This window comes from Pinus tabuliformis, chromosome 5_2 (genome assembly GCF_031772625.1).
Source record: "Pinus tabuliformis cultivar Carrire ecotype Pingquan chromosome 5_2, CPIR1, whole genome shotgun sequence".
Classification (NCBI taxonomy): domain Eukaryota; kingdom Viridiplantae; phylum Streptophyta; class Pinopsida; order Pinales; family Pinaceae; genus Pinus; species Pinus tabuliformis.
In genome coordinates this window covers 116,064,791-116,208,969 of record NC_142306.1, presented here as the reverse complement: position 1 = coordinate 116,208,969, position 144,179 = coordinate 116,064,791, and the positions used below count along the sequence as shown (strand labels likewise).

At 37.9% G+C, this 144,179-nt stretch overlaps 1 protein-coding gene and 1 pseudogene across 1 annotated transcript; one reads left to right on the top strand and one right to left on the bottom strand.

The window, feature by feature from the left end:
• Positions 1 to 60,689: 60,689 nt before the first annotated feature.
• Positions 60,690 to 77,234, bottom strand: LOC149157769 (replication protein A 70 kDa DNA-binding subunit E-like). The gene is made up of 2 exons (XM_089433782.1): positions 76,919 to 77,234; positions 60,690 to 61,582 (listed from the first exon to the last, which is right to left on the bottom strand). The coding sequence occupies exons 1-2, from the start codon at positions 77,232 to 77,234 to the stop codon at positions 60,690 to 60,692; spliced, it is 1,209 nt and encodes a 402-aa protein (XP_089289908.1).
• Positions 77,235 to 79,928: 2,694 nt separating this feature from the next.
• LOC149157768 (uncharacterized) lies at positions 79,929 to 143,542 on the top strand (annotated as a pseudogene).
• The last annotated feature ends 637 nt before the right edge of the window (positions 143,543 to 144,179 follow it).

Here is a 144,179-nt window from a genome sequence, read left to right as displayed (position 1 = left end):
AACAAGACGGTGGATTCGATTAAATCCAAGTAATACAATATATATATTAAGTAAAAGACTCATCTAAGCCACTGCATGCTGGAAACAATTCTAAAGTTTTAAGAGGTCTGGCACTCCTACGTATTGCATGTATTTTATCAATTTCATAGTCATGTTCTTCTACGCTCCCACAATTGAAATAGTTGCAGCATCCATCTCTTGATTCGAGTGTGTTAGGCCTCCAACCATTGTTGATGTTCAGATCATATTCGTCTTCAAATGTACTTCTCTTTGGTTCTTGTTTGCTCTCCGTCTTACAACTCAATTGTTGCCTCTCCTCTCTTGAGCTTTGTGATTCTAGAACCAGTAGAAAACCAAGTTGTTTTTAGTGCGACTTTTTGGAAGTTTTTCTAGTGAGTTTTTCTGGTCTAATTTCTCTAAAATCCGGAAGGAATTTATTGAAATCACAAGTTTGATGGGTAAATCCTGCACAATCCAAGTGTCCTAGGGGTTTTTCAGGGTGTTGAATCCATATATATAGTCAAAAAACCAATTCAAATAACACAAATAAAGATTTCACCTCAATTTTTTCCAGGAAAGTCCAAAAATTCGCACTAAATAAAACTCTGTAGAAAACAATATTTCCTTCTATCTTACCATACAAATGTAACAACTGGCAAGAAATCATCCTACTTGAGTATGGTTTAAACTTTTTTAGCTTGCTTGTTCCTAGTTTGGACTTTAAATAGTTAATGATCAAATTGTACAAAAATCATTCAATACTTCAATTTATATGGTTTAAAGTTGGACCAATTCTAAGTAAGTAGTACGAACTGTAAATGAATAGGTGAAGGACAGTAGGGACAAACAGATTCCAACTTATGCTTCAATTTTTCAATTCTCCTATCCAAATATATCTTTATTTTCTAGGGAGTGCACAAGTAATTCTAATTATACAGAGTGGGTTAAGAAATGTCAACAAGCCTTGATTTTTATAAAGGCTCATCAGTATTATGTTTGAAAGGTGTACAACCTCTTTGCATGTAAGAAAATATTTATTTAGCATGCCCTTCATGTAATCTGTCATATGATGTTGCAAGGATGTTGCAGTTATTCAAGCCAAATTCTAAGTTGATTTCCTTCTTATAGCTAGTCAACACTGCCTAGCAAATAGTTTCTTTGAACAAACAAATTCCACTTTCTCATGGGGCTCTGAAGAGCTAATTATCTCGCTTGATTTGTTAAATCAAGAGAAAGGCCCCATTGTGTACAAGCCCAAATAAACTCCACAATGAAAGAACACAATGAAAGAGCACAATGAAAGAGCGTCATATTAATGATAAATTACTTATTTATACATGTGCAATCTAGGTACGAGACCGTTGTGTCTTGATAACTTATTAACAGTAAAAAATGAATGTAAAACGAATTATATATTATACAATATACAATAACAATCCCAAAGGATTAGTTAACATTCTCCCCTTAATCCGAAGGGACATCTAACATGCCGAGTAAAATTCTAAACTTTTCAAACTTTTCACGTCCCAGTGGCTTTGTAAATATGTCTATGATTTGCTCTGAAGTAGGACAATGTCTCAAATGAATAACTTTGGCCTGTACATAATGTCAAATCAAGTGATATTTGGTGTTAATATGCTTGCTTCGATCATGAAACTTGGGATTCTTGGCCAACTGAATTGCAGAAAAGTTGTTGATGAGTAGTGGAGTTGAAGCCTTTTGTTTCTCCTACAAGTCTTCAAGTATTTTGCGAAGCCAAATGATTTCTTTTGTAGCTTGAGCTGCTGCAACATATTCGACTTCGGTGGTAGAATCAACAGGAACATATTTCTTGCATGATCTCCAACTGATGGTTGCTGATCCAAGACTCATCAAATAACTAGAAGTAGAGACTCCATTCTCCTTATCTCCATCAAAATCAGAATCTGAATAGCCGATGAGATGGAAATCTACAACTTTGGAATATTTGATTCCATATGTTCGAGTGCCTTTCAAATACTTGAGCACTCACTTTGCTGCATTCCAATGACCTTCACATGGCTTATGCATGAACCTGGAAAGTATCTATTGGGCCTCAGTTTTGATCTTATTTTGCTTTGAGAAACTTACCTAACCATCCATTTATCCTTCATTTTCACTTCATCCATTCCATTTTAATGAATATTTGATGTCTAATCAGGTATTTAGCTTTAATTTGTCAATTTCTAAAGTTTTTATAAAAGTTTGATTTTAAGTGCAATTTTGGCAATTTCAGAAATTCCCGTAATCACTTCATGGTTGATATGGATGCAGGCCACTTCAGCACGAATGAGATGCATGAATGGAAAGCTTGGTAACTAGGACCAAGCCACCTATGCTTGGTTCCAACAGAAAGAGCTTTATTATGCCTATTTGGAGCTAGTCAATCATGACTAGTCATCCAGAAATCCCATCTAAGTAGGGCAGTTTTGAGATCCCATGATATTAGTCATATTTCTTGGGATGAGAGGAGTGGATTCGACTTGGATAGGTGGCTTAGAGTAGATAAGATTGTTAGAGTAAATATAGATCAGTTGGTTTCATGAACTCCTTATTTAAGAGCCACACTTTGATGGCTCAACACATTGACTTATGATACTCTTATGCTGTAATATTTTTGGTTTGAAGACTTAATTTGAAGACTTGTGTTACTCTCATTTTTGCTGCTCAATACATGGATGTGTGACTGATATAAAGCTTCTGATATCATCTTCAAAAGTGTGCAAGGCAAGGGTGGAGGGCCCCCACTCCAAGCTAAGTACACTTCCAAGTTAAACTAGTTTTATTTCATTGCAAATCTGGTTGATGGTAGCTTTAGTTTTTCAAAGTCTTATTTCAGATTTCCTTATGGTTATTCATAGTGATTGATTTCATTTTTTAATGGTTTATTCATCATCTAATTGAGTTGGAAAACAAGTGTTCAAGTTGGGCATTCCCTCTATGAAATGGTGAATCAGAACTAGTCTCTTTTGTTTACATGCAAATAGTTTGTTTCCATTTAGATTTATATCTTAAGATGAATAAGTTATGATGGAAAACTTTAAGTGTCTCTTAAGTTAAGAGCCTCTTTCATGTATGATTTATGCATCTTGAGTTTTTGGTTATAATCTCTAATTCATTAAGTAATAACTGAGGTGAAAGTGGACTTCTTGAGTTCAAGAACCCTTTCAATGTTTTCTCTTTTGAGCTGATTTAGTTAGAGTTATTAGATATATTTTCTTTAGCTTTCAAATCATTTATCTTTCAAGATTGGTTATATTATATCTTCACAAATAGTGAATTTGCCTCAAAGAATAAACAACCCGGATTGATAGTAAATAATTGTGTTAGTTTAGGAACATAAATTAGCTCAACAGTATTCCTACAACAAAAGCTATGTCAGTTCGAGTAGTGGTTAGAAGATTCAAACTTCCAACAAGTTGCCTGTACTTTGTTGGATCTTCAAACATACTTCCTTCAGTGGAAGTAAGCTTCAAATTCTACTCCATAGGAGTAGCGACAAGATTACAATCCTGCATCCCAAATCTGTCCAATAGCTGTCCAATATACTTTTTTCTGAGAAATGAAAATATATTTGGGTTTCTGATCAACTTCAATCCCTAAATAATAATGTAATAAACCCAAATTTGTCATGTCAAAAAATTTCAATAATTATCTTTTAACGGACATTATATAGTCATCATTGTTTCCTGTGATCATCAAATCATCTACATACACAACCAAATATACAACTGACTTTCCAATTTTCTTAACAAAAAGAGTTGCATCATCCAGATCAAATAACTTATAATTCAACTTGAGAAGGTGTTCAGTTAACTTTTCATACCATGCATGAGATGCTTGTTTCAGTCCATACAAAGCCTTAACCAATTTGCATACCTTTTTCTCTTTGCCTTTAACAGAAAAACCTTTAGGCTGAAACATATAAACATCCTCCTTCAAATCGCCATTCAAAAAAGTTATTTTAACATCCATATGGTGTATCTTCCATCTATTCTAAGCTGCAAGAGAAAACAGAGTTCTAATTGTGCCCCATTTTGCTGTAGGAGAAAATGTCTCTATGTAGTCACACCTTCCTTCTGAGCGTAGCCTTTTGCTACAAGTCTTGCCTTGTATTTATCAAGTGAACCATCTACTTTGTATTTGATCTTATACATGCATTTGCAACGAATGGGTTTGACACCAGTAGGAGGATCCACTAATCTCCAAGTTCCATTCTTACTAAGTGCATCATATTCCTTTTGCATTGCATCCTTCCATTCATCACAAATAGCAGCTTCTTCAAAACAATTAGGTTTGCTAATTGTACAATGATTGAATTGACAGTCATGAGAAACATTACCTAAATCACCTTAAGAAGACATTCCTATTTCAAAATCATCATACTTGCTTGGAACTTTTTGAGCACGTGTACATCTTTGTAAAGGTTGCTGAAGTGGTTGTGATGTTTGTTCATCTTGAAAAACAGGCTCAAGAACAGGTTCTTCAAGAGTAATTTCTGGTCCTGCAGAAACATTACTATCATATAAATTTTCTTCAGCAATAACATTCTCATGAGTTAAAGATGGAAGAACCACAGACTGAAGAACAAGCTCTTCAAGAGCAATTTTTGGTCTTGCATAAACATTACTATCATCCAAATTTTCTTTAGCAATAATCTCATGAGTCAATGATGGAAGAACCACAAACTGATCCAGAATGGGAACCCCCCCCTTTAGTGTGTGGAACAACATTATTAGATTCAAAATAGAACTTCTTAGATGCAAGTTTCTCCAAATGAGCCAGTTGCTTATCAACAATGGAATTACTTTTACCTGATTCAAGGAAAATAACATCTCTGGAAATAATGAACTTCTTGTTCACCTCATCATACAATCTATAAGCTTTAGAAGTAGCAAAATATCCCAAGAAAATACATTTACGACTCCTAGTACCCAACTTGTTGTACTGATGTTTATGAATTAATGCATAGCATAGAGAACCAAAGACTCTAAAATGTTGAACATCAGGAAGACGATTATACCACATTTCATAAGGAGATTTATTATTGATGACAGAAGAAGGACAATGATTGCAAATATAAGCTACATAAAACATCAGCTTAACATTCTTAAAGAACATCATAGATCTAACCATATTAAGCAATGTTCTATTCATACGTTCTGCGATGCCATTCTGTTGTGGATTATAAGGTATGGTAGTTTGATGTTTGATTCCATCATCCTTCAAATATTGTTCAAAAGCATGAGAAGTGTACTCGCCACCATTATCATTTCTAAAAATGCCTATAGTCTATTAAGTTTCATTTTTAATCATCAAATGAAATTTTTTAAAAACATCAAACACTTGTGACTTATTCTTCAACAAATACACCCAACACATTATCGACTAATCATAAATAAATGTCAACACATATTTATTTCCATTTGTAGTTGCAACAAGCATAGGTCCACATAAATCTGAATGTATGAGACCTAATTTTTGTGAAGATCTGAAAGAAGAACTATGAAAAGGTTGTTTACAATGCTTTCATATAATACAAGCATCACAAGGTATAATGTTTCTTGGCACTATCGGAAGACCTTTAATACCTTGCTTTTTCATAATTTTGATCTGCCATAATTGATGTGACTAAATCGAGCATGCCACAACAAGCTGGGAGACAAGATATCACATTGCTGTGCCAAAATAACAAAATTTTCATGAGAATTAGTAAATGAAATACCATTTAATTTTAAAAGTGTACCTTCATCCACACCGATCATAACAATTGCATGATCAAATGCTCTTCTTATCTCGACGATGCCATCAAATATATGAATAGAATGCCCCTGTTGGCGAATATGGATAAGAGACATCAAATTTCGTTGAAACTATGGAATATAAAGTACATCATGTAGAACATAATCTACAAATTCGGTATCTTCAATCGAATAGACCCAATTCCAGATGGTTTAATTTAAGACTTATCAGCAAATTAAATAACACCATCAATATCATCACTGAATGTTTCAAAAAAATCTCACCTAAATGTCATATGACAAGTGGCTCCTGAATCCAAAATCCAACTATCTCACCATGAAGAAAATGTAGCGTTGAAAAAATCATTCATATTAAAATTATAATGAGCAACAATGTAATGTGCAGACTCTGATGATTTTCCCTTATATGGTGGTGGTTGATCTATCTTTTCATTTAATTGTATCTTTCTTTTCATTTAATTGTTATCTCTTTTCACCAACTTTCTCCCAAGGGATTTTACAGTTAGTAGAAGTATGACCAATTTTACCACATCTAAAACATTTGATAGCTGGTCTATCATTAAAATTCCTTTGTTGTCTATCATTTTGTTGTCTGTCTCCCTGATTATTTTTTCCCCCCTACCTCTATAATTTCTCCTACCACGACCTCTACTACTTTTATCACCTCTAGAAGTTTCAGCATGAGACTTCTGATCCTTTTTTGCAAGGCACAAAGTTTCTACATTAGAGTTAGGTGGAGCCTCTTTCTTCCCAAAGGCTTTTTCTCTCTCAACTATTTTGCTTACTAGTTTATCAAATGTAATGTCTTTTAGTTTCCCACTAGCTTAGAGAGATTCCAAATAGTTTGAATAGACATAGTGAAGGACTTTTATACAAGTTATAAGTTGTAAATCGACTTTAATTCCAATGGCTTCTATATCATGAAAAATGGCTTTTATTTCAGAGGCACTCTTCAAAGGATCATTATCCTTCATCTCCAAATTAAACAACTTTAACAATAAGTGAATAATTTTGAGTTCTGAGTGTGAATCATACAATTCCTTCATCTCCAAATTAAACAACTTTAACAATAACTGAATAATTTTGAGTTCTGAGTGTGAAAACGATATATCTGCTTACCTCTTCTGTCACCAATGCATTTTTTAATGCATATGCCTTGTTGTCTTTTGTCTCCCAAATTGCATGCTTCTTCTCATTATCAGACGGCTCTGGTGAAATTTATTTTCCATCACCATCCTTCTTGCCTTGATAAACTTCCCACAAATCGTTAAAAACAAGGGCACTTTTAAGATTTCTAAACCACTCTTAATAATTTTCCTTTCCATTAAGAACAACTCCAACTATGGAAACTATTGAAGTCATAATTTTTATGTAGCCAAATATTCTTCAAATCCTTTCAAATTCAAAATATATGCAATACTTCTGAAAATATATAAATTTGTTTCTCCTCTTGTTTTAACAAAGTTGGCTTTGTGGTTTAGTGGTAAGTTTCAAAAATAGCCTAGCAAAGAGCTAGGTTCAAATCTTATTAGCCTCCAAAAATAAATTTTATTTTACCAATGGCCTCTTAAAAAAATATGTATTTCAAATCACTAGAAAATTGACCACTCTTCAATTAAAAATTTAATTCAAACCACCAAAAATATACATCCTCGCCAAAAAATTGACCACTATTCAATTAAAAGTTTTATTCAAGCCACCAAAATATATATACTTCATTTTAAGTATCCTTCAAAAATTTATTTGCTGCAGTAAATATAAATACTATCCTTTAGAAATTTTACTGTCATTAAACTCCTGTTTACTGTGGTAAATGCAAATACTATCCTTCAGAAATTTTATTGTGATTAAACTCTTGTTTACTGCCGTAAATGCAAATACTATCTTTCATAAATTTCACTGTAAGTAAACTCTCGTTTGACCATTTGATGCAGTAAATGCAAATAAAGCCTCCCAAAATTAACCGTAAATGCAAATACTATCTTTCAGAAATTCCACTGTAAGTAAATTCCCGTTTGACTGTTTGATGTAGTGAATGCAAATAAAGCTTCCCAATATTAAAATGACAAGTGGCCCTTAGATGCATGGAACTTAGATTTTTAGCAAACAATCTAGCAATTATTGGTATTAGACTTAGTATTGGAAATTTGTATTCTAACTTCCAAGGATATGTTAAAAAAAATTTGTGCCACTCAATTTCTCCAATCGTCTTTCATTATGACTAAAAGATATGAAACTTACAAAGAGTCAATAGTTTTGGCATCCCACTGCATTGCTCCACTGGATTAAGCTTCTGCTGCACTCTATCTTCACAGTCTTCATGCTCCGTGTCTCCTTTACACCATAGACTTCAAATACATGGAGTTTAGGAACAACTCAACCAGGGCTCTGATACCACTTTACAAGCCTTAATAAACTCCACAATGAAAGAGCATCATATTAATGATAAAATTACTTATTTATACATGTGCAATCTAGGTACGATACAATTGTGTATCGTTAACTTATTAACCGTAAAAATGGAATGTAAAACTAATTACATATTATACAATATACAATAACAATCTTGAAGGATTAGCTAACACATTGCTTCTCCAATAAAGACTTATGGAGAAGAATTAGAGCCTCCAACGAATGTTTTTTTCTTAAAATATCACATCTTTTTCGAGCACAACGGATGTTATGCATGCTGTTTCATTGCTGGAAGATGCCAAAAAATCACGAGAATCTCCCAATACCATCAAAAACTCTCCTCGTGTTTGTTTGTCAAACCTACTATGCTTTTTAAAATCCGTACTCTTCTTTGCAAACACTACATGTTTTTGCACATATCCTACAATTTCTAGTTTGAGCGGCCTCTTTGGCAGCCAAACCTATCAGACCTACTTTGTGTTCTAGAATTCTTACTCTTATTTGCAATCACTACATGTTTCCTCACATGCCCTGCCATTTATTGTTTGAGCAGCCTCTTTGGCCGTGATGAAAGTGTCCAACCAAAACCTCACCAATATTAGTTGCAAATTTACTGCATGTGACTGTTAAAAAATTACAATAAAGTATAGACACCTGGTTTATTCTGATAAGCTTTGGATAGATGATGAAAGTCATTATAGAAACTTTCCCTTATAAACACTTTCAATGTAATTAATTTATGAAATTACTTACTGCTATAAAAGAAGTGAGAATCAATTTTACATTAAAGTTACTTTATCAGCCTAGATCTCTCTTAACCCTAGATTTCTCTTAACCATGGATCTATCAAGGGCGAAGAAAGACGTGAGAATCAAGTTTACAATAAAATTACTTTATCAACGTATATCTATCTTAACATGGATCTATCAAAAGAAGTGAGAATCAATTTTACAATAAAATTACTTTATCAGTGCAGATCTATCTTAACCTGGATCTATCAAGGGCAAAGGGAGATTAAATCTGGATCTATCATGCTCTGAGAGGAATCAAATCTATGGAGGTGCAAAACTTCAGAAAAAGTTTGCACTAAATTTAATAACACTAAATCTTAAGTTACTATCAATTTTTTTTACGAAGACAAAATTAAAGTATTATTATTATTATATAAAATTTTAAATAAATATTAAAAAAAAAAACATGCGTATAAATTAAATCCCTCGTGGATGAGATAATTTCTCATGCATTTTGAAGTCATGTTTTGGTAGTTTATTATTTTTACCATTTTTATTTGTTGGTCACATTATTTTATTTGTTTATATTATCTATATGGGAGTAGTTGAGAAAAATATTTGATGATTTTAAAATATACTTTCTTTAGTGGACAATTATTAGTACAATATGTTTTAGATACTAGGACTTTTAGAAATAATTAGTCCAATAGTTCTTAAAAAAAATCTGGTTAATATTTTTAGTCTTAAAATAATAATATCTCTAACAATTAATGGAAGGGGAAGCTAATAGTCTATGTAAATATAGTACAACATTAATATACATTGACAATAATGGCAAAAATACGAAGACAAATCAACCTTCCAAATCAAACCTACTGCGATATATCCTTGATTTAAGCTTTTTCATTCTTTTTGAGATAATGTTTTTTTCCCAAGGAAAAAGGAGTAATTTTATTAGTGAAAATAAAATCACATGTTACATTTGCAAAGATTCATAACAACATCAAGTCCATGACTGATGATAGGTTGAAACATATAGAAATGAAAGCGAACTAATGTACAAATGGGGAGGAAAGCCTAGGCTTTTCTCCCTTTCTTTTTTTCCACCTTGCGCCATTCCCCTTGGGATGGCGAAGAAGAGACAAGTGCAAGCTGGTTGCTTGGACCAGGCCCTGCATTGTCCTTGTCTGAATCTGAAGTGTCTGATGTGTGGGTGCATTTATAACCACTAGTTTCCATGGCTTCTGACATGGGTGTAGATTGTCCTGAGATACCATGGGTACCTAAACGAACTCCTCCTGTTTTTTTGGTACTTGTGATGTCTGGTTGTTCCCGGGATGTGTGGACTCCTTCTCAACTTCATCTTCCTCCACTTCCTGTGGGGTTGGATGGAAGTTCCACCGCTTCCCATTTTTCTTCCTTCTAATGTTGCCTTTTTTAGCTTCTGGGCATAAATTTTGAAGATGCCCTGTTTGTCTGCAGATTCTACATATGAAAGTTGTGTTTTCATACTCAAGTGTCCGAGTCAAATTCATCTGTTTGTGGATTAGATGAATACGGTCTGGCAAGCCTTTGCTGAGGTCTACGTCCACACAAATCCCATGTGTATAGATATTTTCCTCCAATCTTTGGGAATCCATCTTTAGATATTTCCCAATGTTGTTCCCAATGCCTGAAAGTATGTGCTTGTCCTAGAAATGAAGAGGGAGGTTGTGCAAGCGAATCCACACTGGCATTCTGGAGATGACCATGGTGTTTGCATCGAAAGTTGGGAACCAAGGAGTGATAAAGAGACCCGTCGTTCCCCAAAACCATGGCCCCTCCTGTAGAATACAGTCTTTGGCCTTTGGAGAAGGGAATTTTACTATGAAAAATCCTTTAGAACAAAGATGTATTTTACAATCAAGGGACCAATTAGTCAAAATCCAGTGAAAAAGTTCCTCAGGTTTTGGCCAAAAACAATTAAATCGACAAATAACAGCTTGTGATTCGAAAGAGGCACATTGCATATCTGCTTCTGTGTCCTCTATATTTAGTTATGGGATTGAGTTCATGAGCTCCACTATGTATGGACTGGAGACTGAGCCTTCCTGTTTTTGTTTTGTTGCTGTTGTTCTTTTCCCTTAAAGTATATTCTTAAACGAGGCGCCTCCATTCATTTGGTTCATAGTGACTTCTAGGTTTTTTTATGTATTACTCCCTGATCCCTTACTTGCATTGGAGGGTATTTTGACAAACCCTGCCACCCCCCCCCCTTAATCTCAGATTGAGGACTATTGTGGATGATGTTTGTAAGTTGTAATTTTGCAGTCCTGTAAATCTCTGCCTCCATGAATCAGGTATTGCATGTGTGCTCGATAACTAATTTTCTGCATAATGGAGAGCTTAAGGAGAAACACACTATTTGCATGACAAACCTAGATCAAAAATGAAAACCCCTCTAGAAGTTTTATAAAAATTTGAAAGCTGGAAGGGTTTACCAAAAACTGAGAGTCATCCTCTCGCAGAAAGCCCCCAGGCCGCATGACAGGGGGAGGTTCAAGAGCTACCATGGGCCAGTCTGGAAGGGCTCGGGCCAACACATTGGCAGGGTGAGCCAAAGAAAGAGTCTGCAATGACTTGGGGAACCAATGCCTGGAGGGAAACTGCAAAAACCAGAGGAACTGCACTGAACAAAGGCATGGCACCGTTGTTGCTGAAATCCGAGAGACCATAACCTGCTGGGGGAGGAAAAAATCAGAGCCCGAAACGTTAGGGGTCCAGAGCAGCCTCAACATTTGGCCAGTGCTCACCGTGGATCCGAACAAACCACCGAGAATCTCCTGCGAGACCCCCTACAACTTGTCATGAGCAGCATAGGTCTAGAGATCAATCCTTGGGCCGCCACCGACTGCTAACCAATCTTGGCCTGCATCTAGAACGCATAGCAAGTTGGGGAGGGTAACCCGCATCAGCCACCGAATCTCCAGATCCTTCTAGTTCATCGAGTAGCAAAAAGCCCACCAAAACAACCGAGTCAGCCTATAAGAACTATCCACCGAAAGCCCATGGGGTGAAAAGAAGCCAGGCAGCCAGGCCAAAAACGATGAGACCGTATGTGACGTAATCCTCCATCTCCACCATGAATCCAGAACCCCATGGACACCCTTGGGACCATCCTAAGAACAGAGCACAACAGCCACATCCAAACCCTCATTTTTGCAAAGAAAAAATCCTAGCTCCATGTTGTCCAATTTTTTCGCACAATGTGTCCTGAGATAATGTTATTGTGATTACTCTTTGAAATCTTTATTCCATAATTTTTAAGGAAGAAACTTCTAGAAGTTTTATTATATTGAAGGATTGTAAATGGCTACACGAGTTGGAAATCAACGATTTTCAAGCCCTAACTGGGCTGTGCCTTGGGTACTTACTAGATTTATAGAAACATCAATTCTGAATAAGTAGTTTTGGATATTGAAAAGCTTTGAAGTTGGCAATCCACGCATATCAAATCAAAATAATTAATATCCATGAATAAGCATTAAAGAGTCTGTAAGCCAGATCCAGGAGAATTCAAATAATATACAGAATATATCTCTGTTAAAACCCAAAGAACTACAGGCAGAGGCAAAGAGGCTAAAGACAAATTATTTGCATTTAGGATGTATCCGAGTAGGGATCAATGCCTTAACCCATAAAGGCTTAAATACTTTTGTGCTTGCTACTGTAAGAGATATGACGCACAATAAATATATAGATTCCCTAATAGGCAAGATTGTTGATCCATTATCCGATGGCCCAGTCTACTTTGACTGTTACCCCAATTTCTCTGTGTATACCTTTGACGAAACCATAGATCAGATTCTGCAATTGTAGATTCAAACAACTAGTTTTGATATGAAGAAAAAGAGAAATAATATAGCCATCCAGACCAAGGGTTGTTTCCGTCACACCAATACCCTTTGGCCAGCCATCCGCCATACACCCAGCAAAGACTCAAAATCAAGTATAGTTGTCCTCACTGATGCAAAGAATCAGAAAATTGAGCATCAGACCATTCGATGGGAAGACTTGACATTTCCAGAACACTGGGTTGTAAATAATCCTAAGCCTCTCATTCCTAAGGCTATTACCTCCGCTGATATTACAAAAAATCTGTCTTCTGCAGTTATTTCATTCCCCAGAAGATCTACTATTGACCGGAGAAGAATAGAGTTAGCCTGTAAGCAATCCAAGTATTACAGAGATCCTTCCACTGTAGATACAGCTTGTTCCTCTTCATCTTTTTGTAAACATAATTCTTTGTATGAATTAGCCCAACTTGTAAATTATTCTTCTTTAGAAGTCAAATGCCTAGATTGTCAAGAATTTGTTAATCTGCTTACTCTGGTTGAGTCTAACCTCCATTCAAATCATAACCCCAGAACTGGAATCGCTCCTCCTACTACATCTGTAAATTCATGCCCAAATCCCAAATGCACAGATATTCCTTTCCCACATGAATCAGATCCGGATCATGTGCTCATGATGCATGAACTTACCACTCTCGAAGGAGAAGATATAAGGATGACAGAGATGATGTGTTTGATGAGACCAGCCAAACCCAGATATGGTTTGGGATACCTTGAGCAGGCAAATGGCCTGATTCCAGATTGCAGATTTTGCCCTGTTCCTTCTGACTGTAAAAAGCCCGCAGTAATGGAAATGCATAAGTTCTTCTCACTTATGGATGGATGCTTGAAATCCGAGATTAGTGCCCAATGGATGAAAGCCATGCTAAATTGGGATCTATACACTAATCCTCAAGCAGTTGAGTTCAATCAGAACTATACTCTTGTAGAGAAGAAACAGTTTGCTGACGATTGGAAGCATTATATGGAGATGAATAACACTTGGATATCTTTTTATTCATGGAAAGATAATATTGCTCCCTTGAATGTCTTTACCGGTTCAACCAGCACCTCAGCAAGCAAGCATGCTTGGACTGCACTTGATGGATCAAAAATTGAAACCGCTACGACCTTTCCTCCTTACAAAGGATTTGTCATAGGAGAAAACACAAATGCAGCCAAAGCCATCCCTTTAGTCCAGAAAGATGACAATGCCTTGGGCATTGATGGAAGGATTCAGAAAGCTAGTGAACAGCTTAACTTGACAAAAAATTCAACATTTTTGTAATTGGCAACTAAATATTCGCAATTAATATTAAATTGGATTTAAACTAGGGAGTAAATTCGTTATGGGAATTTGGGAAAGCATTTTCCGGATCCCGCATTTGACCGTAATTAGAAACATCTTTCAGCATCTCCAATAATAATAGCAACTCAAACAAAAATAACTCAGAAATATGTTCTTCTGCATGTAGAGAACAACAATATTGCAAAATATTTCAAATTTGGTCAAAAAAAATTACACGTAAACTCAATAACAATACATAATCTAGAACTTTAACATAGGAGATTAGCCATGTGAACAAAAATCAGTAATTTTGTCAAATATTGATTCCTTTGAGTGCAAAGGTAAAAAATAATGTAACCATGACAAAAACCACACACTTCATGGAATTACATGGCAGTTACATACACGTTATTCATGGTCAAGATGGATGTTAAGCTAAATTATGGGATAGTGTACTAATTTTTATTATTTTTTTTCTTGAAAAGAAAACAATGCCAATTAGGGCAACGCATACATTAAATGTATTCCCTGTTTACTGAAACCATGTCTGGGTCTACAATTTTGATTAGATTGTACATGCAGCCTAATTCAGTTCCAGAGTTTTCATTTATGTGTGCACACTATCTAAGCTCCAACGATACAGTCTTTTGAAGAACGTCCAAATAAACTCGGTTTCTGTAAAGTGGACATAAACCGTAGTGAGTTTTAGGGTTTCATGTAGAGAAGGGTTGAAATCTGTTGGCGATGGGATCCTTGGACGAGTCCACTTGCAACGAAGAGATCAGAGATGAAGGCAAGGATTCAATTAGGAATAAATTTAAAGTCGAGTTCACTGTAATAACAAACAGTATTGTCTTCGCAGCTTCCTTTGAAACTTGCAGACCCTTCATCAAATTCCATTGCAGCTCGGCTTTTGCAGCCAATGGCGAGGGTTGAGAACAACTGGGAGTGCTTGGTTTGAGCAACGTCAATGTGCGAGCAGTTCCGTAGCAGGGTCACCATGATTGAAAGGTCTAGATAACAAGTACGGCAGGCACACGAAACATGCACTAAAAAAATGGATCTAGGGTTAAGTTATATGAGAATTAATTTACATAAAGCCAACATTTTTTCTTTTTAATATATAAATATTATAACTTCTAACATCTCGCATCTCACGCCTTACACATCTAAAGTTCTAACATCTAACTCTCGCACATCTAACATCTCACATATAATGTACACCTATCCATCTTATAGTGGGCTGCCTCTGCTCAATAAATGAGAGTTACATGCAAATAAAATAACTATAAAAATATTAGAGTTATTTTATAGTGATTCACTTTTATGAAATAACTTAAGTTTGTATGAACTTATTCAAAATGTAATTTAAAATAAGAGAATTGAACTCAAGGCCTCTTACTAAATAACATCATAACAAATTTATTCAAAATGTAACTTAAAATAAGAGAACTGAACTCAAGGCCTCTTACTAAATAACATCATATTTAACCAGATAAACTAGTCCAAAAGATATAACAATACTAGTGAAAGAGGGTGTGGTTGTTATTGTTGGAGCTCTGCCTTGAAGTGCATGCTTACTAGAAAAAAATGTGATCATCCAAAAACAAACAACGGTTTGAAAAGAGATTCCAAAAACCAAGAACAATGGGGTTAGATCATGGTTAGCTAACCTAAGAAATGCAAGTTCTTTTCATTGTTTCTAATTTGTTGGGATCGCACAAAACGCAAGATGATGAGCACACATAGTCAAGAAGGCACTTTCTGCTATGTTTTTGATTTGTCGGGATTGCACAGAGCATAGGGAAAAGAGCATAGATAGACTAGAAAGAGTATCAAACCAAGAATAAAAATATAAAACTAAAATATGAAATTTGTAATTTTCTTTTCAAAAAAGGGCATATTTGAATTGTATACCTCTAGATCTGATGAAAAATGTATCTCTAGCAAACACACATCTTTTTTGAAGAAGCTAAAGATGTTCTAAGCTAAAAACAATGTTTTGGATGCAACATAATAGTCTATTTAGGCCAAAACAATACATCAATAACATAAATCTTGAAAATGTTGCAACACAAGTTGAAGATCTCAATCACCAACAAGAAAAATTCTTCAAATAGGTTCTAAAACCATGTTCAAGCAAATAGGGTATTCCATATAGGATGAACACCTTCAATAACCACTCATACAACTAGATCAAATATTACAACATGAGTATTTTTATGTGGTTAAAACCCTCTTAAGAGGGACATAGTCCATGACCATAGCCAACTTGGCCACTTGAAGAAATCTTATTAATGCAAAAGAAAAAAATCACACAAGAAAGTTCTCACAATCGATCATCATCCATGACCCTCCATGCTCTTTAAATAGAGATCATGGACCAATCAAGTGTTAAGCCAAAGATCAATAGTTGTTAGTATTGAGGAGAATATGAGTTTTCATATCTCTCTATGCTTAAATCATATTGTGACCATAAGATTACAATGCAGCTAGTGCATACTCAAGAAACACACTTTTACCTAATGCACACATTAGATCAAGTTGAATTTTTTTTCCTTGGAAAAAAATATATCATATTTTCATTCATATTTTTCTGAAAAGAAATACATTTTGCATATATGCTTGTAGTGCATTCACTAATATCTTCCCAAATCCTAGATGTGGCATAAGTGTTGAAAACCATAGGGGTCAAAATCTCTAGGCCACAGAACAGATAAAAACAAGATATAGGGCACGCAGGCCCGTTAAAGAAAATACCCCAAAGGGGCCATGAACAAAGCCCAAAACAAGCAACAATACATTACAAAATGGGTACAAAACCCCAACATAAAAGCTTAATGAATGGTTTGAACCCATAAGAGAAAGGGTTGCCAACCCCAAACATGTGCCAACAAAAAAAACCATTCCATAGTGCCAAGAACACACCACAATGAGCCAGAACTATTGGTGGAAGACAAATCGACAAGCAGTGAAGCCCAACAGAAACCCCGACCACAACGAATCAACACCAAAGATAGGACAAAATGCAGTGGCCATAAGAGTTGGTGATGGCAAAAGCCAGAAAAAAAACCCATGCAAAGACATGGATGATGTTAGAATAGATCCTGGTAGAGGAAGTAGGCCACATGGGACCCACAGTAATGACCCAAAAGGACACACAGAGGCACTAACAGTCGAAAGAATATCATCTAGGCCAGGATAAGCCTGACATCTCACACGAATAGGAAGCATAAATGATGCCAACAAATACTCCAAAAAAACTGCCACTAAATAGCCCCAAGAAGAAATCGATTGTAAAAAAACCCTGATAGCATAAGAAAGAGGCACAAAACCATGAGCCAAGCATTAAGGGGTCACCTAACTCATCGACCCATCAACCCTTCTAGCAAACAACCATAGATGAAAACACGAAAGTAACCTTGAATAGACCACAAAGAAAGTCATGACACTAGTCAAAACATACCCAACACGTCGCAGATGAGCACCACGAACTTGGAGCAACATCGTTAGGGAAATATTCATGGAAAAGTGACAAAGGGAGACACGAAAGGCAGCTAGGTTAGCCACCTCACCCCACTCCCTCAACTTTCATTCATAGTGACTCCTCCAAGTTGAACTTAACTAACTCATAAGTGTCTAAATATCCTAACATGTAGGAGGAAAAAGAGTTGGTGTGGGTTGCAACCTAAATTGTCCAACACTACTAAATGGAATACCATGATATTTGTATTAGGGTTGGTATTTCACACTAAATCATAAATGTTTCATCGGAGGGGGGTGAATCTCAAGATACCCCATTTACATTTATAACTCCTCCTAATTACACTCTTGGATTGGTTTTGGCATCAACCTGCCCATTTTATTTTCTCAAAACCTTGAAGAATGAAATATTTACAAAGAATTAACTCAAAAATTTGAATGATGTGAGGTAGATTGAGGTTTTGTAGAGTTTTTTTATTTTGTTATCAACCCTTAGCTTTTGATCACATTCGTCTTTTTAGTGGTTCAACTTGACGTCATAATTTATGAAATTATAGTACGCATTAGCCACCTCCTTCTTGTACCTCTATAGGCCATGTTGGATCTCCCCTAGTTCACACATCACACAACATTGATGCATATAGTGGAAATGTACCATTTATCTGTGGGATGGAATTGCAAGACCAAAGAGAGTAATACAAGAAGCTACCACATCCTAGTCAAAACTACATTGACTAGGAACCCTCCAATTTATATCTTTTATGCTAGGAGGAGACCAAAAATAGGGCTTGGGTTGAAATACCAACGAGAATCATGAGCCCTCAACATCATTATTCCACATTCATGCTCCAACAATTTTCAGGCAATATCAATTAATTCACATGTTATCATAGGATGAAAAAGAGGTGGTGTCGGTTGCAACCTTAACTCTTCGACATTGCTAAGGAGAATATTGTGAAATTTATATTATGATCGATATTTCACCCTAGATAATAAATGTTTCATGTGAAGGGGGTGAATTTCAACAACCCCATTTACATTGATAAGTAATCCTAATTACACTCCTAAATTGGCTTTGGCATTAGCCTACCCATTTCATTTTCTCAAAAACTTGAAGAATGAAATCTTGATAAAGCATTGAATCAAAATTATATTGCTTTGGACTATGTAAGGTAGCTTGAGGTTTTGTACAAGTTTTTTCCTCCATGTAATGAACATTTGTTTTTAGTCTAGTGGCATTAAGATTGAATTATCTAGCACTGCAGATGCTATACCTAGTGACTAATTTCACATCCTAGGAATAGGCATCGAGCTTTTCTTCAATTACAGTACACAACGAACAATAATACGGTCTTTCATAACCTATCTTCTTGAGATTATCTACAATTAAAGGTTTCCCATGCACCATAGCCCAATATAATAATCTAACTTTAGGTATACAATAATTGGTCCATGTACTTTTTTAAGTTGTTGAGTTGGGAGGGAGTTCTACAAAAGCTAACTTGTGGTGAAGTAAAATTATGAGTGTGGACACAAACAATTCCTCTAGCCCGATAATGGGTCTAGTCACAACTGATACATTCTATGGAAGATTTCCTTAGGTTAGAACCAATTAAGAGGGCCTACCTCTTAGTATTCTTATCACGTTTTGTGATGACCTTGCTTGCTTGCTCCAACTATTTCCCGTTTCCTTTTTTGAACACCTGAAACAAGTAAACAACAACAAACAAAAACTGTGATAATAGACAAATTGTAATTCAACCTACTTAACAAGTCAAGAAACATTAAGCCATAAACATGTGAGATGACACATTATGTAGGAAATCAATCGATAGTTGTTGAATCAAGAAGATATTACAACCATTGTCTTGACGTTGTTGTTCTCCTCTGACAAAACCAGGTTCCCACACACTTTCGTTAGCATTCCATGATGGCCTCAACAATGATAGTTTTAAGGCTCTTCCATTTAGGTTTCACACTAAACCAAATTCACACTTCTCCCTCACACACAACTAGAGAGCTACAACTATGAATAGCTTGCTATTTACTCCAAACTTAATTAGCACTAGCACACCAACATTAACACTAGCTTGTGCTTGGGAAAAATGGAGGTTTATATAGCATGAATGGATGGGAGATGGTTCCTCTTCTCATGGGAGAAGGTCTTATCTCTTGAGGTAGTTCCATCCTTATAGGGGAAAGGAGCCCAAACTGACATCCTCGACTCCATCCAGCTCAACCATTTACCAGACTTCCGTTACGAAGCTTCTAGAGCTGGAAGCTTTGGCTCCTTATTTAAAAAACTTTCCAAAAGAGGATCGGCGTGACTGAAACAAAGCTCAGTCACTCCGGTCGGTGCTAGGGACAGTGTTAATCCCTGCATATCAACGCGAGGAGGACAAGGGTCATTAGCGTCGGTCTTGTAAACTGGGAAAAACAGAAGATTCTTGGGAAATGGTGCAAAAGGGAATTGTTCTACTCCTGAAGAGGGTCACAATGGGAGTTTCTTCATGAAGGGAAAGCATGTAGGGTTCACTGTAGAGGTCCTCCAGGATCAAGGAATGGGGAGTACAAGGACAGTGACAAAATGCTGTGTAACAGATGCCCCCTAAAGCGTGAAGGCCGAACTATAGTGAGGGATGAAATGCTTTATGAATCAGTGTGGGGAACCGGAGTCTGTCATCGGAAAACCTGCAAGCAAGTACATATACATATACATAACTGAAAACTTTGTCAAATGATACATGAATCGTGGTATGGACACAACCATCCAAAGAATGATCATGTAAATGGATCTATGCATGGGCATAGCCATCCGATAAAGAGGATCATATCGAAACCAAGGTATGGTCATAGCTATCCAATAATGAGAAGGATCACTTATGATAACTCATGGTATGGTCGTAGCCATCCATCTGAAAGAGACATGTATATCAACATAATCATGTCACACCGCTTTGCAACTTGGACTTTTTGTGATCTGAGCCCAGGGTCTTGCACTCCAACATGACCTGATCAAAGTACAAATTCTAACATGTGAATAGATGTGTTGACGTCGAACATGCTAGAAAATATCTTCACTACCAGCCAATGATGTAAACTGTTAACAAGCGCGAGAGAAACCACCAATAATGACAATGGTCCTCAAGGTACTATCAACACAATTCACGGAATGTGAATAGAGGAACTAAAGTTGAACACCCGTGAAATCACTCGATCAAAAGCCAATGATGTGAACTGGTCGTCAAGTGCAAAGAACTCACCATTAGGGCATGCAAGCTCTAAGGTACTAGAAGGGAGTCTCTCGGTCAACTTCCCAAATAGTGAGCTGAAGTTGACATGAAGCGACCGTGTTGAAGGAGGGCCATAATGTATCCCACATCATTGACATGAGATAGAGGGATGAAAAATTATTTTGGATGATATAGAGAATTAGGGGTAAGTGTAACTGCATAAGGACAAGTCTTGAACATATCGGCGACACGACTAGAAGTTTGGCAGGTTTTGGATCCATACGATCGGTGGTCATGATGACGGGGCATAAATCAAATGGAAGGCAAAAATGAGCAGCCCATCCCAAAAAGGTCAACGATACAAAGGAGGATATCCCATCCTGACACAAAGCAGAAAGTGTCGTGTTCAAGAGTGAGTTGCCGACACCACTGATTAGATTTCCAAATTTTCCCCCACCATTTCTGGCAGGTATCCCAATTATTTTTTAATCGCAAGCTTGAAGGGGATAGCATATTCTTGCACTGTAAGTTCATCCTTTGGATGAATCTAACCTAGTAAGTTTAACAAGCCCTAGGAAGGAGAAGCTCATGTTCATCATGGTGACAAATCCGATGTCATTATAGTATTTTAACGAGTCCAACAAAGGTGTAACTCGGTATCTTTTTCATGTTTAGAGAGTTAGAAAAAGACACGGAAAAGAAAACCCCACATGGTCCCTTTTAGTACATTTGTGTCTCTCGAGCCCGAAAAGGTAGAAAATGATACTTGAGAGAACCGCTTGACCATTTCAATCAAGGAGTACCTTTTTCATAAATAGTGCATCCTAGCCCGAAAATGGGGTAAACGTATATTGGGTGCACGATGTTTCGCATCCGTTAACAAGTCCAAAACGACAAGGGCTCGACGATATTTTCATGTTTAAAGGGTCGGAAAAGAGCTTAAAAACGAACCCCCCCCAATTTTATTCTCTTTTACGAGTCAAAATGGAAAAATACTCGGGAATCTTTTCATTTGAGTTTTACGAGTCGAGAAAAGAGCTGAAACGTGACTCGACACCATCGTCGAACATCCATCACTTGTCGCTGCATAAAAAGGTAAAGTGAATTATCTAATTCTTGAGGCAAAATAGGTTAAAACATTTACAAAACCTAATATTTCATGAAAAATTGAATTAAAGGGAGGAAAAGTAAATATTTTTTACCATTTACCATTTTACCTTGATGTGAAAAACTTTTCACCCACTTTTCCCCTAATTGTTCCAGAGCAGATTGCGGGAGATCCAGGAGTTCATTTGCCGAGCACCAGTTGAAGGTAAGAGCCAAGTCCCTAAGCTCCATTTCTATATTTTTTTTTCATGTTTTCATCAATTTTTTGGATTTTTGAGGGAGGTTTTGTAGAAAAAAATCACCCTCGGTCGGCGCGAGTTCCAGGCATAGAATCGTGTCGATCGAGGGTGATTAAAACGCCCTATCGCACTGTGGGTGCAACTGTTTTTAAAACAGGCACGTCGACGCCGTGAACAAGGAAAAAATCATTTTCCTCTCAAAACCACCATTGGAATCCAAAATTTATTGGGAAAAAATGATTATTGGCTTGAATACATGGTTTTTGCAGGAAATAATCGTCGAAAATGGTAGAATGGAAAGAACGTCAACACGAAGATGTGGGCACTCAGGCATTGAATGATGCAAATTGCTTGAATGATTTGAGGAACTGTGGGCTCCTCAAGTTCTTTCTCACACTAGGGATGCGGGCCCAACCTCAGCTGCTTCGATACCTGATTAGTCTCTGGGACATAAATCGGGAAATATTCATCATTGGTGACCAAGAGTTGGAGTTAGAAACTTTAGACATATATTTCATCACAAGACTGTCCCGGAGGGGGGAACCAGTCAACCTATATGGGTCACAACTGATTGGGGCAAGCATATACATGCTACTTGCCGAACATTTCCCTAAAGCCCTCAAATCCAAGAGCAGCAAGATTGAGATTGCCACTGTGTGAGATTTGACACTGAGAGTGTTATTGTTGACTATCAACAGAGTGGCGAGGTCCCAAGCAGTGCACAAGACTAACAAGTCGAAATTTATATATTCCATCAATTATACAACACCAACAATCTTCAATTGGGTGGAAGCCATGAAAATCAACATAAAACGCCAGCTGACAAAAGCTAAGGCGGGGAATCTAAAGCAATTTTGCTTCGGATCCGTACTAGTGACCTTTTTCTTGGAATGGGTGTCGTTGTTCCAGTACCAGCTGACTGAGGTAGATCCTCTAATGCCACGAGACCCACGGATGGCCCGTTGGAGTCGTTTGATGCCTAGGATCACTGGGGGCTAGCATATGTCTTACAGGCCCACCTTCTTTTCATGGCTACGACGATAGTTGATCATCGTGGAGGATTGGCCATACAGTGGTATTGAATTTCGCGGAGATCCGAACATGCCACTGCCAGATGGGAAGGATTTTGATGACGAAGGAAAAAAATCAATTTTTAATTTTGTGATTTTTTAATTGTTTTTGATATATATGTGTTTCTAACATTTCGTTTTATCAATGCAGATGTTGGAACAGAGCGTCCTGCCAGGATGTCCTCGATAGCCAGGCACGTCGCCCGCTAGTTTGATGTCGCTCCTTATCAGGAGGGGAGTGATAATGAGGAGTAGATCATGAGGAGCCTTGAGGGATTGAATCGTGGTATCCCAGAGTATGCTCGAGTGGGAGACATTCCTCACCAGTACCAGAGACACAGGGTGGGAGTACAAACCAGATCTGCCAATTGCTGACTTATGTTGCACGAGTCATTTCATGCTACCATGATCACCATGCTGATTAGTTACTAGGTCCAGCATTTTACATTTTGGAGGCCTGCGTGCTAGGATATATGAGGCCTGCAAGCTACCGATGTTATTTGAACACACATATTATTTTTTGGGGTTTTGATGTATCAAACATTATCACCATATATATATATATATATATATATATATATATATATATATGCTGTATTTTCTTGCTTACTATGGTACAAATGATTTGTTTTGGCTTTTCACATGTTTCGTAAATGTCTATCCAACACATAATTAGCTAATGCATCTGTCAATGTATTCATGCGTCTAGGAATATGATGATACGTAATGTAATAAAAATGCCTTTCCAGTAGACCAATACATAGATACATTCTCAATATTTTAGGGTTTCTGACGGAATATTGCCCATTGAGTTGGAGGACAACAAGCTGTGAATCCAGGTTGACAACCAACTCGCGAATGTCAAGAGTAATGGCTTCTGACAACAGTTCGATGACTGCACTGTATTCAATAATGTTATTAGTTGTGCGACCTAAAAAAATACCTTGAAGATCAATCAACTCATCTTGAGGGTCATAAATAGTCCATGCCATGGAGGATAGATTCTGGGTACTACGACAAGCACCATCAGCGAAACCAATGTGAGGAGCCACAAACATCTGCAAAGTAGGGAAAAAATAGTAAACAGGAAAGTTGTTTGAAAACTAACACAGCAAACCACACTGCAAAAAAATGAATGGCACACTAATGTACACAAGTAGCCATGCAAGATGACCTAAGCATAGTACTTTTTGAGATAAAGCCCGTTTTGGGGCTTGTCCAAAGGATTGCCTTCATAATCAATAAGCTCATAGGCTCCTTTTTGCAAAACACGTTTTACAATGTATGGCCCATGCCACATGGGTTCGAACTTGCCTACCACCAACTTATCATTAGGTTGATTGTATAGTAAAACCAAATCACCCTCAGAGTATGCACAGGGGGAGACCGACCAATCAAAATGGGACTTGACTTGCTTCTTTTGTGCTACGATGACCAAAGCAATGAGACGATGAGTCTCATCCAGCTGTTCTAGATATAAGAGGTGCTCTTCCTAAGGTGATGTTTCGAGGAGAAGTTCGACAACTAGCTTGAGTGAAGGAATTTCGCATTCAATCGGTAACGTTGCTTCTAGACTGTAGACAAGCTAGAATGGAGTGAAACCAATTGCGTCCTTGATCGAGGTTCAGTAAGCCCACAGAGCTGAGAAGAGCATGAGATGACAATTTGACTTGTGCATCCCAATAGTATGTTGAAGCATTGTAACCAAAACTTTATTCATAGCTTCAACTTGACCATTGGCCTGAGGGTAATACGGAGTTGAGCCATTGTGGTGCAAACCCAATGTAGAGGTCAGCTTAGCCATCATGTAATCTCAGAAATGGGAGCCATGGTCTATGACAATGGCTTGAGGTACATCGAACCTGGAAATAACGTGATTGAAAAGAAATTGAGCCGTCGTTTTACTGTCTGTAGAGTATTTAGGCATTTCTTCGGCCCATTTGGTGAAATAATCCACAACAACAATAATATAACCATTCCCCCTGGCTAAACGAGGGTTACATGTCATATAGTCAATGCCCCATTTGGAAAAAGGACCAACGATAATGACGGGGTGTAGGTGAGTGGGTGGGGTGCGCATCTTGCATTGGTAAATTTGGCATTCATGGCACTTGCGAACAACAAGGATGCAATCCTTGAAAATGGACGACCAGAAATAACCAATGCGAAGGATTTTTTGAGCGGTAGCATAGCCAAACATATGACTGCCACATGCCCCAGAATGGCAGTCATTGAGAACTCTCTCAGCCTCCTCGAGAGTAAGGCATTGGCGAAGAACTGAATCGACACCGACACAATATAAAGTATCACCAATAATATGGTAGGGTTGGCAGTGATGTCGAATCCGTCAGCGATCATCCTTAGTCAACATGGACCAGAACGTGGACGTCTGGAGATACATGATGATATCACCGTACCATGGGTCAAGGGTGCTGATCAAGAAAAAAGCCTCATCTGGAAGTTGTTCATCTGCACCAGTGGGGAGAGACATAGAAGGAAGGGAGCAAATCAACTTGGCAAAAACTAGTGACTTCTTAGATTTGGTAGTGGTAAACACCAAATCGAATTCTTGCACGATGACAATCCATTTAGAATACTTGCCCCCCAACAACTGACGATTCAGGATATAGGTCATGGGGTTGCACTTAGAAATCACAATAGTAGTGCGTAAGAAAATGTAGTGCCAAAAGCACTGAACAACCTGTACAACAGCCAAAGCCAACTTCTCAACATGGGCATAATGCATTTTGGTGTCAAGGAGATTACGACTAAGGTAGTAGATAACATGTCCATTGCCTTCATTGTCGTCTTGGACTAATACCATAGAAATGGTATTAGGGGCTGCAGCTAGGTAAAGGAAGCAATCTCGATGATAATCCGGGGGATGCAGAAAAGGAGCATTTACGAGGACAACCTTGAGGTCATCGAAAGACTTTTGGGAAACCTCATCCCAGACAAAGGGCGTGCCTCGCTTAAGCAACTGGATAAATCCTGAAGCTAGCCCAACATAATTGGGTATGAAACGATGAAGGAAATTTGCCTTTCCTTACAGGCTTTGGAGTTGGTTCAATGAAGATGGAGAGGGTAAATTTACAATGGCCTCAACTTTAAGTGGATCAAGGTGGATACCGTCCTTGGAAATGATAAAGCCGAGGAGTCGCCCGGATTCAACGCAGAAAACACACTTACGCAGGTTTAACCGAATGTTGTAGTGTCTACAGCAAACAAAAATGTGCTGAAGATGGTCGGGGTGATCTTGGCGCTTACGAGAATGAGCAGGAAGGTCATCCAAGTAAGGCTGAATGATGTTGTGAATATCGTGAAATGCATAGGACATCGCCCACTGAAATGTAGCCCCAACATTTTTTAGGCCGAAAGGGAGCTTTTTGTACGCGAAAGTACCCCACAGACAAATAAAAGTTGTCTTTTCTTGATCGGCCGACGCAATGTTAATCTGGTTGTAACTAGAAAAATTGTCCATAAAGGAAAAAATTTCGCTCCCAGCACATTCATCAATGATCTGATCAATGAAGGGAGTAGGGTAGTTATCCTTAGGACAGGCACGATTGAGATCACAGTAATCAACACAAATGCAGATCGTGCCTTGTTTCTTTGTCACCGGGACAATATTTGACACCCAATCTGTAAGAGGGATCAGATAGATGAATCCAGCTTTGAGAAGTTTTTCAACTTCACCCTTGATAGCGGCGACTTTCCTAGGGTGCACTGGGCGGAGCCGTTGGCGAACGGGCTTCGCGTGAGGATAAGTTAGGATTTCGTGCACAACGATGCTAGGATCAATTACAGGCATTTCTTCGTATGACCATGCAAACACATCATGAAATTCTTGAAACAGACGAGTATAGGTCTTGATCTCATCCGGAGAACAAGTTACCCTGATATGGACATGTTCAACGATACCAGGCTTGATAGAAATATCAATTGGCATCGTTTGGGTAATATTACCCAAATTTCCTTCTGACCATACTTCATGAGTCAGGATCGGTGCCAGAAGCGGGAGGGAAGGAAACTGAGAAGAGAACTCTTTGAAACTGGTAGACATGACCGTCGAGCGAGGCAGGAACGAGGAACGATGATGAGTATCATTCCAAGGTGGTTCCTCGAGAGACATTACTTCCATGATACTTTCATCAGAAAGAAAAGTCTCGGATAAGGGATTAGGAGATTCCGAAGCACCAAGACATGGGGATTGAGAATACGTATAGAGAGAAGTACTCAAAATAGGAGAATCAGAGGATACAAAACTTGAGGCCGAAATAATCTCCATGTAATTGATTTCGATAGGACTAAGTGTCATAACCTCGCCCCAGGTATCAACAAGATCTGGTGTAGGTATGATTAGATTTGACCGAGATCATGTTAACAGAGGCAACATGAGGAGGTGGGAGTGGAAAAATTCCCATCAAGGCAAAATCTTTAAAAAGACCTGCCCCCACACTCTCATAAGGAGCACCAATGTGCTTGACATACGAAACATTGCCATCTGAGGAGGAAGAGGCAAAGAAGGACAGTTGGTCGAAAGTGATGATTTTCCCTTGATGGGGAAAAGGAATCACGCGAAATAGGGAGGAGGCTATAGCATGCATGGCATGGGTCCAACTACGTCTGAGTAGAAGATTATAATTGAGATTAGCATCAACAATCTCTACCTTGACTTGTACTGTCTTTCCCTCCAAAGTAATGGAAAGGTTAGGTAAGACACCGAAGGGTTGCAAATCGTGCCCGTCGAAAGCTTCCAAAGTGTTTGGGGATTGGTTCAAAGTAGGAGAACCAATTGCCTTCCAGCAGGTGATGGGCATGATGCAGGTAGAAGCACCTTCATCGATCACACCTATGAATGGTTTTCTCATTGATGATTACCTAAATGAGAAAGGAAATTTGATGAGGCATGCGTGGAACATGGTTCTCTAGATCAAAACATATCATTGGAATCGGTAGGATCAATACCCACAATAGCTAACAGAAAGGATTTTGACGGACAACTGTGGAGTACCTCGAGAGCTGACATAGTTGATGGGGCCTAAGCCAAATCTTCAACAATATTATAGTGCTAAGCGGCTCAAGTGTTGGGATTGTATGAGGATCTCCTTAGCACACCTCAAGAGGGTGGCTGAATAGAGGAATCCGGGTTAGGGAACTCAATATGAAGAGGGCCAGAACTTGGGGCAGAAGAAGAAGGGTTGGCCTCTTTCTCTTTCCCGGAAGTCGGGGTAGGAGTTTGGTAATATTTTGATCTAGTAGCCACATTAATAGGTGTACTCATCATGAACACTTGAGATCCTAAGGAAGCAGATGATTGAAGTTGGTTTACCATTTGAGTCTGTTGAGACAAAAACGACTCTTTCAGGACAGATGGGGTCCCTTTGAGCAAATGAATAACTTTGGACCATGAGGGACAATCCTTGGTATAGTGATCCTCCTCGCAAATGAGGCATGGATACTTGGGCTTCCGTTGTGAAGAATCACTAGTAGATGACTTAAGAGGACCTTGTTTTGGGGCATCAACTTTAACCTTGCCTTTGCCTTTCTTCTTACCTTTAGAGGATTTGTCCATTGTTGTAGACTAGACAGCGTGAACCTCTGAGGTTTTACCAGGGCTAAATGGATTCTAGGAGGAAGTATTGGAAGCAGTGTTTGAGACCGACTTCTGTTTGGAAGAATATTTAGCAGGGGTGTGGGACACTGAACCAATTACTCCATCAATAGGAGGTGCAACCTGTGACTTACAGATGATGGCCGCGTAGCATCAGGTAATAACTCATACAAAGTGGTAGACTGAGAATAAACAAGATCTAAGTACTGGGCACGAGCGATGGCTTGCTCTTCAGTAATGCATCCACCCATAGCTATATCGCGAGCAATTGGAGCGATGAATGACTTGGTAAACCATTCGGTAAGCAACTGATCAACAATCTCGAATTTGATCAAGCAACGTCTATGTCTCCATTCATGGATGTGATCGGAGATGTGCGTTGTGGTATCTTGCTTAAGCGATGTGAGAAAATAGGTGCTAGTTTCATAGCAAACCGAAAACTGGAAATGCGTGAGGAAAGCCATGGCTAAAGAGTTGAAGTCATGGTAAGTACTTCGAGGAAGCTCAATGTACCACTTGGCTGTAACACCTATAAGGGTTCGTTGGAAAAGACGGAGACAAATAAAATCATCAATGTAAGAATTGAAAGAGGACCAGAGGTGATATGTCATCACATGGGCTTGAGGATCTTCTTTTACTTTCCCATTGAACTTAGGACAATCGATCGGGATCTTCGATGGAACCAGAGGCCAGTATGGCGAATGAAAAATTGGATCATTCGTAAGGCGAGACACATCTGACAACTCTAGTGTGGCCAAGAATGGCAATTGAGTATTGAAAGGCATTAGAGGTCGATAAGTGGGTCCAACTGGAGGAGCCCATCCCTACTGGTAAGGGTTTTGGCCCCATAGTGGAGGATTTTGGCCATATGGCATTTGATATTGCCCCCATTGTAGGTTACCTTGGCCATAGGGAGGATTTTGACCTTGAACACCTTGAAACTATCTGGTCATAGGTTTCTGATAAGCAACATATGGGTTAAGAGGCTGTTGAGTCTGTTGACCTTGGACATATGGATATTGCATCTGTTGTCCTTAAACATACGGGTTTTGAACATGTTGTCCTTGAACAAGAGGATTTTGGACCTGCTGTCCTTGGACATAAGGATTATAGACTTGATGCCCTTGGACATAGGTATTTTGGACCTGTTGCCCTTGGACAAAAGGATTCTATACTTGTTGACCTAGGACATTAGCATTTTTGGCTTGTTTCTATAGGACTTGACCCTGGCCTTGTCCTTGCAAGGTTTGACCTTGTTGATATGTATATAAGGGTTGTTGTTGCCTGGGTTGGCTCTGCTGCTGCAAGGGTTGACCTTGCGGCTGCGAAAGCTATCCCTAGGGCTGCAGAGGTTGGCCCCACAAAGACATAGGCTGGGAGGTTTGCAGAGCATACTACATCTGCTGCTGCATGGTTTGTTGCAATGGTTGCGAGGTTTGCCCCTGCGGTTGTTGCAGTTGTCGTTGTTGCGATATCATCTGCCCTTGCTATTGTGTGGACGGCCCTTGCTGCAACAAAGGTTGCCCTTGTTGTTGTAGAGGCCGTCCTTTCTATTGCAATGGTACTTTAATAGTGTCTGGAAAATTTCCGAACTGAATTTGGCCATAGCCACCCTGAAAAGTGGATGAGCCAAGCTGAACGTACTACCCAGACTGAAGGATGTAAGGTAGATTGACTATTCCTTGAGAACCATATGGAACGTAAGGATTTTGGTACTAAACCTGAGCCTCTTAAGGCTTTTGATACTGGAAATTTCTTGACCCATATGGACCAACGGGATTTTGAACCTGTTGCTATTTGGACATTGCTTGATCCAGCAGGGTTTTGGATAACACCAGAAGAAGGTTAGTTCATGCCAACCACGTGAGCTTGTGAGCTACTCACATGGGTGGTGCCTGACACCATATAAACACTCATATTTTGCCCCCCAGGCACTAGCACAGCTTGGCCACTTACTAGAGGGATCGAAGCACTAACAGTAATATTCTTCGAGACTGTTGGTTGGACTAGACGGGTGACTAGGATGGACGATACAAGTGGGTTCGAAATGGTGGGTTGCACCGAGACTGAGGTAACGGCCTGTTGGGAGGTCGGGTTCGCAATGAACAGACCTATAGTAGGGATGGCGCCAAACGCCCAAACAAGGTTATGGTAAAGTGATGAGGCACTAGGTGTACCTGAGACTAATTGTGCCAAAGCCACATAATTAGGTGGCAATTCTCGATACACACTGATGGGAATGCTCCCTGTATGGGGTAAACCTTCAGGAGGAAATTGATGTTCTTCCTCTTCAACAGTGTGTGGAGTAGAAACTTTTGATTCATCCAGAGAGATATATGGAGCATCTCCTTCAGGTTCCATAGCTAGCAACAAACGATGACGAACGACCGAAGAGGTACAAGGGGATAATTCAAAAAGAACACCCAGCTGATTGTACAGACTGTACAAATGTTGTGATGATATCACAACAGGGTCGAACAAAGGATTTAGAGAATATATAACCAGTCCAAGCTAACCGTCAGTAGTCGATAAAATTTCAGGAGTTTAGACGGGATTTTCCAGAGATTCCAGGCCAATATCAGTAGGTGACCTAGTATTTGAAGTAGGCGGAGGAAGAAATGACAAAGGTTGAATGCTCAGAACGATACCGAGTTCAACACCTTAGTCCTCGAGTGAATTTGGCAATTCAAGAAAAGGCTCGTCAGACAATATTTCAGACGGAGGAGAGGAAGAGGAACTAGGTTAACTAGATGGTTCAGCCACAATGACCTTGTCTTAGTTAACAGGAAAAGAGAGAGATAAACATCAAGGCTTTAAAATGTTCTTTAGATAAAACTCACGATTTGGTCTAGAAAAGACTAACAAGATGTTATAAGATCGTGGTCAATCAATTTTTTAAGACACATAAATAAAGTGGTGCTCTTTCATGTTTTAAGAGTCGAGAAAGAAACAAAGATGACTCTATCACTCTCGATTGGAGACAAGCTCGAAAGGACAAGCACTCGAATTATCTTTTAAATTTAATGAGTCAAAATTATCAAATGACTACTCTGGATGATCTAGGTAAAAAGGATTACCAGGCAATTGTGAACTGCATAATACCTCCCAGCGAACTGAGAAGTATGGGCAGGCAATCTCCCCGAATGTTGCGTTCGGTGTATCTCGTTTGCAAGGCGACCAACTCAACTTCCTATGGATAAAGTATTGCAGCCTAGAGGGGTCTCCCGATATATACTCGATAGTACGGGGAACACAAATCTGTACTAGCTATGTCTAGTGTCAAAGCTAACGACAGCTGCTAGGTTTAAAGACATCAGAACACATTTCTAGCCTAGACCTTCTAGATGTGATCCTTAGGTTTCAAATGTGCATTTGGTTAATTGAGTTCATTTTACAGTTTATCTTGAGTTATGTCTCAGTTTTCAGGCCTTAGCAATGTGACTCGAAAAACCCTAAATGCAGCTAAATGAGACAAGACCCTTTCAATTCGATGAATTGTCTACACTAGAGAGGGTAGAAAACACACAATCAAATGTAAACAACCAAGCAACCGAAAGCAAAATGATTTTTCACTACTTCACTTTTCTAGAAAATAAACTAATGAAAAATACATTCCAATTTCTAATTTCCTGACAAGTACACTCTAACAGTCCTTTCAAACGCAAACATAATTCTTTTCCTTTTAAAATTCCAATGCAATCCTAGTCTTCAATGATGCTAACTACCGTAACATATTGATGTAGCAAACTAGAATTTTATACTTTTCATGAAATGACAAAATGAATTTCTCATAAAACACTTCAATGAAAAAGTTTTCGAGACAATTGATTCTCAAGCAAATGAGAAACACGAAAAGAGAATCTCTTTTAAACTAATGACACAACGGCTTTACCAAAAACAAGACAAACAATGTGATCTATGCCAGAAAAGAGACTTTTAGACAAGCAAACGAAACTCTTCAACTTGTGTAATGGAGGTCAAAGCCGTAGAAGGACCATAAATGAAATGCAAGGAGTAAATGCACCAACAAATTAACTCACTGAGTTAACAATCAGCTGAATGGATGAAAATCTAGATGCCCTCGTGCCACTAACCATCCAATGACCCAAAAAATCAAGCGAAAAGAAGGAAAATCAACAAGAAAATAAACCAAATGAAAAGCAACTTTCTAGTCAAGGAGAAGACGGTCTAAAAATCTTATAGGGTAGAAATCATGAGAGCAAAACACATTGGCCAAGATCTGGGGTAAACCCTAATCTTCACTTATAGGCATCGACGTGACTTCCTAACTAACAACAAGCACCAGAAGGGGGTCGATGCAACTGTTTCTCAGCATATTGCACTGATCGGCGTGACTGTCAGCGAATTAAGCGCACTGAGCAAGGATGCAAAGAAAAAAATAAAAAATTTCAAAAGTTGGGACCAGACTTGCTACTATGAATTTCAAACCCAGAGCAGTAAGCAAAGGAAAACAAACAGAACTAAAGGGAAATGGCGAAACTAGAAAAGTTCACACAAAACCATGGAATTCCAAGCAGACAAACGGAAGGATTGGATTCCCCAGCGGAGTCGCCAATTTGTGGTGAAGTAAAATTATGAGTGCGGACACAAACAATTCCTCTAGCCTGATAATGGGTCTAGCCACAACCGATACATTCTATGGAAGATTTCCTTAGGTTAGAACCAATTAATAGGGCCTACCTCTTAGTACACTTATCCCATTTGGTGATGACCTTGCTTGCTCACTCCAGCTATTTCCCATTTCCTTCTTCGAACACCTGAAACAAGTAAACAACAACAAACAACAACCATGATAATAGACAAATTGTAATTCAACCTACTTAACAAGTCAAGAAACATTAAGCCATAAACATGTGAGATGACACATTATGTAGGAAATCAATCGATAGTTGCATATATATTGAATCAAGAAGAGATTACAACCATTGTCTTGACGTTGTTGTTCTCCTCTGACAAAACCAGGTTCCCACACACTTCCGTTAGCATTCCATGATGGCCTCAATAATGATAGTTTTAAGGCTCTTCCCTTTAGGTTTCACACTAAACCAAATTCACACTTCTCCCTCACACACAACTAGAGAGCTAAAACTATGAATAACTTGCTATTTACTCCAAACTTAATTAGCACTAGCACACCAACATTAACACTAACTTGTGCTTGGGAAAAATGGAGGTTTATATAGCATGAATGGATGGGAGATGGTTCCTCTTCTCATGGGAGAAGGTCTTATCTCTTGAGGTAGTTCCATCCTTATAGGGGAAAGGAGCCCAAACTGACATCCTCGACTCCATCCGGCTCAACCATTTACCAGACTTCCATTACGAAGCTTCTAGAGCTGGAAGCTTCAGCTCCTTACTTAAAAAACTTTCCAAAAGAGGATCGGCGTCACTAAAACAAAACTCAGTCGCTCCGATCAGCGTTAGGGACAGTGTTAATCCCTGCATATCGGCGCGAGGAGGACAAGGGTCATTACCGTCATTCTTGTAAACTGGGAAAAACAGAAGATTCTTGGGAAATGGTGTAAAAGGGAATTGTTCTGCTCATGGAGAGGGACACAATGGGAGTTTCTTCATGAAGGGAAATCATGTAGGGTTCACTGTAGAGGTCCTCCAGGATCAAGGAATAGGGAGTACAGGGACAGTGAAAAAATGTTGTGTAACACAACTTGAGGACATATGTATACTTAAATAAACATGTCCCCCTTCTAACTCTCATAATTTTGTATCTCATCGAATTTATTAAGAGCAGTTTCTCCATGAACATTAACAAAGAGGAAATAAAACAATCCTTAACAATATTAAGGGGATTAAGTAATGTCCACCCAATCCATCACCTTAATCCCAAAGGGTCCCCTTTATAACTACCCTCCTCTTATATCCTTATCAAATTTATAAGTAAAATCTATTCAATGAATATCAGTGAAAAAGTAAGATAATTGATGCTTAACAATATTCTAGGGGGGTGGGGGGAGGGGGCTTAAAGTGATTTCCACCCAAGCCAACCCCATGATTCCAAAGGATCCCATTTTGAAATATCAAATGGGATGATTTGATGATTAGAGAACCATTCCTTGATGAATGATAGTGAAGTATCTTGAAGCAAGGGCATGCAACCCATAATTATGTCTATCCTAATCTTGACAAGCTTCCCATTACTAAGAACGCAAGAGAGAAGACCTTGAATGATAGGGCCACAAGTTTACAAAGGCACAAGGGCCTTAAATTTGGATGAAGAGAATTTAGGCATTGGAGTTTTCCTCCACTAAGATATTTGTTGTAGAGTGTTTCCTTCCACCATTTATTTTTCCTGGATACCAGTTTTCAAGGAGTGTTTGCTCCTTGTGCAAATTTCATCAACAATAGATACCTAATCACTAACAATTTTTTTTTAATAGGAGCTCTCACAATTGTCCAATTTAATAATCAATTTTTGTTGTTAGAGTCTCTCTACACCATATGAATCTTCTAATATCCTTACCAAGCAATTGCATAATACTCACTAGTGCTTGGAGAGTTGATCCTTAGTAAATCAAGCGTGATAATATGATAGATTTATTCAACACAACTTGATTTTCTAGGTTACTTCATTGTGATCAATTGTACTATTTTGTATTTGATTCTCTATAGGATAAGCATCCAATATTTAGTCTTTGTCTCACTTAGAGAAATGTGGATCTCTAAATGTTTAAATGACGTTTAATTACTAACTACAAGAAACTACATGGTCATGAATTTGTGTTGTAATGTTTGAAGGAAAGTGTTCCAACCATAGATATTACTTTTAGCATTGTTTATCTTCCCTCCAAATGTCCCAAAATATAAATATACTGTTATTTCCAAATATTTTTTCTATTTCTATAAAGGATCCTTTAAGTAAAAGAATGCCATTGACAAATTGTGAATGGTTGATTGCTTTGACTCCTTTGATAATATTTTTTCACATTATATTTCTTGCCAATATTTCTTTCTTGATCTCTACTCCAAGGTATCTAACATTAAAATATACAACATGGGAGAGAAGGGGACATCAAGTCTTGCGCACTTTGGCATAAGGCTATTGATTAACCATTCACCAGAGGGGCTATCCATTGATGTCCAATGTGGAATCTAATCCACTTTATGAATGATGGATCAAATCCAATTTTTTTTAGAACCCTAAAAAGGAATACATGCCTAATTGTTTGAAAGGTATTTAACATGTCTAGTTTAGCAATCATTCCTTGAAAGGTATTTAACATGTCTAGTTTAGTAATCATTCCTTTATCATTTGTAGGCTAGTTGAAATGTATTGATTCTTGAAATAAAAATATTTTGTTGATTTTCCTACACTTTAAAAATCTCCCTTGATTCTTTGATATAATAAAAGGAAATATTGAACAAAGTCCACTAACTGTATTTTTTGTTAGAATTATATAAGAAGCATTACAGAGGGAAAAATGTCGGAGCTTGGAAAATAAGGATCAATTTGATTCATTAGGGATCAACGCTAGAAAGGAGGAGTTCACTCAATTAGCCAGTTTTTTTTATTTCCATTGAGTTTCATTTAGCATTATAAATAAATCAAATCTTATAAGGTTCCAACATGCATTGTCGAAATAGATGGCAAACCCAAAGGTCCTTGCTAATATGTGTGGATCTAGTTTCAAAATTGCTTGTATTACCCCCTCCTCTTTAATGCACCTAAATAAGGCCTAATTATCTTTCTTTGTTATAATATTTGGAATGACCTAAAGCATTTCTTATATGGCTCTTTCAATAGTGGTTCTTCCTTTGTGTATAATGCTTTGTAGTAATAATGAGTTGCATTTTTAAGATATTCAAACTCAATGATGTGCTGACTACTCTAAGAGAGAATTTTGAGACATGGTAGAAGTGTTTCCTCATTTCAAAAATCATGTTGCAACTTTCTTGCAATCTATTGTTCCTTTGACTATGGAGAAGAGGTCATCACTTGATGTTCAATTACCATTTGTAGTGCATCAAAATTTTGCTTCAAATCTTCTCTCTTGTGAAAGGGGATATATAGGAAAAGTTTTTCCCATTCCTTGAATTTTTTCTCAGTTGCTTTTATCTTGTATTCCTATACATAAGATGGAGATGTAAAATTCTTGCCTATTCTATTACATATATGAAACCATTGAATTTAATACACAAGGGATTAAATTTAAATGAAATGGTTCCATACTCTTGTTCTTCCTAAAGGGAGAGGAGGATAGCTTATGGTTTGAGGCCTTTCTATTTGCAAGTTTTCCACGAGGAAGAAGTTTTGTGGGAGAAAATGATTTAGATGCTTAGTGATATGACCTAGTCCTAGTTTTTAATTAATCGAGATATACTTATTTTTGGTTTAGGTTTGAAGAAATTCCAATTTATGATTAATTCATGCATCCATTATCTAATGGAGTATTGAATAAAATCCCCCCTTGATTTTCATTCGAAGAGAGGATCATGTTCAAATTTCCTACTAAATTTGGTTGGAAGTCATGAAGGAGTCTCCAAAAGGATATCATTCAATCTTGAAAATTTTGTTTTTTTCTTTATAATGAACTAAAACATACACATTGAAGAATTGGATCTACTCACTAGAGGATTTGTTGGAAAATAATGAAAATATTGTGTTGGGTAATGTTGAATTGTAATAGTCCAAATTTTGATTGGTCCCACAGTGTGCATAGGCATCCAAATCCCCCAGATGCACTTGTTGCTTTTCCATCAGTACATTTCCAAATATTTCTTAATAATTCCAACATGTTTTCATGAATTTTGTTTCTCAAAGGAGGAGGATGCTTGGATGCTCTAAATAGACTAAATTCCTCATTCTCTTTTGTTTAATCTCATTTCCCATTCCCCTATAGTTCCAAGAAGGTTTCTTAAATACCTACTATTTGGGATTTTGGATCAACCACCAAATGAAAGTTCCAACGTTGGTTTGGATCCTAGCTTCTTAATCCTATTCATTTATTCTTCCCTCTTTTATTTGTTATTCTGAAAGATTCCTTTTAGGGGTTTTTCTATTTGGGAGTTTGAGGGATAATATAAGAGGGGAGAACAAGGACAATGAAACATAAGTGAAGCACTGAGTGTTGGGGATTTTGAGTTTGAGTGGGAGAAAATATAATATCCATTAGTAAACACATGGGAACTTCCTTTTTAAACCAGAGGGGGCTTGATTTTTATTGCTAGAATGCTACTTAGTTGGTTGTTATTGGTTAGGGTTCTCAGGTGTAGATTGAAGAGGGGTTGAGACCTTAGAATATTTATAAAAATGACCATACTTATGATAGGAATTCCATTTAAATTTGAGTTTATCATAATGCAATGGCTCCAGATGAATCCAATAATCTAGGGAGATTTTATGGCCTCTAATAGTTCTTCTCTAAGTCTATCTCTACACATAATATGGCACTAGAAAACATCCTTGATTTTGATTCATATTTGTCAATATATTTACCTAGATAATTTATTATATACTGTAGAGATTCATCATTCCAACAATGAATTCTAGAGTCCAATGATGAAGGTACATACCACAAGGGCCCATAAAGTGAGGGTCATTTCTAAAGATTCAGTCCTTATCTTCTTTCAATTCAAATAGGGAAGCATAAACGTATTTTCCATAAAAGAAGTAAGAGATTTTATCTTTATCAATGACATACAACTATTTTGAACCCACTAATCCATATCCCCAGGTGAGGGCCAAAGACCTTTGGACTACCCAATCAAGGGTCTTTCCACTAGGGATAGAGCTTGAGGTATGAAGTGGTTGGAAAATGCTTGATAGCTTGTCCTTTCACAAAAAAAAATACTTAGGGATAATCTATGATATGGGGTGAATCCTTACTTCCTTGTTATAAACCCCTAATTTATGACTCCACGACCCATGCATGTTTCTATTGTAGGAAGAAAATATTTTTTTTATGGTTAATGTTTCCAATAGCACTAGTGATTGCATATGCTATATTGTTCTTTGTAGGTATTATTTATATTATGCTATCAAAGGGAAGGGCATAAAATTTTGATGCATGATACTAACATTATGAAGGGCCTACTGGCTCCTAGTGGCTGCCCATGGTATCTCAGTGTGGTATGATCTTCAATTTTGGAAAAGAATGACCAACATTCGTTAGAGGAAATTCCATTCAAGATGAAAATTGCATCTATATATTTGATGAATCTATTAATTGGTTCCTTAATGGCATGAAGTTTATTTTAAAATTAAATAAGATATGTTCCAACTACAATAGAGTCTATAAATATTAATGATCTATTCAATTAAAGTCTTGCGATCGAGCACACACCCTACCTTGACACTGGCATGTTCTTGTTATTATTGTTCACACCCCATTATCAATTCATATGCACTTTTTTCCACTTCCTCCTCCACACTAGCTCCATTCCCTAAATTTGTGTAGAAAATGAATACCATGAAGAATCCCCATTACTCAAAATCATTATGTGTGTTAATTTGGGCCTTTGATCCAAGCCAACATTGGTATAGAAACCATTGGAAGCTTTAAAATGAGATCTAAAATGCCTAAAAATATGAGACTTGAAGAAAGGATTCCAATAATGAATTTAAAGTGCCCACCAGTGAAAAATATATCAATGGCTGTTCAATATTAGTGAAACAACTCCACAAACATAGGAAATAACCACATGCCATTATGGTAAACACAAGCTCGTACATTCAATGTCTAACCAATGCATAATTGGAATGTGCAAGCACACTCAGGGAAATCCCACACACTACTCCAATAAACATGATTTATGGCTCCACTCATTAGTAGTGACATGTAGGAATTACACTCACTGAGGCCACTACTATGAGGGAGTTTAGGCCAAATCTTACTTGAATACCAAATGTAGGTTTTAACCTATATAGTTAATTGTTACAAACATATTCTTAATAAAAATAGAAAATATGCAATGACATACATACATTTAACACAAATTTTTTACCATGGAATACAATAGAACTTTAGTACCTTAACCAAAATTACATTACCATATACCACAAAACCATGTGAAAAAAGGATAAAACCATACCTAAAAAAACCACTAGAGAAAAACTTCTCAATAAAAATCTATTGATGATTTTTGCTCAGTGGGCCCTTTGAGCTTTCATGTGAGGTTTATCACCCCCAAATAGGGGTGGGGAACTAGCCCCTAGTGACCCTCCTCCCACCATACTTGGTGCAATGAATCACATATGGGGCTAGTCATAAAAAACTATAACACATACTTAACATTCTCCTACTTATTGTTTTGTTTTCATACCAAGGACCACATGTTTATTAATCAATGATCTAAGGCAACAATTCCCATCATTCATTTGCACTAAGAAAACTTCTCAATGCTCACAAACCTTTTATTTGCAAGATTCTTCAAAGTGTCCACCTTCACCAACAACACCTTCTTGTCTTCAACCATGTCTCTCACCAAGCGATATTGAACATTAATGTTATTTGTCGTAGAATGATAAGCTAGGTTCTTCACTAAGAAGATTGCACTTTTTGTGTCACAATATATCCTTACAACTTGCTATACCAAACCAATACCTAAACACAATCTTTGTGACCACACTACTCCCTTAATTGCATGAGCGGCTACCATGTATTCAACTTCTATTGTTGAGAGTGCCAATATAGACTATCTCTTGCTCATCCAACTAATCTCTCCTCCAAATAGGTTAAGTGCATACTCACTTGTATATTTTTGTGACTCAAATATCCAACCCAATATGCATCAACAAACCTATGTATGTTCAACATTCTATCTAATCATGATCTTACTTGGTAGCACAAACCATAATCAATAATGTCACACAAATATATGAAAACCATCTTTATCACTACCCAATTCTCCTTGCATAGTTTTGACATATACCTACTCAAAACTTCCACTACCAGATTAGTACAAACCATTTCATATATCAAATTGTCAACTGCACTGGCATATGGAACATGGGATATGTTGCATTCTTCTTATTGTGTCTTGGGACACTAATCTATAGATAACTTTACACCTGCAAGAATAAATACCTTTCTTGGTTTACATTCATGCATATTAAAACTGTATAATAATGTCTTAACATATTTCCTCTAATTTAACCAAAGTTTTTCTTTTGCTCAATCCCTTTAAATTTCCACGCCCAAAATTAATTTTTCAACACCGATATCATTCATATCAAATTTAGAGGACAATTAAGTTTTCACATACTAAATTATTTCCTTGTCATTTCCAATCAACGAAATATCATCCACATACAAGACCAAATTAGTAAAATCATCACCAACTAAATTGAAATATAAATAGTGATCTTATTTGCTCCTTGCAAATCTAAGCCCCAATATATAAGTATTAAGTTTTTTATACCATATCCTTGGTAATTGCTTTAACACATATATGGAAATTTCCAGCTTGCATACCATCTCTTTCTAGCTCTTCATTGCAAATCCTTTTGGTTGTTTCACGTAGATTTGTTCTTCTAGATACCTATGGAGGAATGTTGTCTTCACATTCATCTATTCTACTTCAAAACAAAAGCAACATCAATAGTTAATTTGGTAAATAAGGGCGAAAATCTCACCGAAGTCAATTCCCTCCACCTAGGAATACCTTTTGCTACCAATCAAGCTTTGTAGTTATCCACTTTCCCTCTATATTCAACTTCTTCGTAAATACCCATTTGCTACCAATGGGATTTATTCCAACTGGAAACTCCACGAGATCCTTTGCTCATTCTTGTCCAAGGTTATCATTTCTTCAACCGTCCCTTTTTTTCAGAGTTTTCCATCCTTTAAATCCATTGCCTCCCAAGTAGTTCTAGGATCATTATCAATAATAAAAAAATAAAAATTAGGTGGCATATATATATAAAAGGCTACCTTCTTTCCCAAACTAATATCCTCAATACTAAAGTATGAGATTCTTCTTCTTCTTTTTATTCTTGTTCTTCTTTCGAGATTGATTCATCTTCTTCCAATTCAAAATATATTTTCTCTAAATGTTCATCTTCTGTTGTAATAGAAGTATGTTGTCTTTGTTGCTATGTGTAGCATATTGCAATTGGCATATTCAAAATTTTAACATTATTTTATTATGCTAAGCAATCAAATGGTTCATTGCATATAAGTTCATGGAATTTTTGAATATTTGATGCCTGTAATGCGTGAGATAGGAGTTTGTCCTTGATATTAGGAGATTCTAGTATTCTAGAGTAGGTGTTCCATTTCCGAGGTCTGCGAGGAGTTGGCGGCACTACAAGGAAAATACCTTCTAGCGGAGGTTATAACAAAGGTTTTCAGTGTTATAAAATTGACAAAAATTGTAAAAAAAAATATGCTAAAACAATTCTTTATGATAGCAGAAATTATAACGAAACGTCATCAAAACTGAAAAAATTTGGGCAGCCGAAGGTTTTAGCGTATGTTTTTTTTGTGGTGCTCTTAATGGAAAAAGTAGCACCAATGAGCTACATATATCAAAAGCACCAAGACTGCACACATAACTAAAATCACTGAGGTGTTGAATGCATAGAACATCAATGCCTGAAATGTATACTTCCCCAGTGTGTATACATCAAAAAATGCCCCAGGGCGTTCTTTTAAGGAACGACACTAGAGCATGCAAACAAATATTGCAAACCCAACGCTTTTATTTAAACTCACAACACTAATGTGTATTATTTGTATAAACACACTAGTGCACTAAAATTATAAAAAGTTTGGTGTTGTTAACTTTAATAATGCACCAGGGATGGAAATAATATTTTATAGAACCGAGGCGTTAGTTCTATAAAAGCACTGGCGTGTTAAGAATTACAATGCATTTGGGCATTAATTGCAAACAATACCAGTGCTTGAAGAACTAGATGCCCCGATGTTGTTGTTTTCTGAAAAGTCACTGGTCATGCAAAAAAGATGTCGTCACAGTGCTTTTATATAAGACAACGCATCGGTGCATGTTTATGTTATGGATGCACTAGTTTTTCTATGAGATTTTCTCTTTTTTTTGAAACATTGACCTGTGATAGTGCAATTATTGAAATTTTTTAAATTCGTTATTCATAGAAAAATCAACATATATCTTATAACAATATTCATATAAATTAAAATTTGATTAATGCATTTGTATATGATGTTTGGATTAATATGGTGTATTATCAAATTTCGCATCTCTTCATTATAATATTTAATCATCCATATATTTAATCAGTGGTGTAACATTTCACAACGACGTTGGATAACACAATAGAATAAATTAAAATGTATTTTATTATATATTAATAAGAGGCTCTTTGTCATACAAAATGGGATTATTATTGGTAACCCCTTGTCTTTCAATTGGGACGCTATACTCATTACATTAAACAAAATATCTTATTTTCGCAGACACTTATTTCAAAAAATACAACAAGTTGCATTGATATCAAAATAGATCATCATTCTTTGCTAGAACTGTTGTCAGTGCTTGAGCTACTTCCATGACGGGTTATTTGGAGGAATGTTTTGTTTATTGCATTGATTGTTTTTGTCTTCTTGATCTTGTTTGCAAACATAAAAATAAAGTGTAATGAGTTTATCTACATTGGTGAGAATAATGAAAATTGAAATAAATAATATACATTAATGTAAAACTATAGCAATGTACCATAGCAATAAGTGACTCATAAACTGTACACATGGTTTGAAAACCAAGTCTCGTGCCTTGTTGCAACAAGTATTTTGTTGACGTAGTTCCATACTTTATTTCAAGCATGTTTTCAACCCCATTATAAATCATAGATTTAATTAAAGGATTTTTTTGTTCTATTAATTATAAACTCATAGAAGTAAAATAACATATATACTTACAAATTCCACAATTAATTTTTGATATGCCAAGATATACTCAACCCATATTTAACCCAATGTCAATCAATTCTTCTGATGGCTCTTCTTTGTATATTAGCACATATTTGAAGACATTCAAGGATGGTTGTTGTAAAACAACTTAAAATATAAAAAAATGAAACATTGAGTTGTTATAAGGAAATATTAACAATTACTCACAAATTTTGATATCAACCCTTTTCTTCTTTGTCATCCTGTTTTATGTGTTAAATGAGTTCCATTTTGTTTTCTTTTCTGCAAAAAAATACTTGAAAATTAATATTTAATGCTAAATTATTTTTTTATATGTGCAAAGTTAATCATGATTATATTTTGAAGCATGTTGTTGTTGAGATGGCTCTTCCTGTGATGCAATTATGTCCATTTCTTTGACCATCTGCTTGTACATTATTTTGGGCATTCCTACTGGAATGTTTCGCATATCAACTCGTTGATGATTTTGGATTTTCATAATCTTCTTGAAAAAAATAATAAACTATTTTTATATTGATATATGAAAACTAAATATAACAAAACTGATATTAATAAATGAATGGTTTGTAGTAATATATACATATAATTCTACAAAATCATTTTAATTAAGAATATTACCTTTTGGATTATTCTTTTTTGTTGTTGTATGCTTTTGCTATTGCATGTCTAACATGTCTCATTAACCATTGCTCTGGAAACACTTCCTGTAGTTTAGATAAAATTTGGTTCTTTGAATCATTGGATTGATTTTTGTATTATAAGTGGAAAGTACGTCTATACATTCGTTCTACTAGATCCCTCATAGTTTTGTAAAAAAAATTCCCCCTTGCATTAACCTCCAGCATCACTCGAGATGAGCTAAGGACCAATTCATCGTCATTTACATGTTCTATATTTTTTCTTTTCTTAAAACGACATTGACATTTTCCTTCGTTGTTGCTCCCTATAGAATATTAAACATATATGAATTAATAGATTGTTTGAAACACGTTATATAATATTTTTAAGCATATTATTAAAAAAAAATCTCATATTGAATAGTGTTTTTTCATTCACCTTATTCATACTTCTAGAATTTTTCTATCAGGTTTTTATGCTCTTTTGCACATAGATTAGAATTAATCTTCTCGACCTTCTTCATTTTGTGGCTCTGCATGACACACACTAATCAATACATATTAGTTAAACTTACATATAGTTCAAACATACTAATTTTGTAAAGAAATTACAAAGAACTTGTCTTCTCTACTTTTTTCGATGTGTTATCATTGTCTCGATCAATATTTTTGTTACTAGACACCTTCTCAGACATTTTTTTATTAATATGCAACTTGTACCATTCAATACAGAAGTCATTAAATATATTTTATACACAAATTAAATAATTTTAAGCTAAAAAGAACTTTGGTAACCGGTGTGTTTATTTGAATAAATGCACCGATGCGTTTAGGCCATTAAACACACCAGACATCTAATTGTTCAACACCGTCAGCGAAAATTATTATTTTTAAATAATTTTAAGCTATGATGGTGTGATTTGTAACGATAAACACACTACAATGACTTAATGGTGCTACTTGGCAGAGGTGCATCGGTGTATTATATTGCACTGGGAGCACCAATGAACAGATTGGATAGAACCAACAAGGTTATAATATACTGGTGTGTTGTATTACTTTGGGTGCACCAGTGCGTTATATTACATTAGCACACCATGAAACATACATTGTTTAAAAAAAACGGACAGGGTTTGGATCTAATTCAATAAGTGATCCCTTTACTTTACATGTCAAACCCCTATATATAGTAAGTACAGAAACCCATTAAATCTAAAATGCCTAAAATGAAAAACCCTGATTGTGAAGTGGTAGAGGGAGATAAACCCTAAGGTGAAATTTTGCAGTCACATAAGCAAGAAGAAGCAAGGATTTAAGGTAAGTACTGAATCTTTTCGTTTTTTTTTCTAAATTTTAATTAAATTTAAATATGAACAGAGATCGTAAAAAAATTACATGTAAAATCAATAGTAATTATTATTATTATTATTTTACACGACTTTTTTCTTCTTCTTTTTTTAATTGTGAATAAATTTAACAAAAATTGTAAAAAAATTTAACAACATTTTTTTTTTACTATGCAAGGTTTTGAGTGAATTGCCATATCTTTCAAATTTTGATATTTTTGCAGTTCCAAAATATTTTACTACTCCTCTTGAAAATGATCTCTCTTTTAATTAAACCCTAACAGAAATTGTAAAAAAAAATATTAGTAAAATCAACAATAAAATTTAAATTTTTTACTATGCAGGGTTTTGAGTGAATCACCATACCTTTCAACTTCTGATCTTCTGAATAGTTATGTTGCTCCAAAGTATTTTTTTGTTGCACAATGCTCCTAGTATGTCTCTCTTGCAAATCACTCCCTTGAAATTTGGGGAAAATAATGAAATAGTGAATAACTTTTTATTATTTAAAAGGCTTTATCAAATTATATTTAGAAAAAACAATTGCCGTTCATTTTTGAAAAAAAAAAAAAAAAAAAAAAAAACAAAAAAAAAAAAAACATGGTTTTTGTTTGTTTGTTTTGTTTTGTTTTTGTTTTTTTTTTTTTTTGTTCACTTAATTTGAACATCAATGCGTTCGATAGTAAAGAGCATTGATGCTTTTACAAGTAAAGAGCACCAACACTGCTGGGGCGCCAAAAATTTTCAACTCACCGACATGATACAATATTTTGTTATTATTTTCGAAATCTTGAAACAGTGTGATTAATATTTTAACGCAACGGTGCAGTTTGTATTTAAATGCATCGGTGTTGTAATTGTTATAAGAGCACCGATGTGGTAGAATTCATTTTTATTTTCAAAATCCTATAAACATGTGTGTATCGGCGTTGTTTTCATTTAAACACATCAATGCATTTTTATAAAGAGCACCGATATGATAACATATTTTATATTTTTTGGAATGTCGTAAATCGGTGTGGGGATTATTTGAATGCATCGGTGTTGTTATGATTTAAACGCATCGGTGCGATTCGTTCTAATAAGCACACTGGTAGGGTTTAAAAGTTATCTGAAATTTTATTTTCACATAAAATGACATATTAATCTTAAATTATCCTTTAGGATGCATCCACATGAATTACAGTAGTTCATAGTATACATTTTCCGCTTAAAATCGTCTTATTCTTGAAAAATGGTTTGAAAACTATATTGAAATTCAGATTGTGGTTATATGGTTCTCGAAAATAATTTTAGATATGCACACAAAATTTTATTTCTATTTTTTCTTAAATGCGAGGATCAAATCTCAATAATATCAAATAGCCAATTCTTCAAATTCTAGCTTGTTCCATATTGTTGATCCAAGTCCTTCGTGGAGTTCTCCCTTTTCATTTCTAGTAAGTTCAGATTTTATTTATATTTCGATTATCTAATTGAATTTATTTTTTTTAATCCTTGTCAATTTGAATAAATATGTATCCAAATTTGCAAAATCGTAATTCAGAATCGAGTTCAAATGCAAAAAATATTCCTCCATTTTAAAAACGTCAGAAGCTCTTATCAGGAGCAACATATCATAAGCAGTTGGTAGATGAAAATGGACAACCTCTTCACCCTGCCAATTGGAACATGGCATCTTCCAACCGCAATCATGGATCAACGATGGCAATAATTGCTTGGTATAATGTAATTTCAGCAAACCAATTGCATTGACGTGATTACTAATATCATTGATATTACACTAACGACGTTAATTATTTTTTGAAATTATCATTCTAGTGATGATGAGTGACCCACCTACCATCTTTCGGTGCAACCCACTACAATGTCAACTTGAGAGAAGGTTGCATTAATAGCAAAACTCGAAGAGGAAGCACACAAAGAATGGTTGAATCATTCGCCTATTCAATTCCCACTACATCCATATTCACCAATTAGGAATGACTATAGAAATAGTAGTTCTCCATCACAAGTCGGAAATGGAGGCAATCAATTAGAGGTTGGTATGGATGATTACTTACGAGATACGACTGTCATGGAGGCAATGTTGTTAAATGCATTCCAAAACAATGAGATAGGGGATGATGCTCATATCACTGATACCTTATTTGAAAGCCTGAAATATGCTTCCACCACCCCTCTCTTTGGACTTGGCGGCAAGTCAAATTCTACTTAAATGGGGACAATAATGTTGTTGTACAACTTCAAAGCAAAGTTTGGTATGTCAAATGCATGTTTCTCGGAAATACAGAGGTAATTCACCTACACGATCGATCAAGTCCATTATATTTTGAAAAATCTTGTCACACAATCAACATTAAAAACGGTTGATTTTACAAATGTTAAATATTGAGATTGTAAAATTATATTCCCCACCAATTGTAGGTTATTCAAAGATAAATTTTTCCTGAGTGATAATGTCTTGTTGGGTAGCTATGAAGAGGTAAAGCAGTTGTTGAAAATGTTGGGTGTTAAGTACATATCATCTCATGCATTTCTGAATGATTGTATTTTATATAGAGAAGAATATGCAGACAAAGAGATATGTCTGAAATGTGGGCATGACAAGTACATTAATTCAAAAACATGGGTAAATAACATGGTCCTCCTTATAAGATATTGAGGCACATGTCTATAATCACAAGGATTCAAAGGCTTTTTCATTGCAAAGTTTAGCTATGTTGCAGGGATGGCATGCCTCACATAGAAGTGAGTTGGGAGTTATGTGAATCCCAATAGATTCAATAGCCATGAATCATATAGAGGATACATGGCCTGAAAAATTCAAGGATGAAGTATGAAGTCTACGACTCAACATAGCCATGGATGACGTTAACCCATATTCCCTCCAAAACACCAACTATTATGTTTTTCCTGTAGTAGATCAATAACAATATCCCCCCATGGTTTTCCATGAAGAATTAACATCCTACATTGGCTATCATAGTCCCTGGTAGAAGACAAGTGAAGAATATATATGTTTACTTACAACCACTGGTAGATGAATTGAAGAAATTATGGGAAGGGATACATTCGTACGATGTATCAAAACCCCATTGCAACAGAGAGGATTTTTATGTTGTATGGCATATGTGCGTACACCATACATGATTATATAGGATTAGGAGTTTGCTCTGGTAAATTACATTTTTATTGATATTGTTTCACATATATTTAATTTAATTCGTTGCAATTATTCTAATCTTCATGGTTGCTAATGTGTCGGCCTGTATACAATAATTTTGCAGGTCTTGTAACCAAAGGGTATCATGGATGTAAATGTTGTGGACCTTCTTTGAAGGCTAGGTGGTTTGACCACCTATGAGGGCCAGTGTATGACTACTCAAGGGTATTCCTCCCAGAAAAACACTCTTATAGAAGAGCAACATCCGCTTTCAATGGTAAACCAGAGAGAACCCAAAGGCCTACAATAATGACACCAGTTGAATGACTTAGAGAATATGAGAGAGAGAAGGAGAAGGAGTTTGTAGAAATGTTTGATTCAAATGCGAAGTTTATGTTCAATGATACAAAATTCTTTAACACCTATGTTGAGAAATTTCCCATTGGGATGAAAAGGAAATATGTCTTTTATGAGCCCACTTACTAGATCCCATGCATATATTTAAAAATGTTTCATCTTAATTATGGAGGCACATATCATCGAAATAAAATGACACATTAGCTGTTAGGAGAGATCTCATTTCTTCAAAAACTAAAAAGAAACATTGACCAAGACAAGAAACTAGAGGAGAGGTTGGTCCCTCTTAATCTTTCAAATAAGGTGACGTCCCATGGATTTTAAACAAAGATGATTTTTCTTTGGCAAATGAAGTTATAATGAGTCTGAGGGTGCCTTCTTTACATGGGTCTTCACTACAACGTTGCTTCACTATGGAAGACTGTTTGTTGAGGTTGAAATCGCATGACTGTTTGAACCTTTTAAGGGTAAGTATGTCAACAACATTATTTTATTATATATATATATATATATATATATATATATATATATATATATATATATATATATATATATATATATATATAGATATATATATATATATATATATAGATATATAGATATAGATATATATATATTATTTTTATGTAATGGGATATTTTATAATTAATTTGTGTATAATGTACTATTTACTTTGCAATGTCATTATCCTCTGCTTGTGCATGGGTGTGTGAACCATGACTTCCCCAAAGACCTACGATGTTCCATATCTAAATTATCTGCATTTGTACGTTGGATCACATAAAAGGAGATTCATATGGCTAGCATTATACGATGGCATCAGGAGATAGTTGAGATTGTTTGTATGTTTGAGAAGGAAATGTTGATGAGTTTCATGGACTTGCAAGTTCATCTTCTAATTCACCTAGTAGATGAGGTTGAATTAGTAGGGGTGTTTTCTTGTAATTGGATGTTCTTCTTAGAGAGGTACATGAAGAAATTGAAAGGTTTTGTTCGACAAAGGGCAAAACCCGAGGGCTCTATGGCAGAGGGGTATATATCATATGAGTCTTTCTATTGTGCTAATGAGTACATCAAGTAGATCGACAACATACCAGGGGTGGTGATTTAGGACGAAGAAAGGGATGAAGACAAAAGAGAAGGGGAGCTTCTCGAAACAAATGGAAAGAGGTGCATGATAAAGAGTAAGTGGCTTATCATTTTTCAAATTTCTACACAATAACTATTCACACTGAACTTTATAATAATGTATATTTTAATCTCATTTGTATTGTATATGTTGTTTTTATTTCATCAATGAATTCAGAAATTGAAACCATCAACAAATTCATTCTTTACAATATGGAAGCAACACAATCATGGGTCGCATTGTACAAGCAGAAGAGGAGGAAATGGGATAGTGACTGGAAAGAATTCAAATGGTTGAATGGTAGAAGTGGGTCTTATCCTAATCATTTAAAAGAAAATATTCCAACGGCATGCCCTATTAGTTGGCTCGCTAATCAAGTCAGAGAGAAATACGTTGCATCTGGTTGTTACCCACATTTTGAAGAGGATGCACTAAACATAGGGATTGGGTGCAACAACTCAATAATTATAATCTATTTTTGTACATTTATAACGTATAACTACACCTTTGAATTGTAACATCTATATATATATATATATATTATATTTTTAATTATGTTCAGGTTATTAGACACATGACACTGTGATTTTTTCACTTTTTATAGGTGCATTTGTTCCCATCTGTGTGGGCATATGGACATGATTTTCACACGGAGGATGCCAATGATGGATGCAGGACACAAGATTGGGAAGTGGAAGTCGAGTTCGATCAATCTAGTCGTGTTAGCCACGACGATCAAAACCTAATGCAGGGGATTTTAGGTTACACCGTAAAGATACAATAAATCATTCAAGTGGACTTCTTTTCATTCCAATGTGTTATTTTTAGATCTGTTAACTCTATAAAGATGTGCCACGAAGCTAGGGAGCCTTATGTTTTCCCAAAACACTGCAACCGGGGGTTTTTTTACCCAGACGTGTTGGATAGGGATTGGTGGTTCGTATTAAGACACGACCCTAGATCAAAACATATTTTTTAGAACAATAGTGCTATCATGCTAAGCGAGGAAGATAATCAGGGTGATGACAATGAAGAGTGATATGTATTCGTGTTATTTCATCATTTATACTATTGTTGTATGTTTTTGTTTTCTTTATTTTGCTAATTATATTGTTTTTTATTTGTCTTGTTGGCGTTTTATATAATTGGTAAGATTCACAAATGATTTTACACGTTTTTTTGCAGTGGAAACATTTTTACAGTTAAAACTAAATATTTCCATTTTTGTGCAACATCTATGATAATAAGGATTCAAGGTCACAATCCTTCTCAAATAGGAAGATGAGAAGAATATAACAAAAATGAGAAAATAATGAATTTAGAAACAACATTGAATATTTATTCTCGATTTAGATACTTATTAATTTTTTAATCAATTCACATGTTTTTACTTCTTGTTTAGTTCAAAATCAATATAAATCATGTAATGATAACTCTATGGACTTAACAATAAAAAAATTGTGTTTTAATATGTAAGATTAAATTCTTGACATGAGAGGTAAAGTCATGTTTACGATATTTAAATTACAGTTCTTGCAACATTATGTAAACTAAAAGGAGGCCTTATGCATGTATAAAATGTTGATTACCTCTTTTTATGGACCATAAGAGAAACAAATGGGCTTACGTGGATGCATGAGAGGTTTTAAATTTTTCTTCTGGATAATGGAACAATTTTGTCCTTTCTTTTCAATGGTAATTATAAATAAAAATTGAATTAATAAATATTTTATTGCTAAGAATTAAATGATAAACAATGTGATGGTGATTAAAAGGCATTTGTTTGACTTTCCAATAGACTTGGTGATGCATTTTTCTTTCATATTTAGATTATGTAAAATAAATATCATTTTTTATGTGTTTATAAGTAAATTATTTAAAGTAGACATGTCTTTATCATTGTAAACATGATGTAATATTAGCTGAGAGAAATGTGAAAACATGAATTTTAGTAACTATCTTGTGATAAGTATGTGGAAAAAATAATATTTCTTTAGTTGTTCATTAAGAAATAATCAAATATATTATTTGTCAAAAGTTTAAATCTAATATAATATGGTTTTTATATTATTTAAATCATATTTATTATTAAAAAGAATTATATTTAAACTAGTACAATAGCAAATAAAAAACCAAAATAACACCAAAATGTTATATACTTATTACTAGAAAAATGTTCACTTGCCTCTTTAAGAGAGAACTTCCAATAGAGCAAATCTCCAACTACAAGTAACTTTGCAAGTCTTATTTTACATTTCTCGATCCTTATCTTTAGAGAGACAATTTTCTAATTTAAATTGGTAAGAGTTCCTATAAATATCAAATTTAAATTGCTTGAAAATCTCATAACTTTAGTGATAAATTAAATTTTTTAAAAACACATTTTTTAAAAGTTATATTAAATCTAAATTAATTATAAAAAAAATTGACTTAAGTTTTTAAATTTAACAATAGATTGAATTTTATAAACTAATATTGAATTGGATATATTGTATTTTTGAATAATTTATTAAGAACTAACTAAATTATTTTATCTTTAATTATTTTTTCCTTGTGAGTATTGAAATATTTTATTAATTAAATTAGAATGAATATGAATGAACTATCTAAGCAATAGAAAAATATTTATCGTAATTTAACAATCATGGTTTCAACCATACTAGACTTTGTAATTTATAAAAATATCTTTGCATTTTTTTAAAGTAAGTTGTTTTGCATGCAATTTCATATATAAATTTTGATATAAGTTCACCAATACATAATCTATAATAAATATTATTTCATAAAAATAAACATCATGATGATAACCATCTAACAAACATAAACATCATCTAAGATATATATTCAAATTCACTACCATCGTCTGATTGTATACACCTCTAGCACATATAAACTTCATTAGCTAGCACACAAATCTAATAATCTAACAGGGCATCATCGTGGTCACATTAACAAAATACAAACATTGTAATATAACATCATCACCATGCACATCTTAAAATTAATATACATCTCATGTCAAATAAATGCTATCACATACACATCTATTTGAAAGCACATTAAATGAACATATCTAACATGACCCAACAATATACACATCAACACCAACATATAAATTAATTACATAAACATGAAGAAAAAAATGCACCATATATATATACAAACAAGTCAAATAACTGAAATCAAACATCTAATACAACAGATGTAGTAGTGTCAACCTAGTCTGTAGCAGAAGACAATGGATGGTCAACTATTGCCTCAACATTTGTTGAACTTTGAGGTGCAGGAGGAGGTGGTTAGTCTACTCTGTCAAGAGAAATATAAGACACATCCTCTAGCTCTGGCATCTGATCATCAGGCGGATGATGAGGAGGTGTACTACCAGAAGGATCACTAACACACTGACCATGATCCGATGGGGCTGTACTACCAGAAGCATCATGATCACCACCCTCATCATCATGATCCAATGGGGTAGCACTATGTGAAGGCTCATATGATGTATCTGGATTTTCATGCCATGCATCCCTCATCGCTTCTAGTAACCTACTAGATCCAACGATATGACACATAAGAGTCATCATCTCGTGTGGATGGTCCCTCAAGAGATCCACAAACCCACGATCTATGTTGATGTCTCGAGCCCTCGTAGGGCAGACTCCCTCTTCAACAAAAACTCTGGACAGTCTGTCGCGATAGTCCATCCTAAATCTCATACTAGCCCTACAAGCCTGGATTCTCACTCCCCCCTTAGGATGTGCCTCACCGTCTTGGGCCTCGCCCATCTCCTCATTTGCTCCATCCGGTGGGGGAGGAGGCATGTCCCCAAGGAATGTGTCGATGTCTACAAAATATATAGTACACAACAATAATTAGATAATTTCATTAAACAATTTAATAAAACAAGTTAAAGAATGTGTTAGAATAAATTTTATTCTAATTAATTAAAATGATAAAATTAAACTAGAATAATTTAAATAAAAGATTGATATTACCTATGTCATCTGTAGGCTCATCTATTGTGAAGAGGATGTTGGGACACTTTCTCTAATCAATACCCGCATTCAGAAACGATAATAAGATAAATGCATGGTCATCATCACTGGCCAGTAGCGCCAATGCCTGCCAGAGTAGCCTGGTTGAATACTCTAGCAGGCCCCTCTTGGGCATCATTTGCCCCCACATGCGCATCCAGACCTCAATCATCACCCTAAGAAGCTAATGGTCAAATTTAGGCCTCGTATTTGGAAACCTCTCAAAAAATAAAGAAAAAAGCTCTGAAGCGAAAGGGAATCTCGTCTTCCATAATCATCGCATGACATCTATCTAAATCCATACAAAACTGCCTCAAAAAAATGACAAACCATCTGATATATCGTGGCACTTGAATCAAAGAATCGACATAATACAAAAGAGGGTAACTAATGTGTTTCCCATCACTAGTAAAGTGTGTAATGGTGGTGACTAATGATGAGAGACAGCTAACCTCCTTGCAACAAAAGAAGAAATTTGTAGTTTTCCACCACGCACCTGAAAATATGTTGGACGGAAGGCATAAGGCCCAACATATCTCTGAGAGTAGGCAAGATGACTCTCTACTGCAACCCCATGGGGGACATTAGGGAACTGGGGAAACTCCTCCCCTCTCCTAGATAAGCTAGTGATAAAATAGATGTCCTCCTCAGAGGGCCTATAACATTCCTGAGGACCGACATGGAAATCGTGCTCCTGGACACTCCACCGGCGGATCGAACATGCCGATAAGATAAAGTGCACCTTCAAGGATGTAGCCTCCTCATAGTACTTAAGGAGGCCTAAAGTTCTCAAGAGCACTCGAGTCGCTGCGCTAATAGGGCAAGGGTATAAATCCCTCTCCCTCTCTCAGGCCTCCCATGGTCGGACCATATTGTATTGGTCTGACATTTTCTCCTGTTGTTGTTGTTGTTGCTCCCTCTACTAACGTCTCTGCTACATGATTAACATATAAAATACATCAACCTCATACATAAAACACATTGTTTTTATTAAATTAAAAATGTATTTGTAAATATGGAAACATAACTTTAAATTAAACGAAATCCCTGGTGTGCCCAAAAAACAGTGATGCATCGATTGGAGAGTGTGCTATCAAACACAACCGCACAAGGTATAGTGTGTACATACATATGACGCACCATTGTTGGTTCATGTATTTAAATTTTCATCGTGGTGTGTCTCAAACTTATGCATCGATGCACGCATATAATATTTTCTCACTGGTCCGGAACATTCAGGTTATGGAATGCACCGAGTTATATTTTTTAATATTAAATTTGCAGTGCGTTTGGTAAATATAAATGCACCGGGAGTAACCCAAAAATGTAAGCACCGATGTAAAATTTATATCTTTTCCTTATGCATTTTCATTTACGAAACACAACATAAAAATACTGGTGCATTAGGTTCACGCACTGAACAACGATGCAGCTTGTAAATTTACAGGGTGCACCATTGTCGGTGCGAGCCGAAGTTGTTGAGTGCGCTGCGCAAGATTTTATTTTATTATTTCAAAAATAGTAGATTTTTTTTTAGCTAATTTGCAATTATAATCTACTAAAAATTTAGATTAGAGAGAAACATAGACATTCCCTGGACATTTTCTCGTTGGGAAGACATTGTTGACACATAATTGAGAAAAAAAAATCACCGTCGTTTGAGAAAATTGGAAAGCCAAGCACTGAGCATGATATGGAAGGATGGTGAGAAAGAGAAGCACCGACGTCAGGGCACTTGCATGAGGCAAGTGTGGCACCGGTGCTTTATATCTCTACAACACTGTAGATGGTAAAAATGAAATTTACGATCGAGAGTTTTTTTTAGCACTCTTCTGGTGCGTTATTATAACTGCACTAGTGCATAAGATATATAAGTGCATATATATCTATATATATATATATATATATATATATATATATATATATATATATATATATATATATATATATATATATATATATATATTAGAAAACCTATAGCGGTGCTTTTGTTAAGACACCCTGCGGCATTCTAATACATGTACCGCATCGGTTCTTTGTTGGACTATAGCACCACATTTTTAAAAATAAAAAACCGCCAAGCGGTGCTCTTTAGAAGACACATCGAGGTGTTTTAATACATGAACAACCCCAGTGCTTCATGGGAATATAACACCGCATTTTTTTGAAAATTAAAAACTATAGTGGTTCTCCTTCTAAGTATGCACCGAGGCATTTTACTACAAGGACACTGGTGTTGCGGGTGTATATAGCACCGACAATTTTTAAAATTTAACCTTTTTTCTGGTGCTATCGATTATTCAGGCACCATTGCATGGTATATTATGCACACTCCAGGTCATTATAGTACTGGTTTAGCACTGGGTCATCATCACAATATAGCACGGGATTGCACAAAAATGAATTTTACGAATGGATTTTTTGTAAATTTAACCATTTTCCAATATTATCGAGTAATATACATACCAGTGCTCTTTGTTATTTAGCAGGCCATTTTTTTCATGTAAATAAATCCGCCATGATGCACCATGTTCTATTCAGAACCAGTGCTTATATGGATAGTTTAGCGCCAATGCGTTTGCATATTGTAGACACCCCATCAAAAAAACCTCCTCCCCCCATCCCCCCCCCCTGACAACCATCTCTACTAGTGACCTCTACTACAAATATAATTTTGGGCCATTTTTATAACGGATTCTGAAAAAACCTCCGCTAGAAGGTCTTTTCCTTGTAGTGTGGAAAGAAACTTGGGAAGTGCTCTCACCTTGTTAACAAAAAATAGTTGAAAGTGTTATGAATGTGTTGAAGTTACGCCAAAGTGCATTGCCTTGTGATGTGCCAACATACAAAGGAATGTATTTCACAGGTGGTAGCTGACCTAAATCTCCAACAAGGATAATGGAGTGATTTTCGAATGGTGTATTCCATTCAGAAGGGAATACTTCTCTCAGGCAATCATCGATACAGGAAAGCATTTTTTGACCGATGAAGCTCGTATCATCAATTGGAATGTACTTTATATGGCGAATTTGCTCTTGGAAGTTTAAAATTTCAAGAGGATGCAAAGGGAAGTATGAATTATAAGGGCATTTATGTTGAAAGCTGCAACAACTCATGTAGGTGCAACTAGGAGCAAGGGGTTTTTATCTGTTGGAAAGTTTGCTAAGAGTGTGCTCTGTAGACAATTAATTAAATGAGATTTTCTTGTCCCGGTTGTTCCCTATATGATCATTCTGAGTGGATGGATTGGTGCAGTGTTTTTGAAGTGAGAAAGAACAATGTCAAAATTTATTCTTTGGTTGGTAGAGAAAGAGTGACTTTGGCATGGGACTGAAAAGGGATGGTGTTGGATTTGGGTAGTTGAGCGGTTGACTTCAATTAAATGTATGGCAATTTATTGCAAGTGGAGAGGAATAGTAGTATGTGACCAATTATGGTTAGCATCGAAGTCACAATGGCCAATCATTTCAAGGTCATCAACTTCAATGTTGTATCCTCGGTGGAGTTTAGCAAGGATTTTCCATTCATCAATGTTAATGGAGTCAAGAAGGGCAAGCATATGAGTGAATGGATCTTCGAGATGCGGGGATTGTAGGGTTTCAAGTTCTCGATGAACATGCCATGGTGTATATGTCCCTTTTTTTTGTTCCCAATGTGTAATTATTTCCTCATCGGTGGAACCAATGTCAGTAGGGAGTTTGCAGAAAGGAAAATATAGCAGTAATTCACTCCAACCGAAAGTGGCCTAACAAGGATCACTAGGGGAAGGAATGGTAGTGTATCATGGCAAGACATGAACAATTAGTGGAGGGAATATGTGTTTCCATTGGTCTTTCTTTCAGCGAGCAGAAAATGACCAAGAATGTGCAGCTTCAAGGAGAGTCAATGATTCCAATGAAACAAGCCTATTCATGTATGCAAGAACGAAATTTGGTGTTGAAAGGGGTTTTTTAGAATCATGGGAAACACGTCTGAAAACAATTTGGTTAACATTCAAAGAAAAAAATGTGAAACTATTGGGTGAAAGTGGTAGTTTCTATAACACGTGGCATATTTCTTGTGCCCCAATGTCTCTGTCTGCAATAGTTTCTGTAAGGATTTTTCAAACGACATTAACAACATGTGCTTCTGGAGGCATAGTTTGTGAGAAGCATGATAACATTTGACGATAGCTTTCTAATATTTTTTTTGCTTTGTTGCATACTATGAAATGTATCTTAACGCAGCATGGCGCGATAGAACAAGTTGGAAATTGACATTTTCTCTCCAAATGGAAAGTAGATCAGCATTGTGGATGTTCAATCTATCATCATTGCGAGCAGGAATGTAAATTTTCCAGCCTTTATCATCAATGAACATTGAATATGTGGAGTGAAATTCCCATGGTACTCCATATTGACAGCTAAGGACATTATCCTTTTTACGAAGGTAGGAAGATTCATGACACTTTGTGTGTCATTGAACACAATTGACAAGTTCTTCATAGTCTTTAGATTGAGTCGGTGCGAAGATCAATGTTGTGCCAAGAAGACATGGGTCGTGGATTGTTGATTGATGAAGCACAGGATTGCGATGCTGGAGATGACATAGATTCCAAGCAGTTACGTACCAATCAAAATAATTCTTAGCATCAATGACTTATGTTTCATTGTTCCAATCAAGAGTGTCCATATTTGGTGCATCTTGCAACAAAAGGAAGCCATGTATGTGTGTGGATCCTCTGTGGTTCCATTCATATTTGAAGAACATAAGAAAGTAAAAAATTGTAGAATAAGCATATTCACAATGTAAAAAATAATAGTTAGATGGAAACATGAACCAATAATCAAGTGTGTAGAATCCCTTTTGTAAGACTTCTTCAAGGAAAATTGTAAATCTGCGATGCATATATTGGGTTGTAAGGTATGGGTTTTTTATTACATTTTGAATTCTCCATCGGTAGATACTGCTCAAATATGAGGGAACATTGTCAGACATGACCATATGCAAGTCATGCCACTTGGTATCAACGACACTGAGGATGAAGAAGAATGTTGGGATTCCTATTTGCGTGATCAGATCAGTCAGTTCACATCATTGCTTATTACAGAAAGAGCGTCTTCCTCGAAAACCTAAACCAAAGCACATAACTTGTTTAAGGAATTTGGAATCTGTAAAGTCGGGAAGACATTGTCAAAGATCTAAAACAATTTTTGGTAAGTTGTTCTCAATGCATTTTTTCACAAATATGGAAGCAATTGCTTGGCTACGATGGCACATTAGAATATTGTATAAGTAGTAGCGGAATCTTGGATGTTGGCTGAATCGGATACCATGGTATTGTATTAAGTGCAAAGCATATTCATGCATCTTAACTTCTGTAATTCTTAGTTGCACAATCATGGCAATACATGTAGGAAAAAGAGTGGGGAATGACATGGCGAAAAGGCTTTCAATGGTGTATTCATTCACAGGGGATAAGGATATTGTAGGCCAATTAAGTGAGTTTGTTAAATTTTAATTAGTCGAGTGCAAATAAGCACATATGTGCTCAAGCTCAGTACATGAATTTGGGAGAATTGAAACAAAAGAGGAAGGTTGGAGATCTAATGGAGTGAGGATGACATCAAGGTCATAATTAGAATCAACTATTGTTTCATGGGGCTTGGCTAAAGAGGTGGTTACACTGTGAATAAGAGAGGAAATTATCGTAGGTTGATTTGGGAAAGCATTAATTGTAGACGAGTTGAGATGGACATCCTTGTAGTAGGGATCATTTATTAGTTTGTATTCAAGTGTTGCCATTACACGTGATTTACAAACAAATAATTCGTAAGCCTTTTCAGAAGTATTGTGTCTTTTGACAATAAGGATGTCCAATTCAGAAACCATATGAGGTAAATAGTTGGCAATAGTAGTGATGTCTTGGGGGAAGTTGATTGTATGGTCGTTGTATTTGTATTGACCACCACGAGCATGAGTAACTTGTAGAATGGGGTTGACATGTGTGATGAGCATTTCTTCAACTTGTGTTAAATTAGAAAGGACAAGTGGTTGTGCGTCAGGGTCCATGTTGTTCGAATGAGAAAAACGATATAGAGGCCTAGATGAGGCACAACGAAAGCAAGAAAGATTACCATGTAGAAGCCTTGTTTTCATGCCTAGGTATGATTCTTTGCATATTGTGCAAACATGCATGGGAGAAAGTTTATCTATCCTTTGTCGAAAGCGATGATGCTCATCATTGGGGGGGATTGGTTTTGAAGAAGGTGAGGTGAGTTGGTTTGCACGTTTGGGGGAGCACATGAGGTGGGAGGGGAAGTAGGTGAGGCAACAAGGTTTTTTCACTTTTTATAAAGTAGTCGCCAACGTGCAGTAGACATTAATTGGATTTCTTTGAGGACCTCTTTGCATGCAAAGTCGTAATGAAGTTCTTCTGAGTTAACTAGAATTGTTTGTAAACGCTCAACACCATTGAAAAAGTTTATTTTGATGGAAAGTGTTAGGAGGAAAAGATGACCTAAAATTATTCCACAAATTTCTTGGACATCAAATGGTTTGATGGAAAGAAGAAACAAATCTTTTGTTGTAACACCCATGAGCTCATTTTCGGCATCATTGAAAGCTATGACATTGTCTAAGTGCCCAGTGTGGTCATGTAATTCAATTCTGAGTTTGTAACGGTAGTCACATTCTGGGAAGTTGCCATTACATTTTGTGCAGTGCCACATATTGTTAGAATGGTGCATCACTTTTTTCATGCATTGCTTGCCATTGAAACTCAATGGGCATGTAAGAAAGTAGAAATTGTCCATGTGAAGAGCAGTTACAGTTGCACGAACAAAAACCCATATTTCTTTCTCAGAGACTTCCATGCAAGTAATGTCGTGAATCGTCTTCCATTCCCGGGCTTGCTTAATAGCAACATTATAGTTTCTGCTTAAAGATGGAGAGGAAGAATTGAAGCCTGTTTCACATAACCATGTTTGAAGTTCTTGAGTTTCTTCAATGTTTGGATTTATGATGAGATTGCTGGTGGAGACAATCCCTATGGTGATTTCGTTGAATTCAGATACACGACCTCCTTTGATTGCAAGGACTGGTGGATTGTTAGAAGAGCACAATTCAGTGAGCTTATTTCCTTCAGAGTCACAATGATCTACCCATAATGTTACATCAATGTTAAATCCTTCAGAGTCACAATGATCTACCCATAACGTTACATCAATGCTAAATCCTGACATGTCATTTAATGTGAGGTGGAACTAAAAACACCAATAACATCAAAATTGGAATTCGGGTTTGCACACTTGATTTCATTGATATTTTTGAAATGGAATCATTGATAAGGAAAGGTTGGATCAACTTGCGAACATGGCTTAATAGTGGATGCAACATATAAACAAATCTCCCATTTTTCTTTAGGTGCTTGTAGTTTAGGTTGTTAGTGTCAGTATTTCCAACCTTTCTCCAATGATCAAAAATGCTATTACAAAGTGATTTTAAGGTGTCAAGGTCAAATTTTGTCATTTCAGTGAATCTTAAAGCAAAATTTGGTCACTAGGTATTAGGTCTAGGGTTTGCTTTTACTCCTGTCAAAGTTGTCCAAATGTCGGTCCATGTCACTATTCAGCCGATTCTACCATCATTCAGAGGGTTTTCATCATCATGTCAAGTTCCAGTGGGTCATTTTACACCTTGTTCATCCTTCAGTCGCGCTTAGGTAAGGTCATTTACCTATCCTAGGGTTTTGAAGGCAATTTCTCTTGGACTGTCAAATCATCAGAAAAACTTGTATCCTAATGTTCATCCACCTTCCCCTATCCTTAATGTACCTTATTAAACACTTCCCATCACTGAGATCCCCCGAATTCCTCATTTTTGCACAAACCCTAGTTTTTTGCTACAACTTGGCAATTTTCTAGGTTAGGCCTGTGTTTCGCCCTTTTGGACCCCTTCCCCTCACTCAATCTCTAAAATCCCACTTTCCCCTGCTTCCTAACATAACTCCCCACCTAGAAAAATTTCCTCAAGAATTTATAAGCCCCCTATCCCCTTCATTTCGCTTCATTTCAATAAATCCCTTGTTCCACACATTGGGGTAGGTTTTACTAAAATGATGTTTTTGAGCAATAAAAGATGAATTTAGAAACAATTAGAGATTTTTTTGTCCAAAATATGCCAAGAAAGGAAAACCTCCTTCACTTTTTACACAGGCGTCATGTTTTTATAGAAATGTCAAAAATACAGTTGCCTCGGGAGAATTGATGCACCTCTGAAGTGACATTGGGAAAATCAATTTTTCTCATATATTGGTTGGCCAAATGACTTTCTTGATGAGTCAAATGATAACTAGGCACAATTATCTTTCCAATGAGCTATCATGAGCTCAATTTGGAGTTGAGGAAGGCATTCAAAAGTTGACTGCAACAGCACTCTGCCTTGAGGCAGCCTCATTTGGCACATTTTGACCAGTCTTGGGAGATTTGATTTTTTATAGGGAAAATGAACTCCAAATTGAAAAATTCCAGTTGAGTTGAAAATTAGACTCAAATATCTTTCCAACGAGCTATCCTTCACCCAATTTGGACACCAGGAAGGCCTCCAAAAGGCTCCTGCAAAAAGGCGCGGCGCACTGGGGAGGCACGGCGCACTGGGAGAAATTTTCCAGTGTAAATTTACACTGGCGCGACGCACTAGGGAGGCGCGGCGCATTGGGCTAAAAGGCCTAAAATTCATTGAAATCTTCCTCCAAATTGAAAATTCTTCATTCCAAAAGTAGGTAGAGCCTCCATTTTTGTGTTTCATCCAAGTTTGTGCTAGGGTATGGTGGTTGATGGATGGTAATGGTTCAAACAAAAACTCAAACCATACCATGTCAAAATCTTCACATGAAAGTTGTTGTTTAGGGTTTTCACAAAATTAATTCCCTCATACCATTTCTTCCTTATTTCATCATTCCTAAGTTTCCCTACTCCCTAAAAACATCAAACCCCTATCCCAAATTCTCTGTTCCAAAATTCTCAAATTCTAAAACCCAAACCCTAACCCTACCAAAACTCTCCTAACCCTATACATAAAACCCCTCAAACACCCCTACATTTCCCTAATAAAATTTGTCCCAATAGTCCCTAATCCCTCACTATTTTTCCCTCCCCTTATTGTCCCTCATGTCATTGTTTTCTCTTGGTGACAAAGGTCAAGCACATCATCAAAGGCATTACAAGACAATGTGACATATCAACACCTATTTTTCCAAGGCAGTTTGTCCACCAACAGACATGACATCTGATCCGTCATATGATCATGAAGAAGAGACACACAGTGATTCGCCAATAGATGTACATGCATCCAAGAGGCCTCATAGAGGTGGCAAAACATCCGTGAAGACCACCAGGCTGCCCAACGAAGCCTAAATGAGAGGACACCCATTCAGCAGGAGATAGAGGCTAATCGAGAGATTTGGCTCGAGAGGATCAACATCCACTTAGAGAAGTTGTTGGAGAAAGCAAAAAAGGACAAGTACATGCTCAGGCACATGAAAAACCATTATTGGGCACGAAATCATATTTGCAAGGCACGAATAAGGAATTTAAAGGCAAACCTAAGGAAGGCATCAAAAAGGCAAAAGAGGCAAAAAGAACATGATCGACTCCAGATATTGGCTGAGGCAATCATTGGACCACCATATCTCTTGATGAAGAAGCTCCAGCCCAAATTTCAAGAAATTTGGAGCAATTTTTGACACTTTGAAATTTTTTGCACTAAAAAATAGGGTTTTTCTCCCTGTGCGCTACGCCACCTAGCACGCGCTTCTGCTAGGAGGCTCCAAACTGAAAAAAGTTTATATTTTTGGATTTTTCATGAAAAATAATGACTGTTGGTGCATGGTCAAGAAGTTTGGGCAAGTTTTGAGTCCTTAGGAGGTAAAAAACACTCAAAAAATGACCTCTCTGCCCCTATTTTGACACACAAAAAGCAGTCTTGGGAGATTGAAGTTTTGGAGGGGCAAATGGGCACCAAATTCAGAAATTCCACTTGGGTTAGAAAGTAGACAGGCAGGGCTTTCCAACAAGCACACTTGGGCTCAATTTAGACTTCAGGAAGTGCCTAAAACGCAGCCCCAAAGTGGCACGACGCATATAGATTTTGGCGCGGCGCATAGAAAATTTTGGCTTGTTTTTCACTGTTCAGCTCAGCAATTCGCCCAGTTTTGACCAGTTTTGCTTCTTGAAGTTATTCTTGAATTTTCATGATGTAATTTGACAACCATGATGTAATATTGGCACATTTTTACTTGTTCTAGAAGATTCATTCACCAAAAGGTGAAATGTGAGTGAATGAATCAGTTTCCTAGCATATGGGGGTAAGTTGTTTGACTACCTAGTTCAGTTCCTTGTTTAGAATTGGTTCAAACAACTCATAGAATGATGATATCGACCTCTAGAGGCATGGGAAGGAGTTAGGCTTGCCTATATCATGTAATTTCTCAGTCATTTTCATGGTTGGACACTAGGGATTGATTTGGCATATCATTGTACATTTTATCTCTGCATTTTTGGCTAAGGAAAGACCAGGGTTTTGCAGCACTGTTTGGGATCCATGTGGCTTTATGTTTTGATGGTGTGCTTCTCTAAGTAATTGTAAGTTCATTAGTGTTATGTGTATCATTTTACTCTCTTTTCTTCTGAATTTGAACAAATGAGTGATTAAGGTGGAATCCATTAACTGTTATGCTCTGCCTTTGAATTTGTTTAAATTTCCATGTTTTCATCTGTTTAAGGAGAATTCTTGAGACTCTCTTGCTCTCCTTAGCTCCTCACCAATCTAATCTATCCATTCACTCACTTTAAAGCATCAAAACGATTGCCTTCCTTGCCCCAATCAGAACTCTGCAGAAACTGTGCCTCATCCCCGAGCCCAATTTGCCTTTCCCTGTTTCCTGCACAAAACCCTCAAAAACTCAAAACAAATCCTTGTACTTCATACCTAGCCTAAAATTAGCTTTTATTTCAGTCATCTCGAGCCCAATTGCTTGTCTTTTTCTGAGATCGACCAGGAGAGAGCCCTCTCCTGTCCTCGTAGGGCTAGCTATAAGGCTGAGCGTGGTTTGATGTGGACTTAGAACCTTGCCTTTTCAGCTTGAGGCAAATCTAGGCTCTAACATAGTGGCACCATACTGGGGAAGAAAATGGTTTGCTTTTTGATGTCATTGGTTTTCTAAGCTACAGACGGAGCCTGAAGTTATGCCAGGGAGCCTGAAGTAGATAAACGTTGCTTCAGTCAATCTTCGGTCTAGCTTGTAAACGTGACATCTAACTTGTTAATTTCCCAGCACATGTATCAAGTTCAGATCTGATTGTTGATGGTGGACAACGATCAGACATAAGAAGGTTGAAATCATTCACCTGGCGACTCCATTCATTGAAAAATCCAGAAATCAATGCTTCATGGTGACTCCACTGCAGGAAGATCAGTAGCTTTAAGGTTTTCAAGATGGATTGGGTTGCAAGAAGATACGCTCCCATGAGCCGAGATCACATCCCAGGTTTTCCAAATAAAATTTCCAAGGTAGATTGGTCAAAGAATTTTCCTATGTTCATAAATGTGGAAGGTAATGACGCTGCTCTTCATCTGGTGAAATTTCACATTCATGTGCATAAATTAAAGATCCCTTTTCCTAAAGACTGTTTGATGAAAATGTTTATGGCTACTCTGGAAGAAGAAGCCCGATCTTGGTATGAAAGTTTGTCACTGGCGTCTATTTATGGTTTAAAATATTTTCATGCAATATTCTTTGAAAGGTATAAAGAATCATATCCATCCTTGGCTTTAGTTTGGGACTGTTGTAGCCATGTTCATAGTTTTATTGAAAATCTTGAGAAAGTTTATGAAGATGATAATTTCATGGATGATGAGATCATGGAAGCTCTGTACGAAAATCCATTCCAACAACATAAAGAGAGTGATACTTATCAAGACAATCAGGAAAATTTGCAGCAGGATCAAGATTTTAGTACAGTGGAAGATGAAGGAATTTTGCATCTTGACAGTCAACGGGAATTACATGAAATGGATCAACAGTATGAGGAAAATTTGTATACTCCTTCACTTGAAATTAATGAAGACAATCAATGTTTGAGCAAGAGAAAACAAAAAGTATTATCTCCTCTGCCTGAAGACGAGATAGATCAACTCTTGAACGGTCATGTCCCAGCTCAAGTTAACGTAGATCTGCAGTGTGCACATGGTTAAGAAGGTGATGGTGAAACTTCTTCCTCTTCTGAAAAGGATGACAGTCCTGTAATCAGTTTTATAGATCAACAGGTTGAAAATGTCCATATGACTGAAAGTGATGAAAGAAAAAGTGTCGTTTCAAATCTGTCCATAGAAGAAGACAACATGTAAGGAAGTCCAGTTCTAATTTCAGAATGTGATAGTGTCAAGGCAGCTATTTCAGATCTAGATTCAGTTTGTGATGACCAAGAATACCATGTGCTGAACCTTATGAAGGAGAACTCTGCTGTTGAAATCATCTAGAATGAAGAAGACAAAGTTATGGATCCAATTGTTCTCATGTCATCAGAACAAAGCCTTCATAAAGAGGTGATCTAGTCAGGTCAAGTAAGTGAACAACAAGATGAGATCTTTGTGCAAGTAAGGTGCAAGTAAGTGAAAAAGTTGCTTTAGATGGATTTATGGTAGATGCTAGAAATGTCATGTTTGAGTATCAAGAACCATCTGAAGTTTCTTTTCTCATGAATGTAATGATAATCTGGCTGTCATATCATATGAAGATGATCAAAATAATATTCAGACTACAGTAGATCAGAACATTCGAGATTCCCTTTCTTCTTCCTATGTTTCATGTTTTGAAATGTTCTTTAAAGAGGAAATCTACTCATCCACTTGTTCAGAAATTTTTAAGGACCAGGACCATACTTTTTCTGAAGTACATTATGAAGGAAAATCAGAATCAAAAGAAAAAGACATCTTGTTTACTCAGCAGGAGGTAAATCTTCATGTTTTTCATGATCCAATGGCAAATCTGTTGCAGTCAGCAGTGAAGTTGATTATTGCAGTATTCAATGATGAAGGAGATCATGGTCAATTGTGTTTTTGGATGCCCAGTTACCAGTATTCATTGTTGACCAGAAGATCTGATCAAGAGAATCAATCAAGAAGGCATCTACTTGATTGGTTTCATTGGCATTTTGATATAGTTTGACGGTATATTGTCTTGTAAGAAACACAGGTGGTCATGTACTACCACCAAGCTTTAAGTTTTAAGTTCAGGTCTTAGTATTTTGAGTTAGTTTGTTAGAGTCAAGTTTTTTCAGTCATGTCAGTTTGCATTGAGTCAGTTTGAGTCAAGTTTCATTCAATAAATTGAGTCATGTTGGTTTGTCGGAATAATGGACTCCATAGCCCAATGGACGAAGGCAATGTCTGCTCACCCAAAGATCTGTAGTTCTTGACACCTCCAAGGAGCTACCATCCCCATTGGAGCCAACGTTAGTGTCAGTCTTTCCAACCTTTCTCCAGTGATCAAACATGCTCTTACAAAGTGATTTTAAGGTGTCAAGGTCAAATTTTGTCATTTCAGTGAGTCTTCAAGCAAAATTTGGTCGCTAGGTATTAGGTCTAGGGTTTGCTTTTACTCCTGTCAAAGTTGTCCAAATGTCGGTCCATGTCACTATTCATCTGAGTCTACCATCAGTCAGAGGGTTTTCATCATCATGTCAGGTTCCAATGGATCATTTTACACCTTGTTCATGCTTCAATCGCGCCTAGGTAAGGTCATTTCCCTCTCCTTGGGTTTTGAAGGCAATTTCTCTTGGACGGTCAAATCATCAGCAAAACTTGTATCCTGATGTTCATCCACCTTCCCCTATCCTTAATGTACCTTATTAAACACTTCCCCTCACTGAGATCCCCCGAATTCCTCATTTTTGCACAAACCCTAGTTTCTTGCTACAACTTGGCAATTTTCTAGGTTAGGCCTATGTTTCGCCCTTTTGGACCCCTTCCCCTCACTCAATCTCTGAAATTCCACTTTTCCCTGCTTCCTAACATACCTCCCCACCTAGCAAAATTTCCTCAAGAATTTAGAAGCCCCCTATCCCCTTCATTTCGCTTCATTTCAACAAATCCCTTGTTCCACACATTAGGGTAGGTTTTACTAAAATGATGTTTTTGAGCAATAAAAGATGAATTTGGAAACAATTAGAGATTTTTTTTTCCACAATAGGCCAAGGAAGAAAAACCTCCTTCACTTTTTACACAGGTGTCATGTTTTTAGAGAAATGTCAAAAATACAGTTGCCCCGGGAGAATTGATGCACCTCTGAAGTGACCTTGGGAAAATCAAGTTTTCTCCTATCTCAGTTGGCCCAATTACTTTCTTGATGCATCAAATGATAACTAGACACAAATATATTTCCAATGAGCTATCATGATCTCAATTTGGAGTTGAGGAAGACATTCAAAAGTTGACTACAACAGCACTCTACCTTGAGGCAGCCTCATTTGGCACATTTTGACCAGTCTTGGGAGATTTGATTTTTTACAGAGGAAAATGAACACAAAATTGAAAAATTATAGTTGGGTTGGAAGGTAGACTCAAATACATTTCTAACAGGCTATCATGCATCCAATTTGGACACTGGGAAGGCCTCCAAAAGGCTCCTGCAAAAAGGCGCGGTGCACTGGGGAGGCGCGGCGCACTGGGAGAAATTTTCCAGTGTAAATTTACACTGGCGCGGCGCATTGGGGAGGCGTGACGCATTGGAGAGGCACGACACATTGGGCTAAAAGGCCTTAAATTCATTGAAATCTTCCTCCAAATTGAAAATTATTCATTCCACAAGTAGTTAGAGCCTCCATTTTTGTGTTTCATCCAAGTTTGTGCTAGGGTATGGTGGTTGATGGATGGTAATGGTTCAAACAAAAACTCAAACCATACCATGTCAAAATCTTCACATGAAAGTTGTTGTTTAGGGTTTTCACCAAATTTATTCCCTCATCCCATTTCTTCCTTATTTCCATCATTCCTAAGTTTCCCTACTCCCTAAAAACATCAAACCCCTATCCCAAATTCTCTGTTCCAAAAATCTCAAATTCCAAAACCCAAACCCTAACCCTACCAAAACTCTCCTAACCCTATACATAAAACCCCTCAAAAACTCCTACATTTCCCTAATAAAATTTGTCCCAATAGTCCCTAATCCCTCACTATTTTTCCCTCCCCTTATTGTCCCTCATGTCATTGTTTTCTCTTGGTGACAAAGGTCAAGCACATCATCAAAGGCATTACAAGACAGTGTGACATATCAACACCTATTTGTCCAAGACAGTTTGTCGACCAACAGACATGACTTCTGATCCGTCATATGATCATGAAGAAGAGACACACAGTGATTCGCCAACAGAGGTACATGCATCCAGGAGGCCTCATAGAGGTGGCAAAACATCCGTGAAGACCAGCAGGCTGCCCAACGAAGCCTAAATGAGAGGACACCCATTCAGCAGGAGATAGAGGCTAATCGAGAGATTTGGCTCGAGAGGATCAACATCCACTTAGAGAAGCTGTTGGCGAAAGCAAACAAGGACAAGTACATGCTCAGGCACATGAAAAACCATTATTGGGCACGAAATCATGTTTGCAAGGCACGAATAAGGAATTTAAAGGCAAACCTAAGGAAGGCATAAAAAAGGAAAAAGAAGCAAAAAGAACATGATCGACTCCGGATATTGGCCGAGGAAATCCTTGGCCCACCATAGCTCTTGATGAAGAAGCTCCAGCCCAAATTTCAAGAAATTTGGAGCAATTTTTAACATTTTGAAATTTTTGCACTAAAAAATAGGGTTTTTCTCCCTGTGCGCCGCGCCACCTGGCGCGTGCTTTTGCTAGGAAGCTCCAAACTAATAAAGTTTTATATTTTTGGATTTTTCATGAAAAATCATGACTTCTGGTGCATGGCCAAGAAGTTTGGGCAAGTTTTGAGTCCTCATGAGGTCAAAAACACTTAAAAAAATGACCTCTCTGCCCCTATTTTGACACACAGAAAGCAGTCTTGGGAGATTGAAGTTTTGGAGGGGAAAATGGGCACCACATTTAGAAATTCTACTTGGGTTAGAAATTAGATAGGAAGGGCTTTCAAACAAGCACACTTGGGATCAATTTGGACTTCAGGAAGTGCCTAAAACTCAGCCCCAAAGTGGCACGATGCATACAGATTTTGGCGCGGCGCATAGAGAATTTTGGCTTGTTTTTCACTGTTCAGCTCAACAATTCACCCAGTTTTGACCAGTTTTGCTTCTTGAGGTTATTCTTGAATTTTCATGATGTAATTTGACAACCATGATGTAATATTGGCACATTTTTACTTGTTCTAGAAGATTCATTCACCAAAAGGTGAATGGTGAGTGAATGAATCAGTTTCCTAGCATATAGGGGTAAGTTGTTTGACTACCTAGTTTTCAGTTCCTTGTTTAGAATTGGTTCCAACAACTCCTAGAATGCTGAGCTTGACCCCTAGAGGCATGGGAAGGAGTTAGGCTTGCCTATATCATGTAATTTCTCAGTCATTTTCATGGTTGGACACTAGGGATTGCTTTGGCATATCATTGTACATTTTATCTCTGCATTTTTTGCTAAGGAAAGACCAAGGTTTTGCAGCACTGTTTGGGATCCATGTGGCTTTATGTTTTGATGGTGTGCTTCTCTAAGTAATTGTAAGTTCATTAGTGTTATGTGTATCATTTTACTCTCTTTTCTTCTGAATTTGAACAAATGAGTGATTAAGGTGGAATCCATTAACTGTTATGCTCTGCCTTTGAATTTGTTTAAATTTCCATGTTTTCATCTGTTTAAGGAGAATTCTTGAGACTCTCTTGCTCTCTTTAGCTCCTCACCAATCTGATCTATCCATTCACTCACTTTAAAGCATCAAAACGATTGCCTTCCTTTCCCCAATCAGAACTCTACAGAAACTGTGCCTCATCCCTGAGCCCAATTTTCCTTTCCCTGTTTCCTGCACAAAACCCCCAAAAACTCAAAACAAATCCTTGTACTTCATACCTAGCCTAAAATTATCTTTTATTTCAGTCATCTCGAGCCCCATCGCTTTTCTTTTTCTGAGATCGACCCGGAGAGAGCCCTCTCCTGTCCTCATAGGGCTAGCTACGAGGCTAAGCGTGGTTTGATGTGGACTTAGAACCTTGTTTTTTCAGCCTGAGGCAAATCTAGGCTCTAACATGGGTTTCTTTCTTTCACTGTGTTGTTCGAAATATTGTATAACTACCAAACTTGGATTAGATTATAAAAGGATTCAACCAATTCAGTGAATGCAAAAAGGTGGATCTCATCTCTATCCCGATCAATAAGGTCAAAGCCAAAGACTTTTCCTGAGCCATGCACATTGTTGTAAGTCCTCAATGTTGTCTTTGCAGTTTCTCTACCTTGTATCAACCAATATCTCCAGTAGGGATTGAGCGCCTTGAATGAGATAATTGTAGGTGTGGATGTATTCGTTGGAGTTACTATAGAGGGCAAACCTTCTTGTGATGATGAAGAGCTAGCTTGGGATGTGCTTGCCTTTGCATGTAGTAGTGTTGATGGGTCTTTAGTCAATGTTACTTTACGTCTCACAACCTCAAGTTCAAGAACTCTTATGGACCTTGTGCAAATGGAAGAAGAAGAAGTTAATGTAGAATTCATTAGATTTTTTTGGGTAATGCAAGAAGAGAAAAAAGAGACAAAAAAAGCAAAAGAGAGTGCAAACAAATTTTGGGCCTTACGAAGAGTGTTGAAATACCATGCAAGCTACTTTTTTAAGCAGAATGATCGAGCCAACTTGGATGTCTTCAGACACAACTTGTCCAGTATATGCAGATGGTAGCAGAGTCTAGTGTTGATGCATTCCATCAGAAAGAGTAATGTGGAAGCGTGAGGATGTAGTTCTTAATGAGGTAATAGAGTCAATGTCAATTATTTGGAGTAGTGGTTGAATCTCCATAGAGCCATTCAGCAACATAGAAATGGCATTCTTAGTCAAGGCCAGCTCCATTATATTAGCACGGTACAATCTTTGTTTGTGAAGATAAGCCTATAATTCTATTTAATGCATTGGAAGAGATATTAAAACATAGAACTATAAGTTACTGCGGTTTTGTGTATGCTTTACCGAGATACTATGTTTTCATTTAGTCGACTTGTAAAGGATAGTGGCACTTGTTCATTCAAGCGTAGATCCTTTGACATGACTTTAATAATACTTATGCTTAAGACACAAAATCCTAAAGACATCAAGAATATGTCTTTGACCTATGCTAAACACATCTTGCTCATGAAACCCATGATGCAAGGAATAATAAATGTCTCTTTTCATAACATTATATTTACAGGTCATAATGAAAACCAAACCTAGTTACATTTTTCTTCAACAGAAAAGAATAGTTCCACCACCACACAACCCATCCCTATTAGAGGAACCATCGAAATACACCCATGGAAAAGATCTATCAATGAATTCTTCTCTAATAGCATGAGGTCTTGAAGATTCTTCCTCCCTTGGAATCAACTCATATATAGTGATTACTTGGCCCACAAGGTGATCTGCACAGGGAGCCTTATCCTGAAAGATAATGCAAATGTCCCAATTAATCAAAAGAGGCAGATTTCTCATTTTTCGTTTTGGGACTGACTACAACTAAGAAGACCAAAAAGAGAGACCCCGCCACTGGAGGGAGAAGGAAAGAACAAATTTCATTGATTTCCACATATGATTTGAAAAACAACGAATTATCAACCGACTCTTCAGAAAATCTGCAAGCGGGGCACCATGAAGGCCCAACAAAACTACACTTTTTCAAATTATCCCTTGTCAGGACTTTGTTTTCAAATAGGCACCATTGGAACAAATGATATTTTGTTGTACTTTTGAACTTCCATAATGACTTCCACCACCACTCCAATTCCCTGGGCTCCATTTCCACATAAATATTGAGATAGCCTTCCTTTAGAGAGTATACACCAGAAGACAAGAGAATACGTTGAAGTTCGTCTGCTTCATCTTGGACCTTGACACGAGATATATTGAGGGCTCTTATATATTAAAACCATATCCCATACCATTCTTATGGAATATTTAAATCATTAGTCAAAAGCCATCCTTGGGCCCAAATCGGAGAAGAGGTTGGATCAACCACTTGATTTGACGTTTTGATACCATGGGCTCCGAGAAAGTCAACCAACCCTTGAGGGAGTGTAAAATCATCCCCGTAACCAGACCAAGGATCCAACCAAGTTTTACTCAATCAACAAAACCCACTCTCCAAGCCATAGCACTCTCAATAACTAGAAAAGAATCAATTAAGGCTTTCCAAACAACAAAGATATTTGACTTACGTTTACCAGGGATATGGATCTAGTCTTCCAAAGAAGCTAGGAAAATATATTTTCATAGCTACCTCTATCCACAGATTATGAGAAGAGATGATTCTCCACCCTACCTTCACAGCCAACACTTTTGAAAAACTAAACAGATTCTTCAAACCCCAACCTCCCCATTTCTTTGGAAGGGAATTTTTTCCCAATTCACCCAAAAGAATATTTCTCCTCCTTGCAAGCCCTTTCACAAGAATCTGCAATCGGATCTTTTGATCTTGTTTAGAATCCCTTTCGGGATCCAAGCCAATGACATCCACAAAACAGGGATGGACTCCATAACCGATTTTATGGGAACCAATCGGCTCACTTGAGATAACCACCTATGACACCATAACTTTAATAATTTTTCAATCTTCCCCACTAACCAAGTCCAATCATTAATTATGTAACAATTAGGCTTTAAATGAAACCTTAAATATTTTAAGCCATCCTCAAGCTCCACCCTATTGAAAGGAAACTGAAATTGTGAAAAAAATAATTCATCCTGAGAGCATCTGACAGCACAGAAGGAGGACTTTGAAGTGTTTATTTCCATACCAGTAGGCTTATAGAAAATATCTAAAACATGTTTAAGGCAAGATGAGTCTCTTTGAGAGCCATCACTAAATAATAAAACATCATCGATGAACAATAGATGTGACAAAAACAGGCCTTCTACCACCATTTCACCTTTTAAGTCACTACTACGTCTTACAAAATCAATAACCTTACTGAGTCCTTGACAATTTATAAAAATAGAAGAGGGGAGAGGGGACACCCCTGCCAAAGGCCCATTTCTGCATGAGAGAAATTTGACGCTGACCCGTTGATTAATACTGAAAAAGAGGCTTAAGAGATGCAAACCATTACAATCTAATAAAGTCATAATTTAAACCTAAGTGGGTAAGTAACATCCTTATATATAACCAACTAGAGCTTTCGCAGGCCTTCGACAAATCAATTTTTAAAACCATACCCTTGAATCTCCTAGCTTTCAAACTGTGAAAAACCTCTTGAGCCACCCCTATAGCTTCATGGATTTGCCTTCCTTTAAGAAAAGAAATGTATTCCTTTGAGATAAAATTGGATTGAACAAGCTTCTGACGATATGCAATTACCTTTGAAATAATTTTATAGATATTGCTAAATAGGGAGATATGGTAAAAATCATCCATATATTTAGGAGTATCAGACTTTGGGATAGGAGCAATAAATGTAAAGTTGAAAGTCACATACATTTGACCCAACCTTCTACTTTCCTAAAAACCTTTAGAAGATCATCCCCTACCAACGCATAAAAATCCATAAAAAAAAAACTTGACTGACCACCCATCAAACCTAGGATTTTATCACGCTTGAAATTGGGTAATACTTTCCCCAGTTCCTTTTCAGTAACAGGAGCAAACAAGGCCCAATTAACATCCTCATTGGCATAACGAGGAAAATGACGAGTTGTGGCAATGATCTTGACCAATGAAGTTTCCTGGGGGGCTTGAAGAGCATGTTGAAATGGTTTATACTCAGCCTAGCCAGATCCTTAAAAGTAGACACCAATACTCTTGCCGAATCCTCCAAATCCCAAATAGTATTAACTTATTTCCTTCCTCTTGCAAAGCTTTGAAATTTTTTTGTATTGTCATCTCCAGCCTAGAGCCAAATCGCCCTAATTTTCAACCTACATGCTTCCTCCTTTGCCTTCAAAATTATTTCCCTATAGGCTTCCAACTAAACGATTTTCTGCTTGACATATAGCGAATCATACTCAGGGTTTTCATGGTCTTACAATTGCCCTAATTCAATTCCTATATTCCTACGAGATGGGTCCTCCTTTTGAGCCTTCTCCTTAGCCCAAGCCATAGTATCTCTTTTAAGCCACAATTGATTATCAAAAAATTGAGCAGCATATGATCCCTCAACCTCCAGAATAAGATGATGTCAGTGCTCCATAACCAATGCCCTAAACTCCTCGTCTTTCGACCAACATCGATTAAATTTGAACAGGGCCTTTGACTTCCAAGAGTCACTCTAGAATTCCAAAAATATCGAAAAATGATCACAAGCACCCCTAGTTCCAATCCACTGATGGAACAAAGGAATGGAAGAAATAAGGGTGTACCTTAACAAAAACTGATCGAGCCTCTAAGCAACCATTTTTTCCCCTACCCTTCATTTCCTCTATGTCGGGCCACTTTAACCAGATCAACATCCACAAAACTATTTACATCAAGCCATTGGGTGAAAATATATGACAAAACATCCTCATGGGTATGTTCACCCCAAATCTTAGACTGACCAACTAAAAAATTCAAGTCCCATCCCAAAATTAAATTATGAGCCTTTAAAAAATCCTTCTTCGAGAGGTCCTCCCAAAAAGGGACAGATCTCAGCAGGGTCTATAAACATTTATGTCTGAAAACTCTTCCAAATTCCATCGAAAATACATCAGCAGCCATAATCCCCTCACAACCCCACATACTCATAACCTTTATCGATCTCAAATTAAAACCGATAGCCAAGCCACCCGATCGACCATGGGCATCAACATCTTGAAAACTCCATCCTGACAACAAACCACCCATAATCGACTCAACTTCTGAACTTAATCCCAATGTTTCTTGCTAAAAAATGACATCCAAATAAAAATAACTGAACAACTACTTCAAGGCTAGACGTTTAGAGGAGCTATCTAGTCCTCGACACTTAAAATACATAAACTTCATCCAGAAACAGAAATGGAGAGACACGACGCTCTAAGGACCCCAAGTAAGGAAAGTTGTCAACCAACTAGAGTATCCTGGCTAGTCTGGACCTTTGCTTTTGAAATATTTGACTGACGCCCACGCGGAGGCTTGGACACTTTAGAGGGAGAAAGATGACCCAGGCCTCCCTGAGAATCAAGAGGGCCATGAGATTTTGACATCAATATTAAGAAATAATGAGGCTCACCTTCCGAAACGGTCAGCGACCTATTACTAGAAGAGAGAGAAGGAGAGGGGGGTCAGAAAATAGACAGGTTCAGACACAACCAAACACAAAATTTGAGCAAAACCCATACCCGAAATTGAAGAGGAAGAAGAAGGAATTAACAAACAAGACATGCTACCATTAATATAAGATAAGGGGAGGGGAATGGAAAAAGTACCTGAGATGGGAGAGGATCCCCTTAAAGAAACCCCCACTGTAACAACTTTGGCACATGAATGAACAGAGGAATCCCGACCAAACACCGGTGTAGCATCCACATCCATCGGACCAACAACCTCTCGAAAAACTTGCATAGGAATGTTTCCCTTTACGTCCTTTGCAACACCCTGGGTAGACATTGCTACTCCAGTAGAAACATTACCTGGCAGCTTCTTCCCACTTTTCCCATGATATGGTAGATACAAATCCTTTAGAACATGCCCAACTTTGTGGCACCTCCTACATCTAAATGACACCCCTTCATAGTCCAACATTTTCTAATGGGAAAACCCCTGATAACACAAATATAAGTTAGCCACCAGGCCCTCCCTAGTACCGAAATTAACCATATTTTTAGCATATGTCATCTTACCATTTTTTATATAGGACTTATCATAATCTATGAAAGTCCCAAGCTCATTAACTATAAACTTGAAGATGTCCTTCGACCAAAGCTGCACAGTCATACCAAGCATGTGCACCCAAACTGACCCGAAGGCACATTGCTCCCTGTCCCAGTCAAATAATGGAGACCATCTCTTTAATAAGATGGGAGCTACCTCTATATCCCAAAATCGTGACAAAACCTAACTAGCTTCAGAGTATGAACTGAAACAAAGTGTAAGCCATCCTCTAGTCAGGATGTTAAATACCGAAAGAGCACGTAGGACTTTTCCCCACTCTTCCTTTACCCAGAGCTTCCATCTTTCTATCAAATAATTTTAGCCCCTGACCCTTTCTACGAGAACTCTTCTTGTCATCTCCATTACATCATCCAGATGCATGTCATCCACGAAAGTTATTTTCTTCACCTCCTCCCTAACCTTTGTATATTTTACCTGTTTTCCAACCTTTTTAACATAAGCATCCACGTGCGGATTGCCCCTTATATCTATTGATGGGATGGATTTCGAACCAACCACAAAAACTTACTCTATGCTTAAACCATGATACCCCACCTCTCATCCAAAATTATCAGGGCCCGAGGTATTGCCAAATGAAATTTCATGGATAAAAACCTCTGATTTTCCCAGCAAGTCTTCTAGAACCCCCATTGAAATGACCCCAACACCAACTTGGTTTCCAAAAGAGGAGACTGAAAATTCTTGAGATGACACCACTTCCTTCACAAACCCCCAGACTAAAACCATATCTCGTCCAGAAAAACTAATGAAAAAGACTATGAATCACTGAACGACCCCTCAAATGAGACATGACCATATGAAAACCTCTCAGCAGGGAAAATAGTCAGCCCATATTGAGAGGGAACCGCCTAAAACCCCAACCATATCCATTTAGAGAGGACCCAAATACTAAGGAATATAAACCATTCGTTGGAAGAGACCCATCAGACAAAATTTGAACATAAGAACCAAACGGAGGAATATCATCGAAAAACCCCTCAAAAAGCAAAGGGGAGGAAGAAAACCAAACTTCTGAAAGGCTAGATGGCACCCCATCCTCTGTCCCTGGGACTGGAGCACCAAATGTCCTGCCATCCTCCAAACCCATCATCCGATGTGGATGTGACTTCCATATGGACTCTGATTCCAACAAGTCTCGGGAATAATCAACAATATCCTCCATAATGAAAATAAAACCCTAACAGAAAACCGCTAGTTGCTTTAGACTTCAGTCTGCCACAAAGAAACAACAATAAAACATCAAAAGAGACAACACCCCGAGCCTACACAAAGATTCAAACGAGTGGCTAGAGGGATACCACCTGAAGCTAACCCCAAAACCTATCAGCCACACAGAAACCCTGGCCTAGTGGAAAAGATAATACACCAAAAAAACTTTTGCAAAACAAAATTCAACAAGGAAATCTGAGAGGAAAGCACGAGTCTGACTACCTTCAATGAAATCCATTTGACCCATACCTACGACGACTATAGACACGTAACCCCACCACAAAGCCCATCATCTATCAAGTGTAGTCGTTCAATAGATCCCTCCATACCCATTTTAAAACTTATAATTAATTTAATCAACTTATCAATGATATCGTCAAATATAATTAGCAAGATTTCTTGTTATCTCCCAAATAAATAACAAACTACAAAGAAACTACTTTATTTTATAAACATGGCTACATGGTAGCTAATCCCTACCATAAAAATAAATAAATAAAGATAAGTCCCTATACATGTTGCAAGAAAAGATTCATATTCCAGTAAGGTTGATGCATTTTCATTATAAACATAGTCATATATAAGGTTTATATAGAGCCAACAATTTTTTAGACTCATTCCAAGCATATTGTGTTGCCTCTGCATATGTAACAATTTGTAAAGCCACAACATCCCCTAATATACTACCACAATGGCATGAATTCCATGTAGTTCTCCCCCCACCACCCACCCCCCATATTAAATTTATTGAAGATACAAAGGGTGCATAGTTAATAAAAAAACCATATCTATTATGATTTAAGAATTATCATATATTATTATAAAAAATCATATCTATTTAGGTATGTTGACGATAACATTGACATATATATCTTTGCCAATAAGGGGGTGGAAGAGATAGATCAATGCGAGGATATGACCTTGGCCAATCCCAAAATTGAGGCATGGACTCTCCATTGTTCAAGACATAGAAACACAAGACCTCAACTCCCCAGATCCAGGTGATCGCATTACAACCGAGGTGGGGTAGTTGTCACATGCCCACAATGCATGAAAACTTAATGGGAATGGATGGGTGGCAACCATTCCATAATCTCACCATAGTCCACATTTAATGAAACTAGATGATGGAACTTCAAGAAAAGACAATGCATATATGCCCTGAGTGAGATATTAATTTTTCCATTATTGTGTATCTTGACATTCATTCACTTAAACTCTATGCTCTACGAGTGAATGGTCACTAGGGGTATGGAGAGACCGAGAGTTACACGCAGTTTCAGAGCACTGGCGGGGAATACACAAATTTGTTCATCATGGTGACTTAAAGGGGTCATGCCAGAAGAGGTCATTGAGGTCATGGACGACAACCTCTCCCCCCATGGTATGCCCAGGGTGAGGAACATTTTGACGAGAACATGCCAATGCACATATGTTGAGAAATGGCAACAAGAAATTCTAGTTTAATTTGTCCTTGAATTAAACTGTGAATTAAAATTGAATTCTATTCTCATAGCAACTTGTAAATAGTTAATTAAGTTTAATTAACTTAATTAGCTTAGGAATTTCTAGTTGGAAGTATTTTTGTAGTCATGTATGTTCTCCCTAAATTTTAGGGTTCTAAGATGAGTTTATTTGAGTTGTAATTAGATAACTCAGTTTGACTGAGTTATAGATTGTTAAACTAGTTCTAACTGTTTGTGGAACTAGTAGAGCTCTAGTAGTGAGTTGGTGCACTGGTGCATCCTTAGTGCTACTCCAACTAATTGAAGATTCCCTCGTGAGAAACTCATGCATGTCGATTCAGAGATAGACCCAGTTGAGAGTAGAGTGTAGGGATAATGTACTATCAGTTGTAGAATGATCTGAGTTATACAAATCATGCACACAATCTTAAGAGGACCTAGATTTGAATTCCGTAGTTATGGAAGAAGAAATTCCCAATTAAATATGGGCTAGTCCTCACAAGGATTGAGCAAGGAAATAGAGGCTCAACAAGTAGAAAAAACCAGCTAAGTGTTGGTTAGTGCGAACTTGTGAGGCAGAGAGTTGATCATACTTGTGCGGAATTGTTCTTGTGAGAACAAGATTTGTATTATCACTCATATTTCTTATTAATGCAATAGATAGTTGGGGTTTTGAGCAGTGGCTTTCCCTAGAGAAAAAATTATGTTATGTGTCTTTTATTATCTTCCTCTTGTCAATTATTGTTTTCATCGATCTTAGTTTCCACTGTTTAAAGAGTAGAGTAGATTCTTGTCTTGTGTTTTAGTACATTACATGAGTTGTGAATCTACGGGAAAATCTACATGGTATCATAGCTGAAGGCAATATACTAGAGGAGATTTTGAATTTTTTAGTTTTTAATTACACGTGAAATTTGAATTTGCAATACATACTTCAGGATGCAGATGGTGTTCTATGGTTTGCAGCTCAAGTATGCCTTGGAAGGCAGCTCGAATTATATAGCCTAGAAGGACATAATGGAGGTTATGTTGGAGGATAATGGCTTGAAGGAATTCATTGATCAAGACATTCCTAAGCCATCAGCATCGGATGCACAAAATATGGTTGAATGGAAGAAGTGTGTGGCAAAGGCGAGGCAGATAATCCTTGAGAGAGTTTGAGACCACATTGTCTCAAGTCTCCATGGGAAAGAAATTTTGTATGCTATGTGGAAAGCATTGACGGGCCTATTCCAAAACAGCATTGACGGGCATATTCCAAAACAACATTGACCATAGGAAGTTGGCACTGAAAGAAAAACTTCATAAATTCAAGATGGAGAAAGGCAAGACTATTCCAAAATACTTGACCAAGTTCACTCGTTGTCATGATGAGCTTGGAAGTGTTGGAATAATCATTGTTGAGGATGATATGATGAGCCTAGCTCTCCTAGGCCTTCCTAAGATTTGGAATAGATATCAGAACTCGATGAATGGAAGGGATAAATTTCCAGATTGGGAACGACTGTGGTCAGATTTGATACAGGAGGAGATCAGAAGGAACACCAGAGATGGTTCCTCATCAAATATTGATGATGAGGAAAATTGTGCCTTAGCGAGTAAGGAAAGGAAAGGGAAAGGGAAGGCGTCCCATTCCAAATCGGATTCTTGCCATGGAGGTAAGAAGAAATACATGACAAAAGTTAAGTGCTTTCATTGTCACAAGCTAGGCCATTTTGCTGCAAATTGTCCACTCAAGAAGTCCAAGAAGAAGTCCTCAGGAGGAGCGGCGGGTGAGGCTTTGGCGTCTCAATTCGAATTGGACTTTACTCTCATTGCATGCATGGTGTCATCAATTATGGGTATTGTATGGTACCTTGATAGTGGAGCTTCATTCCACATGACTGGTGACAAGGAGTTGTTCAGTGACCTCAAGGAGAAAGATATCAAGATGCATATTGAGATGGGTGACGACGACAATTATAGTGCTACTCGATTGGGCATGTTTACTTTTAAGAAGGATCAGGATGCTCCTCTCACCTTGAGGGATGTTATGTATGTGCCCATTTTGAAGAAGAAATTAGTATTTCTCACCATGCTTGAGGATACAGGCTATGATGTGATCTTCTCGAAAGGAAAGGTGTTCCTTCGACACATAGCCACAGGTCAAGTAAAGAAGATAGCGATTTGATTTAAGAATCTCTATAAGCTGGAGGTAGAGGATTGTGCTGCTTTGAGCATGAAAGTAGAGAAGGTGAAGAGTCGAGACATTCACAAGTTGTGGCACAGGCGATTGGGCCACTTGCATCATGGGGCTTTGAAAATCATGTAGCAGATCTCTACTAGTCTTCCCAAAGGTGTGCTTGAGCAAGTTGATACATGCAAGGGGTGTACTTTGGGAATATACACAAAGGATTCCTTTCATGATAGAGATAGTTGAGCAGAGGTGACTCTATAGCGAGTCCATTTAGATGTGTGTGGACCATTCTCGATGGCATCCATGACCAAACATAGGTATTATGTTATATTTGTTGACAACTTTTCTCGTAAATGCTTGATATTTTTCATGCAAAAGAAGGATCAAACTTTCACAAAGTTTTATGAATTTAAAGCATTGGTTGAGAAAGAGTCTGGCAAGAAGGTTAAAGCTCTAAGGAGAGATAATGGTGGTGAGTATGTATCAAATGAGTTTAAGAACTTCAGTGCAGCAGAAGGGATTAAATGGGAGTTGACGACACGCATAACCCACAGCAGAATGGGGTGGCCGAGAGGAAGAACAAAATAATTGTAGGGGAATCATGGGTGATGTTGCATGATCAAGGCCTGCCACTACACTTGTGGGCTGAGCCATGCAACACAATGGTTTATTTGCAAAACCGTAGCCTGCATCAGATTCTTGGGATGAAGACACCAAAGGAGGATTATTTTGATAAGAGGCCAGATGTTGGTTACTTCAGGATTTTTGGGTCATCGATATATTTCCATGTGACCAAATATGCATGGAAGAAGCTTGAGACGACAACAGAATTGGGGATATTTATGGGGTACACTAATACACCTCACAACTATCGGGTGTACTTATCGACCAGCAGGATGACAGTGGTTTGTAGGGATGTCGGATTCGATGAGGAGAAGGCCATGCGAGTTTCCCTTGAGAGGGAGCTCGAGCTACATGCACATGCATATTATTTAAGTTTGTCATGTTTCATTTTTTTTAAGGTGGTTCATGGACACTGGGTGGTCGCTACATCCACGAGAAAATCTAGGCAAATCAACCCAAAAGGATCTACCCATTGGCCAAAAAAGTAGGGTGTAGCCACAAGGGCATCAAGGATATTTGACCTTGTCACCTCCCAACTGGTGAGGTATTTAGCAACGAGAACTCGACCAACTGAGCTAACCCTTGAGGCTAGTTTTTCATGTTTCATGTATGAACACTTTTGAAGGTTAATGAAAATAATTCCTTTGTTCTCAGTCAGATTTTCTTATAAGGGACCTGAGTCTCCTTAGTTTAGGGCCCAACCCAGATTCCCAATCCCCCTTCTTGTACATTTCCTTTCCATGCATTTAGTGTAGTTGTGATTTTCTACAAATCTTATTTTTGAGAAAAGTATTGTCTTTGCAGGGTTTATAAGTGAGCTCTTTTTTGAAGTTTGGTTATGTACCTTATCCTAATGAGCACAAAAATAATTTCCTTCATGCAATATTGGTCTTCACTTCAAATTCAACACATCCTTTCCATTACTATTTTACTTCCTATAATTAGTGATTTAACAACTGTTTATAAATCTTTCTTTTATTAGCTATTCATGCACTTTTATTTTAGATACATAGGTATTGTTTCATAGGAAAAATTAATGTCGTTCTCATGCATTTGGGTTACTCAAATCATCACCTTTTCACCCACTACTTTACATCTCTGCAAACTGCTAGTGAGTTAAATTCTGCCTAAACAAGCTACAAGAAAACCCAATTTCAACTCCTCCTTGTATGATTTGATTCACTGAGTGTGCCTTAGCTTGGTAAGGACCTATTTCCCCTTCTATGGCCTTAAACCACATTTTCCACTCTTCAAACCACATCCATAATTCATAAAATTGCTCTCGGATGTTTCCTGTAGCCAAACAGGGCCATCATGTAGAAACACGCAAATTTCCTTATAACACCTCCAAAATTGCACCATAAGCTTGTCTATCATTCCTTGGCATCTTACATCCCTTAGGCCTTGGAGATGGAGTTCAAAGGTTCAGAGGCCCCATAGGAACTTTGCACTAATAGTTTTAACTTTCTTCCTACAATTAGGGTTTGTTGCTTTTATATCTTCTCTCAGCTACAAAATTGATTTTTCAGGCACCATAAAGTAGGATTGATTTGCCTCCAAAATTCTTGAAGTATTTTCTTTGCTTTATTTGAAAACAAAATAGGTTTATTTCGATCTTTTCCTTTTCTACAATAACATAGATTTAGTTTCTGCAAAATAGAGTAGAGTTACATTCTGTCATTTACCTTCCTACAATTAGATTAGGGTTTACTTTCTATCATTTAATTTTCTACAATAGAATAGGATATCTTTCAATTGTTTCCTTTCCTGCAAATTAGAATAGATCTATTTATTGTTCATTGAATTTTCTAAGCATTTCCTGTAGCATAGTCGTCTCTGTGCATTTTGACTTCTCTTTAGCTACATCAAATCAACCTAAGTAGAATGTATTTCCTTTTGTACATATAGTACCGATACCTCTTAAGTTTGTACAAACCTTGAGTTGATAATTAAAGTTGAGCCCCTAGGGAGTTCCAACATCATTTTTGTAATATTGAGGGTCATCAACTATATCATTGATATTGATGACATTAACTCTAAAAGCCTTCAATATCATAGAACCTATTTTGGTAAAAACTTTGATAATAATACTTAATATAATTTGTACGTTCTCAAATGTTTTAACAAAATCTCTATACTATATTCCAATCATATTAAAAAAATAATTAAATCTCTTAAAATACATGGACAATACATCAATAACTTCAACGTACTTATTCAATCCAAGACCGTAACAATAATGACACCTTGATAAGGGTCTTTTATTTAACTCCTAATTATGGCTCGATGCATTACCCAAACTTGTGATATAGGCTAGTGATCCTCCAAAGAATGATATTCAAATACATGAAATATATATATAATGTAAAAATAAAAGGCAAAGTAATGCTAAATCAAGCCTATACAAATCTTTTATATATTTACACTGAAAGGCATCTATCAAGTTGCTTGGGCAAACATTGTTTAGCCCAGCCAATCCCCTCACTCCATTTTCGTTGTCCTCTCCCATCAAAGTTCAACACGTGTAAACTTTTATCAACCCTGATTTCTCCTGCCGCACCACCTTTCGAGGTGGGGAGTTAATGCCTATTGTTGAGTACAACCTTGTTTGGCTCACATTTTCCCTATGCAGAGTCAATTGCATTTGATGCACAACCAACGCCTTCCTCTTCCTTGGGTTCATCAAGGGCAGGAGATTAAGGTGAAGAAAATGAGGTGGGAAGAACACAATTATGGTTCCATTAAGTCTTGTTCCGAGGACGTGTTGTTTGAGGTGTTGAAGCATTTGGATTCTAAGTCTCTGGCGATTGTCACTTGTGTGAGCCGTCGTTGGAAGCATGCCGCCGAAGAGGAGGCGCTGTGGGAAGGAATTTGTGCCAAGCATTGGCCTGAAGAGTTTATGTATGGCAAATGAGGAGCATTGTTTTGGCCTTGGGAGGCTTTCGTCATCTTTATGTCTATTTCTTACGACTGTTGTTGGATCCTCTACATCATCTTCTGGATCAGCCTAACAAGAAAGAATGGAGTAAAGACCAAGTCCATATTTATCTTTTTCTCTTTTCCATCGATTGTTATGAGATATTGGGGTGTCAGTCCAACTTCCCCACATCTTTGAGGTTTCTCTACAAGCCCTCTCATCATCTCACCTCCTCCACTTCCTCCTCTTCTTCATTTGTTTGTACAAGGGATCTCCCTCTTCTTCTACAAGTCTCTAATTGTGGCAATGTGTGCACACCCCCTTATAGGTGTTAGTAGTAATGTGTTTATGTTATGTTATGTTTTTTCCTCTAAACATGAGTTTCAAAATGGACATGCAATTGAGAGTTTCAGAATTATAGTCCATTGTGAAACCACATGTAGAAGAATTTTGATGCCCACAAACATCATGTGGGTGGGCAGCTATAACCCAAACTCTGTATGTGTGATTTTTCTTTGTAGGGGCTCTCATGTCCATTAATACACACTTTCTTTGTTGTTATTTTCACTGGTAAATTGTGGCCATGAATATATTCTAACAGTTAACTCTGGGAATTTATTTAGCAAGGGGATTGTTGAGAAGGTGGTAGTGCACATTGTGAGATTACATAGAAAAAAAGGTTGAATGCAGAAATCAGATGGCTAGGCAAGACAATTTGTCCCATAAACTATGTTTAAGAGTCTTTAGCCTACTAAACGTTAAAATAAATTATGCTTCTTCTATGTTTGTTCTATATCTGTTATGTTATGCTGCAGAGTGTGATATTTTCGGTTGAAACTTGGCAATGGCATCCTCATTGTGATTCCATACAATAGAAAAACTTTCAAAATTTGTTTATTGTTAGGTGTTGTCAGAGAAAGAGGAAAAAAGAGCCCCATCAGTACGTCGTCTTATTTGCAGTCTGGTACAACACGTTAATTCAGTTTTAACCAAACTTTGACCAATTTAAATGCTCCTATTGTTATCTTCCACAATACGATATTTGCATCCCACATTTATTTATGACGAACAACTATTCACCATTAATGCATGGCAATGATTCCTCAGTGCCCAATTTCTACATACGACAAAAACATTGAGAGGCACAACACCCCCATTTCATTCAGAAATTCAACGACTCTTGTTATTTGTATTCTATTTCTCACCATATCATGCAATCACGCAAAGATCTTGTCTTGTAAATATTCATATCTTTCGTAACAGTAAATTCTTATGAACATGACTCAGGCTTCCACACTCAGTGGAGGGCCGAGGCAAAATTTTGCGGACTAAAAAGACTTTGTTATCATTAAACAAGACATACCAGATCGTTTTTTATACCCATTGTTGTAATCAACATCGTTTTACACATTTGCCAATATTTCCAAATTTCATGTCTCACCCAACAAGAACCCACCATTACTTTTTTAATGTAGCTTTAATTTCTTTAGAATTTTAAATGATGGCTAAGGAATCCAAAACTTGCATTTTGTCTGGATCATAAAAGTTCTCACAGGCCCCACTACCCACTGAACTTTGAAGCTCAAAATAGCCCAACCATGAAATTACAGCCATCCTTATCTACCCTACTATGTACTATTAGTTGATTATAGGTTGTTGGATTTGAATTGGTTTTATGGCAATTTTCATGTATCTTATAGGGTGATTAAAGATAGTTGAATTTGAATTGGTTTCAAATCCAACAACTTTATATCAAAATGGATATGGACAACATAAAATTACTATTTTTTAATTATCATAACCACCTATAGAAATATTGTCATTTTGAATACTTCACTTTTGAAAGAATCTGATATAACTCTCTTGAGTTCCCTGGGATTCTAGAGCATGAAAATTCTGAAAGTATGCAAAATTATGACTCTTACCAGTACATGCCAAACTATGTAAAGTTGAAGCATTAAAAGTTGTGTTATGTATATGAATGTACTTGCAATTATCCTATCTGGTCCCATAGACTATATCTAGTCTCGTGGACGTTAAAATTTCATTTCAAGATCAGAAATGACATACCACAGTTCGAATCCTGTAAACTCGCAAACACTTTGTAATTCAGACACATGAGTGTCATCAACATGGGAGATCCATGATCCAGTTTATGTTTTTTCGGAACACTCAGGAGAAGTAATCTCATCTTCCTACAACATGTGTACCAGTACTATATATTATCAGAGTAGCAACACTGATTCAAATTTAGTTGTGCTCCATTCTGACTGTACTGACTCTTTAGAACTAGAAATTGATCATAGTTGTGTATCGATTAATACCATGGACAAGCTTGAATTCCAGTCTTTATCAATAGATCTGCAATTAATTATTAGTAACGATCAAAATAATTTCGAAAACCCCACAGGGGTGCCTGCAATTAGCCATGACGACAAGGCAGAAATGGTCAGTTGTTACTCCCGGGCCATGAGGCCAGACTGCGAAGGAGAAATAATAATTAGCAACGAGAGCTTAAACAACTCAATGAACCTGCGAGTTGATTCTCCCATGCAGCAATTTTATGGTGCAGAAATTGATTGGCTTCTATACCACCCAAATAACATGAGTGTTGCCATGGATTCAAATGATTTAGCCATAAATACCAATCAGTTGTTGAGTATTCATCTCCAATTTGGTGAGGGCATGAACTACTCGCTAAGCATATCAAGACAAGTGGATCCATTGTCCTTTTCATATTGCTCCACTTTCTCAAGGTTCGTCTCCAACTTTCACAATTGTTGAACATTAAATCTGACCTTGTCTACTGATCATTTTCCAGCTTTACAAAGGTTCAGTTGTTCGATCGAGGAGACTTTACTTCAATTTTTTTTCTTTTTAATTTTTCTTTAAGTAGGTTGCATGGAAGAAAGGTATGCTTACTAGTGGAATGCTATTATCAAAATTGTGTGGAAAGATATGTTGTGTTGGATTTGCGGAACTAGTACAATGTTTGAGTTTGATGTTGCACGGGGATACAAAGATTGTTCCAAGGATCGAAGGACAAATAAAGGATATGAAAATTAATTTGAGTAGGGTATCTTTTTATGTGGAGCCATAAAATGAAAATCTAGCAAAAAAATATATCTGAGGGCCTTATGAATGGTGAGGAAGATAAGGATTTCGCAGCAGATAAAGACTGATTATAAGTGCAAAGAGGTATGTATTGAAATATTTTATTCCTCATGCTACTTAATAGTGGAAGATAGGAAAAAGAAAATTGATAATATATATATACACTAGATCTTTTATGTGTGGAGAGATTTGTACTCAATTATTTAATTTCGTTGGGCATTTAATAAATCAAAGGCATATATAGGTTTGTACTCAATTATTTATTTCGATCGGCTTGGACACTTAATAGATCCAAGGTTGCTATGAATCTATGTTAATAATTTCATTAGTTAAACATGGGTGATTTTTAAGTATGCAATGGATATATCCAACGAGTTCATTTCTTTAATGTGTTTAACTTTATGTGTAGTCATATATCTGAGTTTGTTTTTCCATTGTTTATTTTCCATTGAAGAAAATTGATTTCCGTGTATTGTTTATATTAGTTTGATATGATAGTTTCGAAACAAAATGAACTACCTATCTGTAGAGCATTTATTGTGATCTCTTTGATTTTTCCAACCAAGCCATCAAGGCAAACAATCAAATATTAATTGATATAATTTGTTCATATGTTTTATCAGTCATAGCTTATGTATTTATCCTGCAAGGCATGAACTTTTATGAGATTAAAGTTGATTGAATGTTTTGGTATTGATAATTTTTGGGTATTTTTGTAATTGACATTTGTTCAATATGGGAGACCTTTACTACTTTCATAGTTGTTGACCTTCATTTCTCTGGTTTCTAAAATAAGTTCTCCTCCAGCTTCCACATTAGCAAAATTTGGGAGAAAATATGGGTTCTTTGGCTCCGTATGATGCCAAACCCTTTGTTGCTCCGATGATATTTTCATCTTCGACATTTGAAACTACCTTGGTGGACAAACATGACTTGCAGAGGTGGAAAAAGATGACTTGTAGAGGTGGACATAGATGACTCATGCTTTTATACTATTTTTCCTTCTCGTTTTTTCCAGATTTCAAGAACAACCGTACTTGAGCACTGCAACAACAAGAATTTCAAATGTGCCTTCCATATGTAATGGAGCATTGTTGTATCTATGTCCCTAAGTTGGGTTCAAAAATTTTATAGTTTCTACAACTTTTATGCTCATGTTTGGGTTTCTAAGATAATGGGAAACTAAGTTTCCTGAACTTTACAATCCAAAAGAACCACATATTAAAGTGATATTGGAAAATACGACTTGTCTGGAGGTAGGATTGATCAAACGAGCAGTGATTTTGTAAATAAAATATACATGACCTTCGTTCAAATATGGGACATATCTCGAATAATTAATACCTTGGATGGTGATGGCGATGGCATGGTTATTGTAGACAATGTACAAGGGTTACTGGAAAAGATTGGAATTCAACATATCTTTGATGAAATTAGTGATAGGCTCTTCCGATCATATGAACTTCATAGTTTCCTTTCATTTTATGTCATGACTCTTTTAATAACTATTTTAGCTTTTGGTCTATGGTAGCCATTTTAGTTTTTGTTAGTTTATTTTATCTAAATTACTTTATTTTAGTTATATTACTAGTTTTCTTTAGTGATAGTTGTCACATGGAATAAGTCGATCTTGCGGACAAGATAGACCTTCCTAGAATCTAAAGAAGACCTAATGACAAGCAAACCAACCAGACACTATCTTTCTCTAAATATGATTTAATAAACAATGGTAAACAAGTGTTTTTAGGGCCTACCTTAAGTCCAACGCAAGCTTGTGGATGCCCTCGCTCCTTTAATCCAAATGAGCTCCTTTGTCGCGAATCTGCAAACACAAACAAGGCAAACAAATTAAATAGCACCTGAAAAGCCAATTGCATAAAACATATTTAACATGAAAGTCAAGGAGTCCATGAAACAAATAACATGAGATACTTGTTGAGAAAAATGAGTTTGATTGTATTAATTCAAAAGAAGAAGAACTTGACAACCTTTGCCTTGACACTGTACAAGCTCCTCCCAGGGTCCAGCAAGAAGTCTCCTCTACTTTGACAAGTTTCACTCACTCCCCAATGAAGCCAAAAAGGTATGTGATCTCTCCTCTTAAGCTCAACTAGGAAGTCTTGATTTCACCAGCATTTACCCTAAAAAATGTTCAGCTTCTAACCTCCTTAGCAACCAGCCCAATGCCTGTATTTATAGTGCAATGGAGTGAGGTTACTAGGTCCTCCTTCAAAGGGATAAAGCCCTCCTTCAAAGGGATAGCTCCTCTCATCAAGGGATTAGCTCCTTCTCTTTTGGGATGCATGAACCACCTTAGAGCGAACAATCCACGTCAAAATTCCTTCTAGAAACCTCTAGAATTAACCCAAAGTGAGTTTTTTAAGATAAAACTTGCGCCTTTTGACTTTCATAGGGGTCCGCACCCACACCGTTAGGGACAGAGCGAGCAGGTCCGCAGTTTTTGTAAACAGAAGGTGCGGGACCGCAGGTGACAGTGAGAGAAAGTGCAGAACCAGAGTTACATTGCTTTTTAATGTCTTTCTCCCATATTCAAAGCTGGACTTGAAGAGCTGAGGTCTGAGACTTGCCTAGGAGGATAGTACAAATGATGATAGACCCATACTGACTGCAAATAATCATGGTGACGATATTTTTGTGTAACAGATTGCCCCCTAAAGTGCGAAGTCTGTAGTAGATGAGAATTTCATTGATCATTTAGGAAGAGTGAAGTACTTTATCATTTCGAGGATCATCTTGTGGAGAGCCCGGTTGGAACCTGTAAAAACATTCAATGAAAGATATATATATGAGATCATATCATCGCTGAGGTAGGCATTCCCATACTCAGATCAAAACTGACTAGAAAAACTAACTACTGCTCTGATATAGGAATGATCTTGTAAAAAATCACAAGTATAGAATCATGTGGACACAGTATGGACGCAGCCATCTGTTTATGAAGAGTTCATTATATAATGAATACAAAATTCCTCGCAGCCTGGATTGTGGAAACTAGATCCAGGGTCTTCATTTCTACTTCCCGAAACAGTACGATTCTATCCATGCGAATGAATGTGTTGATGTCGAACATGGTAGAAACCACTTGATTACCAGTCAATGATGTAAACTGTTAACAAGTGTGAGAGAAACCACCAGTGATGTCAATGGCTCTCAAAGTACCCAGTACAATCCATGAGATGTGAATAAATGTGTTGATGTCGAACATGTCACAGAATCCTTTGATCGAAATTCAATGATGCAAACTGTCGTCAAAGGTGAGAAACCTGCCATTGAGGCATGCAGATCTCAAGGTACTGACCGTTTCTAGATCATCTTTCTAGATAATGAGCTGAAGTCGATAGAAAGCGATCCGTCGTAGGCAAGCCTACAACACGAAATCATAGATCAAGTTGAAGAAATTTAGTTGCAAGGACTGACTCAGGGATGGTCAAGATGGATGATAGATATTTTGCAGATGAATGGCTTATTGGCAGTGACCTCTTGAACACATAACGACACGACAGATGGCTTGGTGACGATTGACCCAAAGTTAATACCCAGAAACCGGCTGAATAATTTCAATGTGATTTGATCAACTTTTAGGCAAAGGATTTCCCAACACAGATGAATAAAAGTGTCGTGTTCAAGAGTGGTTACAAAGTATGACAAACAGGTTCATTTTTCTCTCTTTTCCCCCACCATTTCTGGCAAGTACCTCTTTATTTTTGACAAGCTTGAGGAGGATAACATTTGCTTGATTATAAGTTCATCCTTCGGATGAGTCCAACTTAGTTTAAATTCGAACCCTAAGAAGGAGTGGCTCGTTCCTGTTTGTAATTGAACAGGTCCTTTACTGTGAAATTTTAATGAGTCCAGTATAGGAGAAACTCGGCATTTTTCAATTTTAGAGAGTCTGAAAAAACTTAAGAAGACTCCAGGGTTGACCTTTTTTGTAAATTTGTGTCTCCCAAGCCCGAAAAAGTATAAAATAATACTTGAGAGAACCGCTTGATCTTTTACGACCAAGGAGTACTTTTCGTTATTAGTGCCCTTGACCCGAAAAGTAAAAAAGCGATCAATGACACGTCGTTTTATAACCAATATCGAATTTGAAACGACAAAAATCCGGCAATCTTTTCATGTTTTTACGGTCGGAAAAGAGCTGTAAGTGGACCGTCTTTTAATTCCATTTTAACGAGTTTAAAAGAAACACTTGGCGAAATTTTCATGTTTTAGGAGTCAGAAAAGAGCTTAAAGGTGACTCTAAATGTTTTTTCGTTGAAAATGATAGATTTCGCCTGAAAAATTCATTATCCTGAACAAAAATGCAAACATTACTCGTACCTGTTTAAAATGGATAAAAATGTAGCAAAAATACCTTTTCAAAGTGAAACATAAACAAATTTACAATTTATTTACCCAAAAAACTTATAAAAAGGGCCTTTGTCAATTCATTTTTACCGTTTGAGTTTTGGGTGAGAAAATAGTGCTTTTGCTCAGAAAACTTCCCGTGAAGATTGCGGAAAATCCAACCGTCGGAATCGAACGCCGTCTTCTCCAGGTAATCCACATCATCCTACTCTTCATTTTTAACCGTTTCAATTTTTGTTTTAGTCATTTATTTCATTTTTGGGAGGGTTTTTAGGCATAAAACCCGCGCACGGGGGCCCGCAGGTTTACCATTGTTGGCCTGCGGACCCCGACTTTTTCTCCATTGGGAAAAAGCTCGGGGTCCACACCTTCCATGTAGACAAAGTGCGATCCCACGCACTGTGTCTAACCCGGAGGGTGCGGTCCCCGTCGCAAGGGTTTTTAACCCAAAAAATCTCAAAAATGGACCAATCAAAATAATTTCTAGCAATTTAATTTATCCTTATGCTTGATGCAGAGAGTACATCATGCTAGATTGGCGTGAACGAGAGCATGAGGACGTGGATGCTGCCGCATGGAATCATCAGCCTTCACTTGATGCTTTGAGGGCGTGCGGCTTGTACAAATTCTGGGCCATTCCTGGCATGAGGGCTCAGGTGGATTTCTTACAGTGGTTGGTTGACAGATGGAGCATACAGGACCAGTGCTTCTTCATTGGCGGCCACCAGCTCGAAATCGAGTTGGCGGACATATATTTCTTGACTGGTTTGCCTAAGAGAGGCGAAGACTTGACTCTATTTGGGGCTAGGGCAGGTGGCCAGTCTGTCGATAGCCTCCGGCTAGAGTACTGCAACAGCCAGGCTAGAGACAAAGGGATAGACATAAAGACCATATCCTGTCCTGAACTCATGGTGATTGCGTTTACTGTCACCAGAATTTGCGGAGCTGCCGCATTACATATTGCCACCGGATCCCAGATGCGTATGGCAGTTGATTGCTTCTGAGGCACCATCTTCAACTGGTGCGATGCTGTGTTGACCAATGTAAAAGGCCAACTGACCAGGGCCAAGAACGGACGACTAAAGACCTTTGGTTATGGGGCTTTGGTTGTGAGTTTTGGCCTGGAGAGGGTTCCTATGTTGATCCCGCAGCACCTTACTGTTGGAGCTGGGCTTCCTCGAGAGCCCAAACTGATGCGATGGGTCACAGTTATGGCCCGTCACCCGGACGAGAGGACAGAGGTTGCTCGATTCAAACCTGAGTATTTCCAATGGCTGGAAAACCAGGTCTTTTCTATTCAGGACTTCCCTTACGCTGGGATAGATTTTCGTGGTGACCCAGACATGACTCTTCCACCAGGAGAGCAGTGGGATGATTCAGGTAAAATCCTTTTCAACATTTTTCCTATTTTAATTTTTTTTATTATTTTTCCATCGTCTCAAAACTGATAGTAAAAATTTCAAATGCAGATGTGGGTCCACAGCGACCAGCCGCTCTCCAGCCTTACGAGAGGAAGCAACCAATTGCACCCGCGCCAGCCCCACAGGACGAATCAGCAGAGGTTTTGCCCGAGTTGGAGGGTCATCTCGAGCGTTTGACAGGAGATATTCCAGAGACCACTATGGATGACATTCCTCGTCGACTTCAGCGCTATGTGATTGGGGTCCCGGGACCTTTTAGGAGGTTCCTTTGCAAGGTGGCCCGTGCAGTGGTTTCTTATAGAGATCATCACCAGTGATAGGATGATCGCATATTGTGGGCACATGTGACATTTTTGTTTTTTGTACTTATCATTTTTGCCGATCATAAGGTGTTTTCCAACCTATGATCGAGGACAATGTATTTTTTGACACACTCTTATATATATATCATTATTACCGGCTTATCTTGTAAATCATGTTATGGCATGGTTTTAAATTTACATGTATGATTGTTGCAAATGTCTATTTAACATTCGAGAAGCAATTGCATCTGCTGATGTATTTAAAGATCTTGGAATATGCTGATATTCAATATAATCAAATTCACGTTCCAAGAGACGCACTCTCAAAAATAATCTTAATAACACTGGATTTCTAATGGCGTACACTCTATTAAGCTGTAATACAACGAGTTCAGAATATAACCTCACTATCAAACTCTGAATCCCAAATGAAATAGATTCAGATAATAACTCAATCACTGCACTATACTCGGCAATGTTGTTCGTTGTTTGACCGAGGCTTACCCCATGCATAGATACTAACTCGTCAGAGGGCGAATAGATAACCCAAGCTGCAGAAGAGATGTTCCGTGTATTACGACAAGCACCATCAGCGAAACCAATGTGTATTTGGAGAGGCATCAACATCTGCAATATCAAGAGTAAAACCAAGATAAGCAGGAATAGTGACGAAAAAACACTCTCTAAGCTAAGCACACTGTTTAAACTAAAACACACCAGCTAGAAAGAAAAACTATCCTAACTAAAAATCTCCATACCCATCCTTTAGGCATAATACCTCTTCAAGAAAAGACCATTTCTGGGTTTACCCAAAGAGTCCCCATCAAAGTCTACCAATTCATAGGCCCCTTTGGCTAGCTTTCGCTTGACAAAATAGGGACCATGCCACATAGGAACGAATTTTCCAGCGCCTAATTTATCATTAGCTTGATCGTAAACTAAGACTAGATCTCCTTCCGAAAAATTTCGAGGGGTCACATTTCGATCATACTGAGCTTTCATGCGTTTTGTGTGAGTCTCGATCTCCAATGCAGCATCACGTCGATTCTCATCTAATTGAGCCAAGTATAACAAATGCTTTTCCTCTTCGGAAGTGGCTGGAAGTAATTCGATGGCCATTTGCAGTGACGGGATTTCGCATTCAATGGGTAACACAGCTTCCAAACCATAGACTAGTTGGAAAAGAGTGAACCCTGTTGATGTTTTTACTGAAGTTTGGTACGCCCAAAGCGCTGAAAATAGCATGTTGTGCCAATTCGACCGATGAATCCCAATGATTCGTCGGATCATGATAACTAAAACTTTGTTGATGGATTCAACCAGACCATTAGCTTGTGGATAATAAGGGGTTGAACTATCGTGACGTAAACCAAGCTGGCCTGTAAGTTCGGTCATCATAACGTTTCGAAAATGACGCCCATGATCAGTGATTATCACTTGTGGGACACCAAACCTAGAAATTATATGATTGAACACGAAAATTGCAGTTGTCTTGCCGTCTGCCTCAAATGTAGGCATCGCCTTGGCCCACTTAGTAAAATAATCTAACGCAAGGATGATATACGCATGCCCCCTGGCCGAGTGAGGGTTATATGTAATAAAATCGATACCCCATTTGGAAAAAGGACCAACGACAATTATAGGGTGGAGAGGAGCAGGTGGAGCGCGCATCTTTCGATCAAAAATTTGGCAGTTGTGGCATTTTCGGACTGCCGTAATACAATCTTTAAATAAAGACGGCCAGAAGTAGCCAGCGCGCAATATCTTTTGGGCTGTGGCAAACCCAGACATATGACTGCCACACACTCCAGAGTGATAGTCATTTAGAACCCTTTCAGCTTCCTTGTGAGTTAAGCAACGTTGAAAAACAAAGTCCGCCCCACGGCGATAAAGAGTATCTCCAATAATCCTGAATTGTTGGGACTGGAATCAAATTTTTCGACGTTCTCACCTTGAAATTTCTGGCCAAAAGGATTGGGTCTGGAGATAAACGATGATATCCCCATACCACGGATCTAAAGTGCTGATTAGAAACAAGGATTCGTCCGCAATGGGCTCCTCCGCCACAGTTTCCGTGTCAGCACGCGGGAAGTCACACATTAACTCCGCAAAAACTAAAGATTTCTTAGACTTGGATTTCTCAAATTCCAAGTCGAACTCCTGCAGGATAACGATCCATTTAGAGTACTTTCCCCCTAGCAATTGCTTGGTCAAAATGTAGATCATAGGGTTGCAATCTGAAATTACCGTAGTTTTACGTAGTAAAATGTAGTGACGAAAACGTTGGACAACTTGAACAGCTGCCAATGCCAATTTCTCCACATGTGAGTATTTTAGCTCAGTTGGATTTAAAGTTCGACTAAGGTAATATATCACATGTTCAGTTCCGAATTCATCTTCCTGAACTAAGAACATTCCAATGGTGGAATGAGAGGCGGCGAGATACAAGAAGTAATCCTGGTTGTAGTTGGGAGGATGCAATAACGGTGCATGGGTCAACGCGTATTTGAGTGCATCAAAAGATTTTTGAGCTATCTCATCCCAATAGAATGGAGTATTCTGCTTCAACAACCGGGTAAAACCCTTTGTAACCTCGGCGTAGTTAGGAATGAATCGTCGTAAAAAGTTTGCTTTCCCTTGCAAACTTTGGAGTTGGCGAAGACTCGAAGGAGGAGGCAATTTGATGATAGCTTCGACCTTCGAGGGATCAACGCGAATGTCGGCTTTCGAAACTACAAACCCCAGTGATCGACCCGTTTCTATATAGAAGACACATTTGTGTGGGTTCAAACGAATCTGATAATGCCTACACCTCATAAAAATTGCTCGTAAATGGACGAGGTGATCAGCTCGATGTAATGAATGAGCAAGCAAGTCATCGAGATAGGGTTTCACAATGTGCTTGATGTCATGAAACGCATAAGACATCGCCCTTTGAAAAGTTGCTCCAGCATTCTTGAGCCCAAAAGGTAATTTGCAATAAGCAAATGTCCCCCATGGACAAATGAAAGTCGTTTTTGGTTGATCGGCAGGTAGAATATTGATTTGATCATATCAAGGAAAAACCGTCCATAAAGGAGAATATTTCGCTGCCGGCACAATCATCAATAATTTGATCGATATAGGGAGTTGGGTAATTGTCCTTTGGACAGGCTCGATTAATGTCCCTATAATCGATGCATATTCTTATTGTTCCCTGCTTTTTGTTAACCGGAACAATATTCGATACCCAATCCATTAACAGGATCGGATAAATGAAACCTGCTTTCAATAATTTTTCAACTTCTGCTTTAATTGCAGCAGCTTTTCGTGGGTGAATCTGACGCAAACGTTGTCGGACGGGTTTAGCGTCCGGGTAAGTCTTGATCTCATGAACAACAATTGCAGGATCAATTCCTGGAATTTCCTCATAGGACCAAGCAAACACGTCGCGGAATTCTTGAAATAGGGCCTTATATAGTTGAATTTCGTCATCTGTACACGAGGCACCTATATGAATGTTCTCAACAATTCCGGGCTTAACCGAAATGTCAATAGGAATAGTTCGAGAGATGTTCCCCAAATTTAACTCTGAATCGGGATGTTTCATTGGATTCTGAGGTTCCTTGACATATTCAGTTGTAAAAATTGATGAGAAATCATTTTCAAAACAATCATTCTCGGGTAAAAACGAAGATCTGTGATGGAGATCTTCCCATGGTAAATCATCTACACATAGGATTTCGTGAATTTTCTCATCAGAGTGAACAAGTTCAGAAAACGTGATTAAATCCGAGTTTGATGTGAAAAGTGATTCCTCACGGACCACATTCATGAAGTCATTTTTGGTTGAAGATGGGTCGGCAAACGACTGCACGGCTTCATAGGCAATTTCATATGGACTCAAAGGCATGGCATTACCAAATGAGTCTATCTCAGATTCAGAAGGAATGATCCAAGGATCATCATAAACAATGGTGTCTGATGTAATCATATGAATGGTTGCAAATGAAGACGATGCGCTGATCGGAGGAAAAGGAAAAGTTCCCAGTAAACCGGCATCTTTAACTAGTCCTACTCCAAAATCCTTATATGGGATAGTCGTTTTACCGACATGCTGAATACTCTCGGAAGAGGCTGGGTAGGATGAAAAGTAAGCCAGCTGGTCTATTGTTACGATCTTTCCATTATGTGGAAACTTTATTACTCGAAAGACCGATGAAACGACCGCTGTCATAGCGTAAGACCAACTTTGACCCAAGAGAAGGTTGTAATATAGAGGGGCATCAACCACCTCCACATCTAGACTAATGGTTTTTCCTTCAACCCCTATAGGCAAATCCTGTAGAATGCCAAAAGGATGAAACCCACGGCCATCAAAGACCTTTAGAATCGTCGGGGATTGATTTAGCGAAGGAGAACCAAGCGATCTCCAATACTGTATCGACATAATACACGTTGAGGCTCCCTCATCAATTACAGTCTGATGAATAGGCCTGTTTTTCACTATCACTGGAATCTGGAAAGCCATTTGATGAGGCAAATGTAGTGTACTATTTTCTAGATTGAAAATTATTAGGTTTGACTCCTGAACATCAGCACTTCCAAAGCCGACAAAAGTAATTTACGTTGTGCTAGACATGATTACAGCACTTCCAAAGCCGACATTGCTGAGGGTGAAACAGCTAAATCCTCAACAATGTTATAATTCTAAGCCGCTCTCGCATGTGGATTGAAAGCTAACTTTCGAAGTATACCCTTGGTGGGTGGTTTGATTACCAAGTCTGGATTAGGTTTCTCGATCTGTAGTGGATCGGAACCGGGAGCTGAGGTTGATGGATTAGAATGAGAAGATTCTGCTTCTTTACCATCAACAGGACTTTTACTACCATAATCTTGCGATCGAGTCGCAATCCTAACATGGGACATCATCAGTATGGGTTCTTCATTGGCACTCGAGGATGAACCTATCATCTTACTGTCTTGAGTTGGAAAAGGATCCTTCAAAGCAGCAGGAGTTTGGGAACCTTTGACAATCTTCGCAACCTCTGCACGATGAGGGCAGTCTCTTGTAAAATGTTCATCATCACAAATGAGACAAGGATAACGAGGTTTGCGCTTTTCATCATTGGATTCCGCCTTTTCAGGTTTCTCCTTTGAATTTTTGTCCGTTTTATTCTTCTTCTTTCCTTTCTTCTTCCCACCGGATTTTGATTTGGCTGTAGATGACTCTACAACGTGAATATCGGCGGAGATTTCTGTAGAAGAATCTCCTGTTGGGGAATCAGGCAAGGTTATGATAGGAGAAGAATTCTTGGAAGATTTCTTCTTACTTTTAGTGTTAACCGTGCCAATCATACCATCGGTGGCATGAGATCCCGAAGGAGCTGCAGCAATTTGATTTTGCTTGGGAAGATCGGGGATTTTCTCGTGTAACGTACCTGACTGAGTATAGACCAAGTCAAGGTACTGTGCTTGAGCAATTACTTGCTCCTCAGTAACAACTCCGGCTTTAGCAACGTCTTCAGTGATCTTTGGCCACAAATATTTTACAAACCACTTGGCCAAGATCTGATCCAGAATAAACACCTTCAATAAACGTCGTCGACGTCTCCACTCATGAATATGATCTAAAATGTAAGTGGATGTCGATTGTTTTAACGAAGTTAACAATTCGGTGCCATTGTCATATCAGACTGGCAACTGAAAATGAGTTAAAAACGAGGTAGCTAACTGACTAAAATTATAAAAAGTGCCTCGAGGTAACTCAATGTACCACTTGGCCGCGAGACCAATTAGAGTGCGCTAGAAAAGTCTAAGACAGATCAAATCATCTGAAATGGAGTTAGATGCACACCAGAGGTGGTAAGTCATCACATGGTTCGACGGGTCCTCTCCTGATTTACCTTCGAACTTAGGAATGTCACTGGGCAACTTATTCGGCATTGGCGGCCAAAACGGAAGATAATTAATGGGATCGTTCGTTAGGTACGACAAGTCAGGTAAGTCCAAAGTTGCGATAAATGGTAACTGCCGATTAGGATCCCTAAAACTCTGGGTCATGAGACTAGTCCCAGGAGGAGGATATCCAGGATAACTAAGAATAGGAATTGCGTTTGGGATATTGTATCCTCCCGGAAAACCAGGATTAACCAGACCGTACTGGGGTTGTTGAGGTTGTTGATAAGTGTACCCAGGGTATGGTTGATACTGATAGACTGGCTGCTGCACAGCAGGACCGAATTGGTACTGTCCCTGGTACGGTTGATAAGTAAATTGTGGTTGACTTGTGACAACCGTACTTAAACCAGGTTGTCCTACAGGCATCTGAACCGAAGTTTGAATCGTAGATCCAGACGGTGGTAAAGATGTCTGAGGAGTAGATACAGGAACAGTAGAAACCGGAGCTGTCGATACTCCAGAAGTAGGTGGGGTAGATTGAACAGATGTTGCGGCAGTTGTAGCAGTCGTTTGAGGCGAAGTACGAGGTGTACTAGGTCCAGGCTGAGAAACTACCGAAGGTACAGAAGTTTGAATGTTAGACTGGACTGGTTGCTGGGGTGTACCAGAAACTAAGGGTTGTCCAGTTTGGGATGACAACTGTACATTTGGCTGCAACACCTGTTGAGTTTGCGATGGATCCCACACTATACTCATTCCAGGGTACTGACCCATAACAGGTCGAAAATACTGAGGACCATAACCGGGTTGAGGGTAGGATTGATAATTGAAAGGTAAATTTCTCGTTCCTTGAACATACGTTTGACCGGAGGATGGTTGGAAACCTTGGTTCGAGTACTGACCTTGGGGTTGATACCCTTGAGGCACGTACTGATACTGGGGTTGACCTTGAGGTATAAATTGATATTGGGGTTGACCTTGGGGTACATATTGAGTCTGGGGTTGACCTTGAGGAACGTACTATCCCATAGGTATGTATTGTCCTTGAGGTTGCCCCCCAGATGTAAATTGTGTACCTTGAGGTTGCCCCCCAGGCGTTAATTGAGGCTGCCCCCCAGGCGGTAACTGGCCACCTTGAGGTTGAGGATTGGGAATAGAACCTGAAATCATGAGAATGTCTTCTACGCTCAATGGCTTAGTACCATTGTTTCCAGTTAATAACCCTTGCTCAATGGGTTGAGGAGATGCTCCCGAAAAAGTACCAGAAATTGACTGATACCCGGAGGGAACAGAAGGACCACCGTACAAAAAGGATTCAGGCGATTGAGTAAACATGGATGACTGTCCTGACATATTTACGAGAGTATAAAAACCTCTAGGTGTTGGGTGATAAGGAGCGCGAGGTGGTGAAAAACTTAACCCTGAGTTTTCTAAGAAATTAGTCAAAGAAAGATACCAAGAACTGCTCCTAGGTGGACTGTAAAAAATTGATTCACGCTCCCTTAGCTCAATAACAGGTTGATTTTCAGGGATAGGGATGCCTACTTCTTCTTCCGGAGCTAGTTCTTCAATAGCAATAAGTCGAGAAGGAAGATCTTGGGTGATTACTCTTTCTACCCTAGGTGAACCAGGACCACTAGAAGTTGGAGAAACAAACCTCGATGTCGGAGTAGCAGCAAATTCACTTTCAGGCTCGGATATTTCAGGTTCCTCACCTATATCACTAGTAGATGAAAAGCTACTAGAAATTTCGGAAACAGACACTGACTGTGGATTATAATCTGCCACTAACGGTTGAAAATCAGGATGTACTATCAAAGAAGATTCTCCTTCTTCAAGTGACCCAACTCTACTGTCTCTAGGAGTTATGAGGACTTTCAAGCCTTCAAGCTGGCTCGGTACTTCCTCAGGAGGTTGGCCCCGAAGTCTACGGGACTTCCTCAGTAACTCAGCCACGTTTACAAACTTAGGAGATTGGCCCCGAAGTCTACGGGACTGCCTTGGTAATTCAGCCACAGTTAAAAACTTTTAACTACTTCACACGCAAACAAAGTAAAATCACAATGAAAAGCACCTAAAGTCTCTAAAGAACCAAACAAATTTGAATCACACGCCTAAAGAATCTAGGAGATCAAACACACACAAACAATAACTTTCCGTACTGAAAACACTAGTTGGTGATGAAATCCAACGTCGCAGAGTTCAATACAGAAATGGCGGTTGGAACAGTTACCCCGGCAACGTGCTTAATGAATAGACTGGCACAAGTTCCTCCACTTAACCGTCTCGAGGGAAGAGAACCCCCCAAAAAATCCAAGTGAGTCTAGCCGACGTCTGCTCCAGGTACATTGGGATCTTCCCACCACTGTCACCTTAGGAAGAATCCTAAAGAATATGGCCACTAAGGTTACCAACTGAGACAAATATACCTAGGGGAATAGTCTATGATCCGATACGCACGCAAGGGCAGAGTAGCAAGCTCAATCCCCTTGAAGGCTCCTTGACATAATCCAAGGTTTACCAACAAGTGACCCCAGGCTCCTCGACAATGGTTAATCTGAGGTTTACCGTTTTTAATACGTGAATATCTGGCATCGTTCCCAATGAGGAAGGATTGATTCCCACACTGGTTCAGACACGATCTCGTGCTTCTCCTTTAAGAGGAGATTTCCCAGAGCATAAATGTAACAATTGGATTTCTTCCCTACCACAAGATACAGCTACTTGTTTGTTTTTACTGTCTTGGAGAGTTAATTACTCTCCTACTCCAAGACACTAGCCTAAGCTAAGTTGGTGTATCAGAGCCCTAGAAATAAAAATGTTACTAGATGAATTTTACTTTAAGCGTTATTTTTTATTGGTTTTTGTTTAAGTCAAAAGGTGCGGAGATGAAACTCGTGGTATGAAGACTCGACTCAAAATCACTAAAAATGCACCTAAGATGATTTAAACAATCTTTTTCTCTTCGATGAACTTCTAACTAAGAAAGAGTTTGAGAATGCAAATATTTTGTAAACACAAATCTTTCTCAATCAAACAAATTAAAAGAAGATTTTTTTCCTTTTCCAATGCACTCCAAACGAGACAACTAATTATTTCACAAAAATTTCCCTTTTTCGTTTCAAAGCACTCAATCACTACAAAAACAAACCTTTTTTCAAAAGAGATTTTTATATTTTTTATAAAACACTCAAAACTATGGAAATGACTAACTTTGAGATCTATAAATTATAAAAACCTATTTGAAGTCAAAGCCTACTAAATGTCTTTTTTAAGGATGTTTTACTTAGCTAGATGTAAGCTAAGGACTAATTTATGCAGAATCACAAATCAGTCAAGAACAACCAATTTTGTTTTCTTTTTGAAAATGAAAATCCAAACTTTCAAACACAAGCTTTTCGAAGTTTTGTAAAGAGAAAACTCAAAGCGGATTCCTCAACCAGGGGAGATTTCATAAATGGTCAGACTCATAAGAAGGCTAGTAGACACTAAGGTGATCTGAAGTCCCTACAGCTTCTAAGCTCAGAGCCACTACACAACCAAAATGAAAAACAAACCCAACAAGCAAAACTCCTAGGAATTTCACCTAAAACCCTAACACTAACGAAATCAACCTAAGGAAAGCTTCTGACAAGTTATATGTAGGTCTGGGCAGTGGATAACAATTTCTAAACAAAAGCTAAGCTGACTAATAGGGGAAATCTTAGGTTTTTCAAAATTTTGACAGGGTCCGCAGGCCCACAGTTGGCACAGGTGCGGTCCCGCTCTGTGCTAAAAGCCAAGCTGCGGGTAGGTACGCACTGTGTCAAACGGCTAGGGTGTGGTCCTCTCCCAAAGCTATGAAAAACGAAAAATAACCCTGGATCTACAAACTCTACGCAATTTTACACATAACAAGCCAAAAACAGAAACAATAACACAGTTTCTCAGGTCAAAGTAAAAACAAGGAAAACAATTAATTCCCCAGCGGAGTCGCCATTTTGTCACACGGAATAAGTCAATCTTGCGGACAAGATAGACCTTCCTAGAATCTAAAGAAGACCTAATGACAAGCAAACCAACTAGACACTATCTTTCTCTAAATATGCTTTAATAAACAATGGTAAACAAGTGTTTTAAGGGCCTACCTTAGGTCCAACGCAAGCTTGTGGATGCCCTCGCTCCTTCGATCCAAATGAGCTCCTTTGTTGCGAATCTGCAAACACAAACAAGGCAAACAAATTAAATAGAACCTGAAAAGCCAATTGCATAAAACATATTTAACATGAAAGTCAAGGAGTCCATGAAACAAATAACATGAGATACTTGTTGAGAAAAATGAGTTTGATTGTATTAATTCAAAAGAAGAAGAACTTGACAACCTTTGCCTTGACGCTGTACAAGCTCCTCCCAGGGTCCAGCAAGAAGTCTCCTCTACTTTGACAAGTTTCACTCACTCCCCAATGAAGCCAAAAAGGTATGTGATCTCTCCTCTTAAGCTCAACTAGGAAGTCTTGATTTCACCAGCATTTACCCTAAAAAATGTTCAGCTTCTAACCTCCTTAGCAACCAGCCCAATGCCTGTATTTATAGTGCAATGGAGGGAGGTTACTAGGTCCTCCTTCAAAGGGATAAAGCCCTCCTTCAAAGGGATAGCTCCTCTCATCAAGGGATTAGCTCCTTCTCTTTTGGGATGCATGAACCACCTCAGAGCGAACAATCCACGTCAAAATTCCTTCTAGAAACCTCTAGAATTAACCCAAAGTGAGTTTTTTAAGATAAAACTTGCGCCTTTTGACTTTCACAGGGGTCCGCACCCACACCGTTAGGGACAGAGCGGGCAGGTCCGCAGTTTTTGTAAACAGAAGGTGCGGGACCGCAGGTGACAGTGAGAGAAAGTGCGGAACCAGAGTTACATTGATTTTTAATGTCTTTCTCCCATTTTCAAAGCTTGACTTGAAGAGCTGAGGTCTGAGACTTGCCTAGGAGGACAGTACAAGTGATGATAGACCCATACTGACTGCAAATAATCATGGTGACAATATTTTTGTGTAACAATAGTTAAAAACTAATTTATCTTAAATTTATTTTAATTTTGGTTAAATCTTAAGTATTTAGCTTTGATTTAGTAACGTTGATTTCTGATTTTATTATTTAATAGTTTTAATTTTTGTTTGAATGATAATATTAACATATAAATTTGAATTTTATCTATTTATAGTTTGAGCTATTTAAAATTACTTTTAGTTAATTACTTTAATTTAAATTAAAATTTATATTAGTTTTTATTTTTATTCAAAGTTTTATTTAGATTTAGTTCAATATTTTGTTTAAGAAAATGTTGATTTTTTGGATTGTAGGTGGATATGGAAAATTCTGAGGCACAAGATCATGAGAGACTAAAGAAACTCAAAGGGTTATAAAGGAGCATGAATATAAATCTCAAGGGGTTCCATTCTTTTTGTAAAAATATACTTTTTGTACTAATGTGAGAGACTTATTCGGCGTTCTTTTGCACCTATCGGTGCAATTGCTAGTATACTTTTCTACTTAAATATATAGCTTCATAGTCAAGTAAAGTGCATGGTTGTATTGAAATGAAATTAGTACAACAACATGCCCAGTGGAGTCTCCATTGAATGGAAAGTATCATAGCATCCCCAGTGGAGTCGCCATTTTTTTGTCTACGTAAATACTCTCTACGGATAGAGACAATCCCTCTAGCCCAATGAGTGGGTCTAGCAACCTAAGTGACAATATACTAGACATTTTCCTAAGTTACAATTGAAATGGGAGACGAAGAAGATGGCCTAACTCGTTCTAATGCTATCTCGGTCTCATTTGTTGAAGATCTTGAATCACTTGTGTCACAGGCTCGTTCCTACTACTCACAGCATTTATGCACCTACGTAAGAGATCAAGACACAACAAGGCATGAAAATACAAATAGCATATTCAAAAGCAACCTACTTAACTGATCAAGGAATGTTAAGACAAATGATACATGAACATACACATTTAGGGAATGAACCAACAGTTGTATATTAGTAGAATAAAGGAGGAAGCATACAACCAAGCCTTGATGTCAATAGGCTCTCCTTGAATGAATGTCCAAGTCCAAGCTAGGCTCTCCAAGCACTCCTTCTCCAAGCCAAATGAGTAGCATATAGGCACATTCTTAGCATAAGGTTGAAAATAGACAAAGACTAACCATTTGGGAATGGGAGAGGATGAATATATAGGCAGGGAAGGGAGTTAGGATCTCTCCAAAGATAGGAGTAGGTCCTCATCTCAAGGAGGTAGCTCCTATGCATAAGACCAAGAGGCCAAGTTGGGAGAACTCGACCTCATCTACGCTGAGCAACCTCTAGCTCGTCGCTCTAGAAGCTTCTAGATCACGAAGCTTCTCATCCTTTTTATAAAAATTGTATTTTTGGGATCATCACGGGTATAGAAGTAAACAGAGTGATGCCATTGTGGGTCGGGTATAACACAATAGGCGACCATCACAGTTTTTAGTCTCATAAGAGCGATGATTCTCAAATTAGGGTTTAAGAGTTATTTCCTTCAGGGGAAGCTCAAGACATTTTCCAATCAATGTCTTAAGGAGGATCTGAGCTACATATATGAATGAGTACACTGCATAATGTTCATGTTTCGAGCACTTCGGTGTATGTCACAAGGAAGTGCAGGAGGTGTGACAAAATACTGTGTAACAACCACCATGAGAACCTTGCCACTTACCTTTACTTGGAACCTTAACCCTTTGTTAACCATAATATAATCTAGATAGTGAATGATTGTAATGCACTACTTATAGTCATCACATTTCAATGATTGGGAAAATGGGCCAAAGAGAATAATTATCATTATTATTTGTTCTCTGTGTTCCATCTCTTTTTCTCATTGTTTGCTTCCATCTTGCATTACCCTTTTAAACTTCAATTGGCCTAACTTGAGTGACTTTATATAAGTTTTGTTTTAAGTTGGATGTATTTTCCTCAACACCTTGCATGGAGGGTTTATAGCCACATTGCAAGTGATCGGGGAAACGGCAAGGATTTAAGTTTAAAGGATGTCTACTATATTATACTTTAGTCTTTTCTTCTCCCCAAACAAAATATACTAACAACATTGCATGTCTTAAACCTGAATATCAATGTTTTGAATTGATCAACAACATTGTTCATGAATATTAATGTTATTAAGGGCTTAGAAGACATTCTCAAGGAAAATGCCAAACCCAAGGGCACCATTAAAATGTATGTGTACCTATACATAGTACTCATCTTTGTCTTTGTTTTTGTTCTCACTTCTAATCAAACAGTCAATGCATTTGGTCACCCTTAATATTAATGAGTTCAATGGAGCTTGTGTTTGCCTATTTTCCTTCTAAAGTCAATGTGGAGTCTCTTTAGCTTGTCAATTATGGAGAGGAAAATTGTTGGTTAAGCTAAATGAAATTCTATAAGTTGGGGGTCAAGGGTGTGTTGCCTCAAAATCTATTAGTTCTTGAGAGATGCCTCACAAGACAAAAGCCAGACTAAAATTGTAACATCCATGGGTTAAAAGCTCATGTAATAAAAGTTAATAAAGGCAAAATAAGACCAAGGTCACGAAACACGTATTCCAAACTGAATGTTGGTAAAAATATCCTAGTGGGTGTTCATTTGGTTTATTATGGCTAGGGGAAATTCGCAAAGGCAATGGCAAAGGCTTTGGAAAGGCAAGAGGCATTAATTGGCATTTTATTTATGAAAATAAAGGAAATTAGGAGAAAAGGGAGGTGAAAGGTCACAGGTTGAATGTGAGGAGGAAATTGAAGGACAAATAATGGAAATTGAAGAAAATAGAGGCCTCATTAATAAAAAGGATTATGAGGATCAGTACACAACTTTTTGTCAGTTTAACCTTTTTTTAGTTCCATTTTCGAGCTCTCTCTCTCTCTCTCTCTCATACTCTTGCACACTTAGATAATTCTTGGAGCACTCTAGCATTGGAGAAATGAAAGCAAAGGAAGGAAAAGTAAGGAAAAGGAAAGCAAAGATCAAGCAAGGAAGAGTTGGATCAAGCAACTACAATAGGATTACTTACGGTTATCAAGTTGCATGTATGGTTTCCTTGCTACTTTTGGCATGCATGGTATATGCATGTGTGTATTCGGTTCTCTTGTTGTCATCGGTATGGGTTTTTCCAGGTGTGCCAGTGGTTTCAGCCGTGCCTTTCCATTTTCAAATATTCGTTCTATGATGGGGTTCTTTTACTTGGTTGAGTTGGATTGTCGGATGGTTTCGAAACTGAGTGGGGTGGTCTCAAGAAAATTCCCAAAGGCCTAGGAATCCCTTGAACGGTAAATGATGAAATACATGGTAAAGCATGAGGGTGGAGACGAGTAAATTCTTCATGGTTTATGTGGTGATATCAAAAGGCATCCATGTTTGTTTAGGGCCTAGCGATCCCTTGAGCGGTATATGGCAGGATTGCAGTAAAGCCTGGTAGTTTATGTTTATTGTTTGGTCCTATCAATCCCTTGATTGGGATATGGCAGGATACACGATAAAGCCTAGTTTTATAGATGAGGGTTTCGGACCTAGGAATCCCTTGACCGGTAATGGTGGGATACACTGTAAATCTTGAGGAAGCCCTTGTTTGTTTTGTTGTGAGTCTTATATTCATGCTTGGAATATGACACGAGGGTGATTGGATAAAAGAAAGATTTGGTTCAACCCAATCTATGGTTGGGTGATACGTGTAAGTCCCTGAATTAGTTGGATTTTTCATATGTTAATAAGAGCTCTTTTCCCTTGTATCTCATGAGTAAATGTATTTATTATTATGTGGCTTTGATGGTTGTTCTATCATTGTTATTATTCTAGTTATATGTTGGTTATAAGCATGGTTTTATGATAGAATTGAGTTATCGCTCTCATCATGTTTTAAGTAGTAGATGAAATGTTAATGAATGAATGACCTAATAGAGGATATTTCAGCTATTGTGAGAGGGCATAAAACCTTCTTGATGATTCCTAGATAAGTATGAGACCCCTATGCTCAGATGTGTATTTATGACCCGTAGATTTCATGTTCATCATGTGTCTAACAAAATGTTTGTAATGGATAGGCCTAGTTAGGTCAATTTCTTGTCTAAGTTTTGTGTGAAAGGCTTTGTCCCTATGTCATTTATCATTCCTAAGAGTTTTATGAAGTTCTGGGCAGTGATTTGGAGACTAGCCTGAAAAGTGGCTTAAATCTTGTAATTGTTGGCACAAAACTGGGTGAAAAAGTTTGCAGTTGCATGAAGGCCTTGTTGTGGGAGAAATTAGAGGGTTACAGTCACATGGAGGGTTTTTCATGGGAGTGACTAGGGTTTTATTTCAGTTAAAAAGCAAGCTAACTCAAGGGTTGCACACTTAGAGTGGTTGGTCAGCCTCTGGGGGTCTTGTAGCTCCTAAGGAAGATCAAATTGGTTTTGGTTTGTTTATTCCACTTCCTTAACTGTACTTGGGGAGTTGAATCATATCATAGTAATTCTTCATCACATGTTTACCCCAGGAGGTCGATTAGATTGGGTAAATGTGGGAAGACGGTATTACAGATTGATATCAGAGCATGGTTCAACCCTTGGATTGGATGGGTGGAATGTGTTGTCATGCATGCATGTAGGTTGTATATGTGCTTGATGTGTATGCATGGTGATGGTCATTGTTAAAGTTGTGTTGTCATATAGAAGTTGATGACGTTGTCGTTGGGATGCGTTTATCATGAATGCATGTCAGTGATATATGAGTTTGGTATACATGTCAATGTCTATATGTTGTTATGCATGCATTGTGTCTAGTTGGTGTTATAGTTGTGGAATCATTCATGGTAACTGGGATGATGATTGAGATGATTTATACATATTATTATTATTATGATTATGATTATGATTATACATGTATTGTGCTAATCTAGTTGATCTTGCAGATGATATATCCTCCCCTGAACTATACTGACGCATGTTGGTTATGTTTATGTTTTTGTTTAGCTAACATGATATACATGTAGGAAGAAGAAGAAGATCAAAGATGACAAGAAAAATGGTGGATTATATTTTATGAGATTCTCCCTATAGATCATATGAGAAATATGGTGATGAGTACTCCCCTCACATAGCAGACACATTGAGAAGTTTGAAGGCAGAAATAAGGAGTGGAAAAGAAGATAATGACATAAGAATTCAGTCACAAGAGAGACTTTTTAGGGCACAAGAGAAATAAGCAGAGGTCAATATAGTTATTCTTCAAAGCTTGTCAAACTTGCAAAGATGAGGACCGCTCAGGATCAGTCATGGACAGCAGAACAGGACTAATGGAACCTATGGTAGTAGATCGCATAATGGGTATAGGTCAGATAGGGATGATACTATCAGGGATGGTAGAATCTTGGACACACCTGATAGGGGAGGCAGTGGAAATGGACATTATTCTAGTTCTAGTTCACACAGGTGACATGGTCACCGTCACTATAATCCTTACAGGAAGAGTGACAAGGGATATTTTTCGGATGAGTTCAAGAAAGAAAAACCACCTACATGTGATGGAGAAATGAAGAAGTTACAGGATGCAGAAGCCTCGTTGCTTGGGATAAATAAGTTCTTCAGACTAGATGACTATTCAGAGAACATGAAAGCCAGGATAATAACCTTCACTCTTAAAGGTAAAGCAAAAATTTGGTGGGAAGACATGAATAATTTCATAGTCATTCGGTAAGAGGAATTTACTTGGAGGGAGTTTGAAATACTTTCCAAGAAGAAGTATCTATCTGAGAGATACTATGATGACAAGGAGAAGGAGTTCTATGAGTTGAATATGCGATCTATGACCGAAGTATACTAGCGGATTATTGGAGTTATTGAGGTATGTTCCTTATCTTAAGGAGGAGAAAGTGAAGATTCAAGATTCATCAGTGGGTTTTTGGTAGCATTCGAAGACAACATCAAGTTTAACCATCCTAGATCATTGGAGGAAGCCATCAAAAAGTTGAAACATTGTTATGAGAAATTGAAGCGTAAGAACAAGGTTAGAAAGGGAAAGACAAAGCTAAGGGAAATTGGCCACCGAAGTGAACAAGACCTAAGGATGCAGGTTAGAAAGAGAAAGTTGTTCCTTACAAGAAGTTTAATGTAGTTGGAAAGGGAAATGGGTCACAACCTAGAGGGAAACAGAATAAAGGTGAGGGTAAGGGATAGTTCCAGTGTTGGATATGTGGAAAGGAGCATCTAAAGAAGGATTGGTCATCGTATCAGGGTGGTAGGCCTCAAATCTATAGTGCACAGAAATTGCAAACAGTTGGGGATGTTAGATAGAGAATTCCTCAAATCTATGCAACATTGGATAATAAGTAGGTGGATCACTAGGCATCTATTATCGAGATGGACGGTAAGCTTTGTGATCAAGTTGTTTCTATTTTTATTGACCATGGATCTAACTACAGTTATGCTAATCCTAACATGGTAGATAAGTGTGCATTGAATAAAGAAGTGCACGCAAAAACTTAGTTAGTGCAGTTGGTTATAGGTACAAAGAAAATAGTTCATCATTGGGTAATAGCTTATGCATTTGAGTTTAATGGTATGCCTACATGTTGGGTCCTTTGTTTCAAGAGCTAAGTTGTGACATGTTTTGAAGATTGACCACATTTTTACCAAAGGTAATCATTGAGAATTCATGGAGAAGTTAATCAGAGAAGGAGAAGGGACCCGCCAAAGACTAGCAATTACGAAGGATCGACCAGAGAAATCAAGACTCAAGCAGTCACAACTGAGCTGAAAGGACCACTGATAGATAAGGAAGCAAACACAAGAGAGCAACAGAGGTAGCCGAAAGAGGGAAAAGGTGGAGCATCTTAGGTAGAAGTAACATTCCAAGTGAGCTTATGGTTTAAGAAGGTCGAAGGGAAAAGTAGGGAAAGGAGAAGAGAAGCAAGGAGTACACTGAAATGTTGTCAGGAAGCCTATTGAGCCCACACTATTCTATCTTATCTTGCTCATGTAATATCTTGTTATGTTAGTTTATGTTCTGTCAATGAGGCCTTCAAGCCTGATGTATTGCTATAATGTTTTTGAAATTAATGGAAGAAGGAGTTATGGGGTTATATGAGAATTTTTGTGTGTGACTTGATGTGGCATTTAAAAAAAAATATTATGACTACACATGCATAGTATATTTTCTTCTTGAATGCTTGAGTTGTTATGATTGAATCTTTGATGTTTTATTTCTGGGTTTACTGGGTGTTGATAGCCTCCATGTGGTTTCTCCCGACACTAGATTCCATCCCCTTAACTAAGTAAAGTCGCAGCACGCCTCGAGTGAAATGCCTTATTCTTCTTGAATAAGGTGAAAATGTCAGCATTATGTTAGACTACGATGGAGGTTTTGTTGGACCTTGTGCCTAAACGCAGGGTCTCAACCCATTCATCATTTTCCGCCAACAAATGGTTTCATTGTCGGGACTTGAAAATTTCCAAAGGGGTCTAGAATATGGTGTTGATTGTAAGGACCACATCCATATATATATATATATATATATATATATATATATAGATAAAAATCACAGCAAAATACAACCAAAAGAGAAAAACATTGGGAATTCAAATTTATTTAGCACTATCTACCACATTCTTGAAATTCATTTCAGGAAACATATCATAAAATTTACATACATTTAACTAAGACCATAAAGCAATCATACAAAATAATATTGCAACACATGTACCGTTCACCAGAAGACGAGACTCCACTTGCTTTGTTGTTACTTGTATTCCCTTGTTGCCGGTCACCTCCGAGAGTGAATGACGACGTACTTGATCCGAATGCGATGACCCACCGGTTAACCTCCCAGCCTACTCCTTGGGTACTCTTCTTCCCCACGAACCCCCGAGCTGCAATGGGGTTGTACAATGGAGGAATGCACTAGCTGGTAGAGGAGAGCACTCCTTGGCTCAAGAGTCCCCTCTCTAAAATCCTCTACCTCACCAAACTCACTATAGTTTCGTAATCACTGCTCTGACATCGTCTCATCCATCCAACAATAGGGTTCCCAAAAGTCCCTTCTCCCATGGCTTGCCCCTTCTTTTATAGGAGTCCTCATAGGTGACACTTGGCATGTCATGCATAATTAATTATTTTTTATAATTCAATAGCTTGATTATTCACCCACCCATGTGTCACTCTCTCATCAAGGGTCTCCCAAAATTATTTACTTAAATTTTAATTTAAAACTAATATTTTCCTCACCCCAACAAGATTCCTATTTCTTCTCCTAGTTGCCTCTTTATCCCCCTTTTTATTCCTTAATTTGTGTTCACTACTAAAGTCAATTAATGAGTCAAGATTTGATCCCCTATCTACTCCCTAATTTAACTCAAGTTATCTCTTAGATGGATATTCTTATGTTGGTTGTTGCCACATGGAGGTTCTCTACATTTCTCTAAATTTAATTTATTATTCTTATTTTAATTCACCTTCCTCTTCTCTTAATTAGGTTTAATTAGTTTAGGATTAATCTTTATCCTTACAATTATGTCCCTCTTTCCCCTTTTACCTAATTAAACTACATAATCTACCTAATATTTTCCAACATGGGAAGGGTAGAGTTTTTAAGGTAATCTATTTTATTTATTCCTATGATCCTCTTACCCCAAGTTTTATTTTTGATTTAATTACCTCGGTTTCTAACATCATTTACCCTTGATGTAAATTTACCTAGTTTTCATTTCTTGATTATATTTATTAATTTATTTATTTTTAATGATTCCAAGGGTGCCAAGTTTGATCGTGCCCTTCAAGAACTTCCCTTGCAGTTCCAAGGGTGCCACACCTAATAGTTTATTTGTGATGCCAAGGGAGCCAAGTTGGTCGTACCCTTCAAGAAACTTCCTTGAAGTTCCAAGGGTGCCACACCACTTGCCCTTCAAGCATTCAGTGACTACGAGGGGAAAGTATAGGTGCAACATCATAGACCACTATCATCTCTTATGTTTCCTGCTATAGTGAGACTAATGGTGTCGGGCATCAAAGAATCCGCCTTGATGCGCGCCCCCCGGTAAAATCCTCATGAGCGACCCAACTTTGGGACTTGCCCTCATGGCATCGTGATCTTCAAGGCAAATGTGTTTCAACCTTTCCAGCCCAAGTCATGGCAGGAGTGCTAGTGGGTGAGATCAGGGACACTGTCCCACCCCTCCCATGTAGTTCCATCCACTTGTACAACCCCATCACCCATATGTGAGTCATTTGGTCAAGCAACTAATTTGTGCGTGCAACCATTAACATATCATCAGAATATAGATAAACATATATAGCAGGTTTCAAAATCGACTTAGAATTTCAAAGATAAAATAATATAAATTTTCATCAAACCAGGTGTCATCAACTCGTCATATGCGAGTGCCTCTGATGGTTTCCTTCCATACTCAATAATCATCAATAACAAGGTTTCTCAGTGTTAGTCATTGTCATAATAACATCATTAACATCACCTAGTCATTCGCATCATTGCTCATTGTGAACCAAAACTAATGCAAGTAGGTAACATGGGGGCACATCCATCATGGCTATCATCATCATAACATCAATGGAAACATACCTATCCATCAAAGCTATCATCATCATGATATCAGTAGAGAGCATACATATCCTTTATTACTATCATCATCATAAATTCAATAGAGACCAAACATAACCATTTATGATACAATCATCATAGTATCAATAGAGAACATTCATAACCATAAATGCTACAATCATCATAATACCAATAGATACATACATAACCATTAATGCTATCTTCATCATAATATCAATGGAGAACATACATAAACATCACAACCACTAATAATAGAGTCATATGTTTGGATCCTCAACCTGAGGTCCTCAAAGAATAAAGTGTGGACCTTAGGGCTAAATAAATGTTAATGACATATCATTGCCAGTCAACTAGAGTGGGGCACTACATCGATAATCTTTAAGAAGGAGTTGCAAGATTGGTGCCATGAACAAGTAAAGTGGTTTGCTTCTTAACAAGCTCAACTCTGTTGTCGAAGTACGAAGTGGCTAAAGGAAAAAATCATGTATGCGAAATCTGCAAGTGATTAATACGAGATCTTCTGGTGCAAGTTCCTAGAGGAGATATACAATTGGTTGTGAAGATTGCAAATAAAAGAAAAGACCAGCGGACAAAGTCGATCCCTTCATACTTGGACTCAAGCAAATCTTGTTGAACTACATTGGCTTGACACGGATCAGACGCACGCTGTTGATTTTTGGGTGCATGCCACATTAAAGGGGTATATGATTGAGTTTCCTATGGAGGTGTTGATGCCCTGAAAATCGTTGTATCAACATTGGGGGATAACCACCCGGTCCGGACCTTAATACAGCTCCTTTTCCGTTTGGAATGGTGGCTCCGACTGGATATAATGGGACCAGTTTCCCAATAATGAATAAAAGTGGATGGATGAGTGATTAATTTCTAATAAATGATAATGAATGGATGACTTAATCTATCAGCGAAAATATAAATAAATATTCTATCCCGGGAGGCTTCTATTCTTTGAAGTGCAACATTTGATGATCTCTATTCATTGATAGGCATATAGATGACTCTAAGCAATAAACATAAACATTCCTTTACTTAATGATTACTTTGTTCAAATAGTTGAACAAAGTGATTAACACATTGTTACGCCTATCCTTTTGATATTACCGATACATGTATGATTAAAAGGAAAGCATGTTGTAAACACCCAGTAGTGGAAAGTATAAAGAATGTTGTTAAAAAACATGCATATATCTGATAATAGCAAGAGCGATCAAACAACAATTCACATAAAAGGAATGAAATCAGACATAGATAGTAGTACCATATAAGCTGCAAATCACTCCCAATATCAATCGCTATTTGGATTCCTTCTTCCGACGCAGAAACACTTTTAAACAAAGGCAGTAGTTCACATTCACATAAAAGCTTCGTTATCAAAATTGGAATAATTGGCCCAGTCTTTATAAAAGAATATGCCTGAAGTACAGTAATGCAACTTCAGGTTTAAGTCATATACAAAAACTTACGACCCTTCCTAAATACATGAAAGGGTTTATAAATACTTGATTAAAACTAACTAACTATGAAACTAAAATCCTACTTAATTGGTATAACTTGATTCGGAATATTTTCCTCACAGCAATCTGGCAGTCGGCAGCATGATTCATCACTTAGGTTGTTTGCCTTTAGACCTGAGCTGGCATATTGCAAGCATTGGTTCCACTTCTGGTGGTCGGTTGAGACGAGAATTGAGTTGGGCAGCATAGGTGGCATCTTGTATATCGGGAATGATACACCCGATTACATCTGTGAGGCACTTGAGGGCGGCTCTCTGGCTGTATGGTTTGACTAGGAACAACCAATAGGTGTCCCATGTCAAACTGTTAATTCCTGCGATTAATCTCCCATTTTTCTCCAGCTCTTGATAACATGACTGCTCCAATGTTTTAGCCGATAGCAATTTACCTGGGGTACATTGAGAGATCATGTTAGATAAGTAGAGAGTATCATTAATCAATTCAACCAAATTACTTGTGGTTAATTTGCATCTGGAAACTGCTCTCTCTGCTTTCATTAACTGGGATTGCCATTCCATAAATAATATCTCTTTATGTGATTCTAGGATTTTTGGCAAATTAGCTGCCTGTCCCTCATCAGTGTCTTGCCACTCAAGAAAATTAGTCAAGGTCTCATCGGCCTGCTCCAAGTCTGTTCTAGCATCAGCCATTTTATCACTTATTGATGCTTTTGTGTCACATAGGGTTCTGCTTGGGCGATTTGTTGACATAACAGCCTTATCTGTGTCACCAATTCCTTGTTTATCTGTAATGCCTCTGCTCTGAATTCAGCTGGTTGTGGAAGATTCTTAGTTTTCTCTATTTGGGTTGATAGTTGAGCAATTTGCTCATCTTTCGACTTCGCCATTTGTTCATTCATTTTTTTTAGTTTTTCCAATGCTTCCGACAACTCTTTCTGCTTTTGAACTGCACTCGAATCAATTCTCTGTTTCTCTTCCTGCAATTGTTTATTCAATTGATTATTTATTTGTTGTTGTGTAAACAATTGTCGTTCTGCTTGTTCTGCCTTCTGCTGTGCCTCCGATAGTTGTGCTTGTAGCAAAGTGATTTCCTGGTCCTTTCCTTTTAATAGATTACTAACCTCTGATGCCTTGTCTATGGTGGCTGCCGAATAGGCTCCAGCATATTGGGACAGTTTTGTTAGGTCATCAGAAGGATCAAACTCCTCCTTCCAAACCACGTTTCCCATCACTGTTTGTTCAGGGAATAGGGAAGGTTGATCAGTCCTTCTCCTTTTCCGCTGTCGTTTTACTACAACCTTGTGCTTTGGGCTGTAAAATACATCCAATGGAGGAATTTCTTCTACTTGCAAAACAATCTGATCAGAGGGATCCTTAGGAATTATCTCTATTCCTGTAGAACCGAGTAGGCCGTTGGTTCCACTTGGAACCTATTTAGATGTTGTCTCCTATGTGTTAGCTGCTTTTGATGTTTCGGCTTCCTTCGAGCTCTCAAGATTGCTTATGATTGAGTCAAATTGCTGCCATTCCTGGAGAAATTTTGGGTCAATCTGGGCATCTATATTCACCTTTGTGTTGCTCTGTTCCTGCTCTTTTCCCTGGGTTTCCTCTTGCTCTTTTCTCTGCACTTCTTCCTGCTCTTTCGCATGCACTTCCTCCTGCTCTTTTGATGTAGCAGGAGGTTCCTTAGTGAGTCGCTGCTCAGGCTCGCTTGATTCTGTCATTGGGGTCGTTGCTAACAGATTTAGAGGCAGAGTTTGCAACCTCTGTTCTCTAAGTCTGTTAAATTCAACTAACCCGTCATCCTGATATCTCATTCTAGCCAGCGATTTAACTTGGAATATTGACTCGGCTGAGGAGAACAGGTCATCAAACATATCTTCTTTATGATCAAATTTAGTTAATTTTGCTTGTTCAAGTGCATTATAGGTGACTTTGCTTGGATCAAATCGCTTATTAGGAAGAGTGGCTAGACTTAGTGCCTTGATTTTATCAGCTTCTTTCTCTGCTTGTTTAAAGTCATGCAGAGCGTAGACACCACATCTTAGAGGAAAAGGAGGCCAAACTTGCTTCTTTTTGCTCTTTAGAGTCTGTGTGACTCCTTCGGATGTAATCTAATAGGCTACCTCCCTGGCTAACAGTTTATCAGGTATGTAAAAAGGGAGGACATGAGGTTTGGCTTGGCTGCCGAAAACTCTTACATAGGTGAATTTTTCTTCTTCGAACCATCTTCCTACGAATGTCAAGTCAACCCCCGCTTGGTAGGAAATCTTAGGAGCAGGTTTATCAAAAATGGAATAATGAATGGGTAACATAAAACCGTTGCAAACTTGATATAAATGGTGCTTATAGTGAGCTTTCCATAACTTCTGATGGTATATATGAATGGGCATGGGGTCTTGTGGAGTCCATCTCCATCCAAGCATAGGAAATTCAGAATTAAAACACAGGGTGTCCAAGATATAGGCACTATAGTAGAATGGGGGAATGACCCTTTCAGTAATGCGGGATTTGTTTCTAAATTCAAGGACTGCGGTTGCTAGCTTATCAGACAATATAGTTGCCCAATCCATTATTTCACTATTACATGCTGCCTCCATCAAAGGAACCATTTCTATAGTGAAGTTTGCGGAATTATGTAACCCCCACAATCTACACATCATTATCCCGACATAACAATAAGGAGAACACAAAGAATCGACATAGTACTTACCCGAAGACTCATGCTTGTGTTTTGCTGGGTTTTGCCTCCAATCCCGAATGGGTTCAGATTCAATTTCGTTCTCATTTCTGAATTTCTCCAAGAATTCCTTGTTGTACTTCTTCTCCGGTACAGGAAAATGGTACATTTGCCTCAAATCATCAGGTTGAAATGAACCGAAGACTCTCCCATCCATGGTGCAAAATGTTCTGTTTGTGATTGGGATTTCTTCAATTGCCCACTTCACCACATCTGTATATGGGAGAATTTGTTCCCGGGCTGCTATCCGATGAAGGAAAGAGTCGGCTAAATCCTTTAGAGTAGCATCAGAATTCCGAGTCGGGTCTGCTGTGGCTTGCACTATTGTTACCTCAGGCTCTTCGACCTCAATCAAATTATAGGTGCTTAGCCAAGTAGTTTTGCCGATTCCTAGACATGTAGTGTCGGATATCAGTCCTTTTCTGTTTGTTCCTAGATCGGCAGTGGGTTTCCCTGTAGCTGGCGAAGCGGAAGCTGTTGCGGTCTTCTTAGATTTCTTCCCCATTCGGCTTGAATTTGCTGCTTCGGAAGAGTTCTGCACAGAAGAAAAAATGAACGTAATGTGGAGAATTGGTGGCGCAAACCAAATATGAACGAGATATATTACTTAATGCATAATGCAGGATTTAAATTAAGCTGGCCACAAATGCGATATGCGAAGAGATTTTAGACTTACTGTTTCATCAAATGGTCGTTTAAACCTCTCAATCCTTTAAATGCTCATTATGTCGTTTATTGGCCAAATGATTCACTTAAGCGTGGCTTCGATGTTTTGGCGGTTGAGTGCAAGTGAATCGCTATCGGGAAAAGAAAGGCCATTAATACTAAATAACCATAAAATATCCTGGCTTAACCAATCTTTTTTGAAATCTGTGCATTTAGCTTTATCGCAATCGGCGATCGGGGGAAAGCTTAAGTTGTTATATTGGTTCCTTTCATAATCCTCGATTGCCGATAGCGATATCGCCAAGTCGCATCGGGAGTTTTAAATGAGGGCTTTGAAATGCATGCATGGTACATCTCCGATCGCCGATAGTGATATCGCATCGCATCGGAGTGAAAAGGGGCTTTTGTTATGATAGCTTGCCATTGCCGATATCTGATAACCATTCGTGTATTGTCACATCGGGAAAACTTAATGGGCCTTTTGTTATGCATCCTTTGTTATTGCGATATGCGATCTTGCGATCGCTTTATCGCAATAATAAGGGATTATTCATTTTTTATTATATGACCGCTTATGTGATTTATCAAAAGGTTTATAATATTTTATTTATTTTCGGACCTTTTGAAAAATACTAAGTTGATACCAATTTAATTCTAAAAGGAACCCATTTCATATTATAGTTATGAAAATAAAATTTGTATGAAATGGGGGGTTGTTGTAGAGCACAACAGGAGGGTCATCAATACTTCTCTAAGGCTGAGGTCGTGTTCAAGTCGGGGTTGCGGGGAAGACTATTAAAGGAAATTCCACCGTGGGTTAAGGTTCTAATGGTAGAAAATAACTTGTTGGTATTCCATAACCCACCCATGGCAGCTTAAAGCCCCGATACTGGGGGAAGGACCTAAGGGGATGGATGCTACCTAACTAGGAGCTATGAAAATATTGAAGAAATGGATGTGGATGACTTTCAGAAGGCCAGAGATTTGAGGGAATGAAGGAGAGAGCAGATACTGAAGAGTGGCGAGAGAGAGCTCTACAAGAGATCAATAGAAGGTGAAGAGAGATACACCAAGCAAGAGCGATGTTAGGTAGTCCAGAGGAACGAGAAAGAGAAAGAAGTCAATTGAAGTTGCGGAGTGGTGGGGATAATGATAGAGTGAAATTTGGTCCACTAGGAGAGGCTGAGACAGTTGTAGTGAAAGAGGGTCAAAGAAACAGTAGAGACTCCACCCCACTAGCAGAGATGGGAATGCCAGATGGAATAGGATTCACAAGTCCCGAGGAAGGCTCGAATGATGACCTGCATTTCACCATGAGAAGATTATTTTCTGAGAACAATGTGTCCCCTCTAAGTAGCGATTCAATACCCAACAACTTAGATAGTACCTCCCCCAACCTTACCTTGGTACTTTATCACAACCTTGATCAATTTTTATCTAAGTTAATTAAAGTCATAAAGGTTCACAGTGTGCACACCACCTACAAAGTTGGTACCATTAGCAGTAGAAATAGTAACAGTAGTACAAGTCTCCAAGGATCATCACAACCTGGTTCTCAAGGATTTATACTAATCCCACAAGTTCAATCAAACATGGCGAGATCCTTATCCAATATCCCGAGTTCTCTAGTAGCAGGAATGAGGACGTAGAGAAGCATTAGTACCTATGTGAAGTTATCTGGAGGGCTCTCCAAACTCCAGATGTTGCAAAGATGATTGAATTTCAAACCACTCTTCGAGAGAGAGCATTGAGATGGTTCATCAAATGGTCTGGATTACAACATAATCCAATGATAGACAAAGTCATGTGGGTTTTTTGCAAGAGTTTAAGCTTCCCCAGGCCAACCAACAGGGGTTGTCTGAGTTATGGGAAATCAAGAAGCAAGAAGTGTTGTAGGGATTAATGCATGGGTAGTTGTGGACATAAAAACCCTCTCGGGTCTCTTGGGACCCAAGTCAATGGAATTACATGACCTTCAACTGATCAAAGACATATGCACATGTCCATGTTAATCTAGAATCGACAAATTAAAAGAGAAGAGTTACCTCTCAATCTCTAGTGTAGTTTCGTCGAAGATCTCAGTGTGACAAAGGGATAACCTCTCCACCCACTCCTAGAACATAACCTACACGTAGACAAGACAAGAAGTAACCTTCACAACATATAAACCTGGACCTTTAAAAACATTAACATACAAGAGAATATAAAACTAACATGCATATAAGAGGACTATCAATATCGAAATCACATCAACGTATACATAAAAGAAGACTCAACATCATCAAGTAGACAGAACAGGAAAAAATCTATATTATTTGATGATAGAAGACTAATTACAACCATGGTTTCTTAATTTAGTCTTCCCTTAGCTCCTTGACACCTTTCCCTCCCTCTCTTTCAACTCTTCTTCAACATAATAATAAAAATCTCAATATTCTGATCTTTGTTACAATGGTCGAGCCTCTGATTTATAGATGAGGAGAGGATCTTTCCTGGCCAATTTATCCATGAGTTCCAATGAGGCAAAATCTTGGATTTTGCCTCACGTTATTTCTCCTTCCCTTCCCTTCTAGCTTTTCTAGGATTAGCAATGTCCTTAGTTAGGACTAAGGCAAATGTTTCCTACTTTTCAAGCTAACATTTGGGTGAAAAGCAAAGTGTCAGTCAGTAAACTCGCACTTTGACCTCCAGAATCCCACAACTATCCAATAACACTTCCCTTTAGGCAAAACAGAGCATTAACGTAGGGACTAACACTCCCTGTTGAGTCATGGGCAGTGTTATAACGCCCTCCATCTGTTTCTGGGGTGTGATACCCTAGAAAATGGGCCTGCAACTTAGTGTTTTTCTTCGAGTCAAAGTGTCCTTCTCCTCATACTTGATGAGGAGGTCATTTTGTGTATAACATATGCCCCCTGAAGTGTGGGGTGAGATACAGAGATGATGGCTGAAATAATTTATATAAAGTGAAGAGAGAGAGAGAGAGAGGATTGGAGCTTCAGAACTGCAGGAGACCTAAAAACAACAACATATGTCAAAAATATGTAAACATGTCCTGAGTCGGGCATTCCCATGCTCAGTAGTTGTATCAGAGTGATTCTCAGAAGAGGTATGACTATCATGTCCACCAATAGGCACAATGTGGAAGTTGTGTCATAATATGATCAATCTGAAGAGATGTCTCTGAAAACAATATACACAACTTGGGAGAGGAAACAAGGTTGAGTGATGTAAGCCTCTACCCAAGGTCTTGGTCGTTGCCTCTTTGAATGACATATTTATGCACATGTGAATAAAGGATTTGAAGTTGAACACATGAGAAATCATCTGATTACCAGTCAATGATGAAAATTGTTAACATACGCGAGGATGGCAACCGATAAGGATGACGGTCTCCAAGATGTCTAGTACAATATAGCGAGCGTGAAAAAAATTGTTGTCATTGAACACTTGTAGAATCGTTCATCTGGGAACCAATAGTGAAAACCCCTAATCAAACGCAGTGTAACCTGCCACAAAGGACTGCAAGTTCCAGGGTACTTATATGTTTCTGGATCTTCTTCCTAGATGGGATGTTGAAGTCAATAGGAAGATATCTGTCAAAGGTAGGAAATAATGTGTCCTACATTAGTTGACAGGAAACAGGACAAGAATGATTGTTTTGGAGATAGATTTAGATAAATGAGGCAAACAAACGGAGGGAAATTTCAGGCATATGATGGTATGGTCGATACAAGAAGCAAAGAGTAGATGAATCCTTTGAACAATAGAATGCATGACATCAAGTTTACCAAGCAACTTAGACTCAAGAACACCAAAGAGTGTTAGGATACAGGGATGCAGGAACATCAGAGTATCAAGGCTAAACTCATAGGATGGTAAGGTTCAGTGAGACGCTGACAAAGAGGGTTGCTAATGGGGTGCCATGTTCAAGGGAGTGACAAGAATACTATTTCCAAAATATCCTTCAGAATATAGATATCGAGCCATTTTTCTGTCCATTTTGCCCCATTTGATTAAGTTTAACGAGTCCAGAAAGGTAAAATCGATGGTCTTTTCTTATTTAGAGAGTGTGAAAATATCATAAAGACATCTCCAAGGGGTACCTTTGTCATGGTTGATTAGCGGGTGTGACAAAGGGTTAATAGTATACCCAACATAGTTCCTTTTCCATAAGTTAGTCTATTGAGTTTGGATAAAGTGAGAAACCTATGCTCAATAGACGTCTACCTCATTTTGTTACAAGTACGAGGAGACAAAGTAAACTCCATATTATTTATGAAATTTTAAGGAGTCTGTTATCTCTTAGAGGAAACCCAGTTGCAAGAAAACCTCTAAGGTAACCTCAAACCTCTTTTAGGTTGAAATTTGGCCCTTCAACCTAAAGAGGGATCTCTCCATAAAACTCAACTACTCTAGGTCATTGTAGTAGTAGGTTTTTTAATTGAGTTCTTTGGCCAAATTTAGTTTGTAGGATGAAATTTTTGTTGGGTTGTATCTAAAATACACCATTGGGAATGGAGTATAGTTTTATCAAATGATACTACAAATCTAATGAGAAGGACACAAAAATAAGGGTAGCAATAAATCCTTTGACAATTTGAGAATTTTAGAAGAAGAAAAATGAAAACAAAACAAAAATATAGCTTATAGGAAAAACAAGTACTAATGACTGATAAATATGAGAAAGGAGCATCAATGAATCCCAATCTTAGATAATAACATTTTGAGACATGAAGAAGATCTTTCATAACAAGGAAATAACTGACAGTGAACTACAACACATGCGTTTTCTGCAAATTCTCATCAAACTATAATATATTTAAAATCTGCTCAAATACACCACAATGCTAATGTTTTTACAATAAAAGCCAACCTTTTTTCCTTCTTCAGAAATTGTCTTTATAGAAAAGACTGCAAACTAAAACAAGTTTCTAGCAAAACATAATTACAAAATCTAAAAATAATAATGTACTTTATCAAATACATGCATATAAAAAACTTCCTAATCCTATCTGCATCTAAAGATCATGTTGTTTTTGGATTCATGGCTGGAGATAAGGATCAACAAGTCAAATTTGGTGAGGTGGCATCCAAGTCAACAATTGTCCATGAGCTTTTTCCTCACGAAATCCTAAAAAATAGGGTCTAGTGATCCCTTCAAAAATAAAAAACCGTGATATCTGTTAGAAAACCGAGAGAGGTTTTTCTAAATGGATCCGTTTTCGACACAAATGTCTCTCAATTTCACAAAATTTGTTTTCATTTGTCTCAAAAGCATGCCCTAAATTATTGTGTTGTACAGGAAAAATAGAGTTTTAATTGGCCATTTTTATCGAAAACGCCGATAAGCCCGTTGTCAGTAAATTTCTTCAAAAAAAATTATCAGAACATTAAAGCATTAATAGCCCTGCTATCGATGATTTCCCTATTTATTACAACTAAAATGTTGACATTGATACTGTAACATTTTCTTAAAAAAAACAACAAAGTTAATGTAATAACAATTGGCTTCACGGGGATGTTGTCAATCATAGATGGCAGCAAGAACCCAATAGACCAGAGCCCTTATCCATTGGGCATCTCCCAACTAGTAACCCTGCAACATGTAAATTGTACCACACTTAAGTCCATACTAAAATCGCAAACTAAAAACTAAACTGGAAATTCACATGAATGCTAAAAATTCACTACTACTATAATCAAATCCACACTCTAACTCTAGTATCAACCTAAACACCAACTGCTAAAAACTAAAAGCTAAAATTCCAAAATGAAAGGATGCTCAAACTTGTGAGCTTATTCATGTACAACTTCCTACCCTATTCCAACCAGTCAACTGCAGGGTCAAGTGATCTCAAATTTCCAGTGCAACCAGTCAAGTAAATGGCCATTTGACTGCAACATATTTAAATTGTCCCCAGTTAAGAAGAAAAATTCAAAAAATGACAACTCAACATTAGAACTAAATCCATCTCCAAGCTTCATCCATTTAAAAAAAATCTAGTGCCTACTTCCAAAAATTCCACAAAATTCTCTTTTCCTGATGATTGGAACATACTTGAAAAAGGGTCTTCAAAAACATAGACTATTTCTTTCTCTTGATGATCACCAAAAAGACAAGAATATCCTTCATCTTTCACTGTTGGTTGTTCTATGTCAAGAAGTATTTCATTTGCTTGATCCTTAATAAGAATTCCATTCACATCAAAGAAAAGATTTGCACATACTTGAAAATATTCAAATGCAACATCCACATTATTCATAACAGGAATATCCTTTTGACTATCAAAAAAATCTGATTTTGTTACTTCAAAAGGTGAAAATACCTTAATGACATCTTTGTTTTCAAATGAATCTAGGACAACCTTTTCTTCTTGATTGTTTCCCTTAAACTCTAATTCGTAACTGTCATGAACTAATTCATTGTCTAGAGTTTCCAGGCATGCAATTTTAGAACTCCATTTTTCACAAGTTTCTTCTTGAGACAAAAACCCAGAAAATGGTTGATTTTAAAATATATATAAATGAATGTCCCTATCATTTTCTTGGTCATTTGAAGAATGCTAAAAAAATTGTTGAATATCTCACAAAAAGGTTGGTAAGGTTGTTGTACATTTTCATCAAACTCATGGAATGGCATAATATTGTCATCATTAAGATTCTGCTCAATTTGATTTTCAGCTAAGGGATAGGTTATTGTTTGCTTAAAACACTCTTGAGCTTTATGACAACTAGTCTCTACTAGTTATTCCAGATGAAAAGATATTTCAAATAGGGCTTATTTGATTTCCTCATCCATTAAACCTTCATTATCAATGTCAATTCCCACATATTGAATAAATCTTTTGAAATATTCAAAACAATTCCCAAAAAGTGATGAAGATTGGAGCATTCCTTATAATTCTTGTAGAAAATAGTATGAAAATCTATAAGAGAATAAAGACTAGCAGGTGACAACCTTTCATACCAGGATCTTGCCTTTTCTTCTAAGCTTTCCATAAACATTTTCATCAGCCAGTCCTCATGAAATTTAACCCCAAGCCCATGTATATGCATATGAAATTTTTCCAAATGAAGAGTAGCATCATCCTCATCCTCATACTTGAATCTTAGCAAATATAATTACCAATCCATACGAGGAATATGATTTGGAAATCTAGGAATATGAGTACAATTCATAGGAACATACCTCGCAGATTATGGACTCATCTCAAGACAATGGAGTTGCCAAATAGTGCTTTAGATAACTGAGTCTTTTGCTAGTGGATTCCTCATGAAATTTTTTACCTATAGATTCAGTTGAGAAAGGAGTCGCCAGGTGAATGTTGCACAACCTTTCTATGTATGTCCTATGTTCACCATGAGAGAGTAGATCTGATCTTTTTCATTCTCCCTGGGATGATTTGACATGAAATTTTGCATCCCTAGTAATGACACCAAAATGTTATCACTTAGGGAAAATCCTGACTGTGAGAAAAACCCTAAGGTAACCTCAAACCTCTTTTAGGTTAAAAGTTGGCCCTTCAACCTAGAGAGGGATCTCTCCCTAAAACTCAACTACTCTAGGTCATTGTAGTAGTAGGTTTTGCAATTGGGTTCCATGGCCAGATTTAGTTTGTAGGATGAAAATTTGGTTGGGTTGTATCTAAAACACACCACTGGGCATGGAGTCCAGTTTTATCAAATGATGCTACAAATCTAATGAGAAAGACACAAAATGCAGGGTAGCAATAACTCCATTGACAATTTGAGAAATTTAGAAGAAGAAAACGGAAATAAAACAGAAATATAGTTCATATGAACAACAAGTACTAATGACTGATAATTATGATAAAGGGGCATCAATGAATCCCAATCTCAGATACTAACATTTTCATACATGAAGAAGATATTTCATAACAAGGAAATAACTGAAAAGGAACTGCAACACATGAGTTTTCTGTAAATGCTCATCAAACTGTAATATATTTAAGATCTGTTCAAATACACCACAATGCTAATGTTTTTACAATAAAATCCAACCTTTTTTCCTTCTTCAGAAATTGTCTTTATAGAAAACACTGCAAACTAAAACACGTTTCTAGCAAAACATAATTACAAAATCTAAAAATAATAGCGTACTTTATCAAATACATGCATATAGAAAACTTCCTAATCTTATATGCATCTAAAGATCATGTTGTTGCTGAATTCATGGCTGGAGATAAGGATTAGCAAGTCGAATTTGGTGAGGTGGCATCCAAGTCAACAATTGGCCGTTAGCTTTTTCCTCACGAAATCCTGAAAAATGGGGTCTAGTGATCCCTTCTAAAATCCAAAATCATAATAATTGTTAGGAAATCGAGAGAGACTTTTCTAAATGGATCCGTTTTGGACGCAAACCTCTTTAGGTTTCATAAAATTCATTCTCATTTGTCTGGAAATCATGCCCTAAATTATTGTCGGATGAATAAAACTCGATATATCTTTTTTCAGTTTTAGGGAGCGACAAAAAGAAATAAAAATAATTGCTCAGATATTCTTCATAGGAGTTTTACGAGCCCGAAGAAGGTAAATCAGGGGGGTTTTTCAGTTTAAGAGCAATAAAAGTCCCAAAAAAGAATGTTCTCATTCAAAGTCAAATTTGGTAAAATCTTCATAAAAACACTAAAAGATCATCAGAGCATAAGTAAAATTTGACAGAATAGCGAGATGGTACATAATTAAACAAGATAGGAATGAATAGCTTCAATTTCAAAGACTAGCTAAAGTGAGTCATACCTCTAGAGTGACTATAAGAAGGGTGGAAAACCCTCATTTTCATTGTTTGAAGTTTATGAGAGTGCTCTGGAGAGAAAAAGGATCAGAACTTTCTCGAGTGATTGTAAGCAATCTAGGCGACCATTCAATGTTCTGTCAGTTGTAGGTTTGATCCTTATCTTGTATTTGAACCCTTAATTTTTGTTTGTTGCTGGTAAATTTAGCATTTTTTAGAAATCCCTAGGTATCTTAGCCAGGGAACGCAGTCACCCAGGTCATGGGGCACGTTAAACACCTTTCCCGTGAAGAGGAAGGGCGTTAGCATGCTCTATGAGTAAAGGAGGGCCGCGTTAGTCGGCCAAGCGCGAGAATAGTTTGAGTTTCTTGATTTACCAGGGTTTTCTTTTAGCTAGAAATTGATCAAAGGGTTGTGTGATGCATTGATCAATCTTATAAGATGAGTCTTTGGAAAGAAAGATCCCATGACGAAGAGGAACTACAAATGATGAATGATCTAGCATGTTTGGCAGCTTTGAGACGATGTGGGTTGCTAAAGTATGCCAGAATTGACCTGATGAAAAGTCAAGAGGATCTCTTGAGTTGGATTATCCAACGGTGGGATGAACAATAGGGATTGTTCAGGATTTGGGACCATGAGCTCTCAATTGAGCGAGATGATATATATTTCCTCACTAGTTTATCGTGTAGAGGTGCACGAGTAAACTTGACAGGAGGGAGAGCAGATTTGAGGACCACTGTGGAGTTGATCTGAACACATTGCACTGAAGGCAGTCGACCAGTGAGCAACATGATTCCAATAGTGCGGATAGCATCAAGATCGTTGAGGTCTATTCTATGGATGATCGTGCACTTGGCAGGGGCTAAGAGTCAACATGTGGCTACAAAAGCCCAAGTGCTACTGGCATTGGATTACTTGCAGTCGCAAGTGTTCAACCGATATGAGGGAGTCCTCCAACAGGTGAAAGAAGAGTTTACAACATGTAAGGCATGGGCCCAAAGAGAGTTTGGGTATGGCACTTTGATCATATCCTTCATACTAGAGAGAGTGCTCGTGATGAGGCCTCAAGTGAATCTTGGTAAAGTCGGTCCTAGGGAACCTAGACAGGATCGATGGGCAGCCCTAGTACCTCCAACATGAGGGGGGGCATTTAGACATTTCTTTGAGGATGACTTATTTCAGTGGATCAGAGCCCAGATACCCATCATTGAGGATTATCCGTATGACGACATGAACTATACGGGGGATCCGGAACTGATATTGCCACCCAGCACTCAGTGGGGATCACTAGATAAGAGGATAGATAAAATTTAAAACTGGCTTTTGCATTTTGAAGTTTATGCAAAAAAAATGATTTATGGGTGAAAAAAATTGACATGAAGCATTTTCTTGACACATATGTGGCACTGGTTCATCTTGGGGGTATGCCTCGCCATGCTAGGTGAGGTGATCAACTACCTGGGGATGGAGCAGTAGCAAAGGTTGCGACAGTCGCCAAAGAGGGAGATGACACACATAATCTATGTGAGGTTGCTAAGAACCTTGAAGGTTTGAGCATGGGTGTGTTGCCTCTTCCCATAAGAGAGATATTTATCCACATGCAGCGACACACAATGGATGTGCCAAAGCAGTTTTTGGTGCCTATGAGGTGGTTAGCTAGAGCAGTGATCTCTTACCTTGAGCAGCAAGCTTAGTAAGAGTATATTATGGCCATCGGGTGTTAGAGCGAGGCTTAACAGAGCCATTTTTGTATTAAAACACCCAAGTTTTGGGAATTTTTGATGTAAACAGACTGGAAACAATATATATATATATATATGTATGTATGTATGTATGTATGTATATATTATGGCGTATTATGTATGTATGTATGTATGTATGTATGTTGTATGTATGTATGTTGTTGTATGTATTATTATTATGATGATTTTAAAATTTTTTATGATGAAAATTTTACACTCATGCATGTAACTATAAAGAATGTGACAAATTCCAATCCAATACATAATTTGCCAATGAATCAGCTAATGCATTAGATTCTCTAGGAATGTGTTCATAAGTAATAAACTCGAATTGATATTCTAAAAGTCGTACCCTTAAAAAGTAACGTAACAAGATTGGATTGTGAATGTGATAATGATTAGTCAAGTGCATAACAACAAGCTGAGAGTCTAACCTGACCACCAGATTGGAGATGTCACGAGATGTAGCTTCAGTAAGGAGTTCGATAACGGACATGTACTCAGCAATATTATTGGTGGCATAACCAAGAAAAACCCCTCTAGAACTAAGTAGTTATAACTCATGTGTATAAAGAACCCAAGCAGTTGATTCAATGTGTCATGTGTGACAAATGGCACCATCCACATATATGACATATGGTAAGGGTGATGAAGACATATGTGAAAAGAGAGACATGTATGAGACAAATACCCATTTAAAAGCCAAAAATATCCAGACACTCCAAAAGAAGAAAAACTTATATATATAAAATTACAAAGAAAATTCCCAATAGAGCATTGGGCGAAATACTTTTTCAGATAGAGCATGTTATGAGGCTCTGTGAGTGGGATTCCATTGCATTCCTGAAGTTCATAGGCTCCTTTAGAAAGAACCTTAGTAACAACATATGGACCGACCCATAATAGTTGAAGTGTTCCTACCCCTAAGAGACCATGATTTTGATCGTAAATTAAGATGTGGTCATCATCTTGGTAAGATAGAGGCTTCACATGTTTGTCGTATTGAGCTTTGACTGATCGCTTATGTGCTTCGAGAGCCAGTGCGACATCTCGACAAGTCTCATCCAACTGATTTAGTGATGGCAATCACTCTTCTTTGGCAGTAGTGTCAGGAAGGAGTTCAACAACTAGTTTGAGGGAGGGAATCTGACACTCGATAGGAAGAATTGCTTCCAGGCCGTAGGCAAGCTGAAATCGTGTGAAGCCTGTACCATTTTTCACTCACATTTGGTATGCCCAAAGTGCAGAATATAACATTCAATGCTAGCGGGTTTTATGATTTCCTACTAACTGGCGGATCATGGTCTTGAGGACGCCATTGACGGCTTCCACCTAGCCATTAGTCTTTGGGTAGTAGGAAGAAGAATGTTCTTTCCGAAAACCGAGAAAATATGTTAATTCAAACATCATATGGTTTTGATAGTTGGAGCCATGGTCTATAACGATCATGTGGGGTACACCGAAATGACATATTACATGATTAAATAGGAATAAAGCAATGGTTTCTCCATTAGCACAAAAAGTGGGAATGGATTAAACCCATTTCGTGAAGTAATCTACAGCAACAACAATGTACTTGTGTCCATCATATGAAGTGGGATTACAAGTGATGAAATCAATGTCACATTTAGAAAAGGGGCCGATGAAAATAACTGGGTGAAGAGGTGTAGGGGGTGCACGAATTTTCTTTATGTAGATTTGACAAGGATGACATTGTTGGACTACAATAATAAAGTCTTTGAACAAGGTTGGCCAGTAGTATCCTGTGCAAAAAAAATTATGGACAGTTGCCATGCCAGAAAGGTTATCACCACATGCCCCAGAATGGTAGTCTTTAAGAACGTGTTCCACCTTGGCATGTGTAAGAACACATCAAAGAACTAAGTTAGTGCCATGATGATATAGAGTATCATTCAACACTAAGTAGTGCTTAGCTTGGTGGTGGATTCAACAATGGTCGTTTGACGATAGATCTAGGCAAAAACGTTGTGTTTGGAGCTAAACAAGAATGTCTCTGTACCAATGATCAATAGATTCAACTAGATAGACAGATTCATCAGGCATAGGATCATGGACTACTTCATTTGGGTCAACCCTGGGAAGGTCCAACAACAATTCGGCGAAGACTAGGGATTTTTTAGCCTTGGCAGTGTTGAAAACTATATCAAATTATTGGAGGATCACAATCCATTTGGAATATTTTCCTCCAATAACTTGACGAGACAAAATGTGTCTCATGGGATTTGCTAGGGCAATGACAATAGTCTGTCGCAAAAAGATATAGTGTCGGAAGAGATTAACAGTGAAAACAATTGTTAAGGATAGTTTCTCCACATGGGAATACTGTAGTTCAAGCCTGACAAGGCCTTTCGAGAGATAGTAAACCACATGCTCACTGTGATCATCATGAGTTTGAACAAGAACTATGTCAATGGAGGATGGTAAGGCTGCCAAGTATAAAAGAAATTCACGTGCATGGTTAGGAGGACTAAGTAGTGGGGCTCATATGAGTGCCTATTTCAAGGCATCAAATGATCATTGAGCTTGATCATCCCACAAGTAAGGTACTCCTTTCTCGAGTATATGTATACAACCCTTCATTAATTCGGCATAGTTTATGATGAAACGACATAAGAAGTTTGCCTTCCCTTGCAAAATTTGGAGTTTTAAGATGGATTGTGGTGCGAGAAATTGAGAAATCGCCTTTACCTTATCGGGATTAACCTATATCCTGTGTTTAGGTACAATGAACCCAAGAAGATGCCTAGATTCGAAAAAAATACGCACTTATGTAGATTCAGATGGATGTTATAGAACTTACACCTAAGAAAGATCACTCCAAGATGAGTTAAGTGTTCGACTCGTTTCCGGGAATGAGTTGGAAGATCATCCAAGTAAGCTTGAACAATAAGTTTGATATCGTGAAAGACATAATCTTTATCCCTCTGAAAGGTTTCACTCACATTCTTGAGACCGAATGGAAGCTTTTGATGTGCAAATATGCCCCAAGGACATATGAAAGCAGTTTTTTTCTGGTCATCAGGTGTGATATAAATCTGGTTATACCCCGAGAAGCCATCCATGAAGGAGAAATATTCACAACTAGTGTAATCGTCGATTATGTGGTCAATGAACGAAGTTGGATAGTTTTCTTTTGGACATGCGTCATCCAAATCATGATAGGCTACACAAACACGAATGGTACCTTGTTTTTTGTCTACAGGAACCAGATTAGAAACCCATTCAGTTAAGGGAATGGGTAGATAAAACCAACACTTAACAGTTTTTTGACTTCAGTCTTGATAGTTGTTGTTTTTCTAGGGTGGACTAGTTGAAGTCTTTTCCAGACAGGCCTCGAATTGTCGTGAATCTCGATTTCATGCTCGATAATAGAAGGACCTATGTCGGGCATTTCCTCATAAGAAGTGAAGACATCATGGAATTCCTTAAAAATGCAGGTGAAGATCGTAATTTCCTCAGGACTGCAGTCATCTCCAATCTGAATGTTTTCCACGCTACCTGTTTTCACCCAGATATCGATGAGAATAGTATTTGAAATATTTCCCAAGTTACCTTGTGAATCCATAGTTTGGACATTTGTATAAGACGAAGGAACAATATTAGGTGGATCAAAAGGCATAATTTGTAGAGATGTCACGGGAATCAGATATCAAAGTGTGGTGATGACAATCATCCCAAGGTCGCCCTTATAAAAACATGATCTCTTGAATAACTTCGTCCGAAGGTAGGACTTCATTGAGGAGATTGTTAGAAAGAGTGGTGATGGGAGAGGAAGTGGTACCATCAGTCGTAACCAAAGTAGCGGAAGAATCAAACATAGATTGAATGGCTTGATAAGCCAATTCAGCTAGAGAAAGCAACATATGTTATCTATAGGAATCAATGTCTTAAGGGGTCGGAAAGATCCAGGGATCAGTAGGGACATTAGGAATGGTAGAGACCATTGAAATCGTCTTTGAAACCTTAGGCGTCAAGAGAGGAAAACAACATAAAAGGGAGGAACCCTTGAAAAGGCCAGTACCAACAATGGCATAGGAGTCAGGTATACCACCCACTAAAGGCATGGTGCCGCTAGGTAACAAGGAGTAATCTGGGGTACAAAAGCATAGCTGATCCAATGTGACTATTTTCCCATCTAAAGGGAAGAGGATGAGTTGGAAGAGTGAAGAAACAATGGCAGTCATGGCATAAGTCCAACTGCGTCCCAAAAGCAGATTATAGTCGAGATGATGATCTACGACTTCAATAACCACTATTACTATTTTCCCACTCAGAGTGATGGGGTACCTGGAAAGGTATCCTTTCAAGATGAAAGTGTGGCCATCAAATGCTTTGAGGGAACTCAACTGCGGTGAAAGAGTGGGAGAAATCGGGCTGAGCCAACATGAATTGGACATTACGCAGGTTGAAGCACCTTCATTAATGATAGTTCGATGGATATCTTTTCCTTTCGATATAACTTGCACCTAAAATGCAAGTTGATGGGAAAGGAAAGGCTTACTTTTTTCCATGTCAAAAATTGCTAGTGTGGAATCTTGAGGGTCAATTCAACCAATTGTCGAAAGCAAAGCTTTCCTTTGCGTTGGACAGGTTTGTAATACTTCAAGCGAAGACATGGCAGACGGTGCTTGCACCAAATCTTCTACAATATTGTAGTTTTGGGGAGCACGTGCAAAGTTGTTGTGTGTCATCTGATGAAGTGTCCCTTTGGGGGGACAGATCACAAGGTTAGCGATGGGCATTTTGATATGAAGATCGGTAGGCGATGTTGGATTCGAACTCGAGGCAGTTTCTAGAGCATTGGTGACTTGAGTTCCATCATTATTGCCTCGCATTTGTAGATAAACACTTTCAAAGGTGTAAACAGTTAATGATATTTCACAAGAGGAAGGAGGATGACAACCATCTTTGCCCCCTTGCAGGGGTTGCAGTGGGTTTGATATGAGGTGTTTTTGTTGCTGAGCAGGGAAAGGGTTGTTGAGCACTGCAGGAGTCTGACCAGTCTCCTTTTGTGCAAGAAGGTTTGTGCATTCTTGAAGGCGAGGACATTTGTAAGTCATGTGGTCCTCCACACAGATCTTGCAAGGGAACAAGACAATTTTTTCCTTCCTGGTATTAGATTTAGCAATAGGTTTTTGTTTGGGGTTGTTCTGCGAAGGAAGATGCTCCTCAAAAGGATAGGTATTTTTCTTATTCTTCTTATTCTTACCGCTAGGTTTTTGTGTAGACTTCACAAAGTTTACTGCAGCGATTGGAAGAGTAGTTGATTGGGAAGTAGGAGCGGTATCAACAGATAGCTGGGAAGCTTTCCTATTGAGTTGTTTGACAACAGCCCAGAGGTAGTGTTGACGAGGACATCAACGTGCGCACCGAGTTACTAAGTAGCAGGAGCATTGGAATTTAGAGGGGAATAGAGGAGTATATCGTAGAGTGTGCCATATTGAAGGTAGATCAAATATAAATGTTGGGCACGACGAATGGATTAGTCTTTCGTGACCACACCAGCTATAAAACATCCTTGGAAACGGGGGGGAGAAGTGACTTGCAGAACAAATATGCTAACAAGTGATTCAGAATGGAGACTTTGACAAGCCTCCACTTGCGTCTCCATTCATGGATATGATCAAATATTTGGGTAGAGGTGTCTTGGCATAGAGTAGTGAGGAGTTTTGTTCCAGCTCCATAGTGGATAGGAAGTTGGAAGTGCTTTAAGAATTCCATTTCCAGGGCACCAAAGGTATTGACTAACGCACATTGAAACTCAGTGTACCACATGGCAGCATTGCCAGTAAGGGTGTGCAGGAAGAGTTTGAGCCGGATACTGTCATCAATCATGGAGTTCGATACACACCATAAATGGTAAGTGGTGAAATGCGTAGTCAGATCATCCCCTTGTTTCCCTTCGAATTTTGGAATCTCTGCGGGTATCTGGTGCAGGATTAGAGGCCAATGCAAGTTGTGATTGACGGGGTCATTAGCCAGCTTATATAGATCAGGGATATCAAATGTTGCCAGAAAAAGCAAAGGTGTAGGTGCCCTTGAATCTGACCAAGGTGGTGTAGGATGAATTGAAGGACCAGGAGGTCCCCCCATCAAGTTGTTTCCAACAGGATACATGGGATTCATCAGATAATAACTTCTTGGTTGTGGTGGTGCAGTCATATAAGGTGGCAGTCCATATGGGATATTAGGCTAGGTGGAAAAAGACTGGTTTCCCCCTGGATAGAAAGTGCCCCCATGACTCAATTATGGTTGAGGAGGGGGTTCCCAAATGGATGTAGCAAGACCGAGTTGAGGGATACCGCTGGCCACATAGTTTGCAGTAGGCACATGACTGACACTAGAATAGTGTCCACTTGGAGGAGGTAAGTCGATAAGCAAATAACCAGGTTGTCCTATAGGTGGAAGGGGAATAAAAATGCCCCCCAACAAGTATATGCATGTTGGGAACATTGCCCCCAAGCATGTGAACCTGGGGGATAGAACCTAGCAATGGGTTCCAACCAAAAGGGTTGTTGAAAGCACATGTTCTAACAACACTACTAGGATCAATAGTCGATAGTCCAGGAGCTGACACAAAAGGGGTGGAGACTAGGATGTACTGGACTCCACTCATAACTGGTGTAACAAGGTTGCTTGGACTAGACATAGTCTGAATAGCAGTTGTGTAGTACCGACCATAGATGGTGGAAGTTATGGTGGAGCAAAATTGTCCACAAAGGACCACAACCCATTAGTCGCCATAAGAATATTGGATGTGGGAACTAATGAAGACATGACAAGTACAGGTGATGCCCGAACCAACATTGGACCAAGAGGATTGGTGAGAGGAGGATTGTAAGGAGGTACAACTCCTTCATGGAAAAAGTCCTCAGGTAGTAAGGTTTCTTGGGAAGTGTTATGTGATTCAGTGTTGGACACTGGAGACTGATTTCCTGAAGAGGGAGAATTCGACTCACCAAGGCTCGACAGGTCCTCCAGGGTCAGTGGAGGAAGACCTTGTTCTCATCTAGATAAACGGCGAGGGTTAAATGTAGCCACAGTGACATATATATTTTATAATAATAATAAAAAGTGATATTTGTTATAGTCTCAGTGTCAACAATCCAGCACCTAAAAATAAAAAAATACTCTAAAGGCAATCAGCAAGCACCTAGTGAACATAACTCTGTTTGATAACCACCAATATCTGGAGATGAAACCCAGTATCATTGTGGCTAAAAGAGAGACATGGAAAAATGTATAGATATGATTACTACTGATCTTCACTTGAACCTCAGTAAGAAGGGTCCAAGTACTCTCGTGAATATGAGCACCCTCCTAAAAAACCAAATACGGAGTAGGTTCATCTGTTTAGGTACCAGGGAAGCCCGCCCCAGTCACCTTGTGTTCGTCCCTAAAACATTTGGCCACTAAGGTTACCTCAAATCACAGACACCAATGGGGGGGGTCACGGTCGTGGATAGTACACTGTGTGAGCAGGATATTTGAGTCCTCGACTCAATTCTGATATCCCCGAGGGGATCCCCAATACATATATTACCCACCAGAAATGAAATTAAAGGCGGGATACCTTCTCTCACACTTTCATTTTGTCTTGCGCTTAACGCCTTTGTTAGGGGAGTGGTCCCGGATGATATGAGTGCAACAAGATTTTACTCTCATTAATGACACTACTCTCAATTTCATGATCTTGGGTGGTTTACTCACCACTGCCTAGCCCAAGACCCTAGCTTAAACTATTATGTGTGTAAGGTCAAAAAGAGAGTTGTCGATTACTTTTATTAAGCAATTGATTTTATGTGAACTTGTATTAGTGTCTTTAGAGGGGGTGTTGACGTATGGAGTTCAATGGGACTCTTACTCAAACCATGCAAGAAAAATTCTTTAAGTTTTTCATTCAATGAAAGAGAGCTTATTACAAGGAGAGATTATACATCATTTCACCAATACACATCCAAACGTAGTAAAAACACAAGCACGAAATGTGTACATACAATGCTCTAACAACTAACCCAATATAATCAGAAAAAACCAACTGAAACAGAAAGCTAAAGTAATTTTTTCATTTTCCTTTTTTTCTGAAAATTAAATGCATTTAAGTTATTCTCTAAAGAAAAATGACCATGCAAACAACCAACCAAGAAAAATTCACAGTTGCAGATCTCAAGCCCAGACCACAAGCAACCTATCAACCTAAGAATCCACAGAGCACAGTGGATGTCAAGATAATGGTGCAGTAACGCATCCCAGGAGGACAATCAGAGTGTTAGAAGCAGAACTAATGCACTGTGCAAGAGACTGGGAATCGTTACAACCCTCTGAACTATACAGTAAGGTGTGTTACAAAGAATCAGGATGCAAAAAGGGTCCATTCAGGGTTTGAGAAGAAATTGTGAGTAGTAGAAGAGGTCAGGAAGCACACAAGGTGATCAGAATATGAATCTAGAAGAGAAGGAAGGCTTGGAGAGAAAGAGAGATATAGGAACAAGAAGAGAAAAGTCAGGAAATAAGAGTGTTCCCCAGTGGAGTCACAAATTCCAATCTAGGGATTAATGCGCGGGTGGTTGTGGTGAGAAAAACCCTCTGAGGTCTCTGAGGACCCAAGACATACGAAATTAGATGACCTGCAACTTCTCAAAGACACATGCACATGTCCATTTTAATCTAGAATCGACAAAGAATAGAAGATTTACCTCTCAATCTCTAGTGTAGTTTCACCAAAGACCTCAGTGTGACAAAGGGAAAACCTCTCCGCCCACTCCTAGAACAGAACTTGAACATAAACAAGACAAGAAGTAACCTTCACAACATATAAACCTTGACGATCAAAAACATTAACATATAAGAGAATATAAAACTAGCATGCATCTAAGAGGACTATCAATCTTGAAATCACATCAACATATAAAGAAAAGAAGTCTCAACATCATCAAGTAGACAGAACAGGAGCAGATTTATATTATTTGATGAGAGAAGAATGATTACAACCATGGTTTCTTAATCAAGTCTTCCCTTATCTCCTTGGCTCCTTTCCCTCTCTCTCTCTCAACTCTTCAACAACATAACAATACTAATCTCAATATTTTGATCTTTGTTACAATGGTCGAGCCTCTGATTTATAAATGAGGAGAGGCTCTTTCCTTGCCAATTTCTCCATGAGTTCCAATGAGGCAAAAGCTTGGATGTTGCCTCACTTTATTTCTCTTTCCATTCCCTTGTAGCTTTGTTAGGATTAGCAATGTCCTTGGTTACGACTGAGGCTGATGTTTCTTGCTTTTCGAGCTGACATTTGAGTGAATTATAGAGTGGAAGTCAGTCAACTCGCACCCTAACCTCCAAAATCCCAAAAATATCTAGTAACTCTTCCCTTTAAGCAAAACAGAGCATTAACATAGGGACTAATGTTCCTTGTTGAGTCATGGGCAGCGTTATAACGCCCTCTGTTTGTTTTTGGGGTGCATTACTCTAGAAAATGGGTCTGCAACTTAGTGTTTTTCTTCCAGTAAAAGTGTCCTTCTCCTCTGAGTCTATGAGGAGGTCATTTTGTGTAAAACAAGAAGGAGAAACTTCCTAGGAGCTAATTAATAGGTTTAAAGATGTGATTGGTAAGTTGAGCTACCCAATTGACCCCAATCATCAATGAGATTGGTTCATTAAAGTGTTGTTACCACTTACTCGCACGTCAATGACTCAACAAAAGATTGATACTCTGCAAGATGGCATGGAGAAAGAAACTTGAATTGAGTTTATGGATGGATACACACATGAGAACTGGGGGAGAAGCCTCACGCGACCCCTCTATCCTAGGACTACAACACTAGATTGTAGATCTGACAAAGAAGCTAAGGGACTTGTAACCGGCGCGACCTATGTGGCCACTTGTATGGTGTACCAATAGCCATATTGAGGGGCATAATGCCATGGAGTGCCCAAGGTTGTGAGGCCTGAACACTCCCTCTGTACCGACGAGGTTGTCCACATCTTTACCTAGTGTTGGAGTTACGTGGATTGGTATGCAAGATCTATACACTAGCGCACTCAGTTCCATGCATTTCCAAAACCAAGAGAGTGCAACACCAACTGAGTACTGCGAAATATGCAGAACATATGGACAACTCCCTCGCCTCTGCCAATTCTACAAAAATATTCCAATGTTCTAAACAACACTTTTTGTGAATTTTGTGGCCCACCAACTCACCATGTTGATCATTGTAGAGTGTTAGATGCCCTAGTAGATCGATTGGATCGATCTTCCTATCAAATCAATGGGACTCCTCAAGGAAAAGGAGGTGGAGGAACAAGAGGGGGGAGAACAGGAGGCAGAGATCTGATCCGTTGCTAAAACTATGATCATGAGGGGCATGTCGAAAGAGATTGCCCACTACTTAGAAGACCTTAGTGTTCTTAGTGCAGGGTTAACACACATGCAACAGAATATTATCCAAAGTTGATTTCCATATGGGAAGAGTGAAACTACCAACATGGAAAAAATTTAACCAATGTTGAACCAAGGCTACCTGAGACAGCTCCCCTCTTAAATACTAATATAGTTTCCCGAGGAGGGAAGGAGACCGGAACTAACTTTGGAGTCGCAAAACAACCAAGAATCATAAAACTGGCCTCACCAAAGTGCTCATACGATTCTGATCAATAGAAGTAGTACTAAAAAGAAGTCGCAAAGACTTTTAACAAATTGACTCTAAGTGGTGAGCCCCAAGGAGAACAACCAGGGTTTTCAAAATCTAGGAGCCCAAACCTATCACAACTCAATACTCGACCCATAATGAAATGGTTCAGGCTGTTTCTGTAGATTGTGATGAACGATCAGATGCTCGGGCAATTATGGGAAAGTCTTAAAGTTGTTTTCAAGGATGGGTTGGCCGAGGAAGGATTCATTTTTTCCAACTTACCCAAAAGAATCTCCAAGAGAGTTCGTAGGAACAAGAAGAGAACAGGGAGGAAGTTCCATATTGATGCTCAGATTACGGGTTTTCAAATCAAGGATACAATGTTAGACCTAGGCTCATATGTGAATATCCTGCCAAGGAAAACCTGGGAGGCCTTAGCAAGGTTGAAGTTGGCGTTCTCTCCAATTCATCTATGCATGGTGAATCAATATTGTATACTCATGGTTGGAAGGCTAGAATATGTAGAAGTTGACATAGTAGGGATGAAAACTTATGTTTATTTTGAAGTAATAGATATTATGGGGGACAAACACCCTTATCTAACATTTCTTAGAATAATCTATGCCTTTGAGAATTACATGATAATCGATGTAAAGAAGGAGATGATGACCTTTTAAGTGTAGGGATTTAGAGTGATCCAACCCCCAGACCCATACCAAGGGATAAGGTTGACTAATTTGGAAGATGACAAAGAAGAACCTGAGTTGTTGGATCATCTATATCAGCTGATGGTGGAAAGGAGAGAATATTATATTAATCTAACAGTAGCAGGATTGATCAACTGGAGGATCATTCAGAGCTTGGAGGTTGGATCCAAGGTTGCATGGGATAAATGGCAGCAAGGCAGACACGATATCAACACCACGTGATACTCCATGATCCATCGTATCAACTGGGTTGGTACTGAGGTACAAGAATTCCCTATTTTTAATGGCATGGGCTTTGTTACTAATTTTCTTAATGAAGTTGATGCAATCGTCTCTGAAGTACACAAAGTGCCCTTACTGGATTTCACCTTACAAGCAACATCAACAAGGTGGTAGAGATCTCACCGCAACCATCTCAGAGAATGGCAGTAGATTAAGATAGCGATGAGAGTCAGATTCGGGTATTCATAGGACTACCCACAAAACTTCATTAAGTACTAGGGAAGCTCTGACCCTCAGCAACACCTGCAAGATTGTAAGGCCAGATGGATCAAGGAAGGAATTCTAGAGGACTTGTGGGTGCACAACTTTGTACACACCTTAGGGACATTTCCGAAGGCATGGTACGTAAAGGAAGAGATAAGAAGACGGATCGATGATTGGGACTGTATGGCAGTTCAATTTATCAGCGACTTTTCCTTCACAGATAGTGACAAAAGGATAACAACTGCTTTGCAAGCCATTAAAATGGTTTTTCTCATGGCAGTGCAATTGACGGAGGGATGTATAGACCATAACACCTTTGAGCATATATATGAATCCAAATTCCATGAAGTCGTAGCTTGTGGAAAGATAGAATGGGAGCCTAATGAAGATGATTTGGAGGAATTGAGACATCTGACATTCAAGGAAACTGAGGGGGAATGAAGTGTTGAATATGGGCTTGTAACTGATGGTCCGCAACTACTACCTCTGAAGTTGCGGAAACACAACATTGGCATTGATGAGAAGCCAAAGTTAGCCTCGATTGGAGATTACTGGGATGAGCAGAGTACCAAGGAAATCTTTGATCTCCTAAGAGAATATGAAGACTTGTTCCCTTCATCTGTTGTGAAGCTTAAAGGGATTAAGGGAGAGTTAGGGGAGATGAATATTGTGCTTAAACCTGATGCAAATCCAGTGAAACATCAGTCATATAGGCTAAACCTAAGAGTCAAAGAGAAGGTGAAGAAGGAGATAGACAAGATGTTGGCAGCATGGCTTATCTTCCTAGTTGACGAGGCTGAGTGGGTTATTCCAATTGTTATATAGAACAAAAAGGACGTTAAATAAATTCGGGTCTATGTGGATTACTGGAGTTTGAACAATGCATGTGTTCATGATCCCTTCCCCACCCCTTTTAGCGATGAAGTTCTAGACAATGTGGTAGGAAACGAAGCTTACTCTTTTACAGATGGATTCTCTGGTTACCATCAAGTCCAGATTGCGGAGGAAGACAAGAAGAAAACCACATTCACCATTGAATGGGGATCCTATGCGTACCATGTCATGCCTTTTGGACTCAAGAATGTGCCAACAATATTCTCAAGAATTGTAATCGTTTCTTTCAGGGATTATATTCACAGGTTTCTAGAGGTTTACATGGATGACTGGACCATCTACAGTTTACTAAAAAAGCATTCCAGTTTGCTCTGAGTGATGTTTGACTGTTGTAGACAATTATAGATCTCCCTAAACCTGAAAAAGTGCATATTCATTGTCCCTTTTGGAACACTTTTGGGCCATATAGTCTGCAAAGAGGGAGTATGTGTTGATCTTGCTAAGGTCGTAGTGATCCTAAATATGGCCCTACCAACAAGTGTTAAACAATTGAGATCCACCCTTGGCCACATAGGATATTACAGGAGGTTCATCTGCAATTATGCCTCGATCACTGCACCATTGGAGA

Bases quoted from the DNA above. Each gene is read 5' to 3' on its own strand.
- LOC149157769 (XM_089433782.1), bottom strand. From the start codon at position 77,234: ATGTTGGACTATGAAGGGGTGTCATTTAGATGTAGGAGGTGCCACAAA. The intron at 61,583-76,918 runs GTACTTTTTCCA...ATGACATGTCAG, and splicing joins GGGATCCTCTCCCATCTCAG to GATTTAGCATTGATGTAACG.